At 37.1% G+C, this 144,179-nt stretch overlaps 1 protein-coding gene across 1 annotated transcript; it reads left to right on the plus strand.

Moving 5' to 3' along the window:
* Positions 1-33,246: 33,246 nt before the first annotated feature.
* Positions 33,247-108,607, plus strand: LOC128861813 (uncharacterized). The gene is made up of 6 exons (XM_054100189.1): positions 33,247-33,325; positions 39,049-39,083; positions 45,034-45,229; positions 71,263-71,375; positions 82,856-83,031; positions 107,363-108,607. Exons 1-6 carry the CDS (start codon positions 33,247-33,249, stop codon positions 108,483-108,485), a joined length of 1,722 nt encoding a protein of 573 aa, XP_053956164.1. The 3' UTR covers positions 108,486-108,607.
* The last annotated feature ends 35,572 nt before the right edge of the window (positions 108,608-144,179 follow it).

Below are 144,179 nucleotides of genomic sequence, written 5' to 3' on the forward strand. Positions count from 1 at the left end.
CAACGAAGGGACAACCCAGGATTGCGTAACCTGGGACGACATACGAGGGCCGACCCCATTAAGGGACCATGGCGAGGATGAAGAAGAAGGAGCAATATTTTGGAAGCATCTCAATACGTAGAAAGTATGTATTTCGAAGAATATTGTCTTTACCTTCAATTTCTGAGTCAACTGGTCCATCAACTGGCTTAGAACTGAACTTTTAAAAAACTACAACGTTTAAACTTTATGATATATATAATATTTATGATACTCCTCGGTTTAACATTTTCTCCTCGTGCACCTATTTTAGTTGTTTAGTCAAACTTTCTCTACAATTTGTCACCGGTTCTACAAGTAATGCCAACTGATGCTTTAATGAGAGGCTTTTCATAGCATAAATACACTATTAGGCTTGTCATTATCGGAAATATCGTTTTCTATTATTTTGTTGTTTCATTCCTATAGTGGGCATCGAATCCGTCACGTGGCAGTCACGGACAAAGCCAATTGGTTACGGCACCTACCATAAGAAATAATTGTCTGTGCGACATAAACAGGATCACCAATTTTAATCTGGAGTCATTTAGAGACTGAGCTTCGTCCATTGCCATTGCGGAAGACAGGAAAAGTCTGAACGCTTCTATTCAATGCTCAGATTGGTGGGAGTCATAGAGCGTTTTGTGCCATTGCCAGTTTAATGGCAATAATTAACTTCTTTTTTTTTGAAGAATATTAGCATTTAGGTAGCGCAAGGGTTAAAATTAAAATTTTTTTGGAGGGTGGAATTTTTAAGCCATGCTTGGCCTGGCATTTCTACTAGCACTTGATTTTCATAACAACCCTCTCCATTTTCTTTCGTTCACCCACGGTGAAGCGACATTTGCATTTTCAACGGACTTAAATCTCTACAATAAGTTCGTTTTCCACCAGCAATTTCAAGCGCAAAAATAAGGCTTTGTGTTATTAATGTCGTTAAAAACGCAAGCTCAAGGTGGGTGGTGAAAACGAAAAGAAGAGAAAAAATAATAATTTGTGCGTCATAAAGTGCTAACTATGGTGGGTGGTCAGAAGAATTAACCGAAATCACGAAGAAGCGAAAATCAGTAACAAAAATAAATGAACAAAGTCAACGCGGAAATGGCCTTGAAAGCTGAAAATGCGCACATTGAAGATGGCTATAAATAAACATAAAAATATGAAGAGGAAATAATAAATTCAGGCATCTGCGCTTAACTCGTAAGACGGCGATAAAAAATTACATATCTGCTTTACTTCATTTTAAAAATGGGAGGCAAAAAAGTGCTGAAAGAAGCAGCAAAGTGTTTGTGTTAAGAACAATGCGGTTTATTAAAATGCAGAGACAAAAATTAAGTGAAAAATTTAGTAGGATAACGAAATTTTATGAGCAATTAAAGAACTTTAAGTGTGTAAAAAAACTGCCAGAGGTTTTTGTATTAAACCTATTGTACTAGTGGAAATGAAATCATTGTTGCTCTCTGTTTAGGAAAGAATTGCAGCTCTGGAAAATAAGCAATTACATTTGCACAGTTATACACAATTACAACTGCAAATTTTCTTTCACTTGTGGGAATATAAAACTTTTGTGAGACCATTCAAAAGTTCCGATTTAAGAACATATTAAAAGCTATTCTTTTCTTAAGTGGCTTGCGAATAGCTTGTCGGCTGTCGGTACCAAAAAATCTTTGCTAGATTCCCCACTCTTTTGAAAAGTGCGCAAGTTATTCGACAAAGTTCACATACATATGCAGATCCTTCATAGGTTCTTGGTAGATTATATTCGGAATGTGTTTGCTTCCATTTGCCACCAACCGGTATTGTGCGAAAACTAGATTAATTATTTCAAGAACGTTCTCATATTTTTATACAATTTCTGTGTTTTGTGTTTTTTGATGAGAAACTTGTATTTTAAGCACTGTAGTGTGTTTTCCGCCTTGAAATTTCGCTGGCAACGTCATCTTATTTGACCTGAATATTTGACTTGACCAACCTGAAGAGCTAAATATAAAAAATCAACAGTTAAAAATAAAAAGTCGAAATGAACAGAATAAAACAGGAAAATTTAAAATTAAAAAAAGAAAAAGAAATTCGTTATTGGGAGAAGCTGCGTTCATTCTGCGTGCAGAAATGATGGCAATTTTGATTAAAACGCCTTCTTCCCTTCATTTGAGCTTTGAATATTTCCTTTATTTACGCATTCCATTCAATGAATTGGAGTAATAAATTAAAAAGTTCACCATATTTTATGTAAGCTTACCTTTTAGGCAGAATTTTGCTGAATTTTAATTTCAACACAATTTTTAAATTCGAAGAAAAGTCACTTTCCCGAAAATTGAAGTAACAAACGCAATTTGCTTGAAAAAATGTTGCCAACAATATTTTAGCAACATGCTGCTCGCTTTTTCACAACCTGAACGGACAACAACATTGCTGCGCAATTTCAGCATGACCAGCATTTTGTATAGATTTTGACATAGAGTGCACGTTTTGTTTGTCGTAACAGATATCTACTTTTCAATTGCTCACCGAACTTAGCTCAGCTTAGTACCTGATGGCTACAGTTATTCTAATAGGACTATGAATAAGTTCGTGCGGTTTTACAACAGATGGCGTAATTTGATTATTATTCCATCGATCCACATTTCCAAACATTCATTGGAGAGCTACTGTCGTAAGGCACAAACGTCAGTATAAGTTTTTTATTTGAAGCGTAAACAACAATATTTTTACCACACTTGAAAATGTCGAATTTCGTGCCAAATAATGTGTTTTTGCGGGGAATTCTTCTTCATTATTTTAATATGAAGAAAAAAGCAGCCGAAAGTCATCGTATCTTGGTGGAAGTTTATGGTGAGCATGCTCTATCTGAGCGAACGTGCCAGAAGTGGTTTGCACGCTTTAAAAGTGGTGATTTTGGCTTGGAAGACGAAGAACGCGAGGGTGCGCCGCCAAAGTTCATGGATACCGAATTGGAGGAATTGCTCGATCAAGATCCGGCTCAAACGCAAGAAGAGGTTGCAAAAACTTTGGGAGTTGATCAATCAACCATTTCCAAACGTTTAAAAGCCATGGGAATGATCCGAAAGGTAGGCCATTGGGTGCCGTATGAATTGAAGCCAAGAGACGTTGAACGCCGTTTTATGGCATGCGAACAACTGCTTCAACGGCACAAAAGAAAGGGTTTTTTGCATCGAATTGTGACTGGCGATGAAAAGTGGGTCCATTACGACAATCCAAAACGTCGGGCAACGTATGGATACCCTGGCCAAGCTTCAACATCGACGTCGGCGCAGAATATTCATGGCCTGAAGGTTATGCTGTGTATCTGGTGGGACCAGCTGGGTGTTGTGTATTATGAGCTACTGAAACCGAATGAAACGATTACGGGGGATGTCTACCGACGACAATTGATGCGTTTGAGCCGAGCACTGCGAGAAAAACGGCCGCAATACGCCGATAGACACGACAAAGTTATTTTGCAACATGACAATGCTCGGCCACATGTTGCACAAGTGGTCAAAACATACTTAGAAACGCTCAAATGGGATGTCCTACCCCACCGGCCGTATAGTCCAGACCTTGCGCCATCCGATTACTATCTCTTCCGATCGATGCAACATGGCCTGGCTGACCAGCACTTCCGTAATTACGATGAAGTCAAAAAATGGATCGATTCGTGGATTGCGGCAAAACCGACCGAATTTTTCACAAAGGGAATCCGTGAATTGCCAGAAAGATGGGAAAAAGTAGTAGTAAGCGATGGACAATATTTTGAATATTAAATTTGTAACCATTTTACGTCAATAAAGTCTCAAATTTCGAAAAAAAACCGCACGAACTTATTCATAGTCCTATTACTTTAGCTTGACCTCAAGGCAGACTTGGTGAGATATTTTTGAACGATTTACGACTTAAATATTAATGAGAATAAATGTCCATTTTCAGTCTTTAAGTTGTATAAAAGCAATATTGCACAAAATTAAACTTTCTGAAGTTAAACATTTACCAACACTTATGCATCTGCATGAAAGATGTACTTACATTTCTTTGCTTCTGATTGATTATATGCTTGTCTAAACTGACACATTTATGTATTTTGTACTTAACATTTTCAAATTAATTATCTCCTTGCAGAAATTTAATTATCCTTACAACTCATTTTTATAAATAATGGCACTTTAACACACCAGCATAAATACCTGCTTGTAAATCTGGCTCGCACATGCTTAGCAATGTCTTCCTCATAAATATGTATGTATGTATTTGGATTCAGTTGGCTCAAACGGTCATGCTTAAGTCTCAGAGGGCAGCATTGAAAAAAGACAAGTGTAATTTGTATTGTTAGTTGTCCCTATTGGAATAGACAACTGCATTTGACTACTGACACGTTCTTAAACCTGTTCATATTTACTTGTAAATATGGCATATGTACATATGTACGCACCCTGCAGGAAAATACAGTAGAGCCTAACTGTATTTGTTTTTTTTTTTTTGGTTTCCTTGTTCACTCCTCTCGGGAACACAGGGCCTCGACAAGACGTCTTGCGTTGGTTTCGTTAATCTATTTGATTTCTGACAGGGTTGGTGATTAGCCTGCCGCTGCCAGTCTTAAATAGTGGGAATGCCCACCCATCGTTGCTTAGGAACAATGCCTTCTTAATGCTTAGAGCGCCATCTGTTTTTCACATTTTTCTGCCAGAGGGATCGCACAGATGGTCCTCAATCGCTAAATTTAGTGTGTCTACGCTATTACCGCGGTTGCCCGTTTCCTCTTGCTAGGGTCACTGATGCAATGTGTATCTGTGTTTTTTGTTTGTTTTTGCTTCTTTTAGCAGGCACAATGCAAATAATGCGCTGAGTATTGTGCGGGACTAAGGATGGAGAGGATAAGTTTTTGGGTTTGAGAAATGAGATTTTTTTTCTTTGCTTTTTATTTGAAACAGGGAAAGTAGGTAAATTTGGAAAAGTGCGAGAACCGAGAACCACTGGGATGGCGGGCTAGGGCACTTACGCTAGACTACCAAGCGTTTAACTGTATATTTGTTTTATTTGCATGGGCCAATGATTTTGTCGAAGTTAAAACGAGACTGTGAAATGTGCCACATGGTACGTTGGGTCATCGTGAAGCACCTTGTCGGACCGCAATACAGAAATTGGTGAAAAAACTCGAGCTGTTGGAACAAGTTAGTGATGTGAAGAATAAAACCTGTGCACGTCGCTCAAAAACAGCCGAAAATGTTGAAGAAAACACAGGTTTGTCCATTCCTCGTCGTTCTTTGGAATTAGGTATTCCACAAACGACATGACACCGTATTTTGCATGGGTCTTAAGGCTTATAAAGTCCAGTTAACACAAGAACTCAAGCCGGCCGATCATCAGCAACGTCGTTGAAATGCATAAAAATGATCCGGAATTCCATCGAAAATACACCTTGAGTGATAAGTCCCATTTCCATCTCGGTGGCTTCGTCAACAAGCAAAATTGTCGTATCTGGGACGCAGGAAATCCAAGAACCTCTCTATCCTCAACGTACGACTGTTTGGTGCGGTTTATGGTCCGGTGGAGTCATTGGATTTTACTTTTTCGAAAATGAACCTGGATCAAAAGTTACGGTGAGTGGATTGCGCTATCGAGAAATGATTAACGATTTACGAATTGGATGATATTGATCTGGACAACGTTTATTTTCAACAAGACGGCGCTACGTGCCACACAAGCAACGAAACCATTGATCTTTTACGGGAATAACACCTCTTATTGGAAAACCCTTTATATTAATCTAAAAGTAGGTATAATGAACTTTAATTGCTTAAATACCACACAAATTCGTTAAAGCAGAAATCTATATTTTTAAGATGTCTCCGCTCGTTTAGGTAAATGTGTTTATTTCTAAAATAAATACATTAAATTGAACCAATCTTGATATTCATATTGCGACCATGACTACAAAATTAGTCTCACAGGATAAAAACCACGATCAACTTCTGTAGGACAGGGCAGGCCAGAGATCTGCCACACGATGTTTTCAAGTGGCCGAATTCAAGCTGTTCTTGGTCCACAACCTCTACATGTTTTTCATTAAGGAGTGCAAAATTGTAAATCTTCTTCTTCTTGATTGACGTAAAACCCGCTTAAACGATTTTAGCCGAGCTTAGCAAAGCACGTCAGTCGTTTCTTTCTCGAGCTAACCGGCGTCAGTTGGATCTTTCCAACCCAGAGGAACCTCATCAACTACTCTGATTAATTAGTTTTTCGATTTCCGAAGCTAATACCCATGCATTCTATGTAGATTAATTGCGTATAAAAAGTGGCGCAAAATTCATCTTATCGGAGGATTTATAACTTCTTCAAATAACGTCAATCGTATTTGACAATTGTGAACTACATACACAGCTGCAGTATGTAAGCAGACAAAGAATGAAAATGGTATATTTCAAAATGAAGATTTCCGTCGCTCATAATAATTTTTTTTATATATTAAAAACATTATTTAAAAGCAAAATTATGATTAATTTTTCCCCAACTTGTATTTATAATGTACATCGTATAGCTGCAACACCCTTCTAGTTAAAAGCCAAACTATTGTAACTGTTGTTAGAAAAAGGCATACAAGTTCGATAATAACTTTAGTGAATTCTGCCAGTTTCAAAACGGCCAATTAGAGGGCAGTGGAAAACCAATATTAATTTATTAATATAAACAAGAGTGCCCTAAATGTCAAGTATGCACGAAAACAGCATTAGGCTAATGTAAATATTGATGGTGTCAATCACTTACTTATTTTTGGCCATTATGAAGTAATTCATTAATTGGTTTATTACTTCCGCACGGTTTGACTAATTCGTAAACTCTTGCACGCGTAATGCAGATAAATAAGTGAACAATTGGATGAGGCTTCGCTATAAATTCCAGTTAGTAACAAGGGCAGAAGTTTATAAGACGAACGGCAATTGCAAAGCAAACTGGTAGTCAGTTCATTCAATAACTAATGGGTTTAAAGGTCATACAAAGGCGGTATTGAGTGCTTATGCTGATATTCACTATGTGACTGACAATGAATATTGGAAGGAAATGTACATAAAATTCGAATTCGATAGTTTTTCAATTAATTAAAGAACAAAAAATTTTCATCCTACTCAAAGTTAGAGAACCACTGTAAGCAAGGACAGGAGTTATGAAATTTTGAAATCGAGTTTTCAAGCAAAAAATCTCGAAATTCTCTTAATATATATTTCAAGCACACCAAAAAAAAAAACACCAGAAATTCTCGCATACGTTTTTTTTTCTTATATATTTATGTTTATAAATAAAGGGTGATTTAGAGGTATCGAGATTGGGCAATCTTGATTATTTTTATGTAGAACAATTCATGACAATTATTTTCTTAAGGAAATCCCTTTCAAATGTTAGCCATAACTGCGCAGTAATTTGGACATCCATGTCCATGACACCAGTTTTGAATGACTTGCAGGAGGACTTCGTTTGATATCTCGTGAATAACTTCTGTAATATTGACTATCAACGCCTCAATCGAAGCTAGTTTATCCACAAAGTATTTAGATTTTACCCATCTCCACAAATAAAAGTTCAAAAGTGTGATATCAAACGAACTTGGTGGCCACGGACACAATCCACTTTTCTCTCGTCGTTCCTCACCGAAACGGCTGGCTATATGGGAAGCAACACCATCGCCGTCTTGTTGGAACCATATGTTTGGGAGATCACGAGTTTCAACTATCCGCTATCCGCTAAATTCGTTTATAATGGCGCGAAAGCTTTCGCAATTGACTGTTACATTGACGCCAGCCTCGTCTTTGAAGAAATATGAGCTGATGATTCTCTCAGCCCACAGGCCGACCAAACGGTTGTTTTCAACGGATGTTATGGCTCCGGTTCGGTCTGCTTTTCAGCCTAAATACGGAAATGTTGTTTATTGACGTAGCCATTAAGCCAAAAGTGGCCCTCTTGCTGTACACCATAAATTGGCCTGAGCGCACGATGTACACTTTTTACAGAGCGTCGATTTTCGTAATACAATTCTACGATTTTCCCTATTGGGAAAAGAACCTCCAATCCGATTGTCCTTTATATTTGGCGCTTACACTCTTTCAGTTAGGTGTTTGACGTAGCTTGTCGTTGATATTTTCCCACAAATTAAGGCACTTACAGTTTCACTCCTCCTCCGAAAAGCGGATAATTCTTTACGTGTAGCTTTTTCATGGTAGACATACACTCGAAGCTTTTGCCATTGCCTGCGCCCGCAATTGGTATTTCATGGCCAAGGTTTCGAACCTGCTAATCATGCAGCAACCCATTCTACCACGGTGGACGATTTACATATATAGATATAGAACCCATAAAAAATAGTTAAGCTAGATCAAAGATGTGTCGATTTGTTTTGAATGTGTTCAGTTCGTAAGAAATGCTTCTGTCGAAACAGAAAACTGTGTATTAGCTTCTGTTTACTATCGCTACTGTCGCAACTCAGATGATGTAGATACGTTTCCTGGTAAAACAAATTTGCCTGAAGCGTTTCCTTATCGGTTCTCACACTGAAACAAATTGCCAGCGGAATCACTACTGGTGACGTTATGAACGAAAAGGTGCGCACTTGTTGAAATCGTAGCTTTTCAAACACAAACATTTTTCTCACTAGTTGAGGGTTTTCCTGGAGGATACGTATGCAAGCATACATATGAGCATACAATCGTGTTTTTGAGAAAGCGTTCTGGAATACATAAAACCGCATTTAAACAGTTGGGATGCTTGTTAGGAATCAATATCCTCCAGCTAATTCCACCCAATACTTCCAGCTATGAACTTTTGCATGTCAGTTTCTTGTGAAGTAGCAATTATCAACTACTGCAGAATTCTAGAACTGGTTCTAAACTGGTTGCATTTTAGATCGAAAGTGAACACTTGAAGCTAATTCATTAACAGATTTAACTAGTTAAAATACATGTAGTTTCGAACTGGTTCAAATAAGTCTAGTTTGAACTAGTTCAATATATATCTAATTACGATAGTGCTTTCGGAGAGTGCCCACTATTATAACTGCAGATTAACTACCTAATGCACATACGGACAATTGTCATGGAGGTCGCTACTTAATAACATAATCCACTTTAAATGCGCTGTAGAACAAAGTGTACACCAGAGCTTATATTTTCATATATCTATGTATACTATATTCCACACATATTTGTATAAGTTAACACAAAATATGTTGAAAACTCGATATATCTTGGCACATATGAATTCAAGTCATTTTCATATTTGTTTCCCAATATTTAGTTTACACGCGCGGTCATAAAAACTATGTTGTCAGCGAATATCGTTGACAAGTGTGTCGACGACATCCGCTGCCCATATTCCCAGACAAAAGTAAAACGAAATTGAAAACGCATTTCCGTTCATAAAACTGCAGCGTCTGACTTACAATGCGAAAGCATTAACTGCAATGCTTTCGCAAAATTCCATGGAAATCCAAATAGCCAGCTTATGGCTCAGGTAGTTGATAAGTTTAACTTATTGTCTAAAATTAATTCACTCTGTATTTGAACTTTCAAGAATAAACTTCGTTTTGATAACGAAAGGCATTTTTTATTTTCAAACATTGTCCGCGATCTTTCTCGAGGAAAGTTCGCGTTAGTTATTTTTTTTAAGATCTTAGTTTAAAAAGATCTAACTGGCGCCCGAGCAAATTATTTTGCCAACTCGAAGTTTGCAAAACCGCGAAAACGAGCAAAGTATTTTGCTAACTCGAAGTTAGCAAAACCGCGAAACCGAGCAGCCTGGTATAAAAAATATACCACGGAATCTAAGCCTGTACGTGTCCGTCCGCAGGCACCCGTTCGTTTAGTGTACTGTAAGTGAATCCTTAGTAGTGACAAACAAAACGGAAAAAATTCACGCAGTCGGAACGGTTTTAAAACTAAGTGAATTTAATGATAACAAAAAATAAAAAAATAAAATCATCATAAACTTTTAAATAAAACGCGTTATTTGGTGTGAAGAACTATTCAATATAAACGCAGTGCGTTCTAATCTAAATAAACAATTGAAAAATCAACTTTAAGAAAAAAACAACAATAGCGTCACCACAACCACCGAGCCATAGTAATCTCCTGACACATATACAACAACAGCAACAAGTGTATCACCATCAACAACGTGCCCTAGCTTTGCAAGGACATCAACAACAACAACCAGCAGCAGCACAAATGTCATCGGCAGCTTTAATTATTGTGTAAGTTAAAATATATTAATTTTTTGTTTTAAAGAAATATTGTGAAAAAATTTTTTTTGCATAGTAAAAGAAAAATTTTATAAATCCTGAAACGAAAGAAAGGATAAAATTAAGAGATAAGACATATTGATATTGTTTAGAAATTTTTTTTTTTTTAAATAATTGAAATAGAAACAAAAAGCCGAAACAAAGCTTGAAAGAAATTTATTATACAATAAATACAGAAATTTAATCGAAAAATAAATTAGCGAATATTGAAAAGCAAATTTTGTAAATTTTAAAACGAAGAAAGGGCGAAAGTAATAATCGCAGACTTTAATTTATTGCTAAAAAGGAAAAAAAACATTCACTGTCAAAACTAAAGCTGAAGTAAAGCTTCACGGGAAATTATTATTCGAAAAATGTCAAACCCAAGCAATCTGGTACGACCAGCTAGGCTAAGCACAAACAACGCAGCCAACCCAAATCCTCAAGACCCATCCGACTCCAACAATCCTCCAACCCAAAGGCAAATAAATTTTCCAGACCTAAGAGAACTAGTTTCACAGATAACCTTAGAAGTCCTTAGCAGTCAAGCACCAGCAATTGTGCAGGCCGCACTCAATCCCAACGCGAATTTTGTTAACATGGTAGACCAAACAATAGAAACACAACATCTAGATAGTTTAGGCGACCTCGACAGAATTCCCGACGTTGTTAAATGCTTAAGGGATTTTTCAGGCAGACCAGGGGAGTTTAACTCTTGGAGGAAGAGCGTGGAAAGAATACTCAGAATTTATGAGCCCTTACGCGGAACAGCAAAGTACTATGGAATCCTAAACATAATTAGGAACAAAATCGTAGGAAACGCTGATATCGCGTTAGAGTCCTACAACACGCCATTGGACTGGACAGCCATCGCCAAATGCCTTACACTGCATTACGCAGATAAGAGAGATGTGTCAACACTGGAATATCAGATGACAGGACTCGTTCAAGGCAACTCTACAGTACAACAATTCTATCAGGCAGTGTACTCTCATTTATCCCTTATCCTCAACAAATTAGGTAGTCTGGACACAGGAAAAGAAGCTTTAAGCTTACTTACCGAGACTTATCGAGGAAAGGCCCTTGATACGTTTATCAGAGGTCTCAACGGAGATTTACCGAGACTGCTAGGTATGAGAGAGCCTGCGGACCTTCCGCAAGCTCTACATTTGTGTCTCAAACTAGAGAATCAGAAATTTCGAACTCATTATGCTCAAAATCAAAACGACTTACCACTAAGGAAGCAGTCTTACTATTCACCACCACCTTTGCCACAGAGAGGCCCCAATAATCAAAGACAAAGACAGACTTTCTACCCCCAATTAGCTCACATACCTGGATTCCAAAATAACCCAAGACTTTTTAATTACGAGCAAGTACCAACAAATAGCAACCAGCCAAGACAACCCCCACCTAGACCCTTAGCACCCAAACCACTACCACCGCCAGAGCCGATGGATATCGACCGAAGCATTCGCTCCCGACAAATAAATTACGCGAACAGACCTCAGGCAAATCAATTCCTGGGAAAAAGACCACCCCAACCATCCTCTCAAAGGGATATCCAGCCTAACAAAACCCGACGCGTATTTCACATTGACGCAGGCAGCGAAGACACTTACGAAGGAAATGACGATTACGACCAGACATTGACAGAATACGTCGATTCCATAGAATCAGAAAACAGGGACGAAGAATTGGTATTAAGCGACGTACATTTTTTAGGATAACCAGCTCTTTGCTACCATACTTCGAATGTAAAACGAAGAGCGGAGAAGTGTTAAAATTTTTGGTGGACACAGGCTCCAGTAAAAACTATGTCCAACCGAGGTTAGTAAAAAAAGAAATACCTAACGACACCCCATTCCTCGCAAAATCAGTTGCAGGAGACATAAAAATTCAATCGCATACTTATGTTAACTTATTCAATTTAGACGATAAGCTCAAATTTTACGTCATGCCTACCTTAAAATCTTTCCATGCAATACTGGGAAACGACAGCTTGAGAGACCTGAATGCAGTCATTTTTACTGACAAAAACCTCATGGTTATCCGCGACAGAATCAAAATTCAACTTAAGCAACTTAGTAGCCAAAGTATAAACTCTATCGGACTACAAGACGAGCACTTGACCGATTACCAAACGGAAACCGTAGACACTTTAGTAAAGAAATTTCCGAATCTCTTTTCGGAACCCGACGAAAAACTAACTTACACGACAAAAGTCACTGGAGAAATACGAACTACTACGGACACTCCTGTTTATAGTAAATTTTACCCATATCCAGCTTCGCTTAAAAATGAGGTAGAAAAACAAATCAGTAAACTTCTAAGTGATGGAATAATACGACCATCACGATCGCCGTATAATTCCCCAATTTGGATTGTGAATAAGAAACCAGATTCACAGGGGAATAAGCAGTATAGAATGGTGATCGACTATAGAAAGCTAAACTCACTGACAATACCAGACAGATATCCTATCCCAGAGATAGCAGACGTCCTGTCTCAGCTAGGCAATAGCAAGGTATTCTCAGTGCTCGATCTAAAAAGTGGATTCCATCAAATTCCACTTAGAGCCTCGGACGTAGAGAAAACCGCATTTTCCATAAACAATGGAAAATACGAGTTTACCCGTCTGCCATTTGGCTTAAAGAACGCACCCGCGGTATTCCAGCGTGCGTTAGACGACATCCTTCATGATTTTATCGGAAAGATATGTTACGTCTATATAGACGACATCATCATTTACAGTAAGTCAGAAGAGGAGCATGTACGTCACATCGAAAGTATTTTCAAAACATTGGAAAACGCCAATATGAAGGTACAACTCGACAAGTGCCATTTCTTCAAACAGGAAGTGGAATTTTTGGGGTTTGTAATATCACAAACCGGCATAAAAACTAATCCAAAGAAAGTCGAGGCGATAGTTAATTTTCCTGTACCAAAAACTTTGAAAAACTTAAGATCGTTCCTTGGCCTCTCCGGCTACTATCGTCGGTTTATAAGAGACTACGCTAAATTGGCCAAACCTTTAACAACAATGCTAAGAGGCGAAGAAGGCCATGTGTCAAAACGTCAATCTTCTAAAATTGCGATAAACCTCGATAGCGCAGCAAACGAGGCTTTTAACAAAATAAAAAACTCCCTAGTCTCAAAAGACATTTTATTATCATACCCTGACTACGACAAAGAATTCGAACTCACGACAGACGCATCGGACTTCGCGCTTGGAGCTGTCCTTTCCCAAAAGGATAAGCCCATAACTTTTATTTCTCGGACATTGAGTAAAGCGGAAGAGCATTACGCGGCAAATGAGAAGGAGATGCTCGCCATCATCTGGGCCCTAAACTCTCTTCGAAATTACTTGTATGGTTCCGCCAAAGTAAAGATTTATACAGACCATCAACCGCTTACTTATGCGCTCAGCCATAAGAACAATAACAGCAAAATGAAGCGCTGGAAGGCTATACTCGAGGAGTATAACTATGAGCTTCACTACAAGCCAGGAAAAAGTAATGTTGTAGCCGACGCCCTGTCAAGAATTCCATTAGAATCGGGAGTCCATACTATGTCAGAAATGACTAAAAGTGACAGCAGTTCAGGACAAAACCTTATCTGCAGCGTCGAAACACCTGTAAATGCATTCAAGAATCAAATTATTTTTGATCCGGATTTAACCACTGCGTATAAATTTGAAATAGTTTTCCCTACTATTCACAGACATACAATAATTTTGACAGATTATACTCCCGAACAGCTAATTTCCATTCTGAAAAAATACCTCAATCCATCTGTTATAAATGCTATTAAAGCTCCAGAATCGTTAATGGGAAAAATTCAAGAAATTTACCCTCTCCATTTTGCTAAAATTCGAATAAGATTCACAAGCCTTCAAGTGGAGGATGTGAAGGATGAACGCCAACAGGATGAGATGATTATAAGTACACATAAAAGAGCACATAGAAATGCCAAAGAAAATAAAATACAAATTCTCGAAAAATTTTACTTCCCTAGTATGAATAACAAGATTAATAGAATTGTCAAACAATGTGTAGTATGTAAGGAGAATAAGTATGATAGGCATCCATCGAAACCTGTTCTCAAAGAAACACCGATACCGACGTACTCTGGGGAAATTCTTCATGTGGACGTTTACACAACCGAGAACCAACTCGTTCTTACAGCCTTAGACAAATTTTCAAAATATACGCAGGTCAAGGTCATTAAGTCAAGAGCCGTCGAGGACGTGAAAGAACCCCTTCGAGAACTTATTTTCCTATTCGGCGTTCCGAAATATATCGTTTTCGATAACGAAAAATCATTTAACTCAGCTTCAATAACCTTTATGTTACAGGACCAACTAGGAATACAAATCTACAAAGCTCCTCCTTATACGAGCACGGTCAATGGACAAGTTGAACGCTTTCACTCCACCTTAACGGAGATTATGCGTTGTCTTAAAACCGAACGCACTTACACTACTTTTATAGAATTGTTAGATAGAGCAGTTTATGAATACAACTATTCAATACACAGCACAACAGGCCAAAGACCACTTGAAGTCTTTTTCGGACGGAGAATAAGTACTGACCCTGAAACGTACGAAAAAGCAAGGCAGGACAACATTCAAAGACTAAAAGATAAACAAGCAACTGATCTAAGGATTCATAACAAAAACCGAGAGCCCATCAAACAGTTTGATCCGGGAGAAATCGTTTATGTAAGAATTAATAAACGCATAGGGACCAAACTATCACCTAAATTTAAAAAAGAAATAGTCAAAGAAAATAGATCTACCACAATAACTACAGAGTCTGGAAAAGTAGTCCACAAAAGTAACATAAAAAATTGAAACAATATTTTATCTTATTACAGCACCTTTTTGACAATTTGCTTCTCTGCTGCAACCGAGATGCAAATTTTGAACTATACGATGTCACACCTTGTGACTATTTTTAATGGACCAGCGAGAATACAGGACGGTACATTTAAACTAATCCACATCATAGAAATAGACAAGTACAGATCCATTGTTGACGATGCACAGGACCAAATCAGACAAATCATCCCAAAATCCAATCCCTTTTTCCCACTCCTAATGCATGAAATATCCCAAATTCACAATATCCTAGAAACCATCGAACCTGTGGAATCATCCAGGAAAAAAAGAGCCATTAATATAATAGGTACTGCCTGGAAATATATCGCCGGATCTCCGGATCACGACGACTTTGAAATGGTGAAATGCGCATTAGATCAAACTATCCAAAACAATAACCAACAAGTCATTATAAACGACATTTTTACAGAAAGGCTAGAAAACCTTACTCAAATAACAAATCAAATATCCAAGGTTATGAAGAACAATAATGATTACGTAAACGAGGCTGCACTCACTATGCAAATCAAGCTCAGGTTTACAAAAGAAGAAATAACTAACATTAAATATGCTATACAATGGGCAAAACAAAATATTATAAATTCATTTTTGTTAGATAAAAAAGAAATAAAAGTGGCATTAGAAAAAATTACAAATGACAATATTGTATTTACATCAATAGAAGAAGCTCTTGAATTTGTAAGCATTAAGGTTCTGTACAATCAGAAAAAACTTGTATATGTTATTATTATCCCGCTCACTAGTAGAGAAGAATTTGATAATATTATAATTAAGCCTATAAAGAAAAATAATAGAATCATAAGTACTAAGTTTAATGAAATATTAAAGAAAAATAATAAAATATTTGGCATAAAAAATGAGTGTACTACAACGAAAAATTTTAAGATTTGTAAGAATGACGAATTGGTAAACATATCCAACGATACTTGCATTCCACCGCTATTAAACGGAATGAATTCATCTTGTCCAATTTCTTACGGTTACCATATACCTAAAATAGAAAATATTTCTCCAGGTGTAATCCTCCTCAATGATTTTATCGGGACAATAAATAATAAAACAGTAAATGGGACATTTTTAATCAAATTCCACAATGTTACGTTGCAAATAAATGACAAATTTTATAGAAACTGGGAAGCTCCACTTTTGGAAGCTTCACCACCCACAATTCAGCAAACGCCGGTTGAAGATGAATTCATAAACCTATTATCCTTGGAAATGTTAAGCCACTTGCATATTAATAATACCAAGCGTATCCATGAGCTTAGGTCAGACTCTGCAATCACCAAATATACAACTTACGCATTATTCATCCTTTTAACTATATGTCTTATCCTGATAAAGCTTTTTACAAGAAATAAAGAAAAGGTAATTCTCCATACCATAGATCCTAACATGAAATTTATACAATCTTCGGTTGCTAGAACGAAATCATATGAGCCAAAGCCGCAAAAAATTGATGACCTACCCTACTTCTAACGATTGGGGACAATCGTTTTTAAAGGGGGAAGAGTTAACACAAAATATGTTGAAAACTCGATATATCTTGGCACATATGAATTCAAGTCATTTTCATATTTGTTTCCCAATATTTAGTTTACACGCGCGGTCATAAAAACTATGTTGTCAGCGAATATCGTTGACAAGTGTGTCGACGACATCCGCTGCCCATATTCCCAGACAAAAGTAAAACGAAATTGAAAACGCATTTCCGTTCATAAAACTGCAGCGTCTGACTTACAATGCGAAAGCATTAACTGCAATGCTTTCGCAAAATTCCATGGAAATCCAAATAGCCAGCTTATGGCTCAGGTAGTTGATAAGTTTAACTTATTGTCTAAAATTAATTCACTCTGTATTTGAACTTTCAAGAATAAACTTCGTTTTGATAACGAAAGGCATTTTTTATTTTCAAACATTGTCCGCGATCTTTCTCGAGGAAAGTTCGCGTTAGTTATTTTTTTTAAGATCTTAGTTTAAAAAGATCTAACTTATACATATATGGCACGAACTGAATTAGTACAGGGGTTTGTGGTTGAAGGTACACTAAAGCACACACAGTGGCATTTGCGTACGCAGACAAACAGGTGTATTGGCGGTAGAGTCATAGTGGTATTTGTGGCCAGTAACCTTTTGCGACCAGGTGGGCAATTGGCCAAAATGAATATCTATTATATATATGGATGTATTTTTGCTGCACAAAGTTCGGTTCGCTTGGTCTGCACGGATTGAAATAAAGGAAAAAAAGTTGTTTTTATTTATTTCTCACACCGCACTGTGATGAAACCAAATATGTTTTTTTCTAGCTTCTTTGTATTATTTTGTATTTACTCTTTTTATTTACTTTTATTGTTTGAAATTCTGAATGCATGTTGCACATGTTTTAAACAACTTTAATCCTTTTTAAGCCACACGTATGGAAAGCATGGTTCAGAGCATTATAAGTATGACAGTATTGTATGTGCATACAAATATATGCAAATATATATGAAATATACTGGGTGTTAAAAAGTGTGTAAAATATTTAAGGAGGAGCTTTTACTTGAATTTGCTCGCTCTAAATATATATACTTTCTTTCTTAACACACTGGATATACAATATATATATAGTATATGTATATATACTTACATATATTTGTATGTACATACAATACTGTCATCTATACTAATATTAATAAATAATATTATAAAGAGGAAAACTTTGTTTGTTTGTTTGTTTATTTGTTTGGTTGTAATGAATAGGCTCAAAAACTGCTGGACCGATTTTAAAAATTCTTTCACCATTCGAAAGCTACTTCATCCACGAGTAACATGGATTATATTTTATTTTGGAAATAGGGCTCGAGATATAGGTCAAAACGTGGACCCGGGTAACCTTCGGATGTGTATGTACCATATGGGTATCAAATTGAAGCTGTTGGTGAATGCTTTACTCCAGAGTATTTTTCATGCCGCTCCGTGACTGGGGTCTCGAGATATAACCGGGTAACCTTTGGTTGTGTATGTACAATATGGATATCAAATGAAAGCTGTTGATAAGTGCTTTAATACGGGGTAACTTTCATACCTATTGATGACTAGGGTCTGGAAATATATGCCAAAACGTGGACCCGCCGTGTCTTTGAACCGAATTAAACCAAACTTACACACATTGTTAAGGAGGTATTGGAGATGGTTTCCATATAGTTTGGATACCTATTCGCAGATAGGGTCTCGAGATATAGGTCAAAACGTGGACCCGGGTAACCTTCGGATGTGTATGTACAATATGGGTATCAAATGGAAGCTGTTGGTGAATGCTTTAGTTCAGAGTATTTCCATCCGCTCCGTGATTAGGGTCTCGAGATAGAGACCAAAACGTGGACCCTAGAATGTGTTTGTACAATATGGATATCAAATGAAAGCTGTTGATAAGTGCTTTAATACGGGGTAATTTTCATACCTATTGATGACTAGGGTCTCGAAATATATGCCAAAACGTGGACCCGCCGTGTCTTTGAACCGAATTAAACCAAACTTACACACATTGTTAAGTAGGTATTGAAGATGATTTCCGGATAGTTTGAATACCTATTGGTATTCTCGAGATATAGGTCAAAACGGGGACCCGGGTAACCTTCGGACATGTATGTACAATATGGGTACCAAATTAAAGCCGTTGGTGAATGCTTTAGTACAGAGTATTTTTCATGCCGCTGCGTGACTGGGGTCTCGAGATATAGGTCAAAACGTGGACCCGGGTAACCTTTAGTTGTGTATGTACAATATGGATATCAAATGAAAGCTGTTGATAAGTGCTTTAATACGGGGTAATTTTCATACCTATTGATGACTAGGGTCTCGAAATATATGCCAAAACGTGGACCCGCCGTGTCTTTGCACCGAATTAAACCAAACTTACGCACATTGTTAAGTAGGTATTGAAAATGGGTTTCGTAAAGTTTGGTTGTAATTCGGAGCACTGGCAACGGGTACAGCGTTCGTCTGAACCAGCTATAATGTCGCTTACTTTTTTAACGCTCGGGGCGGAACTGAACTGTCAAATTGACAGTGTGAGTTACAATGTGTCAATATTTCTTTCTGATTTGGATGCCATAAGGAAAAAACGTAAGTGCAACATGTAAAAATTGTTTGTGAATTTTTTTGGAGTGGATTTTGGAACAGTGAATAATTTCTTATGAAATTTGAGAATTTAATGTGAAATCCGAATGAAATTATGTGTTCGTGGAAAAAACAATTTTTTTCGTTTTTTTTTTTTGAAAAATATAAATGGATAGTGGTTAAAAAAGCTCCAATACTTAATAAAACATATAAATTGAAACGAAAAATTCATGGATGATCAGGAAAAAAGACGATTGTTTATTCATATGCATTGATTTGAAATTTAAAAACAATCTTCTTTTTTCCTGATTTTCAATTTATATTTTATATTTACTCAAAAACAAATAGAAAAACAAAAAATATTGTTTATGCCAAAGCGCTTGAATAAAGAAATAAATAATATGAAAATCATAGGGGAGGTCGGGGTATTCTTGGACACGGGGAATTGTTGGACAGCTCGGTATCTTTCCTCCCCGTAACGCTAGAGGTATCAACCAATAGCCATACACTTATATCGTAATCAGCTCACTTTTTATTAGGCAGTCGACCTGTTTAGACACGCAGATTCAGCGCTGTCAAAGAGTAAAAAAATTCGACCATATCTATTCTATTTTAGTGTGCCCAGCGAAGGGGGCCGGGTTTGCTAGTACTTAGTATAATGACAATGCTTTGAACTATGCTTTCCATTCGTGTGGCTTAAAGGGCTTAAAGTTGTTTAAGACATGTGCAACATGCATTCAGAATTGCAAACAATAAAAGACAGTCGGTTCTACGTAACCGAAAGGACCCGGATTTATATCCAAGGCCAAGGGCTGCCACTTCAACAGTATTCCCAGTATATGTATGGGGATTGTTTATGCTGATACAACAACAACAGCAACAATAAAACAAAGATAACCATGCCCTCAATCATTCAAAATAAAGTGTTATGACTTGCACGTGCTGCTTAATGATGTTACTTGCATTTCTAACTAGTACGAACGAATATACGACTGACTGATTAATCAAGAACAAAAATAGCATATTAAGTATGCAACACGGCAAACGCCTTTGTTGAGTTTTTATTTTATGGCACTCGCCTTGAAAAATTACTTTTATTCAATTCAAATTAAAAAATGTGTGAAAATAATACAGAATCAATTTACTTTTGCTCGATATGACCACCTTTTGCCTTAACTATGGCCTTGAGACGGTCCAGGAACGAATCGCAAGCTGCCTGAATGGGACTTGCAGATATTTTGGCCCACTCGCGGACAATGGATTTTTTCAACGCCTCAAGACTGGTCTATCTTTTAGTTCGAACCTTGCTCTCCAAAAGGGACCAAAGAGAATAATCCATCGGATTAGCGTCTGGTAAATTTGAAAGCAATTTTATGGACGTTATGAAGTTCGCAACGTTATTTTTTAGCCATTCGGCTAAAACGGTGCCGAGTCCTGTTGAAACGTACCACCAAAATGTTTATTTGCCAACGGTTTCAAAGAAATCTCCAGAATATCTTTCCACATTTACCTTGACGCCAGGCTCGATGAAAACGATAAAGAGTGCGGTTACAGCGGCTCAAACTATTACCAGTGGCGGGTGCTGCCTCCTGGTACCTCGGTCAAATAAACCCTATCGTTTTGGGAGTTAACGAATCACGTTTCGCGATGCTACCTGTATCATTTTAACGAGTAAATAAAAGTGTGATAAACAAAAAATTTATTTACTTTAAAGTGTTCGAGCTCACGGACAATCGCTGGCTGTGATTTTCCAGCCAAATACTATTACGTTTGAAAACCATTACCGATTTTCTTTTTTCGCATTTACTCTCGGCAAAATGCTTCCGTGCGCTTGTAAACAATACTCTGGACTGTCATTTAGCCAACTTTTAGACAGCTGATGCCCGTGCATCGAGTGCCGGACCCTGTATATCATTTTCCAAGAAGATAATTGCATTTCTCGAATGCCTTTTGATACATATGTACGTTAAATTCAAAGTTGTGCCTTGCCCCACAGCGTACCCCTAGTATTTGTCCAAAGCACATGGTTCAATAAGTTTAATAAAAGGTGGTTAGCCGTACACATTGGTGTGCGCTAACAATCGGCGGGTTATAAACTTAAATATATAAAGCACACCGAACAGCCCAGGTAATACTTTCGCTGCACTCTTTCCTCACCTACTCCTGATATGGTCGGCTATTATATCCCAAAGTATTTTTTCAAGCACGTCATCCATTAATCAAAGCTCCTAAAAATCACAGAAATCTAATGGCACTTGCGGCGAGAGATATAGGACCAACCACTATATCTGGAGTACTACAGTGCACACTGTTCGGTGAATATTTTTGTAAAACTTCGTGAATTCATGGCAATGTGCATTAGATAACTTGTAAAGTTTCTTGAATTTATTTTATGAATATGATGTCCGGCAATGTCCGATGTGGCTACGAGTAACATGTCCCATTCGATCAGTCCAATTTTTGGCTACTTTTCCAATAAATTTCGCCATATGCAATAAATCAATTGCTAAACACCTGTATGGCAAGTTAGGCCATTTCTTTTTGAAACAAAATGTCGTCAGTCATCATGGGTCGATAGCGCTCGCCATTCACCGTAAAAGCAGCTCTTTCGAATTAATTACCGATGATGCCTCCAGTGATCTATGAACTTCGCGAATAGATTTTTTTTTTTTTTTCAAAATCAATTTCCACAATTTGGAAGCATTGTTCTACCGTTAAATAATTCATGATGACAGGACAAGCCTTACTGGAAAGAAATGTCAGCACAGTTTGTTATTCTCTGCTGTCAAACCATATTTGTCGATATCGAGGAGGTCCCTCTCGCTGATCCGAAAACACAACATCCCACTTTGTTAGACCCCCGGCCATTCTGGAGTTGAGGGAAATGAAAAAGCAAGGAAAGGCTCTGAGCTTGACCTTCAACGACTGGTAGAGGACACAAGCATTCCTCTGAATGAACTGTATATTGCGATTGACTTGTGCGTAATCGCGGAAACCAATAGAAGGTTGGATCTGACTACTAACTGTAGGGTCTCCAAAGTGCTCTGGCAAAAAGTGAATCTTAAAAGAAGAAACTGTCTAGTTGGATCCAGCAGATCAACTAACCTGCATCCTCACAGGTGTTATAACGGTCCATGGCACTATTGGCGCCATATCCAGTAGAATGGGTGTACCTCGCAATGACCTCTGCAGAAGTTGTGGTTGTGAAGAAGAAATTGAATCAGTACAACACCTCCTCTGTGAATGCCCTGCAGCCGTGTCAAATATCTTGGCGCTTATTTCTTCGAAGGCCTGGCAAATTTGCAAAATGTTTCACCTTCTTAGAAAGATCTAAGTCATTTAAGCAACGAAGTTAGTGTAAGGAAATCAATTGCAGGTATCAGAATGGCTGCGCCTATTTATTAATATGTTATTATTTATTAATATTGTTATTGTTGGTGAGAAACTCCAATTTGTTGGATTCACCCGGAGAATATTTACTATCCATATTAAATTTAAACTTCAATGACATATTTTAGACAATAATTTATAAGTATTCTAACATAACCTAACTAGTGAGGAATGCTGTATTCACATCTATCGGATAGTATATATAGTATATATAATATATACATATAATTGGCGCGTATACCCTTTTTGGGTATTTGGCCGAGCTCCTCCTATTTGTGGTGTGCGTCTTGATGTTGTTCCACAAATGGAGGGACCGACTCCGAACGGCAGATATTTTCATGAGGAGCTTTTTCATCACAGAAATACACTCGGAGGTTTGCCATTGCCTACCGAGGGGGACCGCTATTAGAAAAATGTTTTTCTTAATTTTGATGTTTCACCGAGATTCAAACCAACGTTCTTTCTGTGAATTCCGAATGGTAATCACGCACCAACCCATTCGGCTACGGCGGCCGGATAGTATACAGTTTGATAAATATGCGTCCAATGTGCCACGCAACGCGTACGCTTCTTTTTGCAGTTCATCCCTCAAATCCTTTATCGTATGGTTGAAATATTTTCAGCCATCCATGAAGGTGCAATTTAAAGCGAATTAACACTTCGAGAAACTATGAATTTCACTGTCAGAATCCTCTTAGAATTGAATGACCTTTGCGATTCTAAAAGGTTTAAAATGTCTAAAATCAAAAACTATGGAACGCATTCGTAATACTCACATATTTACCACAACTAAATACATTCTACTTATTTGTAAAGCACGAACTTGTAGTTATAGAGGATATTAGGAGTTAAACGCGAAAAAAAGGAAAAGAGTGGCATAACGTAAAAAAATTCCAAAATAAGTAAACATGAAAAAAGCTGACATCCACAACATGGTACCAAGTAAATATGGAAGTAGTACAAATGTTTTTTTTTTTTTTGTTTTTTGAATGCTCGTTGAAATCGACTAAGCTTTTTCGGCCAAGTGCAACGAAAAATGGTAGTGATTAAGTACGTACTTAGATATATATGTATATATGTTTTTAGCAGGAGGGAATTACAAGCATGCCTCCACATATGCGCATTTGGAAGGTAGTTTCTTTTAGCGCACTTATGTTGAAGTATTCTATTGTTTGCCTCATTTTGTTTGCCTTCTAGTGGTAAGTAGCATAAGTAGATTTGCAGTTTATACTTATCTCATTTTAATAATTTACTCGCTTCTCTTATGTTGGTGGTAGGTTTGATTCAACTGAGTTGGGACGAAAATACGTAAACGTACATATGTACATAAGTATGTATAGACTTTCCAAAAAAATGTCGTGCTTTATAACACAAGTCTCTCAGAAAAGAAAGGAAAAAAAACAAAAAACCTAATTTCAAAATATAAAATATACATACGTACATGCATACATACGAGGCAAGAGACATCTGAGAAATGTTCCCAGCAAACTTTACTTAATGCAAACCGAAATGGGATTAAATTTACATAAATAGATTAAAGAGTCTCTGCGGCAGCACTAAGGGAATACAAAGTGGGTGGTACACACACGCATACAAATATAACATCCCTGCTGGAAAAAATACTACTCGAAAACTAGAAAAATTAAAGTTCAAAGTAAAATTTTCAGTTCAACAAGTACATGTTCTATATTTTTTTATATTTCGTCTATTGTAAGTCTAAAACTTAATTAACATGTTGGATGCCGTGGGGGTTAAGGGGAAGCCAGTGACCCCCACAGCTAGGATTGCAAGAAACACATAATATGACTAAAATTAAAAGTTTTGAAATTTTCAATTTTTTTGACGTTATTGCAATAGTGTAATTGATATCATGTCGCATAGAACATACGAAAATATTTTTTTTAAATATGAGAAATGTGTATAAATTTCATGTGCACAGAATAGTTTTGCATACTAACAAATTCATGTTGGCGCCACGGGCAAACCATGTAAAATCGGAGTCGCATTCAAAGTTTTAATGTTGTTACAGACCACTTAGAGCTAATATGTGCCTAAATTATATATATATATATATATATATATATATATATATATATAATATATATAATTGGCGCGTACACCCTTTTTGGGTGCGTCTTGATGTTATTCCACAAATGGAGGCACCTACAGTTTCAAGTCGACTCCGAACGGCAAATATGTTTATGAGGAGCTTTTTCATGGCAGAAATACACTCGGAGGTTTGCCATTGCCTGCCGAGGGGCGACCGCTTTTAGAAAAATGTGTTTCTTAATTTTGGTGTTTCACTGAGATTCGAACCTACGTTCTCTCTGTGAATTCCAAATGGTAGTCACGCATCAACCCATTCGGCTACGGCGGCCGCCTAAATCCTAAATAATTATTAAATAAATCAAAAAAAGAGCTTAGAAATTTATGACATTCATTCTTTCAAACCGAAAAGTCAAGCGGAATAGAACTCGAGATCTTAGAAAAGTAGCTTTAGAAAAGTCCATCTAAACACAATCGACTTGAAAACCTTGATCAAAAGTTGAAAAGTAATATTCACCAAAAGCAGCCAGGTTAGAAACTGTGAACAAGTTCCGCATAAGCTTATGAAACACTTATGAAATCGGTTCAGACTTTTATTATAACTAAATCCTAGAAAAATAAAACAAATTCTTTAAAAAATTAATTAAAGTTATTCACTTTAAGAAGATAAATAAAATTGGTACTAGTTTAATTCCCATATTTTATATATCTGGTTGCTGTGAGATCCCTTTTGTAGAAAAACCGTGCCTTATTCAATTCAAGCTCTTTTTATTGCATTTTTATTGGTGCATCGTCGCTGGTAAAATTTGAAACTAAACGCTTTGACTAAAATAGGTGTATTTATTTTTATGCTGTGTAAAAGTTCATTACCCCCAAAGAGCTATAGGAAAATTTTTCAAAAAACACTCGTAAAATTCAGAAAAATGCATGAAATTTTTATTTAAATCCATAGTACAGTCCATATAATTTAATGTTTGAAGATTATTTCATGCAAATGTTGACCTCGACTGCGCTTCAAATGGTCCATCCGCTTAGTCCAATTTTGGCATACTCTTTCCAATCGGCCGGTATTTCACATATAAATGCTTTCATGTTGTCTTCCATTACTTTAATTGAAGCAGGCTTGTCTGAATAGACATGAGCTTTAACATAGCCCCGCAAAAAATAATATGAAGGTGTTATATCGCACGATCTGGGTGACCAATTGACAGGTCCCGAACGTCAAATAAAATGTTCACCGAATTCGGCTCTCAACAAGTCCATTGTTACGTGTGCTGTGTGGCATGTGACACCGTCTTGCTGAAACCACATGTCAGGCAAGTTAAGCTCTTGCATTTTGGGCAAAAACGTTGGATAACATTTCACGGTAGCGCTCACCATTCACAGTTCGCAGCATCTTTGAAGAAGTACGGTCCAATGGCCGCACCATAAACCGCACTAAACTATGACCTTTTCTGGATACATTGGCAGCTCTTGCAATTATTCTGACTTATCTTCACTCCAAGATCGACAATTCTGCTTATTTACGTACCCATTGATCCAAAAATGAGCTTCGTCGCTGAACACAATTTTTCGATAAAAAATTCTGCCTTGCGGTAGGTCGTTCGGCTTCAATTCTTGCACCAGCTGTATTTTGAAAGGCATCACACCTAAATCCTTTCACAAAATTTTCCACGTTGTTGAGTAACAGTAACAGTAACAATTGCTGCGAACGGCGACGAATCGATAATTGGTGGTCATCATTAACACTGGACGATACAGTTCGCACTCTACGTAAGCGTGTTGGTGGTTTGATGTCCAATAATGTAAATTTGGTTCTAAATTTAGTTACAATAGCTCGAATAGCTGCTGCTATTAATACAACTTTTTCGTCATTCTGGTAGATATAGAAACAGAATCCGTGTAGCAGAAATCTGTCTAAGACAAACTTAAAACTGTACACCCTTTACTCTGGGCATTTTTATCGGAAATGATACACACTAGCATTGTAGCGTTTGTCATCTTAATTCAATCATCGCGATGCAATGGTGCGTCCAAAGAGGAGTTTTAAACTTTCTTATTTAAAAAGAGGAGTTTTAAACTTTCTTTTTAAAAAAATCAACTAATTTGCAGACAAACTGATAATTTTACTACTGGCACATATTATGCGAGTCGATGATGAACTAGTAAGATTTATGCTATTTAATACCAGTATCTGAACTGTGATGTTTACAAGTTAGTTTGGCTTTTCCTGCAGGGGTGTAAGTGTAAGTATGTACATACATGTAAGTGAAGTAGAAGGCGAGCGGTGCACACAGGGCAAGGTTTGGAGTCAGTGAAACAAGTTGTAAAGTGGTTGTTTATAAACTAGCTAATGATAAGCTCGCAGAAAACAAAAAATTAGGTTAATCATATGTACAGATGTGTATGTATATACGACTATATGTATGTATTTAAATATACTCGTATACTGTTTATTATTTGTACTTATTATTAGTCAAAAATATTTATTGCAATATTTCGTGGTTCAACGGTTGATAGCAGAGTTGAAATAAAATAACAAATAGCATAAATAAGCTGATAACCAAAAATTATTAGCTTGCATAGAAATATGTTTTTTTTCTGTTATTTATTATTGTACATACGATTAATGCAATAGATTTGCTGTTTAAGTATCCAAAATCTGTAGTTCTTTTATTAGCATAATTTTATATGATGTATTGCTAAAGTATCAAGGCTAATCGCTATTGACTCATTAAACCAATTCCACTTGGTTTTCTAATGTTTGAAGATTGATAAACTCCGCTGAGATTTTTGTTTAGTAAAGTGAGGCAAGTGATTATGAATCGTTTAACGGGAGAACAATGCTTTGAAATTGTGGAAATTTACCTTGGAAAAATAAAAAATCTGTTCACGCTGTTCATAGGGCAGTGGCGGCATAATCGCTTCTTATTTCTTTCGGAATGAGGAAAGAGCAGCCGTTGCGGCGAATGGCAAGCGCTATCGAGCCAAACTTGCTGAGTTTTTGTTTCCAAAAATTAATCAGCTAAACTTTGACAATATTTGGTTTCAACAAGAGGGCGGAACAATTTATTGCTACATTCAAGCCATAATTTCTGCAATACGGCCAGATTTATTGGAAAAATTAGTTAAAAATTTGATTCTTCGAATGGACCGTGTAACTCGTAGACGTAGCGGTTCGGTTATGTTAGCATAAATGGCTACCACGATTCAACAAAGAATCATTGTTATGCCGAACAGCGGAAAGTAGGAAGAAATGGCTTCGGGTTGGGGGATTGTGAGGATTGTGACCAAATCGTGAATAATAACGTTTCGTCAACCGCTTCAAGCCGCTGAGGAAATTCACCAGGTGTGTAATGGTAAAGCTTACCATATCCGCAGGTGTAGCAAAAAATTGAGAGCTTCGATATCTGAATCTTAGCTCGGCGAGAACAAGGCAGCTGAGGAGAAGGTGCTGAGATGATTCCACCTCATCCTCCAGCCAGCTTCTACTGAGAGTACTTTGGACAGTCTCAAATATTACTGCATGGAGACCTAATGGACAATGGCCGGTAAGAACACACCTACCGAATTTGAAAGCTGAGTCTTTGCTTGACTCAGAATTTCCCTCGAATACCGTCGATCTACCCGTGGCCAGAAGGATCTCGCGACTTTGCATGTCTGCGCACTAACCCAGAGCTCACTGAGTCGACACGAAGCGCATCTTTCCAGGAGCAGACCAACCACAGGTTCTCAAGGAATCCCCAATCCTTTCATTTTATGGTGAAATCATCTTGAAGGTTCCCTGTCCTGCTAGATCATCAGCCAGCCAACCCTTCTGCCCAACTTTGAGCCATCCGTAAACATGTTTGCTATGTCCTGTTGCAAAATGTTGTACCTACGCCGCCCACTCGGACCCTGCGAGAGTGTACAGTGATCAAGTACCATGAGGATGAGCTCGAAGTCTCTAAGAATACTTGAGTGTCAGTAGCTTAAGTCTAGCCTATGGCCCAAACACTTATTTCCGATTGCAGCGAGTGCAGCGGCAGTTTGTAAACGATGTTCGCAGAAAGGACAACTCCTGCGAGTTCCACTAGGCAAGGGCAACATACAGAAAAATTGGCTTTATAATTGGCTTTATAATTCTGCTATACAGCCACATCGCAATTTTAGGAGAGCAATTCAATTTTTAGCTTCTACCTTAGCCCCCTGTCAAGGATGAGACCTAGATATTTCCCGCTGTCAGAGAGCACCCTATCTGCTATTGAGGTTAGCTAAGTTATAGGTATAGTATTTTATATTTCCTCGTAAATAAGATGAACTCTATCTTCAGAGGTTTTACCAAGAGACTGTAATCTCACCATCTAAAAACTTCCTCTAACAATAGGCGAAACCCCAATTGCGTAGATAACCACCATCCTCTCCAGCTCCTCTAGCAAGTCATTAAGAACAACAACCCAGAGTAGTGTAGAGAGAATACCGCCATGCGGAGCGCCTCTCTTCCCCTGCCTATGAAAAGAGGCGCCGCTCCAGTCTGCCACAACCGTTCTATTGCTAAGCATTATGTAGATAAATCTGATTTTGACCCCGAGTTTATCAAGATACCTCCGGGAGTACATTGTTAAAAACCGCCTAAATATCGAGAGACACGCCCACAGTGAAAGGGACACCTCGACATCTATGCAACAGTAGGCAAGATAGATTCCACCGATTTGTTTTTACAATAGCCATGTTGGGCAAACAATAAACGCTCTCTAGGAATTTCATACCTTCCGGACAGATCAATTAGCCTCTCAAAGGCCTTCAGCAAGAACCTGTGAGATTTTATATGAGATTATATTATCATATGAAATTATCTACCAGATTATAGGTATATACATATATGTATATATATATATTATATTAGTTGGCCCGTACCCCCTTTTTGGGTGTTCGGCCTAGCTCCTCCTGCTGTTTGTGTCCTGATGATGCTCCACAAATGGAAAAATCTACAGTTTTAAGCCGACTCCGAACGGCAGATATTTTTTATGAGGAGCTCTTTCATGGCAGAAATACAGTCGGAGGTTTGCCATTGCCTGTCGAGGGGCCACCGCTATTAGAAAAAACCAGATTATTTATACAGGGTGGGCCATATAGCGTTTGCTTTTTGAACCACCTATTGTTTTGAGAATGGTAACACAAATGACATGTCAAATGTGTTCATAATTTACTTAAAGGTTTGACATTTACGATAAGGGACGCTACCCGCTTAAACAAAATTGGGAAATATTGAAAACCTATTTCCAAAGTGGTGAGTCTTCTTCTTCTTATCTGATTTTCACATCGGTGGCTACGTCAATAAGCAAAATTGTCGGATTTGGGGCTCAGAAAATCCACACGTTACTGTAGAGAAGCAAATGCATCCACAACGAGTCACTGTTTGGTGCCGTTTTTGGTCTGGCGGCATCATCGGGCCATTTTTTTTCGAAAATGAGCGAGGAGCCGCGGTTACAGTAAATGGCGAGCGTTACCGTGGCATGCTCAACGAGTTTTGTTTCCAAAAATTGAAGAGGATGACATGGACGACATTTGGTTTCAACAGGACGATGCAACTTGTCACTTTGCCAAAGTTGCACTCGAACTTTTGGCTACCGTTTTTGAAAACCGAATAATCAGCCGCAAGGACAAATGCTGTGCGAACCATCCAGAGTTGATTGATGCTTTAAAACACGAAATCGAAGTTGCCATTCATGAAATTGAAGCCCAAATAATCGAAAATGTGCTTAAAAATTGGGTTAATCAAATGTCCTACTGTAAGGCCAGTCGTGGCAGTCATTTGAATGATATTATTCTTTATTCATAAATGACAATGTTCAATCTTCAAAATAAAATAAAAAGTTTCAAAAAATATTGATCAGTTTGTTTTTATAGCCGATTCAAAATGCAAATTTTACATGGCGCACCCTATATAATAAAAAGAATTTATTCTAATAATATTTCTGCTTCGTATAAGTTCTCAAGCTCTTAAAAAAGCACCCTTTATTGATTGAGCACCTTAACATCTATGTATTTTAAAAAATATTAGTACTATTATTATTATTATTCATTATTATTTATCATTATTATTTATTAAACTTATAATAAATTAAAAGCTTAATAGAATCAACGTGAGCAGAGCATCGAAACCATAAACTCATTTTAAAAATTCGCTTATGGCCTATGCATAGTTATATACATATATATCATGTATATAATTGACGAGTACACCCTTTTTGGGTGTTTGGCCGAGCTCCTCGTCCTATTTGTGGCGTGCGTCTTGATGTTGTTCCAGAAATGGAGGGACTTACTGTTTCAAGCCGACTCCGAACGGCAAATATTTTTTATGAGGAGCTTTTTCACGGCAGAAACTCACTCGGAGGTTTGCCATTGCCTGCCGAGAAGTGACCGCCATTGGAAAAATGTTTTTCTTAAATTTGGTGTTTCACCGAGATTCGAATCTACGTTCTCTCTGTGAATTCCGAATGGTAGCCGCGCACCAACCTATTCGGCTACGGCGGCCGCATTATGCATTAGTATGCATGTATATAATTAAAATATAACTTCTTTTGCTTTGCCTCCAACACGCCTCTTTATGCAATGCATCAATGCTTTTTTTTTGTACATTATGGCTCTACTATCCCACATCTCCCTGCGATAGCGCATCGCATGCGAACTGTCAATTTCATGGCATGCGAACCAATTATAGTATAGGATTCTTTTACGTGAGCATTTCATCGCATAACTTTTCATTCTAAACAAAATTCCGTACAAAGCACTTTTGTATTTTGGAGCAAAAGAAAAAAGATTATTAAACGAAAAATGGCAAATCGGCAGATCAATCTATTCGCCGCCTTTGTGCCCTAAAAGTGTTAAATAGACTAATGAGATTAGTAGCAGCATTTCGTTTTTAAATTTCACGTTATAAAATAAAAATAAAATTGCATGCAATAATTCTCTGACCATAAGATGTGCGATTTATTGCAAGATGTCTGTGATGAGAGTTCGCCATTTGCATTTAATTGTATGAGATAATGTTCATGTGATCTGCAAAAAAGAAAAAAATACATTATAAAAAATATCACGATTTTTGAAACAGTTTACATTTGCCTTTTATTATACCAAAACGTAATGGCCTATAAAACTGCAAGTAGATTTCTTTTAAATTCTGATTAAAAAGTTTGAAATTTGTAAATCTAGTGAGTTTGAAACTTTGAATTTTATAATATTTGTTGCAGAATGAAGTACGTTTTTATTTAAGAATTTAAAAATTATATCAAAAAAAGAAAGCAAACGGAAAGTGGTCAAAAATAGATATACGACAATGTTGAAATAATCGAAATATTGTTTGCCTCCCTAGAAGCTATTGACAAACTCAGAAATGTTTACTTCTCCTACACTTTGAATACTTTTCAGTAGCATTAAATCTTCTTTAAGCTTTCAAAGCAGTAGTATGAAAATATTCCTCCCCTTGCTCTTATTTAAATAAATTTTAAATACTAAATGCCGCCCAATATTCGCACTTGTGGCCATTACATTGCTTTCCAGCTCACTTAGCCACTCAAATACAAGCATTCTCAGTTCGTTATGCTCAGTTGACGCTGTAAATGTTGACGTAGTAAATTATTCCTACAAGGATAAGCGCCAATTGCTTTGCATCCTACTTCTACTTGATGCTACACTCGGTTGGTTTTATATGTTTTTGCTTCGTTTTTGTATTTGTATAAAAGAGAAAAAGCTTAAAAACAAAGCATTGAGTGCTTGTATTTTGCTTAATTTGACTACAATCTTACAGTCGTTTGTGTGCAAATTATTTGTTTAACTTCTAATCCGGCCTCAACCGCAAAAGGCCAACAAGTCAGAGGTATAGTATGTATTATAATAAGGGCTTTCAGAAGGCAATACCATGTGAGTGAGTGTAACTTTCTCGTTATTCTTGCACTGAGTATTTTATACACTATTTAAATGTAATACTTTCGGGAGTACTTATGTACATGCATATACATTATATACAGACATATGTATTATATACGTACATATATGTATATATAATTGGTGCTAATAACTTTTGTTGGCTGAACTCCGCATCACATTTGTGGTGTGCGAGCTGGTGCTGTTCCACGAATGGAGGGCCCAACAACGGCAGATGGTTCTGTATTAGGAACTTTTTGCTTGGCAGAAATATACTCGGAGGTTGGCTATTATAGGGGTGACCGCTATTACAAAAAACATTTTCTATCATTTTGCTGTTTCGTGCCCGGACACTACCGTTAAGATGGCTCAAAACAAATTTTTTATGCCATCTCATTTTAGATATTTGTTAGGAAAAATTAAGGGAACAAATTTACGGAAACGGCCATTTTTCTCTACGTAAATTCAATGATAACTTTTAAAGTGTTGGCCGCGAGCGTAGATTCAAAAAAATATACATATGTACAAATATAGGAGACTAGTTTTTCCCATAGAACAAATTTAGTTGGGAGCATCCATCCTATGTATATACAAGGTGGCGCAAAATTAATCACCCTATCGGAAAATGTATAATTTAAGTGGCGGTGTATGTCAATCATATTTGACACTTGTGAAGGACATACACAGTTGCAGTATACAAAGAGGTAAGCAATAGAGCGCGTACAGGTAAAAAAAAATGTCCACAACTCAAAAAAATATTTTTATATTTAGTTAAATAGTTATTTAAAAATAAAATTCCATGCACTTCATAGTTTCTCTGCATAAAAAATTACTCCCCCGCGTACGTGTCCGGGATCAGTCGCAAAGGAGCATGCGACTACTGCTACTTTTTATTTCTTCATATAAAAAGAAAAAATTAAAAATTCAAATTAACCCTTTTATTTGAGCATGTCCTATGAGGAGACTGATTGTACCTTTTTGTACCCGGAAGCGTACGAAATGAGACTAGTCGTTCTGGAAATTCGAAATTTATATCTATGGCTCACTCATCTATTGGTAACGCAATAACCTATAGCTTATATGATTAATGTACAACAACTGAGGTCTGCAGTTTAAATACTCGCGCAGCAAAAAAAAAATTTTGTATTTATTTGTTTAATTAATAATCTAAAAATGTAAAATGGCGTAACTTGATTATTATTCCATCGATCCACATTTCCAAACATTCATTGGAGAGCTACTGTCGTAAGGCACAAACGTCAGTATAAGTTTTTTATTTGAAGCGTAAACAACAATATTTTTACCACACTTGAAAATGTCGAATTTCGTGCCAAATAATGTGTTTTTGCGGGGAATTCTTCTTCATTATTTTAATATGAAGAAAAAAGCAGCCGAAAGTCATCGTATCTTGGTGGAAGTTTATGGTGAGCATGCTCTATCTGAGCGAACGTGCCAGAAGTGGTTTGCACGCTTTAAAAGTGGTGATTTTGGCTTGGAAGACGAAGAACGCGAGGGTGCGCCGCCAAAGTTCATGGATACCGAATTGGAGGAATTGCTCGATCAAGATCCGGCTCAAACGCAAGAAGAGGTTGCAAAAACTTTGGGAGTTGATCAATCAACCATTTCCAAACGTTTAAAAGCCATGGGAATGATCCGAAAGGTAGGCCATTGGGTGCCGTATGAATTGAAGCCAAGAGACGTTGAACGCCGTTTTATGGCATGCGAACAACTGCTTCAACGGCACAAAAGAAAGGGTTTTTTGCATCGAATTGTGACTGGCGATGAAAAGTGGGTCCATTACGACAATCCAAAACGTCGGGCAACGTATGGATACCCTGGCCATGCTTCAACATCGACGTCGGCGCAGAATATTCATGGCCTGAAGGTTATGCTGTGTATCTGGTGGGACCAGCTGGGTGTTGTGTATTATGAGCTACTGAAACCGAATGAAACGATTACGGGGGATGTCTACCGACGACAATTGATGCGTTTGAGCCGAGCACTGCGAGAAAAACGGCCGCAATACGCCGATAGACACGACAAAGTTATTTTGCAACATGACAATGCTCGGCCACATGTTGCACAAGTGGTCAAAACATACTTAGAAACGCTCAAATGGGATGTCCTACCCCACCCGCCGTATAGTCCAGACCTTGCGCCATCCGATTACTATCTCTTCCGATCGATGCAACATGGCCTGGGTGACCAGCACTTCCGTAATTACGATGAAGTCAAAAAATGGATCGATTCGTGGATTGCGGCAAAACCGACCGAATTTTTCACAAAGGGAATCCGTGAATTGCCAGAAAGATGGGGAAAAGTAGTAGTAAGCGATGGACAATATTTTGAATATTAAATTTGTAACCATTTTACGTCAATAAAGTTTCAAATTTCGAAAAAAAACCGCACGAACTTATTCATAGTATTTCTTACAGACTATGAAAACAGATTTATGCTAAGCAATTTAATCAGAAATAAATTAACCATCACATTTACTTATTTCCTTTTAATGAAGAAAATGTAATACTCGTATTTTGATCAATATGATTTGAAATCGTATTAAATTCTCTCAAAGTTTTAGAATTCGGAGCATTGGAAGTATAATTAGTTCTAACCATCCCCAACCCGAAAATATTGGGTAGTCGAAAAAGTCTTTTCGTATTTCTAATCAAACTTGAACTCATTTTTTTTATATTTATAATGAACTTTATTAAACCAAATATGTACCACTTTGGTCGACCACCTTTTGCCATTATTCTTCTAGAGACATTATTCCATTAGTGTAAAACTTTTGTGGTTTCTCGGCAAAAAACTGCGACAAGTAATTTTCACAGGCTTCTCTTCAAGTCAACTTTACTCCATTAAAGGAGTTCTGCATTGAACGAAACAAATGGTAGTCCGATGGTGCAAGGTCAGGGCTTTATGGTGGATGCATCAAAACTGTCCAGCCAAGCTCTCCCAGTTTTTGCCGAGTCATCAAAGATGTGTGTGGCCTAGCGTTGTCCGGATGGAAGACGACACCCTTTCTGCTGATCAGTTCTGGCCGTTTTTTTCGATTGCTTGTTCCAATCTCATCAGTTGTTGACAGTAAAGTGTAGAATCAATCGTTCGAGCAGGCTGGAGCAGCTCATAGTGGATGATTCCTTTCCCAATCCCCCCAAACACATAGCATAACCTTTCGAGGTGTCAAACCTGGCTTTGCAACCATTTGTTGAGCTTCACTACCCTTGCACCATGATATTTTTCGCACATTATTGTCGTATTTGATCCACTTTTCGTCTCCTGTTACCATTCGCTTCAGAAATGGTTCGATTTCATTTCGTTTCAGCAAAGAATCGCAGATGTTAATTCGGTCCATTAAATTTTTCACAGACAGTTCATGTGGTACCCAAACATCGAGCTTCTTTTTGTAACCAGCCCTTTTTAAATGGTTCAAAACCGTTTGATGATGAATGTTTAGTACCTTGGCGATGTCATGACAGCTTATGTGACGGTCCTGGTGAATCTTTTCCATAATTTCATCGACTTTTTCAACGATAGGTCGACCGAAGCGAGGTGCATCTTTCACATCGAAATTTCCAGAATGGAAGCGAGCAAACCATTGTTGTACTACACGAACTGCTACAGCATCGTCTCCGTAAACTTCACAAATTTCATTGGTGGCTTGCGTGGCATTCTTCCCTTTTTTATACAAAAGTTTCAAAATATAGCGAATTTCTCCATTATTTTCACTAATTTCTGAACAGTTATAACTTTTTTTCAACTTCTTCGAATTTAATTTTTTGTTGGTTAAATGAAGCTTAAAATGTTACCTTTCTAACACCATATGATATGACACAATGTGATTGGTAGCACTGGAGATAGATGACTACAACGACATCTATTGGCAAAATACGAAAAGACTTTTTCGACTACCCAATATCATGATTTCGGAGGCTTCGCTGAGGAATATTGCATTTATTATTTTGTCCGTTCTAAATGCTTTGCAAATTTTAATATTTAAGTTTTTTTTATGCAAATATTACAAGTAAACTTTAATTTTAGTCGACAAATTCATAATCTCAATTTGTTATCTTCATATTGAGCCATTGCCCTCATGTGCGAGTGCGCAGCCCTGTTGACTTTTAACTGCGAAGAAGTAACTCGAAATTATCAAATGAATACCCAATTGTAACCTATGACGACTAGTCCCGATATACTCCTTTTACAGATTAGTCGCACAATTATTTGCAGGGTTTCGTTGCCTTTTGTCTCTGCTTCAATGTCATTCCTGATTTAATCTGCAGGTATGTACATGTAAAAGAGGAGTTTGTAAGAATGAACCGTTAGTTACTGTTGCTTAGTAGTCGACAGGCGGCACAGGAGTATACATATGTATGTGTGTTCTTTTAAACTGTTGATGTTTAACTTTGAAATTAAAATGTTTCATTGTGCGACACAATGCCTCGCTCACTAATTAGTACTATTTAGGGATTGTTGTACACGAGTGGTAAAGTGCTCTAATTTAGTCTGCATTGCATGGAATATTTACTTGTAAATAAGTACTGGCTGTTATATCTGTAAATATAGTACATGTACAAGTTAATGCAAACACTTAAAAAAATGCTCAGACTTGGTGATCAAGGATATTAGGGTATTTGCACATACCGTATGTTTATAAAGCTTTCTTTACTGTACGGGGACAGATACCTGTAAAATTTCGAAAAAAAAAATTTTTGTTTTATAAAATGTTAATATAATTCTTTAAGAATATGTAAAAAAAATTTTAGAACGTAAATTTTTTTTCATAAAATGTTAATATAATTATTTAAGAATATGTAAACAAAACTATATTGGACACATCTTTTTTATGATATTACTTTCTATGTGAATTTACTATTCGAAAAATTTTTCGAAAAAATTATTTTTTCGAAGCAAAAATAGTAGGAAAATTCGCCCCAAAATTCATTTTTTTAAAGCAATTTATTCGGCGATTTTTTTTCATTTTGTTTTTTAATGCATATAGAAATTATGATGTTAATAAACAAAAAAAATGTTTGGATTTTTGTATTAATTTCACTGGCGCCGCTGCTACAATGCCCGCCGATTGAGAAGCCCCGCTGCGACCTTCCTGGAAGAATTGAGTGTACATCCGGCATTTTAAATGATTAAAATAAAACAAATATGTATATTATTTTAATGTATAAATAAACTGTATGCCAATTTTGAAAAAAAATATATTGACTACTTCATTTAAATAATTTTAATGAAAATCAGGGAAAATATGGTCGTTTACAGGTATCTGTTCCCTTATTATAGGGTGGTTAAATTTCAAGGGCCGATGTTGAATGTGAACCACACCTAAACGTCAACGACCCCATTGTACTTCTTTCTTTGGGGTTATTTGAAAAAAAAGGTGTACGTCGATAAGCCAGCAACAATTCAAGAGCTAAAGGATGAGATAATTCGGCATATTAACGGCATAGAACCCCAATTATGTCTCAGCGTCACCGCAAATTTGGACCATCGGATGGAGGTGTGCCGCCGAAGCTGCGGCGATCACTTGGCCGATATTATACTCCACACGAAATTGAGCCATACCAATATTATCATAATAAAGAGAAATGATATTAATTTTTTAAAAAAATTGTACTTTATTAAAGTCAACACCGGCCCTTGAAACTTAACCACCCTTTAGATAAGGAACTATTTGTTTTTCATGGTCTTTGGAGGAGTAGCGCCGAGGCCGCGGTGGCCATTTGGCCAATATTTTGTTCTACACGTAATTGAGCTATACCAGTATTATCATAATAAAGAGAAATGAATACAATTTCTTAAAAAAATTGTACTTTATTGAAAATTAACACCGGCCTTTGAAACTTAACCATCCTTTATAACCTCTTTACCATAATATAGAATATTCGCATCAATATAGAATAAAAAAGTCCCCCACAAAAAATTGTTTTATTTTATTTATAAGTTGGCATATAAATATTATAAAGACTGTGAGTAAATTAAAAAAACGATTATATATTTAAATTTGCAGCACTAATTTCTAATAAATAAATAAAACACTATGCACTTTCAAACATTTCATGTTTTGTCATAAAATACAATTTTCGTTATAATTAATAATAAAAATTAAAAAAAACATAAACTAAGGAACTCAATTTTACATATTTCAACAATAAAAATAAATAAAAAATAAATATAATAATTCATTGCCTCATCTCCATATGCATCCTAATCACTAAATTATTTTTTCAGTGTCACTACAATCCATAATATGTTGCAGACAAACGATTTCCTTTTCTTCAGTTCTATGTTCATTACAAACAAAGTTAGATCATATGGCAATTTAGAATTTTCATCTTTATTTCTAAGGCATAGAAAGCAACGACCACGTTTTAATTTGTTATGAACTTTTCACTTTTTTTTTCAATTTTAGCTCGAACACCACAAGCCGACAAAGCGCGTCGTAAGGTTGGAACGGTTTTAGCTTCTTTTAGCAAACGTTATCTAATGTTTGGTTCAACTAATTTTCCCAGACTTAATAGAAAGACTTTTCTTCGTGATGATTTGAAAGTTTCCATTCAGGGTTCTTCTGCGTAAAAATTAGGAAATCATTTAGTACATCTACATATGTCTACCATATTCATAAATATTCTAAATGGCCAACGTGCTGTTTGTCTGCCACATGAGTATTCTCTTATAAGTTTGTCACTATTCTCTACTGCGCCTTTAGTTCAATTATAGTCCATAATTATAATTGGCTTGAAATGAACTTCATTAGAAAGAGAATTGTCTGCATGTTGGGAAGCCAGGAGATGTACCATCCGGTTCTTCTTAGGAACATATGATACTATAGATATAGTCTTTGTGAAAGAAGATACGGAAGAATACTCCTTCCGATTTTTTGATAATTTCAATTCGTTGAGTGTGTCCGTTTTGTTTTTTCCGACAGTATCCGAGAACGTCATATTTTTTGTAAGAATGAACTCTGCTAAATTATAATTTGTGAAGAAATCATCAGTAGTTATGCCCATGCCAGATCCAAACAAAGGCTGAGCGAGTTCTTTAACAGCCCATGCACCTTAAGTTTTTTCTACATTTCTGCCAGGAAGCTTTCCCGTATACACCTGCAAAATGTACAAATATAACGTTTTCACATCAGCGGTAGCCCAAATTTGTATACCATATCTTCCAGGTTTTGCTTTTATGTATTGTCGAAATGGGCATTTTCCACGAAATGGTACCAATTGGTCATCAATAGTTATTACGCCAAAAGGATTGAATGACTTTCGGCAATTGTCTACAAAAAAATCTCAGATTTTCCTTATGGCAGTTAAATTGTCAGAATTTTTTCAAGTTTCTCCGGTAATTTTATCATCAAATCTTATATACTTACTTAAATCTATCACAAAGCAGGGATGCAGTAAATATATTTATCCGAATGGATTCGTCACTACTCCACATTTCTTTTACATTTTCTCTTCTACAATGTAGCGCTCCAGCTGTTATAAGTACTCCGAGAAGGGCATCCACCTTCAGTTACTACTTTCCAGTTTTTGTTTTGCCTCTGGGGATATTTTTCATTGTACTTATCAAATACTCTTTTGGCTTCTTCGTTAGTATGAAGACAGGCTTTCTCTTTCATCATTGGTGTTATAAGATGATTGAATATATCAACAATTTCGATTGTAGTACACATGTAACTAGTTACTCCTGGAGTTACGTTTACCATATTGCATGCTAACCTACGTGTTTGTGGAAATGGCTTTTAAGACCAAACTCGACCAGACCTAGCAGTGTAATATGCAGTATCTAAAGGAAAGGCAACATCATCTTCGCTAATATCAATCTCTGAAAGAGTATCTTCTGCTCGTTGTTCAAGTTCCTCAATCTCGTCTTCCGTTTCGCTAGTTTCACTCGCATAAATATCAGGTATAAAATTACAGATGTCACTGTTACAATCTGTTTCTGCATCAAATGGATCCTCCTCACTGTCACTTCTGTCATCCAAATAGTCTTCTATCTGTTGCTGGGCGAAATTTTTGTCCGATTTTCCATTTTTGGCCAAAAAAAAAAGAAGCCTGTATTGTAAAGTACGAAGTGGGGTAACTTGGGTCCCCCAAAAGAAAAACTTACCTTATAATTATAAATAAATTAATAATAGAATGCCACTAATAAGTTTTTATACTAATATACCTAAGAGGAAAAAGCGAGAAAGAAATTATTTACGAAGTTATTAAAGAAAAACTAATCTTGCGGTACTTAAAGTCCCCCACTCCGTACTCTAAGGGTTAACATAACTGAAGAAATCAATAGACATGCAGTTATTGATGCTATAGGGGTTTTCAGTAAGAGCGCTTCAACTTTTGAACTTTTTTGAATAAAACACAAACGGTTTGACTTTTTTAACTAATTTTTTTTATTATCGAGTTTGAACATATACATTTAAGTATGAAATTCGATTTCTTTTGCATGGCCACCGCGTGCACGTTTTACGAAGTCCAATCGTTGAACCCAATTTTCGACCACTCTTTTGCATAAATCGGCCGAAATTCCAGCAATTTCGCCTTCAATATTGGCTCTGAGCTCACAAATCGTCGCTGGCTTGTTACTGTAGACCAATGACTTCACATAACCCCAAAACGGGACCGTAAAATGGGCGTAATGCTCTTAAAGTAGCAGCAACAGAACGATTATTTTCATAAAAAATTTGCACGATTTGCAATCGTTGCTCAAGTGTGTAGCGTTCCATGATGAAATGTATACTAATGAAGTTTACAAATGACAAGCGAAAAATAAAAAATATTGCGTCGTTCGCCCTCCCTATCGGAAAAAAGTTGAAGCGCACCTATTGAATAACCCTATATATGTGCAAATCGCACCGAATTAGAAATCTCTAATTTTCTGAAGTGCGCTCGTCCATTCGTTCATAAGGTTCACCGTGAATTGGAAGTAGCAGGTCAGGCGTTGATGCAGAATCTACTGCAAAACACAAAACATACGAGAAACGTTCTGACACTGCCCCATCAGCAGAATTTATTCAACAAGTGCAAGCGATCATTGCCGATGACCCTTCAAAATCAATGAGAGCTCTTGCGAGGGTGTTTAATGATTCTGAGTATCTTATTCGTCGAGTCGTCCATGAAGATCTCCGGTATAAAGAGAGTTAGTAATGGATCAAATTTGAGATTAGCGAGTTATCTGATCAAAACGCCTCCTAAATGAAATTAAGGACCCTGAAGCGCACAAGATGTTGTGGTTTTATTCTGACGAAAAATATATTTGATCAAGGCCACAAGACCAACCACAGAAATTACCAGAATCACAGTTGGCTATGTTCCATTCCTACAGAGGTCCGTGTTGCCATGCTCACGCAGTTTTCGGTCATTGTTATGGTTTTAGGTGCTGTAAGCAACAAATACATAGTTAAAGTTAAAGTTTTTATTTACACTTTTTTTCGTACGTATTTAAATAAATTTAATTTAAAATGGATTATTTAATTTAAGGAATATAAAGAAAACTTTTTTTTTCAGAAATAGGCTCTGCATTCTAAAGACCAAAATGTATCGGTAAACTATCTTGGACTCCATAAAACTATATAAACTAAAAATAAAGTAGTAAAATACGAAAAATAGCAAATTTATAAAAATTAGCTAGTGAATTAATAATTAGTTAGTTAGTTGCATTATATGGTTCTTGCGGGAGTATGAACTTTATTTTTGTATACGATTAATTAAAGTTGAGAAAAAATAAATAAATAGTCGAAAAGTTGTGTACACTTTCCTATCACGCTGGCAGTATACAGGGTTTGATTGAAAAGTAATGAGCCTTATTTTTTAGGCAGTTATACAACCTTTTGGCTTATACAACTACTATTCTTCAAAATAGGGCCTCGATGGAGTCGAAACGCTTTCTTTTCAGGCGAGTGATACAATTGTCTAAAGTATTATCCTGTTCGTTACTTTCCAATACTTCACGACAGTCAAAACCTTTGGAACCAATTTGGCACACACTTTGCGCATTTCAAGTTTTCCGGTAACGATTTCCCGATTTCTTCACTCATCTTACGTAGACTAGCACGACGGTCAATGTTGATAAATTCATGAACCCGGTTGACATCTTCGTCTGTTTGCGTCGTCGAAGGCCTTCCAGATCGCTGTTCGTCTTCGACGTCCTCCCGGCCTTCCTTGAACGACTTGTGCTACCGGTTTAGCTGGGCACTGGACTGAGATTGGTCCCCGTAAGCCTCCTTGAGTAGCCCAATGGTTTCGGTACTCGTTTTGTTTAGCTTTACGCAAAATTTTATCGAGTAACGTTGCTCCAACGATCGCTGCATTTTCGCCACTGCAAAATCCTAACACACTTTTAAAACAACTTCCACGCGCGGAGCGATGTTGATTGCGCCGCTGTTGCCAGCAAACTGGGACCGGTTTCTAGTGGAAGGGGAGGATCCAACGATCATTTTCGCCCACCAGCCGATTCGGTTGATCGCTTGGCAGACGTTCCGCGCGGGAAGGCTCATTACTTTTCAATCAAACCCTGTATAAACATACATATATTTAGCTTAGTTTTATTAATGCTGAAGTTTTATCTTTTTTAATTCCATTTCTGTTTGGAGTTATTTTCTTTTAGAGCAATAATGACAATGTGGTCTATAAGTTGGCCTCTAAAAGATAGCGAGGTGGAAAATTTTTTGTCTGATTTTGGTAATGAAATAATTAATTTAACTGACGATGATATTTTCCTAGACTTGTCAATAGACTTATCTTTTGACGCTGTCTGTATATGCAAAAAAAAGTACGAAAACTACTTAGACGGGTGAATTTTACCCAATCAATTTTTTAGATCTACATAAATTCAGGGCGCATCACCTTCTGAGGACTTACTGCATGAATTTGAAGAGTAAAATCGGCGTTGCAAAGATACAGCTAACGGTACATTTCCAGATGTTAGAAATAAACAAAATACAACCCATTAAATATTTAGTGGGGTAACTAATACCCCAGTGTGTCTACCGAAGGTTAAATAAACCCTCTAAAAAGAGGTCCTAATCTTTTTTCTATACTCCAAATACTTACATTATCAAGTTTTAACCATTCGAGTGGAGTTATCCGTTCAAAGAAAGGCGTACGAAAAAATCAGATGGTAACAGTTTAAAACAAACAAAACAAGTATGGTTGTGTGAAAAATTAATCCAAATTGGTAGCGATGGTATATCAGGCAAGTATGCAGTTTACAATTCTTAACAGTTTTTTAAAAGCGCCTAATACTTTCACTTTTTATTGCTATACGAAATTAGAGTTTTTCATACTTTCTTATCATTCAAAATTCATTGAACAGAAACTCGATATGATATAAATTTACGCTTTCTCTCCTATCCTAAAGGACGTCCATATCAACTTCAAAATTTAACATCATACCAAGTGGCATTCAACTGTGGCACTTCTTGAAATTGAAATAATTTTTCGCGCGTTTGCATACGAAACATCATCGTCTGCCTTGATTTCTTCAGCTTATAATTTGTTATTGATTTTCAATTTGCCATAAGTATTCTCAACCTTTTGACATTTCTAGCCTATTTTATTGTGCTCTTCCTGCTACTGCCACATTTTCTATTGGTAATATGATTTTAGGTAAATATATTTGTGTGTGTGTGATTACACCTATATTTTTCTTTTATCGTATTTACTTTTACATACAAAATCTCATTCAAAAGTACAATGTTGCTTATATTTGAGTTCGTGTCGATGTGAACTGACTTTCATGTCAATTTCCAAAAGTTACTTAAATGGGGAATTTGAGTCTATTCAAGTGGAAGATAAGTTTAGCCTATAAAGTTTGTGATGATAAGCATCCTCTATCTATGTGTATAAGAACCTTGTATACACATGCATACATACATGTATATATTTGCAAGAAGATGCTTATGAGTTTTTGGGAAAGCTTTGCGACCTTTTAGGAAGTAGGCATAAGTTCTATTTAAATTGATTCTAGTTCAGTTTATATAAGTACCAAAAAGGATGTTAATTACCGTTGTATTGAAGTTGGCATGACAATAAATTAGCTACAACATTCAATCCAATGAAACGTGAAACTTGTTTGTAATTGAAGCAAATTTATGCTCTCGCATATACGAATATGTATGGATGTTTGTTAGTTTACTTTAACAGTCTTTGAATGTATAGATTCTTATAGGCCATATTAAGCTAATGTATGGCAAGTTTATTAAGAAGGCATATGACTGCGAAATATCAGCACCTGCAGAATTCAAAAATAGGGGAATATTAGAGAGTTGGTTTACTGCAGTTGCCGAACTGAATTCCCCATCTCTCACCTCTTACTAGTAAAATTGTATTCAAAATATATATAAAAAAATATGAATTAAACTGAGATAATTTAAATTGTATCTTCTTTTTTACAGGTGTATATTGTGGGCCACATACCGCCCGGCTCGGATGAGCGCCATATCGGTCTGCAGCAGAATGGGCACACCACTTTCACCGAAACCAATAATAAACGTTATTTAGAGTTGGTGCGCAAGTACTCGTCGATAATACAGGGCCAGTTTTTTGGGCATTTACACTCGGACTCTTTTCGGATTATATATGATGACAATGGTAAGTGGTTGAGTAAATCCCAATAGGTTTGACATTAAATTATTGATTATGTTCACAGATTCCAATCTGGCTGTAAACTAAATTAGTAAATAATAATTAATCGAAATTCAATAAGTAAATAATAAAAGATCCAAGGATAGGCTTAATTCGGTCCTTATATATTTGCGAAGATCTTAGCACAATTTTATTTGGGCTAGCTATTAATTATTGGAATCAAGCAAAATAACATGAAATAGCATAAAATATAGCTTTTAACATTAGATGGAAGGCCGGAAATTTTGGCCCCTATTATGAGTTACATTCGATCTTCGATATTCGCTGGTTGTCGAAGATCGAAAATCGAATGTCAATTTGGTATTATGAGCGGTGCAACCCTATCGAAATTTTCGTTGTTTACCGAATTTAGAGTCGAATGCAATTTTGCTTTCGATCGTGTAGCGTATTGTGGGAAAACTTGTTAAAGTGTAAGTTGTTTGCGATTATTTATGGTTTTATAGTAACCAAATAATAAATATATACTAATTTTGTTAATATTATACAGGGCGAAAGTCGTGAGTACCAAACAACAATTAGAAAGGCGAATCCACAATTCGCAAAAGGGATTTGCACCAAACTTCAAGCAGCAAAAAAATGGGAGGAATTTACAACGAAGCTGAATTGCTTGGAAACACCAGTGAGAACGGCAGCAAAATGGATTAAGCTTAATAATGGTCTTTTTTTGTGATGTTTATAGAAATACATTTTTATTTTCCCTTGGTAGGTATGGGCTGAAATACGTAGAGGAACTGAAATACATATTTTTTTCGAATGACGAATAATTGAACAAACAAAATTTATAACAAAAATAAAACAGAAAATGTGGCGTAAAGGTTTCTATTTAATACTTTTTAGATTTTTCTATAATATTCTAAGAATTTCATTTCTTATGTTTTCTACTTCTCCGTTATTTGACTCCACTTCAATATCTTCAGCATCATCGTACACAGTGGGTTGAGCAAGTCCTAGCATACCTTCATTACCAATACTCAATTGGTACGATCCCTGAGCACAAAATCGCAGAACTGTGGCTAGCTTTAAAATATTTGGAATGGATTTGGCTCGGGTGCACTGCTGCAACTGGTTTTCTGTACTGGACAGTAGGTTCATAAACGCCTCTTTAGATAATCTAAAGTTCTATAAAAATCTGTAAGGAAATTTCTGTAATATTAAAAACGTCAACACATTTTGAAAATTCTAAACTTACTCAGTGGAAGCCATTTCTAGGGAGTTGGATGCGCCACTCAACTGCTTTCTACTTCTAGCTAATTCACTAATCTTTCATCGTCCGATGAATCGTCGAACCACAACTCCGTTGTACTCATTTTCACAAAATATACTTTTTTTAACTTTTAAAAATGTTGTTAGCAAAGAATTTCAACACAATCGGGTTTTCTTTTATTTTGATTTGCTGTATCTGCTGAGAAAAATTATCTATTGTGAATGCGTCGAGCAATCGAAATTCACAATAGTCTTATTCTTCAACGAATGACCACCATAATACCAAATGAAAATTCGTTCGATCAGCACTTTCGACTACAGTCGAAGATCGAATGTTGCTCATAATAAGGGCCTTTGTCTTACCTTATAGAAAGTGGGCGTAGTTTTTGTCCAATCTGATAATGTTTGTAGCAGGTCTAAATGAGGTCGACAGCAAAACATGACATTATCAAGAAACATGCATTTATTGAAAAATGAGTGTGGAATCGCCTGCTTTCCAACATTTTTCCTCGGTCGTATTGCATTTTTTGGGTTTATCACTTTTACCAAATTTGGGTCATTGATCATTGTATGTAAAGGTGACATAATTTTTATTTTTATTTTTTAAAGTTACCGTTATATACCAACTTAACACGTTGACTGCCAACTACAAGATAACTCGTAGTATGATTTCCCTTCCAGGAAGCCAACTACGAGTTATCTCGTACTACCTAAAACTACCACTTTTTGTGTAGCTACGAGTAAAACCGTTTTATAATAGTGTTAGCATCGATAAATGGCTTCTGGGAAAAGGAAAAAAAATTGGGTTTGGATGCATTCAATATAATGCAAAAATTCATTCAATATAATGGAAAAATTAACTCAAATACAAGAAATAAAGTAATATATTTGTGGAAGTTTTTAAAAGAATTTTTCACACAAAGGGCTGGCTTCTCTGGACAGGCTGGACAGAAGTAACGCGTTTCTCGGCGTTTTTTTTCTTGGGTACATACACGACATGGCTTTGTCGGACGCTGTTTTTTTCCGTTGGTGGTAAACACTCTAAATAATGGAGCTCTTTAGTTCTATTTTTTTTTAAACTGGTTGAAAATCTCCAATCAACGCCAAGACGAATTCTTCTCTGAACTTTATCAGTTTTATTTTAGATGAAGTTACTTTTTGGTAAATTCTGTGAGCATTTTGTATATATATCTCTATAATATGAAGTGCAACCTTTTCGTGCCATCTAATAGTCTTTCTTAGAGATGAGTAGTACGAAATCATTTGATCTGATCGGTCAATGCCAGACATTCCATTATTGTAATCTCGAATTATATTCGGTTTCATAGAAATTCTTCCATTGCGATTGGGCACCTGTACCATTTCAATAGCGTGCATGTTTGAAATGGAAAGGACTTCTCGTTTGCCTTTCCATTTGCATACAGTAACACGACCATTTGTCTGCCAAAAACACTCCCCTCTTTTTAGTTTACTATTTACCACATCTTTGGGTTTCCTTTTCTGTTACTTCATAGGGACATAAGTTTTTCGTGTATATAACAGTTTTGTAAGACTAACTGAATTATAAAAATTATCCATGTAAAGCGCGTAGCCTTTATCGAGATAGTCCTCAAGTACATGTAAAACAACGTCAGCAGTGTGACCTACATTATGGGTAGTTTCCTCAGATTTTCCGCTGTAAATTTTTATTTTTATTACAAGACCGTCGGACTCACATAGTTCATATAGTTTGACACCATATGTGTGTTTTTTATTTTTTATGTATTGGCGCCATAGCATCGTGGATTCGTCAATATAAATATTTTTACTTGGTACATAGTTTTCACGCATAACATCGTTGAAATGATTTAGGATTGGTCTCACCTTGTATAATCTGTCGGTAGATGGTTGTGAGTTATCAACCAAATGAAAATAACGAAGTATCCACTGGAATCGATTGCGGCTCATATGTGTGCGCCAAAAGTTTACTTATATAGCTTGTTTGTGTTCCAGTAATGTTCTATTGTTGGAAAAGTAGAAGGTCCCATTTGCAATAAAAGTGCAATAAAAACTTTCATCTCTGTAGCACTTACGTCTTGCCAATTTGTTATCCTTTTAGATTTTTGTATAGCATTTTGATTCCCATTTTCCAATGTTGCAATTTCTTGCGCAGCATATAAATTAGTTTGTTCTACCAGTAATGCAAGAAACTCATCCGAAAAAAATAAATCCACCAGCGTTTGTACTGTAAAATTTGATGTATCTAATTTCACACCAACATTTTCTTCGAAAAGAAATAATTCAGGATTGTGTTGAACTTTTGTCCACAAATCATTATTCTCATTTGACGTTGTTGCTTGAAAATCATCGTCATTATTATCAGACTCGGAGACGTCTTCAGGTTCGGAGATGACTTCATCTTCACTATCACTTGATAAATGTCGTTACTACCATCGCTGAAATCATCTTCTGAACCACTTAGCTTTGCGTTGTACTCAATTTCACTTTGATTCAGTGACCTTTTCTTATCCATATTGGGTTCTTGATAATTATAACAGTAATTTTAGAGAATATTTATAAATCTAAAAAGAAAGAAAATAATAATAAAATTATGGTAGTTATAATAAATAATAATAACTATAAAACAAAATACTATAGAAAGCAAAAATGATGTTTTTTTTAGGAAAAAAGGGCCTACCTACTACGAGATAATTCGTAGCGAGTTCTTTCCCAGACGCCAACTACGAGATAACTCGTAGGTCCTTTTTCCAATGATCTAGAAATAGAGTTTTTAGTAATATAATGTGAAAAAATCAAAATGTCATTTTTGGCCAGTTTTCTGAAAATGGCCTTGGCTGTCAACGTGTTAATGAACCTTAGAGAAAGAGTAATATGTGCCCAAAGTTCCACTGAAATATATTAATTTTTACTCCCGTTATCGTGCCAGTTTTGTGCATCGTACGGTTTCTCTCTGCTCATTATGTGGTGCTGATTTTGTAGTACGTTTTTTTTTTCGATATGCTATATCAGAATTTCGTACTAGAGATAATTAAATTATTCATCTTCCTGGGTAAGAGTGCGCTGCATTTTCAGTGCCAGTAGAAATTTTCAGTAATCAACAAAAATCTTACCAAATAATGCGATTTGAAATTCATATATAGTGCAGTGTATGCATGTACGGAATGTATGAGTACGCATTTTAGCGACTAACCTAACAAGCCAATACATATACAACTGCTAATATATGTAGATATTCAATATTTTACCATCATACATATGTACGACATGCATTTATATACTTACACATTCTAACGCACATATTCACTTAACAGATGCGCCCTGTCGTGAGTACGGCAAACTTTACAATTGCCTAGCACGAAATACGCATTGCCGAATAAATATTCGCTGGAATGCAAACTAATTGCTAGAGATTCGCACAATACAATTCTTGGTATGCAGGTACATATAGTATCTAATGGTATGCCTGAGCTGCAATGCATTGTGTGGCATCAATGAGCGAGTCTGAATGGATAAGAAGATTTATAGTGGGAGTGAATATAAGCAAATTACTTAGAAATCCCATATGTAATCATCCGAATAAATTCAAATGGAACAGAAATACTGAAATATATATGTATGTATACGTTTGTAAGTGGATGTCAAGTGAAAATTGTGTTTAACGGTACGTACATTGGCGCATATAAAGGGTTTTCCGAAAACAGGTTTTATTTTGGAATAGATTGCGCTATCGAGAGATGATTAACGATTTTTTATGGCCTGAATTGAGTGGTATTGATCTGGACAATGTTTATATTCAACAAAACGGCGCTACGTGCCACACAAGCAACGAAACCATTGATCTTTTACGGGAAAAGTTTCCGGATCGCGTTATCTCTCGAAGAGGTGATCACAATTGGCCACCGAGATCTTGTGATTTAACATCTTGTGACTTTTTTCTTTAGGACCACGTGAAAGAGAAGGTAGACGCCAACAGCCCAGGGTCGATTCAAGACCTCAAAGTTGGAATTCGTGAGGCTATCGAGGACATGGGGCAGCCACTTTGCAATTCGATTTTGGAAAATTTCACGAAAAAGATATTGTCCTGCAAGTGTGGTCGTGGAGGTCATTTAATTGGTGTTATTTTCCATTATTAACGGCGTATCTTCCTCTTTATAAAGAAATAAACATCGGATCATTTATATTAAAAAAATAGCATTTTTCTTTGAATGTCAATATAACACCTCCATTTGGAAAACCCTTTACTTCTGTATCCTTAACCATAGGTGCACGCACTTATTCACATATTTAACAATTGTAAGGAGCAGCATAAAGGAATCGAGTCGTATATATACATATATGTATGAAGCACTATATACAGGGTTACCGGAGAAGTCGTTTTGGATGCTTACATTCCGGTCCACTTGTTTAGAGGCAATAATTCTTATGGAAGAAAATGGTTATTAAAGCAACCGCATTTCATCTAGAGATCCAATGTTTTCTGATAATTCAAGTGAAGACTATACTTTGCCTGAAAATAAACATTCAAGTGAAGACTGTACTTTGCTTCAAAATAAACATGCATCAAAATATGATTCCATCTTACGGTATTTCGCAGTAGTAAAACTTCCGCTGTTGTAATACTTTACTTAATTTATTCCCTAGAATAGAGGCACTCAGTTCGCCTTTATTATTTGCGCATTAAAGCTGTGAAAAGGGATCACTTTTAAGGCATTCATTATTTGGTCGAAAACTTCTTAAACGTCTTAAGGACTATGAATAAGTTCGTGCGGTTTTTTTTCGAAATTTGAAACTTTATTGACGTAAAATGGTTACAAATTTAATATTCAAAATATTGTCCATCGCTTACTACTACTTTTTCCCATCTTTCTGGCAATTCACGGATTCCCTTTGTGAAAAATTCGGTCGGTTTTGCCGCAATCCACGAATCGATCCATTTTTTGACTTCATCGTAATTACGGAAGTGCTGGTCAGCCAGGCCATGTTGCATCGATCGGAAGAGATAGTAATCGGATGGCGCAAGGTCTGGACTATACGGCGGGTGGGGTAGGACATCCCATTTGAGCGTTTCTAAGTATGTTTTGACCACTTGTGCAACATGTGGCCGAGCATTGTCATGTTGCAAAATAACTTTGTCGTGTCTATCGGCGTATTGCGGACGTTTTTCTCGCAGTGCTCGGCTCAAACGCATCAATTGTCGTCGGTAGACATCCCCCGTAATCGTTTCATTCGGTTTCAGTAGCTCATAATACACAACACCCAGCTGGTCCCACCAGATACACAGCATAACCTTCAGGCCATGAATATTCTGCGCCGACGTCGATGTTGAAGCATGGCCAGGGTATCCATACGTTGCCCGACGTTTTGGATTGTCGTAATGGACCCACTTTTCATCGCCAGTCACAATTCGATGCAAAAAACCCTTTCTTTTGTGCCGTTGAAGCAGTTGTTCGCATGCCATAAAACGGCGTTCAACGTCTCTTGGCTTCAATTCATACGGCACCCAATGGCCTACCTTTCGGATCATTCCCATGGCTTTTAAACGTTTGGAAATGGTTGATTGATCAACTCCCAAAGTTTTTGCAACCTCTTCTTGCGTTTGAGCCGGATCTTGATCGAGCAATTCCTCCAATTCGGTATCCATGAACTTTGGCGGCGCACCCTCGCGTTCTTCGTCTTCCAAGCCAAAATCACCACTTTTAAAGCGTGCAAACCACTTCTGGCACGTTCGCTCAGATAGAGCATGCTCACCATAAACTTCCACCAAGATACGATGACTTTCGGCTGCTTTTTTCTTCATATTAAAATAATGAAGAAGAATTCCCCGCAAAAACACATTATTTGGCACGAAATTCGACATTTTCAAGTGTGGTAAAAATATTGTTGTTTACGCTTCAAATAAAAAACTTATACTGACGTTTGTGCCTTACGATAGTAGCTCTCCAATGAATGTTTGGAAATGTGGATCGTTGGAATACTTATTCATAGTCCTATTAATAAAATGGGAAAGTAGAAAATCCAAGTTCCAAATCGCCAAATTACCAAAGAGATTGGACAAAGTTCAAACTTTGTGGATCGTTAACTGAAACAAGGTGCCTCCTATGGTAAAAGCTACAAAGGCGGAACTGTAATGGCTGTGGTACTGAAGGAAAACGAAGTCCTTAGGATTGCATCGAAATTCGCCCTTTTAACAGCAAAAAAAAAATACTAATGTTGCAGCCAGAAAATTTACCGTCGAAGAGCTGCTCTAAAAGCGCCTTCTCTGAAACATAAAAGAATACAAAATACCACCATTGAATAAATTTCGCAAAGAACGCCGCCCCGATTTTGCGAGAAGAATGGAAAAAAATAGAACTTTGTGACGAGAAAAAGTTCCATCTGTAGATACACACAATTACTGTTTTAATGACTTAAGAGCGGAGGAAAGTTACTTGAGTCGACATTCACGGCTGTGAATTCATTCACGGTGGTGTTACTGTTACAATTTCGTACTACGACGTGTTTAAATTGAAAATAGTAGGTTAAAAAATGATGGCACGCAGCTATAAAGCTGTATTTGAAGAATCCTTTCCAAAAATTCGTGAAACTTTTGCACCTATTCATTCGATTTTTCAACAGGATAATGTACACACTTCGAGTGCGTGGAAAACTTGGATTGCACCCAAAAACGTTGAAACTTTAGCATTACCACCGTATTCTTCAAATCTCAATATTATGGAAAAACTGTAGTCAATTTGAAAACAATGTTGTTTTAATTCGAATCATTAAAACGGATTGATCTAAAATTTCATTAGGCTATCTGGAGAATTTGTACGAATCCATTCATCAACGTATTTTCGAAGTAGTTTATAAACAGGGTGGCAGCACAAACTATTAAGGTTTAAATAATAAATGTAAAAAAACAAAACTTCTTATATTTATTATTATTTTTTCTTATTTGGATAGTGCCGCTATTCAAGTGAGCCAATAAATCAAACCCAGTATTACAGCTGCTGAAGTTTTACTACGGCGAAATACCGTTGGATGGAATATATAATATTTTGATGCATCTTTATTTTCCAGTCTTCCCTTGAATTATCAGAAGCCCGTGTGTTGCTAGATCAAATACGGTTGTTTTAATAACCATTTTCTTCCATAAAAAAATTATTGCCTGATATCTAGTGAAACGGACTGTAAGTTCATTATTATTTAGAACAAGTGAACATTCGTAGCGGTCGGGAGATAAGAACTCGGACTCAACAACTTCTTCGAACGTTATTGCAGAATGGGTGTATTTGTCCCAGTAGAAGTTGTGATTTGCATTGCATACTACTGAACAATTTCAAATCAAAACGGCGCTTTAATGCTACTTGATTAGTGCCGGTCTGGAACTTCAACCATTTCAACCATTTCATACGCCTTTGTAAGAAATAAATAGATATCAAAGAATAAAGAAATATTTTTCGAGCAGAATGAAAAGTCACCTTACTTTTTGAACACACCTTGTATTTCAAATTACTTATTGTAATTTGGTAGTTATTGAATACGCAATAACAAAAGTGATGCTAATAATGAGCCAAGGGAGCAACAAATATATGTATATACTTATATAAATTTTCTCGTGATTCCTAGGTTACAACCAATGGACTAATTGAATGTAAAGTGTAAGAGGGACAACTACCATATATATATAGCCGTCAAGCTGACGCAAGCTAACACAAACTCTAACATTAGTGACGTTTCTTACAAATCATCTCATGTTGTTCATATTAGAAATAGCATTTAATTAACCCAAATGTTTTGTATATCATTTGTAACTCTATACCTGAGCAACATACTGAAGTAAGCAAGAATCTTTATACTTGTAAATGAGGTGGCACATGGTGTATGTGCGAATGCGTCTGCACGAGCCAAATGAGTAATCATGATCATATGAGATTTCTTTGTAAAGTCAATCAAAGTACCAAAATCTACACATGCACATAAATCTCAGCCTACATAGCTCAATATCATTATATTGCATATTATTCAAACGTAGCTGAAACGATACTTGTCAATTCCCAAGATGTACAAAGTGTATCAAATATGCTGACGTTCAGTTTGCAAATACATCGCAAAATTTGATGTAGAACATACGTAAGTGATATTCTGTACAACAACAGAAATGTGCATATATAAATGCATACGTAAATAATATTTTAGATATAATAGAGACAAAGGAAAAAATAAAAAATAAGTGCAATGCAAGAAAAAACTGTAAATCACATCTCTTAAGTATATTATGAAAAAATTTTAAGCCAATTAAAGTTATTAGTATTTGAAGGTCCGCTGCTCTATGCCGGGTACATATACCTGCCAAACCATAAAACGTTTCTGAAATCCATGTATAACATAACCCTAAATTTTCTTTGGCACAGTACTTCTTCATATAATCCACCAGGTACCTATATATAGGTATAGCTCAAAAAATATCACTTTTAACAAAAGTATTTTGATTTTCTGGTTTAAGAGGGCAATGTTGCGAATTATAATCTACAACACAAAACCATTTTTTTTCCAGACGCCTCCGGACTGACCGCTCAATTTTCAATATTTTACAGTGAAGACTAAAAAAACTGTTTAAAATTGCATTATTATATTGAAGTTAATTGAAATAATTAATAATATCAGCGTCGCTTAAAAAAAGGAATTTTATCATCGAATTAACAATGCAAAACAACTTCCTAGCCATACCTAACCATCGGTAGACCCACTGGAGTGTGAGTCACTCCACTAAATGTTTGATGGATTGTGTTTTATTTATTTATAACATCTGGAAATGTACCGTTAGATGTATCTTTGCCACGCCGATTTTACTTTTCGAAATCATACAAGTCTTCAGCAGGTGGTGTGCACTGAATTTATGTAGATCTAAAAAAGTGATTGGGTGAAACTTACCCCTCTAAGTAGTTTTTATACTTTCTTTGCATATACAGTCAGCGTCGAAAGAAAGTATATACCATATATTGACAAGTCTAGTACACTCAGTTCAATCAACTATTTCATTGGATCAGATAAAAATGTTCCACCCCGCTTTCTTTTAGAGCCCAACTACTAGACAACATTGCCATTATTGCTCTAAGAGATAAAACTTCAACTTTGATAAAACTAAGCTAAATATATGTATGTATATACTGTCACCGTCATAGCAAAGTGTACACTACAGATTGAAAAGTTTTGCTTATTATTTATTTTTTCTTAACTTTAATTAATGTTACACAAAAATATAATTCATACTCCTACAAAAACCATATAGTGCAACCAACTAACTAATTTTTAATTCACTAATTATTTTTTGTAAATTTGCCATTTTTCGTATTCTCACTACTTTATTTTTAGTTTATATAGTCGAGATATAGGTCCGAAATGATAGTTTTCCGATGTATTTTTTTTTTCTTTAGAATGCAAAGCCAATTCTGAAAAAGTTTTCTTTATGTGATGAAAATCCAAACCTGTTATTATATCATATTATCATATTGCATAAATTAAATTGAGCAATCCATTTTAAATTTATTTAAATTTAATTAAATTTATTCAGATTTATTTTGATTAAATGCGTACTAAAGAAAATGTAAATAAAAACTTTGACTCTGATTATGGAAAAAAGTTTTTTGAAGTGGGGTGAAACTCACCAAAAAAATAGGTGTGTCTACTGAAGGCTAGTTTCTGAATATTTGAATTAGTTTTAGAAACAAAAACGCAGTTTTTAGTTTTGAATTCATTGTCTGCGCTTGGGCAAGCAAAGAAGAGTCTCTTAACTCATTATAAAGAGTTTGAAAGATAACACTAGTCTACAAGGAAAAGTATCCGAAATAATTTAAACTAATATCTGCTTCTCTGTCCATGCAAAATTCGGATTGATAACTAAAATTAATTTATTAGTTTGAGTTTTCGAGATATCCTAACCTAAAAGTGCAAAAAACCCCATTTTTGCCCATATTTGAGGTTATGTAGCCTTGCAGATGTTTTCTTTCACCAAAATTAAAGGATGGCATCTTTAAATACAATCCTTCTTTTTTCAAATGGCGTTTTGTTTGCTCAAATATCATTTTTTTTCGCATAGATATCGCATTTTGAAATTTTCATGTTTCGAAATTTTCCTACACCTGAAAATCGATTAAGATAACATAGACATGATATAGTCGCTTACTAATTTTCTTGGGTTTGAGGGCCTGAAATATATGGATTAATAGTATGTAAATTTGGAGTTTGTGGGAAAGCCTGCTTGCGGTTATGTGGGTTAGCCTGCTCGCGGTATGATAGGGGTGGTTTCTAGGGGTTAGGGCTGTGTGTGACTCGGTACCCAAAGGTTAGATAGTGTAGGGATGTGGTGAGTCAGCACACTTATGGTGTGAGACAAAATTTTAAGAAAAATAAGACTCAATTCAAGAAAATTAGTAAGCGACTATATCATGTCTATGTTATCTTAATCGATTTTCAGGTGTAGGAAAATTTCGAAACATGAAAATTTCAAAATGCGATATCTCTGCGAAAAAAAATGATATTTGAGCAAACAAAACGCCATTTGAAAAAAGAAGGATTGTATTTAAAGATGCCATCCTTTAATTTTGGTGAAAGAAAACATCTGCAAGGCTACATAACCTCAAATATGGGCAAAAATGGGGTTTTTTGCACTTTTAGGTTAGGATATCTCGAAAACTCAAACTAATAGAGCAATTCTGAGGCCAGATTTGGATTCAGCGCATTATAAACCTTCGGAAATATATAGTCTGGTTTCTGGGTCTGAATGTTGGTTAAATTTTGTCGGCCTGTGTAATTAGCTTTTTTCAATAAGAAGACGCTAGGCATACGGCTGAATCGCTTTCGGTGTATTTCTTTTAGTAAATTATCACTGAAATTCATCCAATAGAGTTGCAACAAAATTTTAAATGCTAAGCGTAAAACTTTAGCGGATTATTACAACAAGAAGATTATTATACAAATCATCTCAATTTTTTAGCATTTAGTTGCGGCAGAAAGTTTCACTTATCAAATATCTTTCATTTTGCTAATTTTCACACTGTTTTGCTAAAAATAATTTTACCATCATATTAATAAAAAGTGGCATTCACTCTAAATTAATCAGTGCTTTAACACATGAATTGTTAAAATATTAATACAAAGAACTGCTTTGATTCGAACTATTAAATTTAGTAGAGCAGAAAAGTTCAGTTATTACTATCGGTTAGATTTTTTTGCTACAAATTAAAAATTAAAAAAAAATCGGTAGTTTTTTGTTGGACTGCGCTACAGTCTCTTTCAACCAAAAATTTTGTTAATTGTAAAGCACTAATTTATTTCATAAAATTATCAAAACTCACCTTATTCAAAAGTCATATATGTGGTACCTGGTGAAACTTGGGTTTACCCCTTGCGCTTAGCTGTAGCTACCAAAAGGCCGTCTTCGGAACTTCATTCCAAGCATCGTGTTTTTATAATTTTGTGATTAAATTGCTTTTGGGAGATGACTTACTTTTCTTAAAGCTTTTTTGAAAGCTATCTGGAATTTATTCCAAAAACCAAAGAAATTCAAACAAACCCATATAATATTAGATTATGTTTATAAAATTGCTTGATAAATCGACGGAGAATTTCTTCCAATTTGAGGGGGCATCCTACAAATGGAGTAGTTGCAGTTTTATGCTGGCGTTCGGAGGTTGCGCATTGGCTTTTTCTTTTAACTCTGAAACAGTCTTTTTCGGGCTTCAAGTATACCAATCGTTAGTAGTTTTTGGTGATACTCAAGTGACAGAAGAATATTTTCTCACCACCTCACATTTTTTACAGTGAATTAAGGTTTCAATTTTTTATAAATTTTTCAACTGCTCGTTTCTTTTGCAATGAAACCATGGGACCTGATGGCATCATTATCCTATTAAAAGGAAATCATCCAAACCAAATCCTTGTAGGCCGCGCACATACTAAAAAACACATTTTTTACTGAATGTCCTTTGAAATTTTTAAAAACTTAATCCTGATAAAAATAAGTTTATATTTTTCTTGAACTTTTTATCGCATAAAAAGTAGATAGTCCTTGCTTCATTATACCTTCGTTCCAAAATACTATAGTACGCTAAAAAGATAAATGAAGATCCTTTTGAGAAATTCGAATGGACGACACAACATTTTAGGTGAATCCTGGGCAGAAAGTTATACAGGCGATTCTCGAGGCAATACCGCTAAAGAATTTATGGTCTACGGTTTAGAGACAAAATATTTAAAGAAATTCCTTGTTTGCAGACAATTTACAGTAGTGGCGAAAGGAGTAGATCTTTCGTGAATTAGGGTACATTGCTCCACTTCAACAAATCAGCATTGGTGGGGTTTCAAAATAATAGGGTAATTTTGGTGCCCAGTGAAGCAGATCCAGCAAATTTCCGGAATTCATGCTGGTACTTTTTTTCGTGAACATTAAGTCCTCCTTTTAATTTTCTTCCCATTTACCTGACCTCCAGAGAAATCTGGGCAGATCTTTTGGTGACCAGGAGCCAAGGTGGACACTTCTCAACACATCAGTGCCAAAGGTCTCAAGCCTGATTTGAGCGAAGGCTGCGCACAGACGCTCAGAAAGTAGTCCGCCGTCTCCTCCTCCTCTGCACATCCTGGGGAGAGTGCACTGTCTGAGATGCCTACCTTTTCCATGTGGTTCGCCCATAAAAAGTAGCCCTGCTTAATGACAGGAGAATCTGCGACAGTCGGTGGGATGTGTAGGATAAAATCAGTTTTGTCCAGCCTTGTAGCGTGCTAAAAGGCGAAAAAGTGGCCAAAGACCCTGGAGACTTTGAAATAAAGTAGCCCCCTGGAAATTAAAAGGTGTTGAAAAGTATTGTAAGCTTTTACTTAAAGTTATTGGTATGTATACAGTCCTTATATAAATCCACCATAAATAAATCTTGCTCTGTTTCGCTCTTACACGAAAGTTTCTATGAGTATTCACTTATTTCTGTGCATTCAATTATTTCTGTGCATTATCCAGGTTCTAGATATCTTAAAATGTTTTAAAATACCGGAGCTTCCTAAAATGTTGTCATTTTTTTTTACATATCCCACCCAAACACCTTTTCCGCAAACATAATCTTGATACACTTAACTCGTCCCTACTATCAAACTTCAAATCTGTTTTATACCCTTTGCTCTTAAGACCTATACGAACTTTACTAAATTGGTTGTATATTTCAAATCCGCAAGCATATGTGACTCTAACACATACATCCGCAAGGACGCTATTTTTGTTATCTGCCTAAAGTTGTGCCCAAAAATGTCTAGCTAGCATATGGCTGTGCTATACTTATATACGTATGGATGTACCTCTGCTGGTGTTTGTGTGTACACATCCATAAGCCAATAAAAACTTTGAATTATGGCGGCAAATTTGGTTTGCCATATTTACGAACGCCTACAAGCTTCATGATGGATGACCCATAAATCGGGCAAAGAAAAACGAAATGAAAGCATAAAAAATATTAAAAAGAGCTAAAGTACCAAAAGAAATGCAAAAACTTACATTCAACTGTGGCAAACAGAACTCCAAGGAAGAATACAGATATGCTTCATGAAAAAAAAGAAACAGTAAAATAATGTTGGATATACACAAAAATCCAACTGTTGACAGCTTGCGCTCAGCATTCGTTTTCTTGTTTTGTGTCCTCTCCTTTTGTGTAATGATTGGCCAACTCTGCACTCGCAAAGGCAACTCAGAAACAATTTACTTTAAAGTTTAAAGTTTTTCAATTTCTCGAAATAAATAAAAAACAGAATTCATTATTTTAGAAGTTTACACTTTAAATATTATCAACACATTCGTTTAAAAGTTACCTCTGCAGTATTTCATGCTGCAAGTGTGCTACTTTGTATTGGTCTCCGGAGCGTATGAGCAACCAACCATGCGTTGCCATGCTAAAATGTCAGCAAACAAACTTTAAAATAATTTTATTTCACTGACTTCCGCACTTCCTTCCTATCTTTATTCGTGGCATTTTGTCACTAGGCGACCACTGTGTGGCGAAGACTGTCCGGAATCTGGCATATTCCACATATTTATTGCATAGATACTCGTACATTTGCTCAAATGAATATGCCTCTGTTTGTTTAAATTTACATCTACATGCATTAATTTATTTACATATATTCAATTTACTTTATTAATGTATCATCTGCTGTGTACATGTGGCTTTTGGTAGTGACATACTTGTTGGCTGCATGTCATTTAGGCAAACTAAATACATATGTAGAGTAATTTCACACACAAATGTATCAGAAGGGCTTAACATCAGATGTAATTTGCAAAGCGCAATGACCTGAATCATGCATAGTCATTATTGTCAAGCAATTGACAATCCACAGGCGAAATGCTATATATTTATAATCATATTACTTCTATTAAATCTAAGAAGCGGAAATATTTAAAGCAAAACATGCATAAGCAAGCAAAATCGGTTGACAAAAGAAAATTATTTATCTTCAAGTGAATGCAAAACTCTTCAAGGCATTAATTAACAAATTACGTAGTTCAGCTAAATAAAATTGTCTTTTCTTCGTTTGACTCAGCCGGCTCCTATTATTTTCGAGTTATTGATGCTGAATATGCATGTGAGGTTATAGGTTTTCAATCACGTCACTATTTTAAACGGAATGTGTATATTTATTAAACACATTTTCGAAATTCTTTCTATCTATTTCTATAGATTTCATCACTAAAGGCTTTTGAGCCTAGCTTCGGGCTAAGCATATGAATTCCATTCACAAATATGAACATCTGTGACCACAAATAAATGCTTTACAAATAACTACAAAACTCTTAGAAATATTTTTAGTGAACAATTTTTGACTTGTAAAGCATATTCCATTCTTTAAGATTTTTGTTGACAAACAGAGTGCAAATAATGAAGTGCATAAAAGGTAGCTCTTAAAAATATTCACAGGTTCTTAACGTTGAAAAATCTTCGTTCATCATTCACAGCTCGTCTAATGCTACTAAATCAAAAGTCATGAGAAGGGCATAGATTTGTGTCTCGTTGTCGTTCCGTTTCATTAACGGTTTTTCAATAAGAGCTGCTCAATGGTGGGGGCATAAAATGAGCTGTGCGAGAATAATTAACAAAATGCAATTATACCGTCAATTATTATGGCCCACCGTAGTGTAATATGGGTTGGTGCGTGACTACCATTCGAAAGAGCACAGGAGCGATTATCTGTGCAAGAACCACCAAATTTTGGAAAAGTTATTTCATAAAAGCAGACACATCTCCGGGATTTGCCGTGCATCAAACACGAAATGAGAAAAAACAAGTTTTTTCTAATAGCGGTCGCCACTCGGCAATGTATTTCTGCCATGTAAAAGCTATTCATGAAAAGCCATCTGCCGTTCGGATTCGGCTTAAAACTGTTGGCCCTCCGTTTGTAGACCAAGATCGTACGGCGCACCCCATAAATGGGACGAAGAGAAAGAAGTGGTTCACTGAAAGAATTTATATTAAGCCCATTGGAGGAGGATTTCAGTGAACTTTTAAGACTAAGATGGTCAACCTAAGAATTAAAATTACTAATGAGGGAAGTTTTGGTATACCCAGGCCATCAAATGCCAATGCAGCAATTCGAATTCAATCAAAATAAAAAAAATAATCAAACATTCAAGGAAATTCTACGATCTTTATACAAAATAAGTAAGGAAAAGAAAAGAAAAGACAAAAACTCTCGAAGGGCAATAATCGTCTCTAACTAATAATCACGAGGAAGAAATCGCCTGAGTGAGTCAACAATTCAAAGTTTGGGGAAATAACTTGAAGAACTTATTCTGTCGAGATAGAAAAATGACTGGCTGGCCAAAAATTAGATATTCTGTGAACACTTTGTTGCTATAGCGTTCCGCTATGACTCTCATTGTATATGAGGTTATTTTTAATACAAAAATCCCCAGCAATCCCAAATGATCTGAATCTGCAGGGGAGTCCTAAAAAAATCCTTGTTGAAGCCCATTTCCCGGAAAATTCTATTGCTCCAGTCTGTAGCGAAGACGCGAATCAGCAGGAGGGGTTACCTGCGATGTCTGTCCGGTCCGTCAACAGAATAAACTGGGCAATCGATAGCTTTTCCCCTTTCAAATCTCCAGGCATCATGCCAGTAATGCTTCAGAAGACTAAAACCTGGGGGGTTCCCGTTCTTCAAAAGATCTTTTTGGCGTGTATCTCGCTAAACCATGTTCCTGCAAGCTGGAAGAAAACCAAAGCTGGAAGGAGGGCGCACATCTTGGCCAAGGATTTCAGACCCATACGTCTTACCTCCTTTATTCTCAAGATTGTTCGAAAAAGTGATCGACTATCACATCCGAGAGTACTGTGAAACCAGACTTTCTCCAGCCCAACACGCCTACTTGAAAGGGAAATCTACCGAGACAGCCTTACATGAGGTAGTAGGGACAGTAGAGAAATCTCTAGAGGGAAAACAATTCTCTTTGGCGGCCTTTATAGACATGGAGGGCGCCTTTAATAATATTGCGGCTGAATCAATTGTCACTAGAAGGACCTATCTACCTCTGGATCTCGTCTCTGCTTGGCGGTACGGAAATAAATGCTGTGGCAGGAGGGACTAGAATCACTTGGTTCGTACATAGAGGTACACCGCAGGGCGGCGTCTTCTCGCCTCTCCTTTGGCAAGCAGCTATTGATGAAGCTTTAACTCGTTTAAACAGGGGAGGAGTAAAGGTGGTAGCATATGCCGATGACTCGGTCCTAATGGTCTCAGGACCCTTCCTATCAGTTATGGATGACTACACTCAGTAGTTAAGCTGCCAGTTGCGGCCTCAGAGTCAATTCTGTCTAAACGGAGTTGATGCTATTCACCAGGAAATACAAGCCTCCCCCTTTTAAGCTTCCAAGACTAAACAACCAGTGTCTTACTCTTTCATCGGAAATCAAGTATCTTGGTGTAATACTTGCCCCAAGCTTAACTGCAAGCTGCACATACAAAATCAAGTTAAGAAGGGCAATATAGCCTTCTACGCTTGTAAATCTATGTTCGGCAAAAAAATTGGGTCTCAAGCCACGTGTCGTACTTTGGATGTACAACTTAGTGGTTTTGCCAATTTTTACATACGGTTGCCTAGTTTGGTGGGTAGCTCTTCAGAAGGACTACAACACCACTAAATTAGAGAGAGCGCAGAGAACTGCATGTGTGGGCATCACTGGTGCTTGTAGAACATGTCCCATTGCTGCGCTCAACGTTATTTTGCACTTACTTTCTGTGGATCTGCAGGTTAAATCCATTGCTGCTCAGAGCTCTATTAGGGTGAAGGAGATTGGACTTTGGAGACAACTTCCTGTAGGACATAGTAGCATCTTGAAGCAGATCTCCCCTTCCTTCTCTGTTATTCGCTCTGACTTCTCCATTCGCAAACTGTGTTTTGAGGGTTGTGCTAGGGCTATCTTTCCGAGCAGGCAAGATTGGAAAGAGGGGAGAGTCGGTACGGATATAGATACCTCTGTTTTCACTGACGGATCCAAGATGGAATCAGGAGTGGGAGCGGGGATTTTCACTAAATTAGCCAGCATTTCGGTCTCATTTAATATGCCGGAAACGTTCAGCGTTTTTCAAGCAGAGGTATTCGCGATCCTGCAAGCATGCAAAATGCTTCGAGATCGCTTTTCCGATAGTCAAGCCGCGATCAAGGCCCTATCGTCGCCGTATTGCAGCTCTCTCAAACACCTCGAACGTACAGGAAACATTTCCCTTATCTGGGTTCCTGGGCACAGGTATATAGAGGAAAATGAAATTGCCGATGAGCTTGTTAGGAAGGAAAACACTATGGCCTCAATACGATAGAAACAGAACACTTAAGGTGATGGGAATCCCCCGCCATTGAATTTCCAAACGCGTTGCGGTGCTCACTGGTCACTGGGTTTTCGGTACACATCCGGAGAAGCTTCGAATTCCGTACAAACTCTGTTGTAGAAGTTGTGGGGATCCTACAGAGAAAGATACTGCAAATGTCCGGCTCTGGCCTGAGATTCCTTAGCGTGCCCTTTGGGGATGACTTGAAGAAACTCTCCAGCCTAGATCTCTTTTTTCTCCCCCATAAAATCGGGCCCTTACTTCTTGCTTTTATTTTTTATATAAATTTAGTGCCTACTACCATCAAAATCATGTATGAATTTTTATAACGTAAATTTTCAAACTTTGTACAAAATTTCTAACAACTCGGTAAATTTTCAAACAAATTTCAAACGTTTAAGTCAAAACTTATAGAAAAATTCTGGGTTTGTAGTTATACAGTTTAATAAATTTTAATATAAAAAAATGCAAGTTTCAAATGGCTCATAAGTGGCTAATGCTTTCGTTACATGGAGATAATGCGCACCTTAGCGAAAAAATTGTCTATAACGCGAACTTTACACAAAAGCCCGCAGGAAAAAAAAAACAGGTGTTGAAAAAAGATTAATAGCGGGGTTTCATTAATAATTTAAACTTATCGAAAGAAAAAACTACTTATAAGTTAATCCTGTCGAGAGTGAAATTTGTTCAACTACAAATTCTAAAAAAAAGTAGTAATGAAGTTCATTTGTACATTTTCCTGTTTATTATCGCTTTAATTTATTATACCGCATGTATGAGTGATACATTTTCAACCGTTAAGTTCCCCTCATGTTAGCCGTTAACCAAAAAAATGTTGGTACATTTTCAATTGGTATTATAAATCTCCCATAAATTTAAGCTTACAATGTATTTCAGCTGTAATATTTGCGCACATGAACGCACAAGCGGTTGGAATGTCGAGTGAGAAGCGTAAATCCGTTGGCTAATTGTTTCCGCAATGGAACGTGCATAAAATCCCTTAACGGGCTTTAATGTTGGCGTAAAAACAAACGCGTATAAATGTTCGTAAAAACACACATATGGTATGCATATGTAAGTATGTGTGCATATGTATGTTAATAGCAACATATTCGTAATTCATTTTTCATTTGCTGGCACATAAGATGCACGCATCGCATCAAGTATGCACATTCCCTGTAGGAAAATTTGATATTTCTTATTAATTTTTTTGAATTGAATTCTCTCAGTGCAATCAGTGCTTTCTTAGATTTCCACGAATTTTGTCATTGCTAGACACGCGACACCGCTACTCAGTACTCAGTGAATTGGTCAGACTCAATGTTGGGCAAGTATGATTTTAGAGATTTGCTTACAGTTTTTGCCAACAAATTACTCTTTTCTCTCTATTTTCTATTTTCTCTTCTTTTTTTCATTTTTATCATAATTTCATAATTCGATGTGTTCCAAAGTAAACTGTGGATCAATTCATGAAATGGCTGAAACCTTCAGTGAAATTCTTACATCTAAAAACTACACAGCACTAAATATCTCAGAAGGTCAAAAGCTAATTTTTCTACACCGTAACTGGTGCAAAGTGTGGTTGTGGTCTAAAAAAACATCGCTAAAATGACGCGTATCAGATACAAAGTGTATCAATGCTCAGAAGAATCTTGTTAGAGAAATCAAGTCAACCAACTATCGATTTCTACTAATAATTCCTACAGCATTTTCAACAAAGACAAAAGCAATTTCAAACAATTGAGTCATAGTTCTATGTATATTTGGCATTTAGAAGTGGTGGGTTAGGTTAGGTTACGGTGGTAGTCGGTCCGTGTGACCAACTCACTTAGACCTCACAGGTCCGTTGTGATACCACTGTGCGACACGGGAACCTTGTTTATTTACTTTCGTGAAACCATTTTGAGGCTCCTATGAAGCGCAGGATTGGTCTAATCCCCGCGCCAGATAGTTCTGTAAGAGAATTAAAAAAGTGTTTACCTAGACAATCTGCTCAGATTTTAGCTAAGGCTAGACAATTGCAAAGGAAGTGCTCTACTGTTTCTTCCCCCTCCTCATCTCTACAGCTTCTACAATAATCATGGGAGAATACTCCTAGTCTCAAGGAATGCCTTCCAAATAGCCAGTGGCCGGTGACACAAGCCACGACCTTCGAGATATCTTCTCTTGAGAGGCTAAGCAATTCCTTTGTCCTTTTCTTATTTATTTTCGACCATAGTAGCCTGGCTGTTACGCATGTATCTTCTTTTTCCCATGACCAATTGGCCTCTTGGGTAATGTTGTTTTTTATTATTAGTTTACTCGTGGCTATGGGTATTCTAATGGTACTTTTATCACGGAGCAGTTGAAGAGCAGTACCTTTTCTGGCTAGCTCATCGGCTTTACAGTTTCCCTCAATATCTCTGTGTCCCGGAACCCAAATAAGGCTCACCTTGAATACGACGCTAATATCACTTAGGGCTGCTGGGCATACCTGTGCAACCTTTGATCTTAGTATAGCCGCATCCATTGATTTAATGGCCGCTTGGCTATCCGAGAATATATTTATAGTCGTTTTTGTTACGGCATGCAAATTTAGGTATGTAGCCACTTCTTTTATGGCTAGAACCTCTGCCTGATAGACGCTGCAGTAGTCTGGTAGTCGAACTGTTAGTTCCAGTCTTAATTCTTTCGAAAATACTCCAAGGCCAACTTTATCGTCTAGATTGGAGCCATCTGTATAAAAATTTAGTTCCCCCCTTCTCTATGGCCTTGGTGTTTGCCACTCCCTTCTTGACGGTATGCTTGTCTTGAAAAGCTTATCGAAGGTAAGTCTAGGAGTATAATAGTCTATTTCTTGTTTGTGACTGTTCAGAGTGTGCAAAATACAGCCGTGGCCAAACCGCCGATTTTTCCATAGCGGCATACTTTTGAGTCTAAGTGCCGAGGCGGCGACCGCGTTTTTCCCTACGAGATTTAATGCAGGCAAATTGATTAGCACTTCTAGCGCTTTATTTGGGGTAGTCCTTAAAGCACCACAGATGCATAAAAGAGCTGTTCTTTGGACCTTACTCATGATTTTAGCGTAACTCGCCTTTAGAGTAGATGGCCACCATACAAGCATTCCATATATTACGGTTAGTCTAACTACCGAAGTATATAGCCAATGAGTAACGCGAGGTGTTAACCCCCATTTAATACCGACCGCTCTTTTTGCAAGTATATAATGCAACGTTGGCCTTTTTTACTATTTCCTCAATATTAGATTTCCATGTCAGTTTTCTATCTAATATAAGTCCTAAGTACTTGACATTCTTTCTTAAAGGAATCTCCACACCCTTGAAAACCAGCGAGGAGATTACAGGAAGCCTATGTTTCCTTGTGAAGAGAATTATTTCAGTTTTCGCGGGATTTATAGCGAGTCCGCTACTCTCGGTCCAGCTTCTAAGCCTGGTCATGTTAGAGCTCAGAATTTCCATGAGGGTGTTAGGATATCTGTCTTTAACAGCAATTGCAATAGCGAGTTTACCGCCAAAATCCAGAGGTGAGGGGAGAGAACACTGCCTTGAGGTGTACCTCTGCAGACCTGTCTGCTTAGGGTAGTGCTGCCTAAATTTGCCGTTACCTTCCTTCTAACGAGTATTGCTTCTATCAGGGCAACAACGTGTGGTTCAACTCCAAAGTTTTCTAAAGCATCCACTATAGCGCTCGCCTCTACCATTTAGAAGTGGTAGGTTCAATATTTTTGGCTAGTATGTCGGGCAGAAGAATGCTGGCGTTTGTTGAGCCCCTCGTTGAACGACTTCTTTCACTTAATTTTTCACATCGAAAATTGTATACATCGCAAATTTCACAATAAAAATTGATTGGAACCTCTCGATTGTACCGATATACTCTGTAATGTAGCGCAGTTCTAGCTGACAACGCAAAGATGGGAAAATTAATTAATTTATTCGGTCAAAGCAGCTTTATAATTTTTCATGATATTTCGTTCTTTTTTATTATTTTCATAGGTTTGAATGAAATAACGGTGTAGGAATAAGAGACTATGTTAATTACAAGTAGGAGATTTTCTTAATTACAGAGCAGTCTACTTCTTAATTGGCGCGATAACCGCTAAGCGATTTTGGCCGAGTTTAACAAAGAGCGTCAGTCGTTTCTTTCTCGTGCTAATCGGCGCCAATTGGACACCACGTGAGGCCAAGTCCTTCTCCACCTGATCTTTCCAACGCAGAGGAGACCGCCCTCTTCCTCTGCTACCACCAGCTGGTTCCGCATCGAATACTTTCAGAGCCGGAGCGTTTGTATCCATTCGGACGACATGACCCAGCCAACGTAGCCGCTGGATCTTTATTCGCTGCGCTATGTCTATGTGGTCGTAAAGCTCATACAGCTCACCGTTCCATCGCCGGCGATATTCGCCGTTGCCAACGTGCAAAGGTCCTAAAAATCTTACGCAGAATCTTTCTCTCGAACACTCCAAGCGTCGCTTCATCGGATGTTGTCATCGTCCACGCTTCTGCGCCATACGTTAGGATGGGCATGATGAGAGTCTTGTAGAGTGTTAGTTTTGTTCGTCGAGAGGGGACTTTACTGCTCAGTTGCCTACTTAGTCCAAAGTAGCACTTGTTGGCAAGAGAGATTCTACGTTGGATTTCAAGGCTGACATTGTTATCGGTGTTAATGCTCGTTCCTAAATAGACGAAGTCTTTTACAACCTCAAAATTATAACTGTCTACAGAGACGTGGGTGCCGATACGCGAGTGCGCCGACTGTTTGTTTGAAGACAGGAGGTACTTCGTTTTGTCCTGGTTCACCACCAGATCCATTCGCTTTGCCTCTTTATTCTGTTTGGAGATGGCAGAACTAACAGCGCGGTTGTTAAGGCCGATGATGTCAATATCATCGGCATACGCCAACAATTGTACGCTCTTATAAAATATTGTGCCTGAGCGATTAAGTTCTGCGGCTCGTACGATGCTCTCCAACATCAGGTTAAAGAAGTCACACCTGTCTGAAACCTTGTTTGATATCAAACGGTTCGGAGAGGCCCTTCCCAATTCTGACGGCGCTGCTGGTATTGAGCAACGTCATCTTGCAAAGCCGTATTGGTTTTGTGGGGATAATAAATTGAGACATCGCGGCATACAGATAAAACCTTTTCGTACTGTTAAATGTAGCTTTGAGTCAATGAAAAGATGGTGTGTATCGATTCTCCTTTCGTGGGTGTTTTCCAGGATTTGGCGTATTGTGAATATTTCGTCGATGGCAGACTTTCTAGGTCTACACCCACACTGATAAGGTCCAATCAGTTGGTTGAAGGTGGGCTTCAGCCTTTCGCATAATACGCTCGCTAGAACTTTATAGGCGATATTTAGAAAGCTAATCCTGCGATAATTGGCACAAATTGCAGGATCGCCCTTCTTATGGATTGGGCAGAGCACACTTAAATTCCAATCGGCAGGCATACTTTCATCCGACCATATAGTATTTTGCATAGTAGGTGATGCATGCATCTTACCAGCTTCTCGTCGCCATATTAGAATAGCTCAGCCGGCAGTCCGTCGGCGCCCGCGGCTTTGTTGCTCTTTAGACGCGCTATCGCTATTCTCACCTCGTCATGTCCGGGTAGCGGAACGACGATCCCGTCGTCAACGATTGGGGTTTCGGAATCTTCACATTCTCTGTGACATGCGCATCTTTCACCATTTAACAGGTTCGAGAAGTATTTGCTCCATAATTTAAGAATGCCCTGGATGTCAGTCACCAGATCGCCGTCTTTGTTCTTACAGGAAAACGCCCCGGTCTTGAAACCTTCTGTAAGACGCCGAACTTTCTGGTAGAATTTTCGGGTGTTGTTCCTGTTGGCTAGCATCTCAAGCTCCTCGCACTCACGTATTTCGGCGTCTCGTTTCTTCTTTCGAATAATACGTCTCTCTTCCTTTCTTAGCTCTCTGTAGCGATCCCACATGGCTAACGTTGCGCCTGATCGCAGCGTGGCTCTATAGGCAGCATATTTTCTTTCGGCGGCAGCATGAATCCGGAATCCGGATTCTTCTTCGGCGGCGGTACCTAGGGAACTAGAAATGTTGCTCAATGTTGGCAGTACTCTCTGAGAGCAGGAATGAGAGTCGAGTGGCGAATCTTCTGGCTGTCTGTTGTAATTGCAGCTTTTCGATGTCAAACAATCTATGCGTAGTTCGATGTACGCTTTTCGCTGCACAGAGGCGTGTGCGTAGTTTGGCTGCAACAAAGTAATGATCCGAGTCGATGTTGGGTCCTCGGATCGTACGTACATCTAAAAGACTGGAAGTGTGTCTTTCATCAGAGCAGTATGCTGCTTATATTTGAAGTACGACGTATCCCTCTGTACCTCCTACGAACACTCATAGAGCAAATTTTTAATGGACGCTTAAGCTTTCGAGTGAGAGTATGCAGTTTTCTTATTCAAGTCCCCTCAATATCTACCACATCTGAACGGCAAAATAGTAATTTATTATAAAATCATTTTTTCTGGAACTCAACGAAGTGTGTATGAGATCTGCGTAGCTACCACAAAGTTAACCTAATTAGTACAAATCCTCCCTGCAGGGCTCGAAGCTACATTGTATGTGCGCTTGCTGGCATGTAAATATATGTATACGCGTACTTATACGAAATCTCATATGCATCTGATGGTCTTACATCAACAGATATGTCGACATATGCATGAGCACTTATTTTTTTACATAATTTTGTTTAAAAATTTGTCGTTGCAAATTTCGCCTTTCCCATCTTTATGGACCGCATATGCATACGTAAGAGTGGTTGAGTATGGACACGTAAACATTCTGGTTAAATCTTAAATTACAAATACATCTGTATATACATACCTACGTATATATGTGTGTACATATATTGATAAAATTTTCACAAATGAATACATATATACATATCATTTGTCTTTATTTTTTCAGGCAAACCAGTTTCATGGATGATGATTTCGCCATCTGTAACACCACGAAAGCTGAATGTTGGCTCAAATAATCCTGCAATGCGGCTTTACAAATTCGATACGGATTCTGGTCAGGTCAGTAGTCAATGCATATTTTTCACGAAAATATCACATTAAAGATATAATATTTTAAAAAGCACGTAATAGTACTTCTTATGATGAAAAATAGGAGGTAACTCTACTTCATACTTATTTAGCAATTATTGGTAGTTTTTAAAGTTTCATTATTTGTAAATATTGCGAATAGCCTTTTCACATTTCTAAATTAAGTTAGATTAGGTAGGGATACATTAAATAGTTGCACCATAAAAAGGAACGCAGGTACGGCAGATGACACTGTAGGGAAGGAAACTGGCTATTACAACCTCGAAATCATAACTGTCAACAGTGACGTAGGTGCCGATACGCGAGTTCGCCGACTGTCTGTTTGATGACTGGAGGTACTTTGTTTTGTCCTAGTTCACCACTAGACCCATTCGCTTTGCTTCTTTATTCACTTTGAAAATGAAAAACTACCCTCCTACAAAAAATAAGCCTGGGTTAAGTTAAAGAAGTCACACGGCTCGAAGAAGTCCTTTCCAATTCTGACGGCGCTACTGGTATTGTAAGTTAGTTGATGGTGTGCTTCAGCCTTGCACTTAATTCGCTCGCTAGGGCCTTATGGGCGATATTTTGAAGGCTAAGGCCGCCGTAACCGAATGGGTTGGTGCGAAAGAACGTAGGTTCGAATCTCAGTGAAACACGAAAATGAAAAAAAAGTTTTTTCTAATAGCGGTCGCCCCTCGGCAGGCAATGACAAACCTCCGAATGTATTTCTGCCATGAAAAAGCTCCCCATAAAAAGTATCTGCCGTTCGGAATCGGCTTAAAACTGTAGGTCCCTCCATTTGTGGAACAACATCAAGGCGCACACCACAAATAGGAGGAGGAGCTCGGCCAAACTCCCAAACAGGGTGTGCGCGCCAATTATATATATATATATATAATCGCGCGGCAATTGCCACAGATGGCAGTATCACGCTTCTTGTGGAATGGGCACACTTAAATTCCAATCGGCAGGCATGCTTTCATCCGACCATATTTTGCATGCACCTTACCAGCCCCTCGACAACATGTTTGGATAGCTCAGCCGGCAGAGAGTGATGTCGTCAACGATTAAGACAGATCTGTGACATACGCAGCTGTCACTATTTAACAAGTTCGGGAAGTGTTTTCTCCATAATTAAAGTACGGTCTAGATGTCAATCACCAAATCGTCGTCTTTGTTCTACAGGAAAATGCACCCGTCTTAAAACTTTCTATAAGCCGTCGAATTTTCTGGTAGAATTTTCGGGAGTTGTTCCTATTTGCCAGTATCTCAAGCTCTTCCACACACGTATTTCGGCCTCTCGTTTTTTCTGTCTGATAATACATCTCTCTTCCTTTTTTAGCTGCCGGTAACGATCCCACATGGCTCACATTACGCCCGATCGCAGCATGGCTCTATAGGCTGCATCCTTTCTTTCTGCGGCAGCACGACATTCCTCGTCGTACCAACTGTTTTTTTGGGCTCGCGTGTACGTAGTTTGGCTGAAATAAGGTGATGATAACGATACGAGTCGATGTTGAGTCCGTGGATCGTAAGTACATGTAAAACACGAGAAGCGTAACGTCCATCTTTCACAACATGATCGATCTGGTATCCCGTTTTTCGATCCGGAGACAGAAACGTAGCTGTAACTTCTTATGTTGGAATCTGGTAGTGCAGACTAACATGTATCGGGCCCCGGCAAAGTTGATCAGCCTCTGCCCGTTACCGGATGTTTCGTTGTGCAGGCTGAATTTTCTGAGTGAGGGGCGAAAATTTCCGTCCTTGCCACGCTGCCATTGAAGTCGCCAAGCATGATTTTTATGTCGTAGAGGGAGCAGCGCTCATAGAAAGAATCTTTTATCGCGTCGTCCTTATCTTCTATCGGGCGTGGACGCAAATGAGCGATATGTTGAAAAATCTCGTCTTGATGCAAATTATTGCGAGACGCTCATCCACTGCTCTCCAATAAGGCCTGACTGCATTGATCGGAATAGATGGTAATCCGAAGGTGCAATGTATGGGGAATACGGCGGGTGAGACAAGATTTCCCAATTCAGTGACTCTAAATATTTCTGGACCGATTTAGTAACGTGTGCCCTGACGTTGTCATGCAGTAAAATCAATTTGTCCCGTCTACCGGCCTACATATTCCTGCCGCTTTCCTTTTCTTCGCAAGTGACGATGTGATGAAAAAAATATTTTCTATTCTGCCGTTCAAGAAGCATCTCACACAACACCAAGCATCTCTCTATATCAAAATGTCCTCTCCTTCAATTGATGTGGCACCCAGTTACCTGCTCCTGTCCGCGTGAAAACGTTTACCGATGGTTGATCTTCACACATCATCAAGGGTTCGACATGCGACTTCATCCAATAATTGTTGTAGTTGAGTATCTTCGAATTTTTTCGATGCCACTTCACGGTCTTTATCACTCACGTCGAAGTTGCCACTTTGGAAGCATCGAAACCACTCTTTACAAGTTGCATTTGATGCAGCGTGATTACCGTAAATATTGATCAATATACACGTTTCATCTGCAAGTTTCTTTAAAAGGTAAAAAGGAAGCATGACTTCTCGCAATTGCGGTTTTTTCGGGACGAACGTAGACATTTTTGACGTCAGATGAAAAAGAATCTTTACGCTTAAAACGAATGTCAACTACTGCGATCGAATTCTCACATATACACCTTCAAGTCACCAGTATATTACTAGAGCGAGCACAAAAATAGTATTAACAGAGATACCCGTTTTACGAGGACGGAAACATATTCTCTTACCCGAATTATAAAAAACTTAATAAAGTCGATGCCTCGATAAATTCAGCAAGCAATAATGAAAAGAGGATTAAACACATTTCTGAGCCCCAAATCAAGAGATCTATTTGTTTATTTTAAACATTGTAATATTAGTCTTATCTTTTCATTAGGGGGGATTTTTAAGTGGCGGGTCCCAAACCCAGCGCACAACCAGCTATCCGGGAATGCTTCGCCTTCTCACGTTAGCTTACTCCCGAACTGGTGTTCGGAAGCTACCCAGAGGATACTTGTGCTAATCCCAGACGTTGTGAGCTGCTTGAACCATATGCAGAAGAATCGTCCTGGTCACTCCCAAGTGAATGGGGATCAGTAACTTTCCCCACTTGCGTGGACTTCTACATATGGAACCATCTTTACGAGAAAGAAACGACTGGCGCGCTTTGTTAAACTCGGCCAAAATCGCGTAAGCAGTTATCCTTGCACTTAAGAAGAAGAAGAATATTGGTCTTATACTTTTTTCGTTCTATAGATTTTAGTTTTGTTAATAGTTGACTTAAGTTTCGTGGAATGTGTGCTTTTTTCTGGAGATTTTTCAAACATTTATCATTAAAAGCTTAAAACATTAGAAGCATAATATAAATTATTAGTCCTAAACTGATAACTAAAATGTGGGAAAATCAGTTGGTCCCATATTTTTTTCGTAGGTGCATTCTCGTGTGTGTATTGTCCTTGAATAAAACGTCAAACTGTTGGAAACACACAAAAATAAAATGAAGCACCTGTAAGTAAATGTTAAATACTGGTATAACCGAATTCGAGTGTTTTTTTTGCAAGTCGGACAAACAGGAATACAGCTATTGCGAATCAAGTTTAGGCTATACAATAGCATCGAGGGACCAAGTGTACATACAATATAAGTACATATGTGCGCTGAAAGAATTGTTTGCAACCACCTTCACCAATACAGTTATAACAATTATTATTTCTTTTTTTCTTTATTTTATTTTGTTTGAGTTGCTGGCACTGATTCGAAATTGAATTTGTGTTCCACTTCCGCGCTCAAGCCTACTAAAAAAGTGTTTCAATTTTGGTCTCAAACGATGCGGCTGGACTTTCGTTCCATTTTTCTTTTTTTGTACATTTTCGCAGCTGAAGAAAAATATTTTCACTTACATTATGATATCTTTTTGTGTGTCCTGATTCGGTTACATTGCAGCAAAGTGTGTTACAAATTTAATTTATACAGCTGCAAACTTACATACCCGCACTCATACTTCCATTTGAGAGTGCATCCGGTTGGCGAGTGACGCTTCTTGCTTTGCGCAACGCCTGCATATCCTACAATGTGTACGTACCCTCGTACCAAGCACATATATACATATATATGCACACATACATATGCATGCAAGTCAGTATTCGTATGCAAATGTCTGCATGACCAGCACCATCCTGTTTGCGTTCGCAAAAAACTCTCTTGGCTTTTGTTCAACGCGTTACAAATTTATGCCACTTTCAAGCGCTCGCAAAGTTATGCACATTTTAAGTCTTACTGCCTTTCATCAATATGTATAGTATGCACACATGTATGTGTTATAAGTGCAGTCTTGTGCAAAAGTTTAAGGTATAAACATTGTAAAGTTTGAAATATAATTGGGTAATTCACAATTAAGTACAAATAGTCTACAAGTTGGTTGAAAAGTATTGAAAGTGGTACCTACTAAACAATAGAGGCAACAACAGGTATTCAACATTTCATCTTTCATTTCAACACACAACAAATTTTATTTCGATTCGTCAAATCATTATTTTTTTTGAATATACTTCAAGGTCAGTTCATTTTGTTATGGAAGGTTTATGGAAGGTTTAACAACAAAAATGTTACAGTAATCAGATTCTACATTTCCAAGAGTGCATCGATTGGTTTTGGCGTTTGAGAGTATCAAAGATGAAAAGTATAGTGAACGTTCAAAAACAAATACAACACTAGAAATCATGAGACAAATATATGATATTGTTTGTGAAGATCCAATATTGACTGAGCGTGCATTTGCTGGTACAAGACATCTCAAATATATGAGTAGTCCAGATTCAATATAAATAACTCCATGTGGAAAAGCTGCTCGGAAAGTTAGACACAGTCGTTAAAAAATCTGCAAAAAGCTGCAGAACAGTACATTACAAAGGTTCCAGAAAACTATAAGAGAGCTAGTATAAAATTATTTAAGAGTCATTGAAATTAGTGTGTACAACTTAAGAGATTTTATTTTTGCTTTCAATCAAACTGTATTAAGATCCGGTTATGACGGTGACTTGTCCTTTTAAGCAGTTAACCCATTAATGACAAAGTATGATATATCATACGCAAAAAGAGCTTTTTCCAAAAATTCACCAAAAACCCAATATTATATAAAAGCTTTTTATATTTACAGGGCGAGTGAGATAAAAGAGTAATTTGAAAAAAAAAGCTTTTTAGTTGTCGTTTAAAGCTCTTTTATTTACATTTTTCGTACCAATTCATGTAGTATTTTTCGGAAAAATGAATAATGCCACGCAGGTGAGTTTTATATCTTAAAAAAAACCAAGCAACAGTATTATATACATGAAAACGTTCATTAACTCAAAGTTGAAACCATGAAGCATCGAATACATATAAAATGTAGTGAAAAATTCGCCCCGAAATGTGTTTTAGCTTTTTGTAAATCATTCCGAATGTTTTATCATACGTAAACGCTACTCCAGCTTGGCTTTATGGGCATTCATATATAATAACTTTTTATAGACAAGCAACAACTGAGGAGATAATTGGATGGCTCGAAGATCTGAATGAGGACGATAATGCAGATATTATAGACAACATCAGAAATGCCAATTCAATCGCTGTGAATTTATTTCCAACTGAAGAACAAGAGTTATCCGATTGCGATGATGCAGATGAGAAGGATGAGGGTATACTGGGCGACTTCGGCCGTGGGGTTCTAAAAAGGCCATGCGCGATAAAAATTGCCAATTCAGAAGTAGATAATGTACAGTTGTTTTAATGATGTGATCAATTCAAAAACCACGCGGTCAGTGACTTCCACTCAAAGGAAAAAGAAAAAACCCACAATTCGTCGAAAGTGGTCCAAAATAGAACTAAAAACAAGAGAAGGCACAAACACAAAATACGCGTTCACACTCCGGATATTATAGCAGATATTTTGAATAACGATTTAAATCCATTACAACTTTTTAAACTAATTTTTTATGACGATTTTATTAAATATATACAAGTACAGACTATAAAATACGCTGTAAACAAAGGATATGAGGCGGTGACCTTAATCTTGAGGAATTGTACACATATGGGGTGGGTACAACAAAATGACTATTCTCAACCATAATTTCGCTTGATTACCTGATAAATTTATTAGTTGCATTTTTAAGTACCAGCTATTCGGATGTACTGGGGGACAGAAAGTGATGTGTATAACCATTAAGTGGCAGGTTCAATGGCGCGGAATCAATTCAAAAAAATACATCGGTACCTTCATTTCAATAATAATACACAAATTGTAGTGAATAATAAAGCATTCAAAGCACAGCTTATTCTGGATCATTTAAATACAAAATTTAAAGAGCTTGGAAAACCATTTGGAACTTCACTTTCTGTAGACGAATCGATGGAGTCTTATTTTGGTAAGCATTCTTTTAAAACCAGTAGAACTTCGTCCAGTTTCAGCACGAAAGAGGAAACAAGAAAACGAAATTAGATAAGATGGAGTCAAGCACTTCGTAAATAACTCAAGAATTCAACGGCGATGCAAATTTTGTGGCAAGTGTACGAAACTTATATGCATGAAAGGTAGTTTCGGAATGCACCCAGATAACTGTTCTTACAAATATCATGTAACTGACTTATCAAATAACTAAGAAATTTGAAAACGTATAGATGTATAATATGTCACTTTATAAATAAAATGTTGATTTGAATTCAAATTCTATGTATATATTGAAGTTTTATTTTCATAGAAGTAGCTCTCCGAATACGCTTATGTATGATATATCATACGCTTTGCCACGCCCACATCTTTTGAGATATTTTCTTGAAAAATGGAAATGAACCGTTTAGCATCAACACAAATACTTGGTGAAAATTTCAGTCACCTATCTTAACCCGTTTTATGTGTGAGCATTAATGGGTTAAGTGGCCAGTCTTGGACTAGTGGCTTATGTAGTCTTGCATTGCTCTGTTAGAATAATTTGCCGGGCAAGGATGTTTCTTTCTAAACAAACGGTAAGAGTAAATTATGAGAGAGGACTCTTTCGACGTGGTTTCGTTGTTAATAATTTTGCCAACAATACGTAAGTTGGAGTATCTGTATCCAGATGTTGCGCCCCAAATCGTAACCGTAATTATCGAAAGGAAATTACCATTCTACAGACGATGAGCACAGTAGCTGCAAGCTGAAATATGCTTTAGCCGACCAAAAACATATTTCCATTATCTCCCATGTCCACCAGCGATGAAATCTTCGTCATGCTTTGAGAAGCATGCATGTTATTTAGGAATCAGTGCCTTTTTAGATGCAGGAGAGCTCATATAGCTCACGTAACAAACAAGTTTTCAATTATTTAACGCCTTGAAGCAAACCAATCATTTAACAGATAGGCGGAATTGTCTGTTCAGATATATTCGGTGGTCTGTCTTAACGTCGATTTTATGGTCCTTAATACACAAGCCTCACCTATTTTAAGCTTTATAGCGATCTCCATGCATAAATGTGTTATTTGTGTTAAACCGTAATTTGGCAAGTACTAAACATCGACAAATGGTACTAAGCATTCGAAAATGAAAAAAATTGCCAAAAAAATTTTACTTGCCGCAAAACGCTATGACTATTGATTTTAAACCATACCTCTCTAATGTTTGATGACTCTCTCTTTGTAGTGGTCTAAGATGCAACGGATTTACTAAACTTACAAAACATTTTTCGAAAGTTTGATATGACATAAAATTCACAGTTTACTAAAATTTTTTGTATGACCGCAAGATAATCTTAAACTTTTGCACAACTTAAAGATGTACAGGGTTGCCAATATTTGACGGACCCATCTGGCAACCCTGTATCTTTTGACAGAGACGTCAGATCGCTTAATGACATACTGCGTTGGAAGCGTTAGTCCAAGCAGATTTTTACCATGGAACAGTACATGCTACGCGAGCGCTCCCAAATTGTTGAAATTTACATTCTAAGGCGTTTTTCAATAGGTGCGCTTCAATTTTTTCCAATAGGGAGGGCGAACGACGCAATATTTTTTATTTTTCGCTTGTCATTTGTAAACTTCATTAGTATACATTTCATCATAGAACGCTACACACTTGAGCAACGATTGCAAATCGTGCAAATTTTTTATGAAAATAATCGTTCTGTTACTGCTACTCTAAGAGCATGATTTTCCAAAAAATCATCTTCAGTGATGAAGCTCACTTTTGGCTCAATGGCTTTGTCAACAAGCAAAATATGCGTTACTGGGCAGAAAGCAATCCACACGTTATTCATGAGGCACCGTTGCATCCCGAAAAAATCACTGTTTGGTGCGGTTTACATGCCGGCGGCGTAATTGGCCCATATTTTTTCGTTGACGAGAACCATCGCCACGTTACTGTAAATGGAAATCGATGCCGCGACATGATAAACGATTATTTTTGGCCGCAATTGAATGGTCTGGACTTAGACGACATGTGGTTTCAACAGGACGGGGCCACAAGCCACACAGCACACGCTACAATTGATTTGTTGAAGAGTAAGTTCGATGAGCGCATTATTTCCAGAAATGGACCGGTCGAATAGCCGCCGCGCTCGTGTGATTTGACGCCTCTAGACTATTTTCTTTGGGGTTATGTGAAGTCATTGGTCTACAGTAACAAGCCGGCGACGATTTGTGAGCTCAGAGCCAATATTGAAGGCGAAATTGCTGGAATTTCGGCCGATTTATGCAAAAGAGTGGTTGAAAATTGGGTTCAACGATTGGACTTCGTAAAACGTGCGCGCGGTGGTCATGCAAAAGAAATCGAATTTCATACTTACATGTATATGTTCAAACTCGATAATAAAAAACAAATTAGTTAAAAAAGTCAAACCGTTTGTGTTTTATTCAAAAAAAAGTTGAAGCGCTCTTACTGAAAAACGCTTTACAAAAGAAGTCAATTGTGAAAACTCAACGTGCGTATAAAAAATTAAATAATGTGAAAAGTGCGCCTTCTAAGAACACCATTAAACTGTTGTACAAAAGGTTTTCGACTGGTGATGCTCTTTCTAATTCAAAGAGGCCAAATCAAAACCGACCAAGGCGTCGCCAAGGACATCCGAAATCTTGGACCACTTTACAACGAATTATCCGCATTGATTTGCATTTATTCCCGTATAAAATTCAATTGACGCAAAGATTGTTGACTGCGGACAAACCTCGTCGATTGGAATGGGCCCAAAGAGTCATCGAAATCCGTCGGATCCGTCGAATATGGGTACCCCTGTAAAGTATTAAATTAATTCAGTAGTGTGTTAGAATTGAATCAATTTGAACTAATATATATTCTTCAGAACTAAATATTTAAAAAAAAGTTTTAAAGACCTTAAAACATTTGGTATTCTACATAAATTTTTCTTTTTCCGTTTGGTATACCAACTTTGTTAGTCGTAAAGTTTTGCACAAGACTGTATGTACGACGATTTTATGATAAAAAATGTTGCAATGCATGCAGCTTTACAAACAATCATTTTGGCGAAACGAGCTTCAAACAACGAGGTGAATCGAGATTTTTGACTTCCCGTCTTTAAGCAATTCAAAAAAAAAGAACACTGCGAAAGAACGAAGCAGAAGAGGCTGGATTCTTATAACTTGAATTTCCCTTAAAAAGTCTAAAACTGCGGCGGTCAAAACTTTATGTAAAGACTCATTCTTTAATGCATCTATTAAACAAATTTGTAAGCAGATTATAATTAGATTGAAAATAAATTCTGGAGAGCCACTTCTTCGCGAACTGAACACAAGAAACACTATTTTGCTGGAAGAGCTCGGGTTGGTTTCGTCAAAAGATTGGTATAATTTAAGACACGTTACGCTAGAACTAAAAAAATCTTTCCTAGTACAGCAACGGGCTGCTTTGTAAACTCACACTAAGTTAATTCTTTTCAAGGGCAGGCGTATTGATAACTTCAAATATTTAGGCGTCCTAATCTCAGTCGACAATCGCGCTAGAGATTGCGTTCAGGAACGAGTAATTCCTGCAAATGAAATATAATGTGGCCATATGTACCTATTTAAAGTGAAGAAACAATCCAGAACTTACAAACTCATTGCTCGAAAGTGTGGTCCATGGCAGCACCCGAAGAAAAATCTCTCAAAGTCCTTTGAGAGAAAGATACTCAGGAGTATATATGGCGCCAGGTGATAACATAATATGAACCAACAACGAGTTACTCCAATTTATCTGTGGCGAGAACATGTTCTAAGAATAGAAAACGCTCATGTTCGAAACTAATAGTGCAGCACAAACCTATGATATCGAGAAATAAAGGTCCCCACTTAGGTGACTAATGGACTGCATAGAAGAAGACCTACGAACGCTCGAAATAAATATCTAGCAAGAGGTCGAGAGGCCTGGAGGAATATCGTAGAGGAGGCTAAAACTCGCCACGGGTTGTTACGCTAAAGGTCGATTTTTTGGTGGGTGAGTTAGGGTTCAAAATGCCTTCGCACCGGTCGTCTACTGCGTTGAGTGGTTCGACCACTAAAACAATCCCTCTCGTCTTCTGTTGAGACTCCCCTCCCGGGACTACTTTCTGCATTACTTCGGGAGGGCCCTGAACAGCGTTCATGGAGGGGACCAGTTCTATTGTCCCACGTCTGGTTCACCCGTATTTGTAGCTAGCTTCTTGCCATAGGTTCTTCTTATGTCATGAATGAAACTTGGTACACATATTACTCCTTTTCCAAGGAAGGTTTATTTAAAAAATGGGCGAAATCAATGAATAACTACGCCCTTCTCCCATATGACAATAGTTTTCAAAAAGACTAAATCTCGATATCTCTACTATAAATAAAGCAAAATTATTCAAGTTTGGTAAAAGTGACAAATCAGAAACAAGAAATGCAATAATAAAATAACAATTTGCAAAATAGGCGATGTCACACCTATTTTTAGGTGAATGCGTATGTTTCGATCATAACCAAATAAAACTCACCCAATTTATTGCACAGTTAAATATTATTTTTAATTTTTTATTATTACAAACCAAGCTCGCCTTTTTATGTTTGGATTTCAATTTATAAGGACCTTTTTCACACAGAAAAGCACAACCTTAGTAAATAGTAAGACTTGATTAATAAGAAATGTAGTGAATTTTTCAAGTGCACAGAATTGGGCTGTAAATGTTCTTCCGTTCGTCTGATGTTATAAGCCATAACCCAGCCTAAATTAGATTAGATTAGATGCGCGGGTAACGAACATAGGTATATATCCGGACCGATTTTAACCTTCCTTACTTGTTTTTATTTGAATTTGGTAACCAATTTGTTGCACAATGTTACACTTTATTACGTGTGTACAGTTTCGTGTTTCTTGTATGAGTAGCACTGGCCTAACCAAATCCAAGCAACACTCCTTAGTTTTTAACTCGTTGCTTTAATTTTTTTTTTCTTTCCATTTTCTAACCTATTTTTCGCTTCACTTGCATGCATAATTGCAGGTGCTGGACTACACGCAGTACTTTATGGATTTACAGTTAGCGAATCAGATGGGCGAGCCCAACTGGCTTCCGGAATACAATCTAACCCATTACTATGCGCTCAGTGATATCTCGGCCATTTCCTTGCACAATTTTGTGGATCGTTTCACTAGCAGTGACGGCACCTGGTTTGGCAAGTAAGTATTGAAACTATGTATAATATTTTATATGAAAGTGTAAATAACTATGTACGCAAATAAGGGTATTTCATAGTTACATAAAATTTAACTGTAAATGGGGTCATAGAGTATTACCTTATGGCAATTACTACTTCTCCTATTGCCCACTCACTCACTTCTTAAAGAAATTCGTGACGTCAACGAAACTTAGTACCTACGCATTTTCAACTTTGCAATTCGCTCATTTCACTTAAAAGCCCTATGAGCCAAAAATGTTTGCCGTCTTTTATATGGTTTAGGTGAATGACTTAGATGTTTGGCCTATTTATAGCCTACAGGCAATATTGCCAATGGCAATGATGATTATTTCTTCTATTTTTTTTTTTTTTGCTTTGAATCTGTAACAGTTTAATGAGTGTCACAGCCTGGAGCGACTACACAAAGCAAGCATAATTGACAGACTCTAGGTTTGAATTGTTAATGTAACGTTGTAAATGTGAACTCACAAATAAATATAAATTTTTTTAAACCCTCAGCCGTGTTCTTTTTAAGAATAACCAACCAACATAAATTGCAGCTAAGAAATTTGGTTGTCTAAAATGTTACGGGAGATGGATCAAGGTCATATCTTTAAAACAATATCAGATTACAAAGACTTAGCTTCGACGTTATTGCTTTTGTAACAGCTAAACGTTCTCATACATTTTGCTGACAATCCTTGGCCAAATATATATCGGGGCTATTCGGTTAACGAATAACCGACTATCATGGGAACGTCAACTTCAACGTTCACTTTACCGATGAAGTGACTTTGAATGAGCGATATTAATAAATAAGCCATCCCTGGTTTCTAGTCTTCGTAGATGGATCTAAAGTGGGCATTGGAACTGGATTTGGCAAGGTTTTTTAGTAGCGCCTACAGATACCATAGTCAGCTTTGGTTTTTTTTAGGTCACGGTGTTAGAATGTATGTAGTATTGGAAAGACTGTTGATCTTGTGGGATCTTTAATCTTTACAGCGGGCATTCATGATGTGATTTTGATGTATCCAACACAATTAAAAAGTTCTCCAATCTTTTCCTTAATTACAATCTTGAACTAACGGGTGATTTTTTAGCTATTATCTTAATAAACAGTTGGTTTAAACAGCTGACGCACGTTTCGTGTTTTGCTTAACTGTCAAACATCTTCAGTTTGGTCTATAATTTAACCATGAATCGTCTTACAAACGAACAACGCTAGCAAATCATTGAGTTTTATTATAAAAACGCGTGTTCTGTTAAGAAAGTTTAAGATCCACTTTTTTATCGAAAAATTGTGTTCAGCGACGAAGCTCATTTTTGGATAAATGGGAACGTAAATATGCAGAATTGTCGATTTTGGAGAGAAGATCAGCCAGAAGAATTGCAAGAGCTACCAATGTATCCAGAAAAGGTCACAGTGTGGTGCGGTTTATGGGCTGGAGGTATCATTGGACCGTACTTCTTCAAAGATGCTGCGAGTCGTAACTTAACTGTGAATGGTGAGCGCTACCGTGAAATGATATCCAACGTTTTTGCCCAAACTACAAGAGCTTGACTGGCATGACATGTGATTTCGGCAAGACGGTGCTACATGCCACACAGCACGCGTAACAATGGACTCGTTGAGAGGCGAGTTCGGTGAACATTTTATTTCACGTTCGGGGCCTGTCAATTGGGCACCCAGATCGTGCGATATAACGCCTTTAGATTATTTTTTGTGGGGCTATGTTAAAGCTCGTGTCTATTCAGACAAGCCAGCTTCACTTAACGCATTGGAAGACAACATTAAAGCATTTATATGTGAGATACCGGCCGAAACATCGGAAAGAGTATGCCAAAATTGGACTAAGCGGGTTGGACCATTTGAAGCGCAGTCGCGGTCAACATTTGCAAGAAATAATTTTCAAACATTAAATTATATGGACTGTACTACCGATTTAAATAAAAATTGCATGCATTTTTCTGAATTTTACGTGTTTTTTTGAAAAATTTACCTATAGCTCTTAAAAAATCACCCTTTACATAAGTTTACGAGTAGTTGAAAACCCACGTTTTCAGTTTTTACTTTGCTATGAAATTTGCGAGTCTCTTTTGTGACAGAATCTTCACAAATAGTTTTCTTCTTCTGACAGATTTTTGCTGCAATTTTCTTTTTTCAATATTTATTCCTTCCGCTCAACGGTTTTTTCATTCGTCCAGCTCTTTATAACTTCGTTTTTCATTTCTATGGCTCTTTCGCATTCTTCATCAAACGAAACCGACTTTTTCTTTTCCCTGTGTTTCTAATTATTAGTGGTGGAGCAGATTGTGATTGAGCCCTTCAGAATCTTCCACATTTCCTCTATGTTTAATATTCTTGGAACACTAATTTAATATTGATATCCTTTAAATTATCAGTATTCCCTTTCTTCCTTTTCAAACCTCTGCATATGGCAAAGAAAAAAATTTTGTTTCATCAAGGCAACGCACCGCGACACAAGTCAATCAAAACATTCGCAAAACTACATAAATTGAACTTCGAATTGCATTGCGAATTGCCGAATTTGGCGAAAAAATGAAGATGAAAAATAAAGATCGCATAATATTTTTTAATGTATTCAAATGCAATTCATTAAATATCTCGAAAAAAGAAATATATGACTTAGACCATCTTCATAACTATGGGCGCATATACACTAAAAAATACGGAGACAGTTTTCTGGCGTTTGAGGGAAGGAAGAAAAATTTGCAAAGGGAGCTAAAAGCGATTCAACTGAAATCGGATGTTTTGAACTATTGAATACTATTATAATTTGAACGCAATAACGTAAATGGAAATGAATAATTGCATCGCGCCTTTTTATAAAGACTTCTCTTAAGCTTCTGGGCGGAAATTGTACTTATATATATATATAACTGGCGCGGACACCCTTTTTGGTTATTTGGCCGAGCTCCTCCTCCTATTTGTGGTGTGCGTCCTGATGTTGTTCCACAAATGGGGGGACCGACTCCGAACGGCAGATATTTTTATGAGGAGCTTTTTCATCACAGAAATACACTCGGAGGTTTGCCATTGCCTGCCGAGGGGCGACCGCTATTAGACAAACCTTTTTTCTTAATTTTCATCCTTCACCGAGATTCGAACCGACGTTCTCTCTCTGAATTCCGAATGGTAGTCACGCACCAACCCATTCGGCTAGGGCGGCCGCCCTTACATATTTCGAAAATTTACCTAAATATTTCATGCGATATCAATATCACTACATATTATAAAACAAAGTCGCTTTTTCTGTCCCTATGTCCCCTTATACGCTTAAATCTTTAAAACTACGCAACGGATTTTGATGCGGTTTTTTTTTTAAAGATAGATTGATTGAAGAGGAAGGTTTATATCTATATAATGTGAAGAAATATATAAAGGGGGCGTGGCAATCGGTCAAAATGTGGCAAAAAAACATAATTTTTTTGTTTTCACGGCCATAAATCATAAACGAATCAACCAATTAAAATGAAACTTTCTTGAAGTTTAACTTTGAAATATTTACTTTCATTCTGTATCAAAAAAAATAATTGATTTATTTGTTATTTAACCAAAATTGTTTAAACAAAAGCAGCTCTTTTTCCAAAAAAAGCTGTTTGTGTATGTGTGCGCTGTCAGCCGAATGAAGCAACAGGCGTTAAGCGATAATCTCACTCGCATTATTTCATTTCGGACATATGTACATATGTATCTATGTATGTACTGAATTCCATGTAATTATATGCACATACAATTTTACAGCGAAATAAAACGCTATTTTCAGGTTCTATATTATATTAGTAAATCGCACATAATTAAAATACAGTTTTTGAATAGTTTTATTGATTCGGAGCGCGTTTAGTTTGCTATCAATTCCATACGATAACATTTTTTGTCATTTACTTTTTACGACAACTAGTAGCTTATTTTCGAAACGATTTCAACAAATAGGTACAACATTAATCCTTATCCAATTAAATACCTTAAATACATTGTTGTTTTCATATAGATCTATGTATATGGCTCTTTACAGCATATAATTAAAAACAATATTTTTCAAGATATTACATCAGTAGTTAGTAATTGAGATCTACCGGAAAAATTGCGTTAGCTGTTGCGTCATCCGGCATTGCCGCTACTCTTTTGGAAAGAGGCCGAACCAAACACTCTACAATCAAGAACCCGCTGAAAATCGCCACCGATGATGATAACAGCGTCTGTAGTGTTTCTAGACAGAGCAATACAGGAAAATTGATGCGAGACTACTCATTAATAGTCTGGGACGAAGTTACCATGTCAAACAAAACGTCTGTGGAAGCACTGGATAGGACAATGCGCGATTTGCGCAACAAAAATGCACCTATGGGTGGATGTACAATTCTGTTCTCAGGAGATTTCCGTCAAATCCTACCAGTTGTGACTCGAGGAACACGTGCTGACGAAATAAATGCTTCGCTAAAAAGATCCCACCTTTAGTCGTATGTCAATAAATTAGAGCTTAAAACTAATATGAGGATTTCGTCATCTTCACGTGAGAACAGGCTATTTCCAGAGATGCTGCTAAAAGTTGGCAATGGAGAATTACCACAAAGTGAGGGAAGGATTAACCTATAAAACCTTTGTGTTTTGATAGACAACATCCAAGAGTTAGTCAACAATGTCTATCCAGACATTGATAACATAAGTTATAAGACAATATCTTGGTTTAAAGAATGAGCTATTCTGTCACCAACTAACGAACAAGTAGATAAAGTAAATAACTTGATTATTTCAAAGATTGATGCGCCGACGAAAATATACTACTCGGTCGGTACTGTTCTCGATTTGGAAGAAGCTGTTCATTTTCCTACAGAATTTCTAAATTCGTTGAACCCGTCTGGACTCTCTCCTCACAAAATGGAGCTGAAAATAGGTTGTCCTGTTATTTTATTAAGAAACCTAAGTCCACCTAAACTTTGCAATGGCACGCGTTTGCTGGTATAATCACTGAAAACTTTCATAATAGAGTGCACAATACTCACAGGATGTGGTACCGGAGAAGATGTATTGATTCACCGAATCCCTCTGATACCATCGGATCTACCATTCCAATTTAAACGCTTACAATTTCCGGTAAAGACATCTTTTGCAATGACCATTAATAAATCTCAGGGTCAAACCTTCAACGTTGCAGGCTTAGATTTGAGTGTTGACTGTTTTTCACATGGCCAACTGTATGTCGCTCTTTCAAGAGTAACCTCTAGAGAAAACATGTTTGTATTGTCTAATGACAAGAAGGCTATGAACGTTGTATATAAAGACATTCTGTAATATAGTAATTGTTGTAAAAATAAAATAAATACATATGTAAAAATGCAAAAATTTAATATGCAAAAATGTAGGGTATGAATTTAGATATCCCAAAGACAGCAGGAAATCTTCATGCTATAAAGAAAGGGGAATTGTTTTACTCCAAATTTAACGCGTGCGGGCCACGGGCAGTAATGAATAAGCCAAAACTACTGGATCGATTTTAATCATTTTTTCAGTGAGTGACATAGGGTATATATTTTATACCCGTGCGAAGCTGGGCGGGTTGCTAGTATACTTATATACGAGTATATAAATGGCATTTAATCCATTTGTTGGGTGACGCCTTTTGACCGAGTTTTTCCACAAATGTATGGACTATGGAATTATGCTACCCCCGAAAGACAGATAATTTTTATGAGGATTTTTTGCATGGCAGGAATGCAATTAGAGGTTTGCCATTCCCTGCCTAGGGCGACCGCTAACAAAAAAAAAAGTCTAAGGTTGATTCGAAAAGCAAAATGTTAACTGAATAAAGCTGAGTTTTTACAAATATTTGGAAAATTGATAGAGAAACGTTCATTGTATCTATTTAAATATTTAAAACAATTAAAATTTGCCTAAAATCTGTTAAATTATGTATTTAACAGTATCTGTATTTATTTATTCTTCACTTATTCTCCTCCACATCCCTACAGCCTTTTACCATTAAGAAGATTTCAACATTGCCACCCAAAATGCATATAAACAAGTCGACTTTTGTTTCGATTTCCTAATATTGGTTGTTGTTTGTTATTGTTTACCTAGAAGTCTAACAAATATGTATTGGTTTGATGTATTTTGCTGCAGGCATAATAACAATAACAGCAATAAGCCCTTTGAAAGAGTACACACTTTTACAAACAACAGGAAAACAGGTGAAAAGAATATTGCACAAAAATACGATGGAGCGAACAACAAAAGTCAATTGACTGAAAAATAAAAATATTCTGTATTTCCCTTAGCCTTTGTTTACATGCCGCCATTCGACAGCCATTCGCTGTAATGGTGCTTCATCTCTCCCCCATCCTTTTTGTGCAATACTGCAATTGTTGTATCGCCTCTGGCTAGCAATTGGCGTTATATAGAGCATTTTTGTTGCAAAGTAACACAGCGAAGCCGCCATTAGCGTGGATTTTCTGTAGCTCAACTCAACATGTCGTTGACGTTTTGCTAGCTAGTAAATGCATTCGGGTGCGAGTGTATGTGTATCTGTGCCTACATGCATATACACAGGGTGCTCCATAGAGTAGATTTTTATTCTATAATTGTATGCTATTTTGACAGCAACAATTATTTCTCGCTGGAAATCTGGACAGAAAGCAAGTATCATAGTTCCGTGTAGTGAAATTAATCTCTTTACCCTTGAACAAGGTTGAGAAAGATTGCAAACGAAATGGGCAACAATTTTGCCCAAAAAATCTGATTTTCTGACGAACTGCATATTCATACAAGATACAATGTTAACAGGCAAAACTGGATCGCAAAACCCGATGGCAATACATCCTCAGAGTATGAGAGTTTGGTACGGTGGGTTCGCACATTTTTCCTTCAAAATCATGTCATCAATCAGCGTCATATCGGTCCACGTTAAGCACTACAAAAGCTTTATAGTCGATTTTAGTGGCCGAAAATGAAAGATACGAACCGTGACGATTTTTCGTTTCAGCAGAATGGCGCGTCATGTCACACAGCCCATACCACAATCGATTTCTTGTGCGCCAAGTTCGGTAATCGTGTTGTCAGCCATCCCAGCGATGTCAATTCGCCACCTTGGAGCTGCGATTAAGGGCCGTTAGACTTTTTTAAAGTGGAATATCGAGCAAGAAATTCATGGGAAATAGTCACTGGGCTAGTAGTTGGCGTCACTGCGAAGCTAGCCTTTGCAAACGCATGAATGAAATCGTAATCCAGAAATAATGGCATTATTTGCTGTTTCGGAAAAGCCCATAATATATTGAAAAAACTCGTTATTTGTTTTTGTTTATGTTTATCAAAAACAAACCACTATATGAATCACCCTTTATTTATGTGTGGAGGGATGTGTGAGTGCTCGCTGGTTGCGAACTGTTGATAGACTTGTTTGTTTATTTGCTTTGGCAGTGATGTTGCTGGGTTTCTTGTTGATTGTCTTGATTGTTTTAATGCAAATTTATGCATATTATTTGTAAGTATGGTATGTATGCAGATTTCTTATCATAAGGAAGCTCTACCTACAGGTAAAAATGTATATACGTGTATTGTACAGAAAAGGGCGGATTTTGCCTTTCGGCATAATATAAATCAAATGCGTGTGTGGGCTAAAAGCTGGTCACATATTTGTTTAGCGTTTGCCGTTCTTAACTAAGGTCCTGCGGCCAAGTGTTACATTAACAACAAAATACACATATTTATTAGCATCCTTCGCAGAATGAAAATATGTCGCATTATCAAACAAGCACTATTGGTGCGAGTACTAGAAAAATACCAATAAATATTTTGGCCTTCTTCCTTCTTGTCTCGTGCTTAGATTAAGCTAGGCTTGGTTACATAGCTGCCCTTGAGAAGGCAGACTTCGACAAGAGATCAAATTCGATACCAATTCCAGGGGGTAAACTGTCATTAAAAACTTCCTCAAGCGGCTCTAAATTACCCATGATAAAACTCCGAACTTGCAGGTTGGTCCACACGCCACCCGCCTTTGAAGGGATATTAATGAAGAAAGCCCGCTTGCGCCAAGCGAAGATGTGAATTGATCGGTTACCATAGGAATGAACTTAAAGTGTCTAAGGTTCTTCTTCTGGCGCGATAACCGCTTACGTGATTTTGACAAAGCTAACCGGCGCCAGGCTTGTGAAAAGAAGTGTTGACTAAATATTGGTTAGACAATGAACTTGTTAATTCTGGTGTTTTATGCTAAAAGGAGATCAATCCGTGAGTTACGTCTTCTTCTTCTTCTTTATAGGGGCGATAACCGCTTACGTGATTTTGGCCGAGTTTAACAAGGCGCACCAGTCGTGAAGTTAAGTCCTTCTCCCCCTGATCTTTTCGAACGCAGAGGAGGCCTTCCACTTCCTCTGCTACCACCGACCGGTACCGCAACGAATACTTTCAGAGCCGGAGCGTTTGTATCCATTCGGACCACTTTCTTCGATTACACAGTTACAAGTCTAGATATGCTGTGTTCTTGTTAGGAACAGACACACACAAACACTTGGAAGACATGCTTCGCACATCTCATTGACGACATCTTCAAGGGGCTGCTTTCTGTCAAACCTTCGTCACATACAGATGCTGACGGTTTTTCAGCTATCTTGCTTTAGAATTGTCAGAGTTGGTAATTCCTCTTCAGGTTATTTTAAACAACTCTCAGTCTCATCACACCTTTTTTTTTTAAGTGAAAGTGATGTTCGCTATTATAGGCCGATTTCCATGCTATCAATTAACTCTGAACTGTTGGAATGCATTCTAAAGGACAAAATTTATTTTGCATTAAAGTCTCTAATTAACCCAAACCAGCACAGTTTTGTAACTGTTCACTCTACAGCTTCTAATCTCTCTATTTTTAGGAAATTCTGTGTGTCATCGTTTTCAAAAGGACTCCATAGCATTTGAAGAAGTTTGCACGATATTCTAGTAAACAAGTTGACTTGATTGGTCTTTCACTCCATATTTCTGCAATGGCCGAAGTCATAATTGACGAACAGAGTTTTATCGAACCACTTTTTTGCTACGTCAAGTGACCCCCATGGGAGCATCTTGGACCCACTTCGTTATGCTATTTTCATCAATAACATAAGCAAATGTTTTACCTTTTCGAATTTTTTGCTCTTCGCGGATGATTTAAAAATTTTGACATCTGCTAAGGACCAAGTGGATGCGCAGAAGCCTCAACTCGACTTGAACAATCTTCATCGTAGGTGTCTTTGAATATTAAAAAATGTTTTCATTTAACGTTTTTGAACCGTCAGTACATTTTTCACATATCCTACAGCATTTTTAAAGTGTAATAAAGTTTAAGGATCTTGGAGTCTTATACGATACGAAAATTTCCTTTCTACTTTTATTCTCTCCAAATCGGAATGCAATTGAATTTTCTGATCCGTATACCTATAAAGGCCGTATTCATTTGGAGATCTTACGACCCACTTTCGATTAATAGAACTGAGAGCATTCAGAAAATATTTCTTAAGCAGGCATTACGTTCCCTACGATTTGAGGCACCTGCTCCATGCTATAATTCTCAGCTAAAGCTTCTTAACCCATTAACCCATTTGTTAAAGTATGATATATCATACGGAAAAAGAGCTTTTTTCAAAAATTCACCAAAAACCCACTATTGTATATAAGCTTTTTATATTTACAGGGCAAGTGAGATAAAAGAGTAATTTGAAAATAAACGTGTTTTAGTTGTCATTTAAAGCTCTTTTGTTTACATTTTTCGCACCAATTCATGTAGTGTTTTTCGGAAAAGTGAATAATGCCACGCAGGTGAGTTGTATATCTTAAAAAAACCAAGCAACAGTATTATATACATAAAAACGTGCATTAAGTCAAAGTTGAAACCATGAGGCATCGAATACATATAAAGTGCAGTGATAAATTTGCCCCGAAATGTGTTTTAGCTTTTTGTAAATCATTGCGTATGTTTTATCATACGTAAACGCTACCCCAGTTTGGCTTACGGGCATTCATATAAGTTAACACGCTGCAGTCGCATTTGTTGCGACGCTCCCACGGCTGCTCGCTACACGTGCCGCAGTGTCAGCATATTTCAATTTCGCAATGCAATGCAACAGGAGACGTTACCTGTTGCACAATTACATTCAATAACGCACCCGTGGGAAGTCAAGGCCAAGTCCGGTCTCAGACAAATTACACAACGACTGCGCCGCAGCTGGGGAAGGAAGGTGTAAAGTAAGCGACCGTCACCACGTCCAGTTAGTGGAGTTTGAGACGGGTTCCGGGTTAGCTGCATTAGATTAAGTAATTTGTGAATAAAAATAATTGTGAACTATCAAAAGAATTATAAGTGTTTCTTTCCTGGGCAGCTGGCCCTTAATTTTTTTTAGTGTAACGGACCCAAGATCCGTAACTGGCGCCCGAGCAGGGACCCAGAAGTGTTAAAAGTGAGAGTGGATGAAATAAAAGAAAGTGTATTAAATAATAACAAAAATAAATAAAAAATCGATTGGCAAAATTAAAAAAGTGAAAAAGGGTTTTTGATAAACCTGCTCAGCAAAAAACTAAAGGATCATAGGGCGTAAGGCCAAGGAGAGCTACAATACGCTGAACATACAATAAAGGCGCTGATGAAACTAGAGTGTATCCTTGCGTAAGTTGACTTAAGCATTTCCTTTTATATTTTCTTTTAAAGATGGAAGATTTGAGGGCCACGGTAACAAATTTAACGGGGGCAGCTAACGCCCTGCTTGAAAAAATGAACACCATCGAAAGACGGGTATCCCGCCTGGACTCAATAAGCTCCAGGATGTTTACACCAACCGCCAATGACCAGACGGAACCCAGTGAAGAGATGGTAGCACAAGCCCCTAAAACGGAAGCCGACATAAGGGACATCAGTCGACTCCCTGACTGTGTCAAGGAGCTGCAGATTTTTGATGGGAATCCTGTCCACTACGTGTCCTGGGTGCACTCGGTAGAAGTCATCCTTTCGGACTTCGAGGTCGTGAGGGGTAAGCCCCTATATCGGGCAATTTTACAGCACATTAGACAAAAGGTGAGGGGTGCTGCTGATTCCGCACTAATTTCGTATAACATTTTCGATAGCAACTGGTCGAAAATCAAAGAGTGCCTTTCTCTGCACTATGCAGATAAAAGGGATATTCGCACCCTTGAGCACCAGTTGCATCAACTTCAGCAAAAGGGAATGAGAATTGATGAATTCTACGCGAAGGTGAATCATCAATTCTCTCTCATAATTAATAAGATAAAAACCGAGTCCTACACGGACGAAACAGTAAGAGTTTTAGTTGAAACTTACCGCAACCGTGCGCTAGACGTATTCATACGCGGGTTGAATGGGGAAATGTCGAGAATGATGCTTATACAGCGTCCTAAAACATTGCCGGAAGCTTACTCGGCATGCTTAGAGATCCAAAACGTCGACTTTAGAAATTTTACAATTCATTCTTCCACGGCTAGCAATCGTGTGGTGGTGCCCATAAACAACTTACCGAGCACCCCTTACTCCCCAAATAGGATCAAACCTCCACAATTGCCACCAAAACCTACATGGCACGCTCAAGAGCAGCGTGCACAATATCCAAAAAATTATCGTCCTTTTTCAAGAGATGACATCCAAAGTTCCACGTCGCGTCCGCCAGTTGAGAGGATGGAGGTTGATCCTTCAGTGCAGACACGCAAAGTAAACTATATCAATCGACCCAATCCTTTTAAACGTAGTGCGAGGTCTGAAAATCTCCCACGGAAGCAACAAAGGCTGTATCACACTGTGCAGGAGGAACGCGAGGAGCAGGACGTCAAACAGCAAAGTCTGTATCACATAGCTCAAGGGGTGAGCGAAGAACAGGATGCCAATCAAGAACCTAGCAATGACGAAGAATCTGAGGATTTTCTGTCCTCCGGCCATCTAGCGTACCATACCTAGAATATACGATGCCGGATGGCCGCGTTTTAGATTTTTTAGTAGACACCGGTGCCAACAAAAACTTCATTAGACAAACCATTACGAAAAAAACGACTCCGGTGCAGAAAATTTTTAGTGTGGCATCTGTGGGGGGTACTGTGCCAATAAAAGATAAGGTACAAGTAAAATTATTTGAAAGCATTGGGAACTCCACTGAATTTGATTTCTTTGTATTACCTACTCTAAGTGGATTCTGCGGGATCATTGGGGACGACACCTTGAGAGAATTAGGTGCGGTAATTGATAGGAAAAATAACTTACTAAAAATAGGGAATTACAAAATTCCACTCAAGGCACGCACGTCTTGCCATGTCAATTTTACAATAGGCAAGGATTTGCCTCTGGGAATTCATCGGAAGGTCGAAACCTTATTAAAAAAATATTCGGAGCTCTTTAAACCTTTAAATGGCAATGAGCTCGTAGAGACAAACATCCGTGCTGAAATAAAAACATCAACTTCCGAACCAATATACAGTAAAAGCTACCCGTACCCAGCGTGTATGAGGGACGAAGTTGAAAAACAAGTGAATGAGCTGCTTGAGGAAGGTGTCATCCGGCCTTCAAAGAGTCCTTATAATTCACCAATATGGGTAGTGCCTAAAAAATCAAAGGCGAACGGGGAAAAACAGTACCGAATGGTGATCGACTACAAACGACTAAATACAGTGACGATCGCTGACACTTACCCAATTCCTGACATAAACGCGACCCTTTGCAGCCTTGGACAGGCGAATTACTACACGACAATAGACTTAACGTCTGGATTCCACCAAATACCAATGAAAGACTCGGACATCTCTAAAACGGCTTTTTCTACGATGAACGGGAAATATGAATTCCTCCGTTTGCCGTTTGGTCTAAAAAATGCGCCCGCTATTTTCCAGCGAATGATAGACGATGTGTTGAAGAAATACATTGGCAAAATTTGCTATGTCTACATCGATGACATCATCGTATTTGGCAAAGACCGAAACGAACACCTGGATAATGTTGAGAAGGTTTTTTCAAGACTCCTAGAAGCGAACTTGAAAGTTAATCTTGAAAAAACATGTTTTTTTGAAAAAGAAGTCGAATTTCTTGGCTATATAATTGCTCCCGAAGGAGTACGCGCTGACCCTAAAAAAGTCGAAGCAATTAAAATGATTTCACCTCCAGAAAACCTGAAGGATTTAAAGAGTTTCCTTGGTATGACCTCATACTATAGGAAGTTTATTAGGGACTATGCCAAGGTCGCTAAACCCTTGACCAACCTCACACGAGGGGTAAATGCACAGGTAAAAGCCAACGCCTCTAAAAAAGTAAAAATTGAGCTTGACGAGAAGGCTCTGGAAGCTTTCCATGATTTGAAACAACTCTTAGTGTCTGCTGATGTCTTAGCCTTCCCAGATTTCGCCAAACCCTTCAACCTGACGACAGACGCATCGAACTACGCTATTGGTGCGGTTCTATCACAAGGGGTGATAGGCGAAGATAAACCTATAGCGTATATTTCGCGATCCCTGAATAAGTCAGAAGAGAACTACGCCACGAATGAAAAAGAGCTCCTCGCTATTGTTTGGGCACTTGACAATCTACGTTCCTATGTGTATGGTGCAAAGAAAATTAAGATTTACACAGACCACCAGCCGCTGACCTTTTCAGTGAGTAATCGCAACTACAACGCAAAGCTCAAGCGATGGAAAGCTCGAATAGAGGAGTATAATTGTGAAATAATTTATAAACCAGGAAAAACGAATGTGGTCGCCGATGCACTCTCCCGTCTTAAGACGGAAGTGAACGCACTCACAGACTCAATCGTTGCTCAGCCATCGGGTACTGTAGCTGACGCACCATCTGATACAGATACTGCATCGGAAGGTACTATGCATTCTGCCGAACAGGATAGCTCAGACCTCATACCACACGTAGAAGCACCCATAAACGTGTTTAGGAATCAAATAATACTTAGGCAGGGGGCGAGTTGCGAATGTAGCGAAGAACCGCATAGGGGCTATAAAAGATACTTTATTACGATGCCCATACTAAATTGTGAAAACCTGGTGCCTCTTCTCAAAAAGAATCTTAACCCAAACGTAATAAATGGAATTAAAATACCTGAAGGTTCAATTCATAATTTGCAAAATGCGTATGTTAATAACTTCAGTAGATACAAAATCAGGATCACGCAACGCATAGTAGAGGATGTAACGATTGCTGATAGGGTATTCAACATAATCGAGCAAGAACACAAACGTGCTCATCGAAATGCTCGCGAAAACAGGGAACAAATCCTTGAAAAATTCTATTTTCCAGCCATGTCCAAGCAAATCAGAGAGTATGTTAGTCAATGCGAAACATGTAAATTAAATAAGTATGATAGGCACCCTTCAAAACCGTATCTTCAGCCAACCCCAATTCCTAGTTATCCGTGTGAGATCCTACACATCGATATTTTCGAAATAGAGCGACAAAAATATTTGAGTTGCATCGATAAGTTTACAAAATTTGCCAAACTATTTCCAATAAAAAACAAATCTTCCACCCATTTGCGAATAAAACTAACAGTTGCGCTGCACTACTTCACAGTGCCACGGGCTTTAGTTATGGACAATGAGCGCGGATTTTTGACACCACTTGTATTAAACTATATTAGATCCTTAGGAATAGAGGCTTACCAAACGCCAACGCAGCGAAGTGAGGCCAATGGTCAAGTCGAGAGATTACATTCCACTCTGATTGAAATATATCGCTGCCTTTGCGTTGAGTTTCCTAGATTAACACCCGAAGAGCGCGTTGCCATAACGGTAGACAGGTACAATAATACAATACATTCGGTAACAAAACGGAAGCCCGCTGATATTTTCCTTAACAGAACTGCGAGAATAAATTACCAAGAATTGACAAACTTTAGGGAACATACTAATGATGACGTAAAAGCCCTTCTATTACACGAACAAGAAAGTAGAAATACAAGACATAATAAAACTCGCTCGCCCCCTCGCAATTTTCATAGTGGTGATGAATTATTTATCGCCAACAAACAAATTAAAAGCAAAAAGAAACCGCTTTATAAAAAAGAAGCTGTCGCTGAAAATAGAAATGCGACTATTATCACGCAAAGTGGGAAAAAATTCCACAAATCAGACATAAGAAATGTCTAGTAATATAATGGACTATGAATAAGTTCGTGCGGTTTTTTTTCGAAATTTGAAACTTTATTGACGTAAAATGGTTACAAATTTAATATTCAAAATATTGTCCATCGCTTACTACTACTTTTTCCCATCTTTCTGGCAATTCACGGATTCCCTTTGTGAAAAATTCGGTCGGTTTTGCCGCAATCCACGAATCGATCCATTTTTTGACTTCATCGTAATTACGGAAGTGCTGGTCAGCCAGGCCATGTTGCATCGATCGGAAGAGATAGTAATCGGATGGCGCAAGGTCTGGACTATACGGCGGGTGGGGTAGGACATCCCATTTGAGCGTTTCTAAGTATGTTTTGACCACTTGTGCAACATGTGGCCGAGCATTGTCATGTTGCAAAATAACTTTGTCGTGTCTATCGGCGTATTGCGGCCGTTTTTCTCGCAGTGCTCGGCTCAAACGCATCAATTGTCGTCGGTAGACATCCCCCGTAATCGTTTCATTCGGTTTCAGTAGCTCATAATACACAACACCCAGCTGGTCCCACCAGATACACAGCATAACCTTCAGGCCATGAATATTCTGCGCCGACGTCGATGTTGAAGCATGGCCAGGGTATCCATACGTTGCCCGACGTTTTGGATTGTCGTAATGGACCCACTTTTCATCGCCAGTCACAATTCGATGCAAAAAACCCTTTCTTTTGTGCCGTTGAAGCAGTTGTTCGCATGCCATAAAACGGCGTTCAACGTCTCTTGGCTTCAATTCATACGGCACCCAATGGCCTACCTTTCGGATCATTCCCATGGCTTTTAAACGTTTGGAAATGGTTGATTGATCAACTCCCAAAGTTTTTGCAACCTCTTCTTGCGTTTGAGCCGGATCTTGATCGAGCAATTCCTCCAATTCGGTATCCATGAACTTTGGCGGCGCACCCTCGCGTTCTTCGTCTTCCAAGCCAAAATCACCACTTTTAAAGCGTGCAAACCACTTCTGGCACGTTCGCTCAGATAGAGCATGCTCACCATAAACTTCCACCAAGATACGATGACTTTCGGCTGCTTTTTTCTTCATATTAAAATAATGAAGAAGAATTCCCCGCAAAAACACATTATTTGGCACGAAATTCGACATTTTCAAGTGTGGTAAAAATATTGTTGTTTACGCTTCAAATAAAAAACTTATACTGACGTTTGTGCCTTACGACAGTAGCTCTCCAATGAATGTTTGGAAATGTGGATCGATGGAATAATAATCAAGTTACGCCATCTGTTGTAAAACCGCACGAACTTATTCATAGTCCTATAAAAAAATACTAATGTTATCCAAAGTGGGTAATCCCACACACAAATGAGACAAAAAAATGTCAAGAATATTTCAACCAACATGGGTCAAGAGACAAAAAACTCATGCATAGATCCTTAAGTCCCAGGCGTTTGGGTACAAATTTTGTTTGTATTCGATCAAGTCATATTGGTTCAATTCCAGTTTACTCGATGGTTCGAGTGACGACAATCGAAGTGGTTCAACTCCACCAAAAGGCTATGGCTTTAATTGACGTGAAGTCACTCGTGCCATGAGTAGGCCATTTGCAATCATTAACGCTTATGGCTAAAAGGGATAACCGCGAGCCTTCCAATGTCATCTGAGTTTACGTCTGTATTCCTATAGTAAAAAAAAAAAAAAACAAAAAACAAAAAAAACAAAAAGAACGACAAATAAAATTGTGCCATGGCAAACAAAAGCGATGGAAATATGAAAGGTTTAAGACCATAGAAATAAAACTGCATGAATTGCACACACGAATAAACGCTATAAAGCGCAAAAAAAAAAAAAAAAAAAAAAAAAAAAAAAAAACGGGAAAGTATTCCTAAAGCAAAAAATAAAAGAATCACTAACTCGCTAACTAAAACTAATAAATGAAACTAACTTATTAATCTACAGAAACTACTACAATTCCAAAAGGATAAAATTAGTCTAACTTACTAACGTTTACTAATGAAACTAACCAATAATAAAATACTAAAAAATAATTGTCAAAGAAAGTTCCACTCTTAACATCACTTCCTGAGTCCTCACGAACTTCCGATAACCCTTAGCCTCCCAGACTCCACTCACTAGTAATAGTATTAGAAATTTAAAGCCTTATTACTAAGTTTGATTGCCAATGAATGGAGAAATGTTTTCGAAGGTTGTAACTACAATAAATTTCAAGTAGCTATAATTAAGTTTAAAAATCAATTGCATTCTATTTAATTGTTTAATTGGTATTTACGTTTAAATTTCCCTCTTTCGTAATTTCCAACCAAATGTGTAAACATTACTTAAGAGAAATACTAGTGTTTTAGTCTAAATTCAATTTATAAAATGTAAACTGTGTGGAAAATAAACTAGGATTAAGTTAACATTTTGTAATTTAATTTGTAGAATCTGCCTCTGTGCAAACGCACAAGCATATGTTGTATTCAACCTAGATTCCCCTGTTCTAACTGTTCGTGATGGGTACGGCTGGATAATCAACGGACACTTCAAACTGGTCCACATCATCGACTTAATGCGCTACGAGAGGGTTGCAAACCGGCTAGAATATGAAACTGCCAGGACGAACGAGACCGATCCAATTACAGATGTCACCATTTATCAGTTACAAAAAATTCGAACTCAACTTGAAGAGCTGAAGGGTCCTACAGCCAAAAGACCAAAGCGTTCAATCAACTGGATCGGGTCAGCTTGGAAGTGGATTGCTGGCTCACCTGATGCTTTAGACTGGGATGAAGTCCTGCGGAGCCAAAATGAAATAATAGACAACAATAATTTACAGTATAAGGTAAATTCTGAAATTTTCAAGAAAACTGAAGAGTTATTACAGGTCGTGAACGGGATTGCAACGGCCACAAATGACGTCCTGGGACGTACCCACCAAGCCAAATTTTCACAGGAGATTCAGCACAAATTGATGATTCTCAAGGATGACGTTAGTGAATTAATACGGGCATGTCAAATGGCCAAAGCAGGCGTTGCAAACAGCAATCTTTTGAATAAAGAGGAAATAAATAGCCTAATAAGCGAAATCGAAGTCCTTCCGTACAGTAACGTCGTCGAAGCCATTGAATATAGTGAACCATCAATCTACACGAACGGTACTCTTCTACTTTACGTGCTGTCCATGCCTAAGGTGGCTCAAACGAGGTTTAATCACTTGATCACACGCTCTATTTTGAAGGATGGTCATAGAATTGATCTGAAGTACAAGACAATCTTAATTAATAAACAACTGACATATGGTATTAAAAACAGCTGTCTCCACCTCGCCACCGCCATGGTCTGCAAGCAGGAAGCCCTAGATTTATTGTCCGAAGATGAATGTCTACCACGTCTACTCAAGGGTGGGCAAACAAGTTGCCGCTACGTAATTGGCACGGAAACAACGGTTGAGGTGCTCAAGGAGGACACAATATTCTTGGATAATTTCAACAGCAGCATATGGTCAGGTAAAACACATAAACACTTGTCTGGCTCTTATATCCTGCAGATGGAGAACGAGACTATTACAATAAATAACCAAACCTACTGGAGTACTAGCAGCTCAGGCGTGCAGGTGCTCCCACCCGTGTTGTCCACCATAACGAATAGAAGCCTGGCTGTGGATCTCAATCTCGTCCACGAGATGACCTCCGGAAACATACGACTCTTGGGTTACCTGAAAGATAAAACCAACTGGTTTGCAACATCCGAAGCCCTAGGACTTATTTTGCTAATGGTCTTCATTTTGCTAATTTGGAGAAAGCTAACAACTGGAGCAAAACTTCCTGAGCTGAATATGTCGATACTGCAATCAAGTTCTCGGAACCGACCAAAAAAGGTCACCTCTCCAAATCATGATCTGCGGGACGCAGATCTTTAGAGGGGGAAGAGTTAACACGCTGCAGTCGCATTTGTTGCGACGCTCCCACGGCTGCTCGCTACACGTGCCGCAGTGTCAGCATATTTCAATTTCGCAATGCAATGCAACAGGAGACGTTACCTGTTGCACAATTACATTCAATAACGCACCCGTGGGAAGTCAAGGCCAAGTCCGGTCTCAGACAAATTACACAACGACTGCGCCGCAGCTGGGGAAGGAAGGTGTAAAGTAAGCGACCGTCACCACGTCCAGTTAGTGGAGTTTGAGACGGGTTCCGGGTTAGCTGCATTAGATTAAGTAATTTGTGTAGAATAAAAATAATTGTGAACTATCAAAAGAATTATAAGTGTTTCTTTCCTGGGCAGCTGGCCCTTAATTTTTTTTAGTGTAACGGACCCAAGATCCGTAACTTATATAATACCATTTTATAGACAAGCAACAACTGAGGAGATAATTGGATGGCTCGAAGATCTGAATGAGGACGATAATGCAGACATTATATGTAGACGACATGAGAAATGCCAATTCAATCGATGTGACTTTATTTCCACCTGAAGAACAAGATTTATCCGATTGCGATGATGCAAATGAGGGCGATGAAGGTACACTGGGCGACTTGGGATGTGGGGTTCTAAAAAGGCCATGCGATAAAAATTGCCAATTCAGAAGTGGATACCTCATCGTTTTTTAATGATGTGAGCAATTCAAAAGTGATTCACAGAAAGTGATGTGTACAACCATTTAGTGGCAGGTTCAAAGGCGCGGAAGAGATTCGAAAAAATACATCGGTACCTTTCTTTTAATGATAATACACAAATTGATGCGAATAATAAAGCATTCAAAGGGCAGTGATCCAGAGATCATTTAGTAAATACAAAATTTAAGAGAGCTTGGAAAACCATTTGGAACTTCATTTTCTGACAAAATTTGGTGCCTGACCACTTCAGAAGGGTACTTGTTGAACTTCGATTTGTGCACCGGAAAAGGCGTGGTTCGATCTACTGAGCCTTTAGGTTTGTGTGTCACAAAGAATTTATGCTGGTGCATAGTTCACAGCACTGTATTTCTACTATTTCTAACTATAATATTTTAATAGTTTCAAATTATTGGAAGAGTTTGATTCTAAAAATATAACAGTAGTGGGAACAATTCACTCGGATCGTATAGAAAATGCTCCTTTGAGCAATATGAAACGGGAAAGCCGAGGTGCTTGCGAAGCAGTTAAATAAAAAAAAAATATTACTCTAGTTAGGTGGAATGATAATAATAACGTCACTATTGCAACTAGCTGTAAAAACGATAACATAACGACCACAACAGGACTATGCAAAAGATATGATCGGCAACAAAAACGTAGACAAAACGTAAAGCAACCAGTAATCATCGAGGAGTACAATTGCGGAATGGGTGGAGTCGATCTCTTCGATCAGCAAAGAACAGCTTACCGAACTCGGATTAGATCAAGGAAATCGTATTGACCCATTTTTAGATTTTGTCTAAATGGAGCTATTGTAAGCTTTTGGATGTTATTTCGAAACGCTTATCCAAAAGTAACTCTTACAAAAAGCATTCTTTCAAAACCAATAGAACTTTATCCAGTTTCAGCACGAAAAAGGATACGGAAAAACGAAATTAGATACGATGGAGTGGAGTACTACGTAAATTACTCAAGAACTCAACACCGATGCAAATTTTGTGGCAAGTGTACAAAATTTATATGCATGAAATGTAATTTCGGATTGCATCCAGATAACTGTTTTTACTAATATCATGTAACTGACTCATCAAATAACTAAGAAACTTAAAAATGTATAGATGTATAATATGTCACTTTATAAATAAAATGTTGATTTGAATTCAAAACCTTGGTATATATTGTAATTTTATTTTCATAGAAGTAGCTCTCCGAATACGATTATGTATGATATATCATACGCTTTGCCTCGCCCACATCTTTTGAGATATTTTTTTGAAAAATGGAAATAAACCGTTTAAAATCAACACAAATATTTGGTGAAAATTTCAGTCACCTATCTTAACCCGTTTTATGTGTGAGCATTAATGGGTTAATCTAGAATCTTTTGAAAGAAGAACCCTCCTTTCACGTTTATTTTCAGTGTTGTTAATGACATCGTCGCCTGTCCAGATCTACTTGAGCAGATAAACTTCAATGTTCCACAAAGAAGTCTTTGCCATTTTTACACTTTTCATGGGGAAAACTTTAAGACTAAATTTGCGAGTAATGTAAAAGGTGCTCGCGGACTTCGAGACTCTAATTCACTATCTAATACCAGCCTGCTTTTTTTCGCTTTATGTAAATGTAATTTTGTAAAAAAATTAAATTTAATTACTTTAATTACTTAAATTGAATTTTTTGGGTGGGGAATAAGTTCATAGCGTTTTTATATTTTCTTTTATTTACAACGATTTGTTTCCTGTTTAGCAAATGGTAAGTATCCATTCGATAGAACTTTTTTGTACTACAAAACTGTGTTAATTGTATTTTTGAGTTATTTAATTTTTTTATATTTTTGAGGATTAGAAATGGAATACTCAGGAGGCAAAAATTAGCATTTTTCTGTTCTTTGTTTTTAATCGAGTTGAAAAAGCAGCCGAAGCAGCTCGAGACATTTGATGTCATGGGCGAGAAGGTGTCATAGACGAGTCCACAGTACGGAAATGGTCTGCAAAGTTCAAAAATGGCTACTTTGATGACGATGACACGTCACGCAGCGGAAGGCCTTCTGAAATCGATGAAAAACACCTCAAATAATTTTTGAAGGAGAACGGTTACCAAACCAGTCGTTAAACGAAACGATTCTCAATCATCTTCATTTAACGGGATGTATCGAAAAATTGAGTGCCTAACGAGCCTTTCAACAAAAAAGCAAAGAAAGTCGCCTTCTCATCAACTTCTTTGACACCAGACCAGGCGATTTTTGACGGAACTTTAATGTCGTTTTGTCGAGAGGTGGGAAGAAGTTGCATCAAAGGCCAATATATAATTGATTCACTTATTGAAATAATTTTATTTCTTTTGTTTAAATAAAAGTCTTCGGTGAAATTGCTACGAACTTATTTCCCAAACTAATATATTGATTGGTAATATTTTTGTTGCGAAATTTGGCTTATTTTTTTATATTTTTGTCTACTCTGTACTGTGTAATTTGTACTGCAGATTATTAAAAGAAATAAATAAATATATTTCCATTACTACGCATAACCTGATTGAGTTGCATTTTCGCGCTTTAAATCAATTCGTGTCTCATATTCAGAGAAGAGCAATGGAATCTTCTACTTGCCAAATAAATGGGGAAGAATGTGTGCCTAACCACGTAGAAATCTCGAAATGTTCTGTTGTATATTAATAATGTTATAATTCCCCCACGTGCTGTGCACGAAGCAGAATGATTTTACAGTAAAGTGTGTGGTTGTTAACTCAAAAAAAAAAGAGGTTGTCTGTAAAGTCGGTTTACTGGCGATAGTTTAACGTGATAACGTCATAAGAAAATACTGATTGAATGGTTGCATTTTTCAAAAAAAAATTTTAATTTTAGTTGTTTGATAGATATTTTGTATGGATATAGAGAATGAGTTAACATTAACATAACATAATATACTTTAACATAACATAACATAACATAACATAACATAACATAACATAACATAACATAACATAACATAACATAACATAACATAACATAACATAACATAACATAACATAACATAACATAACATAACATAACATAACATAACATAACATAACATAACATAACATAACATAACATAACATAACATAACATAACATAACATAACATAACATAACATAACATAACATAACATAACATAACATAACATAACATAACATAACATAACATAACATAACATAACATAACATAACATAACATAACATAACATAACATAACATAACATAACATAACATAACATAACATAACACAACATAACATAACATAACATAACATAACATAACATAACATAACATAACATAACATAACATAACATAACATAACATAACATAACATAACATAACATAACATAACATAACATAACATATCATAAAGCATTCACCAACAGCTTTCATTTGATACCCATATTGTACATACACGTCCGAAGGTTACCCGGGTCCACGTTTTGACCTATATCTCGAGACCCTATCTACCAATAGGTATCCAAACTATACGGAAATCATCTTCAATACCTACTTAACAATGTGTGTAAGTTTGGTTTAATTCGGTTCAAAGACACGGCGGGTCCACGTTTTGGCATATATTTCGAGACCCTAGTCATCAATAGGTATGAAATTTACCCCATATTACAGCACTTATCAACAGCTTTCATTTGATACCCATATTGTACATACACAACCAAAGGTTACCTGGGTCCACGTTTTGACCTATATCTCGAGACCCCAGTCACGGAGCGGCATGAAAAATACTCTGGACTAAAGCATTCACCAACAGCTTCCATTTGATACCCATATTGTACATACACATCCGAAGGTTACCCGGGTCCACGTTTTGACCTATATCTCGAGCCCTATTTCCAAAATAAAATATAATCCATGTTACTCGTGGATGATGTAGCTTTCGAATGGTGAAAGAATTTTTTAAAATCGGTCCAGTAGTTTTTGAGCCTCTTCATTACAAACAAACAAAGTTTTCCTCTTTATAATATTAGTATAGACAACATATCTTATAAGGTATATGGTAAATATTAATATACCATACATTTTTTCCTTCATATATAATAAAAAAATTAATAATTATAACATTAAAACAACAGGTATTATTAACAAACTTGGTTTTATTTTAAATTCTTCAAGTGAATCAAATTAATAATAATCAATAAGAAGGCATATGCAAATACAAATACGTGAATTTATATATGTATGTACATATGCGCATATACATACATATATACGCTCACTTAAGTAGGAGAGAGCAAGATGTCGAACGTTGCCGTTCGTTTGCTTTGTTTGCTTTGTCGTTCGTTCCGTGCTTTCGCTTGCAGTTCATTCAATGCAATGAGCAAGGTAACGACAAATGAGCAAGGTAACGGCAATGAGCAAGGTAACTACATATGAGCAAGGTAACACTAATGAGCAAGGTAACGACACATTTTTCGTGCGTGCAGCCTGTTAAATCGAATTATAAGACGTTATCACGTCAAAAAAAAATCTAAAAAATAGATTTAATAATATTTGAATGCTGTATTTAAAATAACAAGCCAATTTAAGTTTCCATTTAAAAATATCATAAACTTACACCCTCCCTTTCTCTTCTTGTTCGCTGTCTTTCCAGATACTCCCGTGCCAATATCGTTCGCTACCAGGCAGATCCCTGCGAGGGTGTCTGCATGCTAAATCATTATTGTGCGATTACACGAGTGGACTATAAAGAATTCCGACAGTGTCTGGAAAAGGAGCAGAGTGCGTTGCGTTCAAACGCTCCTGTTGCTCACACCGTACTCGCAGGCGCCTGCCCCGTTATAGTGCTGATGTGTGCATTGTTAGCGTCCAGTTGTCGCCAAGCTAGTATGCTGCTGCCGAAACTCATTGCATGCATGAAAGTGCAACAGCAACAGCAACAGCAGTTGCAACGCTTGGCTCCTTTTGGTGAAAGAAAAAAGCAACAAATTGAATTCGTAGCAATGGTGATGGGGCGAACTATGGTAAAAAGAAGTGAAGCTGCAATACAGGCAACATTATTAAATACGAAAACGACGATTTTTACTTTGCTGCTAGGAATATTGTTGATTCTGCAATATACGTTTGAGTACAGTTACTGTAGCAAGAATAAACGGCTGCCTGCTATACTTGCATGTATGGGCCAACCTCCAGCTGATGATCAACTGAGCGCAGAAATGGGAAATTTTTACATGCAACGGGCAACGGTGCAGCAAAGGACTGGCTATATCCTTTTGTGGGAAAGCAAAGAAAAGGTGTTATTGCAGCAGTCAGGTGTACTCCGTTGCTTCAATTCGTGCTACAAAAGCTGTCATACTATCGCCATGGCGGCGTTTGGTCACGACGACCAAACCAACACCTCCGACAACAGCGATGTACAGCTTCACCTGCGGTATGGCATGGTGCATGGAAATCCTGCTGGCAATAACAAAACACGTCCTGCAGCAACTCCATTTTCTACCATGCAGCAGCAATTGCATCAAAACAACAACGTATATGGGTTCTTGAAATGCCAGCTGCAAATTATTTGTATATTTTGTTGCACAATAAATTGCCTGCGGCTCAAAAGTAGCCCGTATCTTGGACCACCAGGCGTTCAACGCAACAATAATACCACCAACGTTGACTACGATTTATGCACACCCGCCGATTTACTTGGCCCTAACTTCTCCTATTGCAATTCCTTCAAACATGAACAAATGCATAGCCGATTAAGCCTAAACTTCGCTACGCATTAGTATGAAAACCCGTTATCGCTTTGTGGTCTAGCTGTTTATAATTCTAATGCTTAATCGTATGCTTATTACTACAGTAAATTTTACATAAAGGCATGTGTGAGAATTAGATAGATGTATGTGTGCATGGGTATAACTATTATAATATTCGAGTTCTCAAAGCAAGACTGCGAGTGGTTAAACTGGGTATTTCTGCTCAACATTTTCATATACATACACACTATGTATTTATACAGTGGAGGTCGCTTACACGAATCATCTTCTTGGAATACTCGTTAAGTAAAGGCCACTCATTTAACAAAAAAAAAATTCAAGATATTTTTTAACAAAGGTAATTTGCACCTAAATTTTTAAAATATTAGAGTGCAGTATAGGAAATTTGGATGCTCAGCCTTCGAAAGAAGTTTTAAGAAAAGCTTTCCATAATTTGTAGGCTCAAATCAATTTTTTTTGAAGTTTTTTCAAATTTCGTAGGCTACGTGCATTTGATTCCCTTTTTTTGTTTTTGTATTTGAAATGCAGGTACCTATGTCTCTGTGATCATTCGTATTAGGCAGTTTGCATTTTACCTTAATTTTAGGTTGGCGTTTTTTCTTATAGCGGGTACCCCTCAGCAAGCAAAGACAAAATCTGATTTTATTTGTGCCATGAAAAATCGCCTTATGAAAACCGAACTGGCATTCGGAGTCGGCTTAAAAACTGTATATCCCTCTATTTGTCGAAAAAACATCAAGACGCATGCCACAAATAGGTAGACGACCTCGGACAAACACCCAAAAAGGATGTAAGTGTCAATTATATATTATTTATTGTATATATACATATATATATAGTCGCTCGACTACGAACTAGTTCGAAAACTGAATATATCCATGAAAGAATGTAGATTTGCTACGATTGAGGAAATGAAGACCTGACAGAATTCAAGGATATACCATAAAAAGCAAATCAGAAGGATTCTCAGCTGGACTAGTATATGTATGTATTATGCCCGGAAGAAGTACAAGAGAACAAGTAAATATTGATGAGTAAATAAATATTTTCTGAAAGAAAAAAAATTTAAAAAAAAAACATGAATTTTTCAATTCGAAAAGTATGCATTTGTTCAATCCGGAGTTCAAAATACATATGGATACCTTATCAGCTCGTCATTACAGGCCAACTAGCTATCATAGGTTTTCGCGCTATTGCTATTCGTACTTTGTCATGACCCAATAATGATTCATGGATTCCTAGCTCTCGACTATGTTTTTGTACATTTAACAGCAGGCCATAGCTGTAGGCCGATTTTGAGGTGTATCTGTTACGCCGTCTTTCGTTCGGTACTTTTACAAATTTCCCAAAAATATGTAGCATACATGACTGCAGGGGTATACCCATATCATTATCCGTGTACTCAGTAATAAGTTAGGTGCCAAACGTAGTTAGTTTATCTGGCTTACAGTTTCGTTTACTTTTGGACGAAATACCTCATCCATCTCGTTCAGAGATGTGCGGCATTTCATGGCTACTATAGGGGTTGTCCACATTTTTTCGTAGCCCAGCTATGAGTAAAAATGTTATTAAAATGCATCGCACCATACTGTACTAGTGTCATGGCCTTAAATATTGCTTGAAAAAGAAATGCAGCAGTAAGAAAGTCAAAAGCTGAACGAGATCATTTCCTACTCTTCCCTTGAGGGTCAGAGCGCCGTGAATGGTGTGGTGGCAGTTGTAGGCGGTAGTGCGTAGTCTATAAGTCCGCGAGGCTGCGAAATATCAATATCAAATATCTTATGATCAATTTTACTTATGCCATGTTTTGCCAGCAGATCTACTGGAAACAGATTTCGTGCCACATGTAATGATTATGATGGCGTGGTTGATATTTTAACGATTATGAGAGCGGATGCAAGTCTTCGAACTATATCAGCCTTTTTAATGTTCACGCCGTTCCCAAAGGCGTTCCACCACACAATACAGTAGAGAATTGGCCTGATACTTGCTTGTAGCTGCCATTTTAAGCCTAAAAGCTCGTGGTTGTACAGGAAAGAATGATTTCGTGTAATAAATAACAGAATCAGAAAATCTCGTCGTGGTAAAGGTCCGCACTAAAAAATTACTTTATGGAAAGGACGCCATTTCAGTGTAGCTTCGAACCATTAAACTTTGCTAGTTCTCACTACAGTCCAGATTTTGTTCCTTCAGCTTAATATTTATTATTAGGCGGGTTAAATAAACGGCAAGAGATATCTGAGAAGCGTACAAGAATATATCAAGAATGAAAGATAATTTTATATTAATTTGTATTCGCTCCGCGAATTTTGGACCTGTAATCGTATGTTTAGTAAAGCGTAGACTGTTATCTAGAACTTAATACTTTTATGGTGCTAAAGCTAAGGTTGGGACTTGCCTTTAAGAGTGGAGAGATGACTTCTAGCAGATTTAGGAGGCAGTTCAGCTTCCAGCATGTATCTAATAGTACCTACCATAACATTCCTACCGAAGTTGCTTGCAGAGAGTTATCCTTTTTTTACCTTAGAGGTAAGGCAGCAGACATGGTGGAAGCTAAGCCGAAGATAAAGATAAAGACGAGACCGAAGCTGGCGAGTTTTCATAGTGGAAGACGAACAAGATGTAATAGCTGGATTCTTCTTCAGATGAGACATTGTTTCTAAATAAAAATCTCTTTTTGAGGTAAACCTAAAAGAAAAAAATCAGTTGACAAAATAAATTTGTCTAGCAAGTTTCAGGACTAGTATGAAAAGTTTACAGAAATTTCTCGAATATTAAAGAATGTCGATCATTGAATGTTGTGATTGATTGAAAAACATTTGCAAAAATTTCAGTAAAACTCCGATTATCGATAAATAAATAAAATGAAAGAAATGGTAAATGTTTACTTATTTTGCTGCTTTTCAGGTAGTTGGCGGAGGGGAAGAGGATTAACACCTTAAATCATATTAAATCTAAATTTTAAGAAAAGTATCCCTTCCCCTACGCGATTTTGCGGACCTATTTAAAAATGAGCTAGTAACCCTGGTTGATTGGTTGGGTAATGATGTTGGTTGAGTGGTGATTCTTCCAGAATCCAACTAGCACTTCCGCACCATTTTGTGGCCACATTCTCTTTACCAGCTTGTTTACCAGTTATTTACGGCATGACTGTATCCAGTCTGTGCGGTTTAAGAACCTTATTAGGTTGTTGACGTCTAAGTCACACAGTTGTTCCCAGGGTTAACATTCTGAAGATTGTTTCCTTCTTCTCCGGTTGTTTGCAATTATGACAGTAAGTGTTGTGATGGATGCCCATTTTGGTTGCTTGTTCTCTCACAGACCAAAAGCCAGTTGTGATTGCCGTTAGTCTCCAGGCGTCCCGTCACTTCATGTTTATTAATGTTGCTTAAGGTTGTAGGTGGGCCATAACGTTCCGATAATTTTGCATTGCGTCTGGTTTCTCCATCTACAATCCGCGATTTGAAGGTATTTTAGGGAAATTGTACTCTTGACTGCACCTAATGGTGTGAAGACCGATTCTGTGAGCGAACGCTTCATGGCGGACCCACTTCATGTCAGTTCCTCTGTTTTTTCGTTACCTTCAATATTCCGATGTCCTGAGACCCAGATTAAAGTAACATTACGGTTTTCGCTCAAGGTGGAAAGGCTATTTCTACTTTGTTCCACCCTCATAGAGGTTGTTGTAGCTGAATCCAGTGCCTGGATATCCGAAAGAATAGCGATATTGCCCTTAAAAGACAAATCTGCGATTAGTAGCATCAGTAGCAGGCCTTCCGCCTGGAGGGTACTGCACGCTTTGGGGAGACGCACACATTTTTTAACCTTTTCTGAGTATATTTTTAGTCCAACATAGTTTATTTAATTAATTCAATTCCCATTAATACATTTTTAAAAGTAACTCGCGTTTATTTCACAGTTGCAAACAATTAATATAGATGGCGGCCGTGGCCGAATGGGTTGGTGCGTGACTACCATTCGGAATTCACAGAGAGAACGTCGGTTCGAATCTCGGTGAAACACCAAAATTAAGAAAAAGTTCTTGTAATAGCGATCGCCTCTCGGTAGGCAATGGCAAACCTCCGAGTGTATTTCTGCCATGAAAAACCTCCTCATAAAAAAGAAAATATCTTCCGTTCGGAGACGGCTTGAAACTGCAAGTCCCTCCATTTGTGGAACAACATCAAGACGCACACCACAAATAGGAGGAGGAGCTCGGCCAAACACCCAAAAAGGGTGTAGCGCCAATTATATATATATAAACAATTAGATGAAATATAAATAATTCACTAAAGCAAGCTATTCGCCCTTAAAAATAGTTATTCAAAGTTTCAAGCTGCCCGCTTGCGCAACATCTTCATCTTCGTCTTGGTTTCCACTCTGTGTGCTACCTAAGAATTAATGATGTTCGGATCCCAATAGAAGGCATCTGTGTAATGACTACAAAAGCGGTTTTCTAGCAGGTCTGTTGCTAGACCGATTGCGTACCACTGGTACTCCGTAACCAGACTGGAAAATCATATTGCATACTGATAACAGCTTTTCTTTCTTTTTTGTTTTTGCTTTTCACACTGCGCTGAGTTTTGGTGACGACTGTGGTTGTACGTGCTGAATGGGAAGGAAAGTTGTCGAAGGTAATCAAGGAACTTAATATTTGGTTACGAAATATGTTTCAAATTCAACTGTGTGATATTGACTTTAAAGCTGTGTTGCATAAGCCGCAATTCGTCTGTTGCCGTATTACAGATGGGAAAATTGAAATTTCAAATACAAATACATAGACATGTACGAAAATGAGTGCCACTAACGAGTTTTCTAAGAGCTCGAACCATAACTATATAAAATCTATACTTTGCATATATATATATATTTACATATATTACATACATATGTACACAGGTGGACAAAAGTCATCGTCATTTAGTATCTAGAAGATTTTCCCAGAACATAATGGAAACATAAAAAGGAGAAGTATTTAACCAAAACTATCATTTATTTACTTTCTATTTCCGTTTAAATACCTTTATCTTCCAAGCCTAATTTTTGTTAAAATGAAAACTAAAATATTTTTTGCCTACCTTTTTGGAGGACAAAAGTCACCGTCACGTTAGCTCGGCTTGCCTTTTAAAATAATTTTAACAAAAATTGAAGCCAATCTGGCTCCTTTTTCCAGTGAGTTCGTTAAGTATGTTAGCTTAAAGACTGATCTGTATACATTTTACAACGGTATTTAATTAAAAAATTTTATTGACGCCGCGTGATTGTTAAAAATTAATCAAAAAAGGAAAGAAACCACAATTAAAGAGAGAAAAATTAGTTTTAATGCGTACAATCAAAGCAGGTTGCAGCTGTTCCCTTCTCAGACATCTGTGTCCCCTTGACCGTTGTTAAAGGGAAACTACACAATTTCTTTCTAAAACAAAGCGCAAGACAGATGGAGGTCTATCTCATCGAGTGCTGTTTCGAAAACACTATGGCCTCAATACGATATAAACAGAACGCTTAAGGTGATGGGAGTCCCTCGCCATTCAATTTTCAAACTCATTGCGGTGTTCACTGGTCACTGGGTGAACGGTACTCATGCGGAGGAGTTTCCGTACAACCACTATAGAAGCTGTTGGGATCCTGCAGAGAAAGAGACTGTAGAACACTTTATCTGCAAATGTCTCGCTCTGACGGCTAGGCGCTTGAGATTCCTTAGCGTGCCCTTTGGGGATGACTTGAAGAAATTCTCCGGCCTAGATCCCTTTTCTCTCCTCCACTACATCAACAGCACTGGATGGCTGTAAACGGTTTTTCTCTTCCCTAAATCTTTTCACAGGTAGTGGTCCACATTATGGTATCAAAACGGCACGTAAGTGCTACTTGTAGTGTACCTAGGGTATTCTTGCCCTCTTACCTACCTACCTACCTACAATCAAAGCAAGACCACAGATCAGCAAGGTCAACCAACCGAAGCGTCTTTCCTTCGCAAAAGGGCATTTAAGCAAGGGAATAGGTTTCTGGGAAAAAGTTATCTTCTCTGATGAAAGTAAATTTTGCATATATAGAAATCAGACGGACGTGTTTTAACGTGGAGTAAGTAGGGCGATGCATTAACAGGGAAGCATATACAAACAACTGTAAATCACGGTGGTGCTTGAGTCATGGTATGGGGATGCATGTCAGCGGCTGGTGTTGGAGAGTTCATCTTTTTCGATGAAATAATGGTTAGAGGACTTTATTTGAATATCCTTAAAGAAAATCTCCAAAAAAGTGCTCAAAAGCTTGGCATTGAGTCAAACTATTATTTTCAACATGACAATGACTCCAAGCACACCGCAGAAATAGTTCGCTTGTGGGTCTTGTACAAGACTCCCCATACCCTGAAAACTCCGCCACAGTCACCCGACCTGAATCCAATAGAACATTTTTGGGACCATTTACCTGTAGATCGGCGAATTCGGGAGCATCACAATACTCAAAGAATATGCTTAAGCAAACGCTGCTACAGGAATGGCAGAAAATAAGCCCAGACGTTACCAGAAAATTGGGTCATTCGATGCAGAAACGATTGCAAGTTCTCATCAAAAATAGTGGCAAACACACATCATACTAAAATAATATTAGCACTTAAATTGATTAAGTACTTTATTAAATGACGGTGACTTTTGTCCACCAGAAATGCACACAGCAACCAATATATACCATTTTTTATAAATACTTGTTGAATTAGCCTTATGTTTAAACTGAAATAGAATTTAAATAAATAACAGTTTTTGTTAAATAGACTACTTTTGATGTTTCCGTTATGTTCTTATAATCTTCTAGATGTTAAATGACGATGTCTTTTGTCCATCTGTGTTTGTAAGTATGGACATGTTTTGTATGATATGGCGAACACTGATAACCACACATAACTGTCATATGAAGAAAATGTTTTTAAAACCAAATAAGCAAATATGGAGTAAAACTGGTAGTGGAGCAATATGTCTGCCAACACATGCGTACATTTAATTTATAGAACATGCATATGTATGCATACCTGTGTAAATAGGGGTGTAAATGTGAAAATTGGTATGTATGTACTTGTGCACTTCACAGTCACAATACACACAAGGTGGTATTTAAATGTTGGGAGTTGACTAGTTATCTAAACGATATTAGTGATACCATTAGATTAATGATTAGAAAATAAATTATATATAAATAAAAATAAATAGAGAATAAAATATAGTAACTGCGTAACGAAACACGGAAAGAGAAAAATAAATTGGCACCCATACCAATAGAATACCATACATAATTCTTTGGAGATATGTATGTATGTGCATACGTGTATATGTTGAAATGTATTTGAATGTGCGACATGTACATATACATATACACGAATATGTAGATAAATAGATCAATTAATGTTTTACATGTGAAATGCATACACACGTAAAGTATACACATGTAAATAACTAATAAAAGCAAAAGTGAGTGTAATTTATGTAAACAAATTATGAGTGTGAAGTAATAAATATATTAAAAAAATCGTATGTAAATACTTTTAGTAGCGTAAGCATAATAAAAAACGCATGAAATCATATGCAAATGCATACATACTTATGTATGTATATATATGTTGATATTTGTATTTGCATACTAATTTCTATAAGAGCACTTTTCACAAGCATAGCTAAAAGATAAAAAGGAAATGTAAATATTTATCATAAGTGCTTAAATCAATATACCATTTGTATGTATATAAAAGAGGATGTGCATTTGTATGTTTGTGTGTTCCCTATAACTCCTAGGCCACTGAACCGATTTTGATCAATTTTCAGGAATGCGCTGGCGTAGTCTGGTAGGTGTTCTTGTGAAACTTGGTTCCGATCGGGGAAAAAGAGTTGTCATCTATCTGGTAAATTGGTCATGCAATTTAATTAAATTAAACAAAGTCTTACACGACTCGTTTCAAACGAGAGCTGCTTGAGGAAGTTCCAAACCAAGCATAGTTTTGAAATCATACTTAAAAAGGATCGCCACCTATAAAAAAAATGTTACATGAAATAAATATGTAAGTTCAGTAAAATATCGCAATATGCGTGTGAAACGAAAGCTACGTATGAGTTAATTTAGTTAATTTATTTAGCGAAGCCAGATTTAGTTTGAAAATGAAAAAGAAAAGCTGGAAGCTATAATCCATTTAAGTATACCCTGAGATATGTGGTCTCGGAAGGCCTAAAAGTTACACTAACCCATAAAATTTCAAAAAACTTTATTACAGAATGAGCAACAAATTTAAGATATTTGAGAAATCTTTAGTTTAGAAATAATGTTAAATAGTGTTGTGATTTAATTAACAAGTTAATATAAAAAAATTATATTAAATTAAATATTACTAAATGAGTAACAATTGAAAAGAGTTTGAGAAATCCTTGTTAGACTATTTTTTCGAAGTGCTTGCACCTATCTAACAGAAGAAATTAAAAAAAAAGTAATAATTAAAAATAATAAATTGGAGCATATTTCCAAACGTAAAGTGTTCAGAACTTTTAAATGCAGAACTTTTTTTTTTTGAAGGGTTGCCGCTGACTCCATATTTTTTACAATTTCTTCTGACGATTTTAGTTCTAAAGTTGAAATACATGAACTATGAAATATATACAGAACGAAAATGTTTTTGTTAAAATAAACCTGTGTATAAAAATATAAAAAAAATTATTAAAATATTGTACCAATTTAATTTTGAACATCCATCATTTCAGTGGGAGTTGCTACAGCTCACTATGCATTATGGGAGGGCAGAAAATTTGTTGAGTTTTTGATTTTGAAAAAACAACTACTTTAGCGTTTCATTGTTGCATTCAATGCGAGCTAAAAAATATGTTTGGTTTTAAAAGTTTAACCCTTTACTTGCAATAAGATTATTTTGCACGCTCTAACTTAATGGGCTTTGTAGATAAAAAAAAAAAAACGGAGCGCAGAGCATGAAATTCTTTACTACTTTTATCTCAAATTTTCAGCAGATAAACACAGAATCACAATTCTGCAACGCATAACTACGTCTTTTTGAATGCTTTGGAGCTATTTAACCAGTTAACAGTGATTGTCGAGTATACTCGTCATGGAGAAATGGCAAAATTTTGTGTATTGACGAGTATACTCGTCATGCGTATAAATTAGTGACCATTGGCTATTTAAATTACAATTTTTGAGAAAAACTACACATATTCTCAAATTTCAAGATGTTTAGAATATTTTGAGGCTATGCCGGAATAAAAAAAACAAATAGAAAATATAAACAATTTGAGATGATGTCATGCTTCCCCGTATGCACTGGTTGAAAAAGTTCACCAGTTCGCATAATGAATTTATTTATATGCGATGATAACGCTTTTCAGATGTTAACCTAAAAGGGGCAAAGGCAAAAGTCAAAAAGTGGATTTATAAACTAGAAAGCTAACTCGTGTGTGTCAGTGCATATCTTACCAAGTGTCTGCGGTTCCTATCGAATAAGAACAGTGCAACGTAAGAATTTCAAGTGCGTAAATATTATAAAGTTGTCCAGAAGTTCTGTAAATTATTATTTTTTTATTTTTAGTTAATTTGTCCCCAATTTTATAAAATTAACCCATCTTTTTCATGCAATATCTTACCAGCGCAACTTACTCTGTGATTGACGACTATACTCGTCATAGCTCAATTCTGGCGACACAAAACTGTGCGCACTTTTAAATGGGAGCGCCACAGTTAACTGGTTAAGCGACTTCCGCTTATTGTCCCACTCGCGTGTAAATATGCACCAAGTTGCGCTGTTGTTTATCACACCATTTGTCGAGCAAAAGAGCTAAATCTCTCCAGCAGCTTAACCCGACGCAGAGCATACAAAGCATTTCATGCGCGCATACTACAGCGATGCACTGCACCAGCGTATCGCATTAAGAAACTCTTTACAACGGTTCTTCGAGTCAAAAGACTTAAGTCATTATCAGAGGCGTTTAGATGCGGCACACAACGGTCAAATTAATTAATCTGTTAATGAGGTCACCCAGAAGCTCACTAAGCAATCACTCAAATTTCTACTTCCCCATTTTCCCACAACTCCATGTATATTAACGACAAAAAATAGAAAATATGCTGATTCCGCGTATTTCAATAATTTCTTCCGATTTGCCATTGTATTTCAATCTTTAAACCATCGTTTCCTCATAGCCAGCTATATGTAGGTTGCTCCAGACTTGGTACTCCGGAAAAATTGTTTAGTTATACACAAAATATGAAGACCAAAAATGTTGTTCATTCGCTTGCGTTAAAATAAAAAGTTTATTAAATAGTTTTACGTAATATTTTTCTAGTTGTTTGAGGCGTTGCAATGCAAACCGGGTATTAGCTAATGCATTATAAGCGCGAAACTAATATTAAAAAATGCATAAATACTTAGCCATATATGTATAAAAAATAAGCGTAAATGTATTTTATGTACATACACACATACACAAATATATGGGATAAGAATAAGTAATGCAATTAAAAATGCTGATTTATCTTCGACTTTAGTGCTGACCTGAGTGCGTCTATTGAACTTGATAAGAATGGAAAACTAATGAGAATATAATTAAACATTCATAAATTAATTATTATAAAAATTATATAAATAAATACTATTTGTCTGAAATGTATACGACAGTGTTTCAATATTATTTCGGCACTTATTTAAGGTATCAATAATGGTAAGTAAGTAAGGATAGGAGACTTTAATGAACGATGTCGATTTTTAATCAACTGATGAATTTTTTCTGGTACTGAACAGTTTTTCCTCTCGACGCTCAATAAATTTCTGCCGGTCTTAAGGCCCTGTCGCAATAGGTCCGTTGCGCCTTTTTCGTGGTGCCACAATAAAGGTATTGCCGCATTTAAATGAAAACAGAACAGATGTTCCTGTTGTGAAAGCAACTATTATAGGTATTTCGATGTTTATATAATAAAATAATGCTTATTGAAGCGAAAAAAAGTTTTAATGGAATTTATAATAGTCGTACACATTGCGGGCGACTATAACTTCGAGGTCACGACGTGCTTACATTTTCCAGGACATTTTCGTTAAGGGGTGAGCCTGGTTTATAAGGTCAAAAAAATCAATTTTTTTTTTCGTTTTAAGCGATTCCTAATATATTTCAGAATATTCACACAAAGTTACAGAGCCTAATTCTAAATATTTCCGTAGATACAAAGCCAAAGGTAGGCGAACGTTAGGTAGTTACGCTGTGACCGGATAGCTATAGTACAAACTTTATCTTCTTTCCTCGACTTTTCATTTTTATGATTTCTTTGAATTGGCGTACATGAACGAAAAAAAACTAATGAACCTGTTGAAATGAATCATAGCTTGTTCCCTTCAGTATTAAATTCTCTTCTATTTGAACTAACAAAATAGATTAAAAAAAAAATTTCAAGATTTTTATACCAAGTTGAAGTGAATTTTTATAGAAAGGCATTTTTTTCTTTAAAACCTCCAAAACGTTGAATTTCTCTCAGTTTTCTTAGTTCATCTAGAATAAAAAATCATGATAATTAGAAATCCATTTGAATTTTTTGCTTTAGATAATAATTACGAGCTGTATCTTGTACGCCAGTTGGAAACTCCAGCGCTGCAGCGCTCTACTAATTTCTATGTTAAACATTTTATTCAACTTGTTTTAACCAGTACAAAAATTTGTTGTACATTTTAAATGTTTATTAAAAGATAGAAAAAACTTTGCAGTGCTAAAATAATTTTTTGTTTTAAAAAAAAATCGCAAAGAGATGCAATTTTTAGACCTCAGAAACCAGGCTCCCCCCTTAACACTCCTTTATTCTTTCAAGAATTTATCGAAAAAATAAGGGTGCTCTCGCTAAGTCCACGCGGAACTTTCTCCACCCATATTCCATCAAGGAAGGAGTAGACCGGGGGTTACACTTGGGGACGGGCCTGGTTAACCAGTTCACGGATGGCTCAAAGTTGGATGGTAGGGTTGGAAGAGGAGTGTTCTGCAAAGAGCTCCCCATCAAACTTAAATTCAGGTTACTGGATCACTGCAGTGTGTTCTGAGCAGAGATGGCCGCAATCAAAGAAGCAGCTGACTGGCTACTTACTTGCGTTATAACTGTGAAGAAGGTAAACATTTACTTCGATAGCCAAGTGGCAATTAGGGCCCTAGGCTCTATTATGGTGCATTCGAAACTGGTCAGGGAATTCCTGGCCTCTCTATCGATTGCATCAGAATTTTTCGACATAAGGATTATTTGGGTACCTGGTCATAGTTACATTGCTGGAAATTGCGAAGCCGATGAGCTAGCCAGACAAGGGACCTGGGAGGTTGTGTGCCCGCGAAAGGAGAGGTTCGAGATCCCCTTGACAACCTGCGCTCTACTCCTGGAAGGATGGGCTTTGCACCAACTCAGCGAGCGCTGGGCAAGTATACGAACGGGTAAGGTCGCGAAGTCCTTCTGGCCACGTTTGGATAAGAGGCGTTCCAGGGATATTCTGAGGATGACAAAATCTCTTTCCTCACAGGGCACTATCCGCGGGGTATGCATGCCGTAAGATTCGCAATTATTTCGAGTCCTTTTTGCGTCAGCTATATGAAGATTAGGTGGAATCGTCTCAGCGCCTGCTCCTTAGCTGTCCAGCACTCGCGGGGCTAAAATTCAAGCATCTTGGTTCTCACTTCTTTTCTGCACCTGCTGATATAGCAGGTCTTGATATCAAAAATCTGTTGAACTTCATCAGCAGCATAAAGAGGCTAACACAACCACAAATTAGTCACCGTTCATAGTCCACATATACTGAACCCTCCCCACTCCTCTCCTTTTCGTCATATCGTTTGTTCCTTCACCTCTTGCAATGGTATCACAAAGGATGAACCAAACTTCTTTCGTCCCAGTGGGCCCACTCTCTGAGCAACCATTACTTAATTAATTAATTTAAATTTCATTTGTTTTCCGCGTTTAATTTGACTTAATGCAAAACACCATTGATACAAGTTTAGACGCTACAAAATTATTCTTACCCTACGGCGATAATAGAAAGTTGCCAGTGGACGTGGATCCTTCGACCTAAAAGTATATAATCGATTTTTCTGCCAGTCAAATTCGTTGTCGCAACGGACCCATTGTGACGGTCCTATTAGCACAGTGCGTACGCCCCAGTGCCGCAATCTTGTAATCTAAGAGTCATTCTTGAATTTGTACAGTTTATAAAATTGTTATTAGTTTCAGAATTACATATCCAGAAATATTTGTCAAGCCGTTATATGTACCTGCAGGGCAATATAAGAGTAAATGGATAGCTTACCGTCCCAGCCGAGTAGGCTTCAGCGTGACTAAAATTTGATGAATATGGGATCTAGGCTCTATACGAAAATGAACAATTATGGAAACCATTTTTTTCTATTCTCGGTCGCCCTCGGAAGGCCGTTGGAATTATCTGCAAAAAATTGGTCTCAACAATAAGTTCGATATATCGGCGTAAAAAAAATGTTTGGACCAAATTCAGACCCGAGATTCTTTGCTGAGACGTAACGAATTTCCGTTTTTTGAAGAGGTACTAACAATAGTCTAACAAAAAAGTAATAATAGTACCAGCACAATAATTTAACTAAAACAAGTTTTTATGAGAGTAAACGCGTTCTTTTTAACTCCTAAAATATATTTCCTCTTGCCATCTAATTAACCTTAATCTGAGCTTTGCGTGGAAAACAACGCATGACCTATAATATTTTTAAATTTATATGGAAACCCGAAAATGATAAAACTCCCTGACTTTATGCAAAACTTTATTTTGCTAAATGGAAAGTATTCTTAGTGGTATACAAAGAAGTCAGCAGATTTTATGTAAAAAATTACGTTGGCTAACCTCAGGGGCGGTTTTGACGCTTATAAGAAAACATATTTGGCGAGATAATTATTTTAAGTTGGCATTTGAGCGAGCGGCGAAGCTATTTTTAAACGGGTAGGGAATAAAATACCTACCTGCAAGTAAACGTATACAAGAAAAAATAAGATAAGAGAACCAAAATATTTGACAAATGAAAAAATAGTCTGTCTGATATTAGTGAAGAAATGTTTGTCCCAGAAGAGTCTAGACGATTCGTATGATTTGATAGGGGCTCACTAATAATGCACCTGATGACGTATTAGTTGTGCCTTAAATTTAAAATTTTATGTAAGATGTTTCGGATTGTCTGACTTGAGTCAAATGTGTAACATTTGGCTGTGTAATTTGTTGCTATTTTAAAGGTGGCTTTACAATGCCTCTCTCATAGAAGTCTTGGTCCTTACTGGCGGAAAACTCTAGTAATCGATTTTTATAATGTTTTCTTGATACAAATTTGTTATCCCTCAGGAAGTTTTGCAATGAGAAAAAAAGGTGCTAATTACTTGGTGTCAGGTCCGAACTACTTATATGGTGGATGCATTAAAACTTCCCAACCAAGCTCCCTGAGTTTTTGGCGAGTCACTACAGTAGTGTGTGGCCTAGCGTTGTCGTGATGGAAAACAACACTTCTTCTCTTGGCCAATTTTGGCCGCTTCTGGTCAATCACTAGCTTTAAATGGTCCAGTTATTGACAGTAGGGATATGAATTTAGTGCTTGGCTATACAGAAGCAACTCATAATATATGTGTCCCACCAAATACACAGTAGAACCTTCCTCTCCGTAAGATCTGGTTTAGAGACCGTTTGAGCTGCTTCATCACGCTTCGACCACGATCGTTTTTATTTTCACCTTTTTGCAACCCTAGTCACCATCCATTTAAGAAATTGGTCGACCCATCAATTTTCGATTTTTTTTTTTAATCCAGCTTAATGGCTTAACCCTTTTTCATATTCGATCTGTATGGTTCCTAGTTACTAGATTTACTCCGCCTGCTGTCACCCGATTTTCGAATGTCAGCATTGATGATATCAGAGACTCGCTTGTCTTATTTTTTCCTTAAAATTTTCCACCATTGCATCGAAATTTGAAGTACTTGATAAATTGACGAATTGGACGAAAAGCGCCTAGACTTTTGGTGTAGATGTAAATTTTCACCTTGGAGGTTAGATAAATGTGGGCTTAAGTTCTGGTGGTTTGTTTGCTTTAAATCTTGTTATATATGGAAAATTCAGTCACATTTGCGGGGCCAGTCCATGCTAGATCAGAAGTAAAAAACAGTTATGAAACACAGGAGAAAAGACAATGTGGCCTTGGATAATATTTTTTTTTTTCGTACGGCGTCAGTCAGGAATCACGAATGAAAGGTATAACTAGTATGATGGGAACTATGAGGACAATTAAGAGATCCGTCTAATATTTAAGATGTCATGCTTAAATGCAAAAACTTTGATTCATATAAATCAACATTGGCAACGATTTTTTCGTACTTCTGAAGGAAAAGTAGGTGTACAATTTTACAAAGTACTTTGCACCATCCTCTGGCTTTTAATTACAATATCGGCGCCACTCCGCCCGTTATAGCTGCGAAAGGCAAACACACAAATCGCCAATATGCCGTCATATCTTTATGTGGATATGTATATCCAAAGCGGTTAATCCCAAGTGGTAAATATTCCTTAAATCTACTATAAGAAATTTTTCGCGGAAGCTTGGATTATCCTAACCATATTTAACGAATAGAACCAGCACAGACCAAGTAGCTTTCCTGGGTGGTACATCTCGTAAAATTTCACTACACCCAGCGAACAGGCCAAAAAGCGTACCTTCTCAAATTCAAGGAAGGGAAAGATAATTTTGTTCCCAAAAATTGTCTGTTGCCTTTGTTAAAATAGCTCGTGTAAAAATGTACACAATCGAAACGTATGTGTCAAGTTTATTGAAGATAAGCTTCTTTAAAGCTGAAAAAATTACGTTTTCCGCCAAGCGATTAACTAAGATATGGTGGCTTTTGCGCCTACTATCTAGCAAATACCAAATAAAGTATAAAATATATTTAACTGGCGCTTAAAACCTTTTTATGCGTTTGATTGAGCTCCTTCTCCTATTTATGGTGTGCGTCGTGATGTTATTCCACAAATGGGGTAACCTACAATTTTAAGCAGATCTCGAACGGCAGATATATTTTACGAGTAGCTTTTTCTGAGATATATTTCTGCCATAAAAAAGTTCCTTATAAAAAACTCCTACTATCCGTCTTGATGTATATACGTATGTATATAAGGTTTACCACCTTGATCAAAAAGATCCTGGAATATTTTATATGCAAAAAATTCATAATATAAACCTCTCCCTCAAATGTGTCATTATCGCCTTGAAAGTACTCCCCATCAACTGCAACACACTTATGCACTTATGCCAAGATTTGATCCAGCAATCGAAACGTTTCTGGAACTCTATTTTCGATAGAGTCAGTAGAACCGTCTTTACTTCCTTTTGGCTGCTTCTTGATCAAAATTTCACGGACAATGATCCAATTTGTTTGCCCACAAATATTTTCCATTTTGGCGAAACGCACTTCACATAAACTTTTCATACTGCGCAAATAATATCATATTTTTTACCAGCTGTCTGAACTTCTGGTAAAAATTGGTACAGTGCCGTTGTTACCCATAAAAACCCTGAGCATCGCTTTCTGTTTTGACTGAAATTGACGTGGTTGTTTTGGTCTTGGTTCATTCGGAGCTCTCTACTCACTCGCCTGATGTCTGGATTGCATGCCGTACTCACAAGCCCACATCTCGTATCCAGTAATAATGCGTTTGATGAATGTTAGATTGAAGATTGGATTTCTTGTGAGAAATTCAGGTCCTATGGGACCAACTTCGGAATAACATGGCGCAAATCATTAACTACAATGCCCTGAACGGATTCGTAAGCTATGTTCAAGTCCTCTGTCAGCTCTCCGACGATTATTATTATTATTATTTCATTAGTGATTGATTTGCAATTATTGATCAACAACATTTCTTTCACTTTATTGAAGTTTTCGATGTCGACGGCCTGCCACTATGCTCATTATCCTCGATGTACTCATAATCTCTTCTGAAGGGTCTATACCATTCGTAAACTGTTGTTGGCTGTTTTTTTAGAGTTCTCATGACCGAAATAGTTTCCCAACATTTCTAAAGTTTTCGCACTACTGAATCCATTTTAACGTATAATATAACATAAACTAGTTATTGCAAGTTCAAATCTATTTTTAAATCTTTAGAGGTAGATTTACTCAAGGCGGCGTAGCTTTTACAAATCACAAGAAATAGCGAGTAAATTTTAATATAATTGATAATCATAGATGTGGCTACCTAAAAAAAAATCATCTGGCCTCTGTCGGTTGTTCCGGGAACTTTTTGATCAAGGTGTTATATATGTATATACTTATATTATATAAATACTTGTATATGCTATATGCTATATAGGTATATAAGAGATGTTCGCCAAACTAAATTACCTTGGAGTCAAATCGAGTAGATATCAAGTAAATATATTTTTCGGAAGGTACAAATAAGTTAAAAAACAATAAAATTTCTACACGAAATTATTTTCTTTCTTTGTTTGTTTGTTAAGACACTTGATATCCTGTCTTCGTTTATATATTAATTTCCATTAGAACTAAGTCAAAAAGTGCACTTAACCCCATTTTTAAAATCTACCCGACTGTTGATAAGCCAGAAACAATGGCTCACATTTCCGGAACGAATTCCGTGTCCTACTAAGAATTTGCATTTTTAATGAAACTATCAACGGCCAGTCAACAAAAATTGGCTCCAGACGGAACAATGTAATGCCCAGCACTCCCAAAACAAATGTAACAGTTTCGCGCATGTGCTATTCTCTAAGGACATAAGAGTGGGCTTTCCATTACAAAGCCGCATTGAATTTACTGCCCATTTTTTTATTGGACCAACCTACACCTCGTAGGCCATAAAATCTACATTGAACATTTTCATTGCAGTAATTTGCAGCAGACATACGCGTACAAATATGTTTAGCGCATATTCAATTGCATGCATATGCAGATGTCTACACGAGGATTAGGTTGTAGTCTGGTGTGTTGTCTGACATTGTATACAGTTACTTTTATTTCATGACACATTGTTGGCACAATAGTTCTTAATGCAATGTGGATCTCAATTGGCACTGGCGCCGCCTCCATCGGCATACTGACGAATTGTTGGTTGCATGGTTGTGTGCTTTTGGCTTAGCCCTTAATGAGTCGCTGGTATCATAGTGCTATTTGTTGAATATTTTCACTTCACTGTGGTGGCTAAGAATTTAGGTTTTCGGGATATCCTTAAACGACGGGAATGCTGAATTATGTGGACAGGGTATATTCTATTTTTCACAATTTTTTTTGTGCAATAAAATTAAACTGTAATTAGATTTTGTTTAATGACAATTTTTGAAACTGTTCAGCCAGTTTTTGGGTGGTCCTCGGATTGATACGAAACCTTCTTTCTGTATACATATCATATTTGAGGGGATAGAGCGCTGCAACTATTTCAGAAATGGACTTAACCGAAAGCAAATCCACGGCTACTTGTGGAAATCTAACTTTATTTATGGAGGCCTGCGGACTTGCGATGGACATCATTTCCGAAAAATCTGGGTTAGATTAACTGCGGTTATTCATTCAAATTCTAAATTGTAAAAAAAAACTGGATATAAATCCAGCTATTTTCCGCTTACTTTAAAGCCCCGAAATAAATTTAAAAAACACTACAAAACACCTACGTAACTAAAAAATCTTCAGTATTGAATTAAACTAAATTTTCCATTTTTAAACTTATTGAATTATTATTATTTTTTATTCTTTAAAGCCTTCTTATTTAAAACTACTTATTACAGTACAGCCAAACCAAAAGAAAAAAACTGGTTTTTGGGAGCACTAATTGTTTTTGAAATAATAAAATAAAATCACAATAAAACCAAGATGTAAAAAAAAAATCCTAAAATGCGTACTTTATGTGCAGGTCATTTCCTAGTACAGCGGGAAAGGGTAATTTTTAAAATAGTCAAGACATAAAACTTTACTTCACGGGCTGTATGGCAAGTAGCGCCGTCTTGTGGAACTAGATGTTGTGGAGATCACGGGCTTCACTTTCCGACATCAAAAAGTCGTTTAGCATTCGCCATTCACTGTTACTTTGGCGCCAGCACCGTCTTTGAAAAAATATGGGCCGATGACTACTTCGCCCCATAGGGCGCAACAAACGGTTGCATTCAATGGATGTGAATACTGTTTTTGAATGACTTGGGGTTTCTCTTTAGCGTAAATACGGTAACTTTTTATATTGACGTAGCCATTGAATTCAGCCTCATCGCTGAACAAAATTCGGGTCCCAAGTTGATGGTCTTCGACGAATTTTTCAAGATGATTGATATTATGACGCTTCTGAAGATCGGCCCGCTTCAAATTTTGAACTAGCTGCATTTTACACGCTTTCTTTGCGTACAATCGCGCAAATTGTGCCGGCGCCGAATAGATCTTCGGGGTTTTCGGAAAAATTCTCATTTAAAGATGAAATATACTCCTCACTTCGGGCTGCACGTGGTCTAATCGGTTAAGCATAACCCAATAATGTAAAATTATTCTCAATTTAGACGATCGTTCGCCGAATAGTGCGTTCGATAGAAAGGTTATGTACACCATAAGACCGGGCTCAGACCAGGTAAGAACATTTTTCACAGAGCGTCGAGTTACGTAATGCAATAGGAATATTTGTACGTTGCTGAGGCGTAAGTTTTTAAATGATGAAATGCCTATGAATATTGAAACAGAAATGTATTTAGTTTGACAGTAGTTGCGCGTGATCTGTCAAAGAATCCTATTGGGAAAAGTACCTCCAAGTTCGCGTGTGGCACAGTACACATGGTAGGTTGCCTAGGTTGTGCCCGTTATTGATTGGGTTTTTATTATTGCTGCTACCTAGTTTTTGTAACCAAATCTGATGTTGAGTTATTTGAAATAGTTAAAAACTTCCTACTTCTTTACCTCTTTATCTCAAGAAATTGTCTCTACAGTTTAAAACTATATTGATTCCAAGGCCTTTATCATAACTCGAAAACTGGTGTTTTCATATCATATTAAATACCAGGAATTCCCATCCAAATCATCTTCGTCTAGCTCTAATCAGCACACAATAATGTATTTCGTATTATCAAGGCATTGGATATCTCTTTATCAAAAACTTGTTCGAAAATTTCTACGGGAGGAAGTTTTCCTAATTGGTCAACAATCGAAGCTTTACTTTGAAGACATTCGTTATAGCCTAAGTGATAGGAATTAAAAGATGGTGCGTCGGTGGGTTAAAGCGTCTCATATACGTCAACAAAAACGATTCATCTCTCTTGATGATTCATTGTCTTCCAAGAAAAAACGGCTTGCTTGTAACTTACCTTGCAAATGTATTAGCGATGCAGTTTCACTTTATGTTACCCTGAACTTAGATCTAGGAAAGACTAATTTTATAATTTCTACAGCATCGAATTTGAACTTAGAGCCCAGACGTCTAGCTATTCTACCACTAAGATTAGCCCGGAAGAGGCCGCAGTAATCTGGCAAACGGAAAAGGGAGAATTTGGAGTGAGAGTCGTCTCCTTCCCTGGCACGATCTTTGGCTGTCTGTAAAGATCACTACAGCATCTGTATCAACATCTCAGAGCTTCTCGCATATTGTTAAAGATGTGTTTTGCTGGAACATAACATCCTTCTTTTCCCTAATTCGACTGTTATTGAGAAATGAAGTGAGCGCTTAAAGGCAATCGAACCTCGCGATTTCTTTTATTTTGTCAAAGTTTTCGATGACCTACCAAAGCGTGTGTCATAACTGATGCCCATATTTGTGAAGCGCAATCGTTGGCACCACTGCTTACTTCAGCTTTTCGTCTTAGCCGAAATGGTATTATATAAAATACCGAATTTTCTTATTTTACCCTCATTTTACCCTCATTGAAATGTTGTAATACACAATTTGATGAGCCATTGTACTTAAATTCCCACATAAAGGGTTTTCCAATAACAGGTGTTATTTAAATATATAAAATGCTATCGAGAAATGATTAACGATCGATTTTTTATGGCCAGAATTGGATGGTATTGATCGGGATAACGTTTATTTTCAACAAGACGGCGCTACGTGCCACACAAGCAACGAAACCGTTGATATTTTACGGGAAAAGTTTCCGGACCGTGTTATCTCTCGAAGAAGTGATCAGAATTGGCCACCGAGATCTTGTGATTTAACACCTTGTGACTTTTTTCTTTGAGGCCACGTGAAACAGAAGTTCTACGCCAACAGCCCAGGGTCGATTCAAGGCCTCAAAGAAGGAATTCGTGAGGCTATCGAGGAAATGTGGCGAAAAATTGTTGGAACTTTTTACATAACCTAATATTGATTTTGTCATGCAATTCGGGATCTCGGTATTTCATACTTAGTTCGCGCTATATTGTAAATATCAGTACACCCGTAAGTATGTAAGAAAGTGTCATAGTCCAGTTATAGCCGCATAAAGGACACCTGCAAATGAGGGGCTCGCCACAAACGCGCCAACTTGTAGTAGGCGCCACTTTTTGTTATTGCATTTAATTTTTGCTTTTGTTTGTTGTCGGTATGTTTTGGTATTGGTATTAGAGTTGCTTTAGTGCATTACATAAAATTTCATTGTAACTTCAACGCCGTTGTTGCCACAATTATTAATGCAGATGTCATTGCAGTTCTCTTTTTATCGAGGTTTGTTTGTTGCGCCATGTCATTCGCATTCGATGATTTGTAGTCTCTTGTTTATTTACATAGGTGTCGACACTATTCCGTTTGTATCACCGCATACAGTAGTTGGCAAATACTCGTAATACAGGCCTTAGCCATTGCTGCATGCGTGTCTATTGTTTTGTAATGGAAACTCCTGATGGACATTTTTGCTATGTTCGAAAAACGTTGAAAAGTAATTAAAGGTGTGTTGATGTTGCTTGTTGCTTCATGTAAATGCAAATCTTATTAGTACCAGGGATTTTTGCGCACATGTTACAACTAGAAAGAGGCATACATATCAACACATAACTGTCTATACATATGCACACATATAATGCAGGTGTGTGCTTTGTATTCCTATATATGGATAGGAAACATTCAGAAAGCAATAAGGTGCGACTTTATTAAACAAATACCAGCATGCAACGTTGGCAGCAGAAGCAAACCCTTATTTCGTACACATCTATAAACACATTTTTCTTTCTTTTCTAACATTGCGTAACATTTTATGTATATCTCAATAAAACACGCCTAATTGGAACTCATAAAGCTTTGAAGGCTTCTTTTAACCCTTCATTAGGCACGTGGTCTACAATCGTAGACCACTTCTTTTCAAAGTCGTGCAACTCCTTAAATTTGTCTCTTAAATTACCTAAGCTTTTTAATAGCTGTTTATAATTAATCTCTTTATCCAATTAGTGCATTCAGTGCGGGTTTGACGTGCAGTTGTAAATTTTATCAAGGTCTGAACAGTGCTGGTCTACATATGTAGACCACGTGACTAACGACGTTACTTTTTCTTGCGGCAATATTACTTGATATATTAAATATTTGAATTAAGTTCAGGTAAGTTTTGCTTATATTTTTTTTACAAAAGAGTGCTAATTTAATTAGTTTCAGATAATATTATGTCTGATTCCAAAAAAAGACGATGGAAAGCAGCAAAAATCCTGAAGTATGGGAAAGATGGCTCTTCGAACTATCAAGTAGTGAAGAAAGTGCTATGGATGAAGAAAACGAGACGGAGGTTGACGAAGATACGGATATCAATGTGAATGCTGCTGAAGAGAGTGACCACGAGACCGAATCGGAACTAGAAGGATCAAGCGATGATGAAATTCTTTCAGACGATTCTGGTGCATCTCATCCCCAAAATTTCTATTTAGGAAAAGACAATGCCACTAAGTGGAAGAAAACCAGACCCAATTTGCAAGTTCGTATTCGTTCGCACAATTTAATCAAACTTTTGCCGGGTACGTAAAGGAAATTGAGTGCCTAAATTTATTTGTGAATGATTCGGTTATAAGAATAATAACCGTTTCCACAAATTTGTATATTCGAAAAGTACGGGTTAACTTTCAAGAAGACAGAATGAATCAAGATGCAAGAGAAACCGATGACACCGAAATTCGCGCTTTCATTGGCATTTTGTTTTTGATTGGCGCTCTTCGAATCTCGAAACAAGGAAACGGGGTTGAATCGTGCTACCTAGCGATGAGCGAGAAACGGTTTCGATTTCTGATAAGATGCCTGCGATTTGATGACATCAATACAGGGCAGCAGAGAAGAGCAATTGATAAATTGGCGCCTATAAGAGAAGTTTCCTGGTCAACTTTCAAAATAATTTTATTGGTAGTGAGTTTCTTACTGTGTATGAACAACTATTAGCATTTAGAGGACGTTGCGCGTTTAAGCAATACATTCCTAGTAAGCCGGCCAAGTTTGGCATTAAAACTTTCGCGATGGTGGATGCAAAAACGTCTTACACTTTTAATTTGGAAACTTATGTGGGAACTCAGCCGGACGGACCATACAAACTTAGCAATAGTGCGGAAGAGATAACTCTTCGATTGGTAGAGCCAGTCGCAGGAACTAATCGCAATATTACTGGTGACAATTGGTTCAGCAGCTTATCGTTGGTGAATAATTTGCGATAGAAAAAGATTACATATTTGGGAACTGTGAGAAAAAATAAACGTGAAGTTCCAAAGAATTCCTTCCCAGGAAGAATCGTAAAGAAAAGTCAAGTATTTTTGGTTTCCAAGAAAATTGTACACTAGTGTCGTACTGCACGTTGCGTTATCATGGCAATAGATGAGCAAAAAAATGATGAAAAAAAACCAATTATGATAACCGATTATAATCACACAAAAATTGGTGTAGATTTTGTGGTCCAATTATGTCAGAAATATAATGTTGCAAGGAATACGTGTCGTTGGCCAACGGTAATATTTTACAATTTACTAAATATCTCTGGTATAAACGCTCTTTGTGTATATAAAGCAAATAATCTCCAAAATAATATAAAACGGAGTGATTTTCTTGAAAAATGCGCTTGGGAGCTCATTAGACCACAAATTGAAGTTAGATTAAAGAATCCTCGACTACCCAGGGAAATGAGGCAGCGAGCCCACAACCTTCTTGGCATCCCAGGCATTGCACCACAACCCACTCTATCACCAAGTAACTATGTCGGAAGTTGTCATATTTGCCCTCGCAATATTAACAAATCATCCCGAAAGTCGTGTACTAAGTGCTGCAGATTTGCTTGCAAAAATCATATGAGAGAAAGCTGCATGGAATGTCTCAGTGAGGAAATATAAGCAGTTTTCAGAAACCACAACATATAAGTTTTGTACAAAACTTTTATTTTTTTATTCAAAGACGTAAATTTTACATATTTTTATTTTAAGTTTTACGAATAATAAAAACTCTTTTGTAAATCGTCCATTAGTTATAAGAAAAAACGTTTATGAATTGCAATAAATGTTAAAAACACATACATTCATGTTTTTATTGAATTTACAGGAGATACACAAATATTTAAGTGAAAATATTAGTTTATATTCTTCACATTAAATCACAGAATATACTTATGAAGTATTATTAAGAAACACAAATGAATAACACTTTTAGTCATAATATTAAAATGGTCTACGATTGTAGACCACGTGCCTAACCACGTTACAAAAATCCACGTGCCTAACGAAGGGTTAAGTTATCCGCAAAATTCTTTTAAGAAAGATTAAAATAATTCAAAAAATATTCAATGCGAGTGAATTTACTATTCACTTAGCAACGTTAAGAAAAGGAATTACTGAATTGTGTTACTTGGAATGCACTTATAATGTGGATAATTTGTATGCAAATCCATTGTGCGATCAATCTATTGATCAATAGCAAATCATCAAATTGAAAAGAGTTCTCGATTAGGTTTCTAAAGCTTTTTCAAGGGAAGTGATCTAACCTCACCTATTCTATAGGATTTTCTAATCGGGACAGCTGTGTCCGCCATCTTGGTTTCCCGACATCTATCAAATTTAATTATGGAACAGCATCAAGACGCATACCACAAATAGGAGTAGGAGCTTGGTCAAAGACTAACAATAATACCTCTGAGTTCGATCACTGGATTGCGAAATAAAGGTTACAAATAATGGCAACAGAACTTACCTTATTTAATTTGAACACTTAATAGCTTTACTTTACGTTTACACGTTTAACTAACTGAAACACCAATGCGCATGCGCCTCTGCATGTGCTTAATAACTATCGAAATTTCTAAATTTGACAGCTCGTATCTTCTGACGCCTTCTGCCTTGCCTAGTTCTATCTTGTCATCTGCTATCGAGGCGAATTCATATTTTTTATTTACTATCTAATTCGCTCGGTTTGAGTTGTCTTGCCTTTATTGTTATGCAATGAGTGTATCAAATCGCCATGCAAAGTTTAATATGATTTTTAATTTTACCGATTTGAGGTTATGGTGAACTCTCACACAGGGCAGATTTGAATTGACCATAAACATTGTGGAATTTGAGGCCACTCTTCTTTTCCTTGTGGAGTTTTTTTATGTCGCAGGCCTAAGAATACAAACCTATTGCCTATTGCCAACAAGCCACAATAGATCAGTGCCCTCAAACTCCATATTACCCTTACCATTGCACAAATCCGGCTGAATCTGCAACGATCAACTGCGAAGCTGAAGCGGACACCTGAACATTCAATACATAATGACAAACATGGATCTTGAAAAAAACGAGTTTCGTTAGTACCTCACGCACACCTTGTTTCATTTAGTTCCTATATCGACCCGAGCTCATTGGTAAACCCTAAATATTGTAAGCGTGTTGAAGCGCCTGCCGTAACCGAATGGGTTGGTGCGTGACTACCTTTCGGGAGCGCGTAGCCTAGATTCGCGTGGCATGAAAGGTCAGAATTAAAGAAATAGGTTGTATTTCTGTCATGAAAAACCTTGTCATAAAAACTATTTGCCGTTCGACTTAAAATAGTAGGTCCCTCCATATGTGGAAAAACATCAGGACGTACGCCACAAATGGGAGAAGGAGCTCAGCCAAACGCCTAAGAGAAGTATTTGCGCCAACAATTTATTAACTTTTTTATGAAAGTGCCATTCATTAACAGGGACTATTTTGGCCACATAAAAATACGCTGTGATCTAAGCCTGAAAATTTTCATGTATTTACTTAATCGTAATATATTCCAGAATAACTTAGATATCAGAGGATTCATATAAGTTCGATATTCGTAAACTCTCTTACAGTGATATTACTAAAATTGAATCTAGAAATACGAATACAAAATTGGAAATTTGGAAAATCGAAATATTTCTGAAGTAAAATAATTACGCAAACGTTATCAATACCTTACTGGTACCGTCGGATGTGATAAGAAAATTGTTTCAGTGAGCCCATAAAATGTACAATTTTCGGCAAGTATGTAGATGAATAGGTCCAGTGCTTGAAACTTATTACATACATGAAAAACCAAAACATAGACCAAGTTTGGTTTCTAATAGTGCTCGCCACTCGACAGACAAAGCCAAACCTCTGACCGTACTTCTATCATTTAAACAAATTTCTCCAAAGCACCATCTGCCTATGGTTTTCTATCAAATTGTAAGACAACACCACAAATTGAAGAAGCAGCTGGGCCAAGCAAATTTAAATAAACATCAGAAACAACAACAAAATGATGGTTTGCTAACTTCAAACGTGGTCGTCGAGACCCCGATGATACACAACGCAGTGGACGTCCAAACGAGGCGGTAACACCAGATAAGTGAAGTGAAGTGAATTAGCTGGCATCGTAAAGATGTCAAAAGAACGTGTTGAATCATATATAATGAGCATTTGACTCTGAGAAATCTCTGTTAAAAGGGAGTGCCGCGTTTTCTCACTGTTGATCAAAACACAAGAACGAGTTGATGATTGGGTCTGTGTTTGGTCATGTTTAAACATAAAAAAACTAAATTTTTGCGTCGTTATGTGTCAATGGATGAAACATGGATCTATCACTCCACTCTCCAAAACGATCGTCATCTGAGTGTACAGCAACTGGTGAACCTCGTCGAAAGCGCCCGAAAGCATAACAATCTACTGGATAGGTTATGGCCTCGGTATTTTGGGATGTGCGTGGTGCAATATTCATCGACAATCTTGAAAAGCGGAACACCATCAACAGTGAATATTATATAGCGTTACCGAAGCGTTTGCAAGCCGAAATTGCTAAAAAATTTCCACATATGGCAAAGAAAAAAAATTGTGTTTCATTAAGAAAACGCGCTGTGTCACAAGTCAATCAAGACAATGGCAAAATGACATGAATTGAATTTCGAATTGCTCCCACTTCCATCGTATTCGTCAGATTCGGCTCCCAGCGAGTACTAGCTGTTCGCAGGCCTAAAAGATGCGCGCCAGTAAGAATGAATAAATGGGTTATCGCTGAAAATTGGGTCTATTTTGAGGCAAAAAACAAATCGTTCCACAAAAATGATTGTCTTGTTCTTGGTGGAAACTACCTTTATTCATCAATTTAATTTTGAACAAAACAACCCTAGTTTCTTTGCTAGTTTCGGCACTTTTCAGCCTATGTGTTAGTATGAGGAACATACATCTTTAATATGTATGTTGTAAGTCGGAAAATTAAACAAATAGAAAAATTCAAAATAAATAAAAGGTGATACATTTATAGGCATCTAATTTTATACTGGAGTAAAACAACGAAAATTTAAATTGAAATGTAGCAGTTTGCAATGTAAAATAAATCCCAATGATTTTATTCATCTTATATACTTCGTTCAATAACGTGTGACCGACACATAGATGGCGGCACTAGTACTAAATCAATATTTTTGCGAAAGTTGGCAACCTTTTTAGGCTTACTGTCAAAATCATATGTTAATCCGACCATTTGTTTACAAGTTACAGTGCTTTATGTGACGCTACTTTTGAGTTAAAAAAAAAATGAATTCAAAGCAATTCCGTGTGCTGATTTATCATTGTTTTTTAATGAAAAAAAAAAAATACTGTTCAATGCCAGGAATGGCTTGAAAAACATTATTCGGACTCTGCTCCATCAAAAAGAAGCATTTGTTATTGGTATCCCGAATTCAAACGAGGTCGTACAGACACCGATGACATTCCATCTACCGGAAGGCCAAATGACGCTGTTATTCCGGAAAACGTTGAAAAAACACTGAAAATCATTATGTCCGATCGTGAAGTAAAAGTGAGGGAGATTACTGACATTCTAAAGATATCAGCAGACAGTGTACACACCATAATACACGAACATTTGGGTATGAAAAAGGTGTTTTCCAAATGGGTGCCGCGTTTGCCCACACCGGAGCAAAAACAACAACGAATCGATGATTCAAAGAGCTGTTTGGACATGTTTACGCGCAATAAGTTGGAGTTTTTGCGTCGGTGCATCACAATGGATGAAACATGGATCCACCATTTCACTCCAGAGTCAAATCGGCAGTCTGCTGAGGGGCATGCAGCCGGTGAAAGCCGCCCAAAGCGACCAAAGACGCAGCAGTCGGCTGGCAAGATTATGGCGTCTGTATTTTGGGATGCGCATGGAATAATATTCATCGACTATCTCCAGAAGGGGCAGACTACTAACAGCGACTATTATATAGCGTTATTGGAGCGTTTGAAGGACGAAATCGCAAAGAAACGGCCTCATATGGCGAAGAAAAAAGTGTTGTTCCACCAAGACAATGCACCGTATCACAAATCAATGAAAACGATGGCAAAATTGAATGAATTGGGCTTCGAATTGCTTCCCCATTCACCGTATTCTCCAGATTTGGCCCCCAACGACTACTGGCTCTTCGCAGACCTCAAAAAGATGCTCCGTGGTAAGAGATTTGGCTCAAATGATGAAGTAATCGCCGAAACTAAGGCCTATTTTGAAGGCAAAAAAAAAATCGTTTTACAAAGGCGGTATCGAAAGATTGGAAAAGCATTGGAATGATTGTATCTCCCTAAAAGGGATGAATAAAAACGAATTTTGGCAAAAAAATGTGTTTTAATTAATTGGTCACACACATTATTGAACGAAGTTATATTATATTATGTTTGTATAAGTACCCAGCAAGCAAAGCATCGTACGGAGTTCTGCTGTTATATTTATTTGTACCAGAACTAATTGATTGTGCCGCGTCCTGCCTCTAGAAACTTACTTATTTCACTTTACTACGCCGTACAATTTCTTACACATTAACATTACATTTTTCATGCTTCATCGCTGAATGGACTGAGCACAGGAATACTCTACATGGCTGTGTCATATGGTATAATAATTGAGGAATTCAATTTTAATTCCTCTCAGATGTTCTTGAAACTGCATACGCAGAAAATGAATTAACCAGGAAACTTTATACGAGCACAACCGGACAGATTGCTTTTAAAATGCTTCATATATTGCTAAAAAAAAAAAAAAAAAAAATTATATTACAAACGTTCAGTAATGAACGTCCGTAAATGCTACAAAAAAGGGGCAAAGAAAAAAATGTCAAAAGGCAAGGGAGTATTAATAACCTCTCTGCAAAGGAAGTGAAGGAGTGAATGTAAAATGAGTTTCAGTGGAAAGGCAATTCAGGTATCGCAATACATATAAATTCATGGAAGAGAGTTTCAATTCCATCGGTAATAAATAAAATATTTGCAACACGCGATGTACGGCAAAAATCATCAATATAAAATGTAACAAAAAAAGTAAGAAAATGTCAAAATCGCACAGTTTAATAAAACACAATTTGGGCTGGCTATAAATGTTTCGAATTAAATAAACTCATAACCAAATAGAGTTAAAGCTTGTAATAAAACGTTTTCCAATAAGAGGTGTTATTCCCGTAATGGATCAATGGTTTCGTTGCTTGTGTGGCACGTAGCGCCGTCTTGTTGAAAATAAACGTTGTCCAGATCAATACCATCCAATTCCGACCATAAAAAATCGTTAATCATCTCTCGATAGAGCAATCCATTCACTGTAACTGTTGCTCCAGTTTCATTTTCGATAAAGTAAGATCCAATGACTCCGCCGGACCATAAACCGCACCAAACAGTCAAACGTTGAGTATAGAGAGGCTTTTCAACAATAACTCTTGGATTTTCTGAGCCACAGATCCAATTTTGCTTGTTGACGAAGCCATCGAGATGGAAAAGGGCCTCATCACTCAAAATGATTTTTCAATGGAATTCCGGATCATTTCATGCATTTCAACGACGCAATCAGCAAAGACACGACGTTGTTGATGATCGGCCGGCTTGAGTTCTTGTGTTAACTGGACTTTATAGACCTTAAGGCCCAAATCTTTATGCAAAATAAAAAAATATGTAATAACGTTTGTGGAATGCCTAATTCCAAAGATCGATGAGGAATGAACAAACCTGGGTTCTCTTCAACACTTCCGGCTACAACACCAATATTTGCAGCTGTTCTTGAGCGACGTGCACGGGTTTTATTCTTCACATCACTAACTTGTCCCAACAGCTCGAATTTTTTCACCAATTTCTGTATTGCGGTCCGACAAGGTGCTTCACGATGACCCAAAAATGTTCGAGTTTCACCAACTCTCTCTGCCAAAGTTTCACCATTTTTATAGTGAATTTTAATAATTTCAATCCGTTGCTTATGCGTGTATCATTCCATTTTTATTAATGACGTAGTTTCTACTTGTCAAATATAAAAAAATGGCCTCTTCAAAAGTGGCATCTACTGAAATAGCGGGAAAGTCCTTTAGTATATAATATAAGGCGAACGGGCGGAAATTTAGTCTTAGCTCCCATGCATAAAAGACGGCCTGCTTTATATCTGGCCATAATAATACATATTTATGTCTAAATTTATATCCAAATGAGGTAGGGCACAATGTGTACACCAAGTTTTGGTGAGCTTTATTAAATTGTTATCGAGATACACGAATTTACTCAGAATAGATAGTAGCCTAGCCCATTTTTCTGGTAATTTGTATCACATGCGCACAATTTTGCTTAATGTCTGTTTTCAGAGCTTAATGTTATACATATATAAGAGAGGTGAGTGGGATTATTGACTTTCACTAATTTTCAATACGAACATACTTTGGATACGGGGTAATATGTACCAATACACCAAATTTCATTGAAATTTATTAATTTTTGTGCCCACAGCCAGATGATCCGACAGACAGACATGGCTAAATCGACTCTCCCAAGTATCCTGAGCGTCTAGGTATGTATATGTCTATGCCTATCACAATTCCTTTATTCTTTTACATATACCGTTTCTTTCCTCGGCTCGGGGATATAAAAAGAAATAATTTCATGAATTTTTCAGTACCTTTACGTATAAGGCGCACAGTCAGAACTGAGACCTGTTTCTTGTTTGTGAAACCAATACAGTTTCGGGGATGAGAAGGCACGCTCTGTTAGGGTCATCGTCGATTTGGGGCGACATGTGAGCACTTATAATATTACCCAGGAACTGAAGATCCATCAGTTAACTGTTTGGTACCACTTACATAAGCACAATTATAACTATGCTAATTGCATTGTTGCAGTACGATATCGATAACTATGGTTTGACAGCTGAGAATGGCAAACTGTTCAGTAGGGCTTGGCAAGTGACAATGGAAATTCGCTTTCAGAAAATAAATCTGTTCACGAAGATCATAGAGCGAAGGGTCAAAGAAGACAGCGAAATGTCAATTCGTCGTCGTTCACAACTTGTTGGCCTTTGTTCTTCGTCTGCGTGGGAAATTTAACGTGAGTGTCTTGATTAGCGTGTCTATAAAGAATAGCTCGTGCAAGAATTCAAGCCAAATCACCATCGATTACGTCGCATTTTTGGTGATTGGACTCGTTTAGTTTTATTATTCAGATTTACATATTAGGACGGCTAGTTAAAAATTAGACTTAATGAAAGGGCCAAGTAACTCGTAGTTGCAGCGGACATATGCCACATATCATATTCAAAAAATAAATTCCATGAAATTATCTACCAGGTTATATATAACTAGCAAACCCGGCCCCCTTCGCTGGGCACACTAAAATAGAATAGATATCGTCCCCTTAGTATAACAATAGCCTATGTGCTCATAGGCTATTACTTTTTTATTGAATTTTTGGATTCTCCATCGTCGATTTTATATGTGGTCAAAATTTTGTTAAATTCTAGTTCCACAAAGTGGGTCAAAACGTCAGTCAAAAAATAATAAATATTTACAGACATAACGAGATTTGAGTGAGAGCTACTTTCGACAAAAAGTTTGAAATTCATTTTCTCAAAACATCAAAAAATTTTTAGGCTATTGTAATACTAAGGGGACGATATGGTTTAGAACAGAAAATATATGATTTTTATATTACTTATTTCTTTATTCTTTATTCAAGCGCTTTGGCGTAAACAATATTTTTTGTTTTTCTATTTGTTTTTGAGTAAATATAAAATATAAATTGAAAATTAGGAAAAAAGAGGATTGTTTTTAAATTTCAAATCATCGCAAATGAATAACTAAGAAACAATCGTCTTCTTTCCTGATCATCCATGCATTTTTCGTTTCAATTTATATGTTTTACTAAGCATTGGAGCTTTTTTAACCATTATCCATTTATATTTTTCAAAAAAAAACAAAAAAACGAAAAAAAATTTTTTTTCCACGAACACATAATTTCATTCGGATTTCACATTAAATTCTCAAATTTCGTAAGAAATTATTCACTGTTCCAAAATCCACTCCAAAAAAATTCACAAACAATTTTTACATGTTGCACTTACGTTTTTTCCTTATGGCATCCAAATCAGAAAGAAATATTGACACATTGTAACTCACACTGTCAATTTGACAGTTCAGTTCCGCCCCAAGCGTTAAAAAAGTAAGCGACATTATGGCTGGCTCAAAAGAACGCTGTACCCGTTGCCAGTGCTCCGAATTACAACCAAACTTTACGAAACCCATTTTCAATACTTACTTAACAATGTGCGTAAGTTTGGTTTAATTCGGTTCAAAGACACGGCGGGTCCACGTTTTGGCATATATTTCGAGACCCTAGTCATCAATAGGTATGAAAATTACCCCGTATTAAAGCACTTATCAACAGCTTTCATTTGATATCCATATTGCACAAACACATTCTAGGGTCCACGTTTTGGTCTCTATCTCGAGACCCTAGTCACGGAGCGGATGGAAATACTCTGTACTGAAGCATTCACCAACAGCTTTCATTTGATATCCGTATTGTACATACACGTCCGAAGGTTACCCGGGTCCACGTTTTGACCTATATCTCGAGACCCTATCTACCAATAGGTATCCAAACTATACGGAAACCATATTCAATACCTCCTTAACAATGTGTGTAAGTTTGGTTTAATTCGGTGCAAAGACACGGCGGGTCCACGTTTTGGCATATATTTCGAGACCCTAGTCATCAGTAGGTATGAAAATTACCCCGTATTAAAGCACTTATCAACAGCTTTCATTTGATACCCATATTGTACATACACATCCGAAGGTTACCCGGGTCCACGTTTTGACCTATATCTCGAGCCCTATATCCAAAATAAAATATAATCCATGTTACTCGTGGATGATGTAGCTTTCGAATGGTGAAAGAATTTTTAAAATCGGTCTAGTAGTTTTTGAGCCTATTCATTACAACCAAACAAACAAACAAAGTTTTTCTCTTTATAATATTAGTATAGATAAAAAAAAATTATTCCAGCAATATTTCCTACGTTAAATTCAATGATGAAATATCAAAATATCTTGGCTTGCACCTCGGCAGCGAGCTTACAGGGAAAACACATATTTTCACCAAACCTATACTAGTTACTTGATCGAAATTCTCATGTTTCTTTGAAAAACCAACTCTTACTCTACTCAGCTATCTTAAAAATAATATGAACTTAAGGCATACAGCTCTAGGGCGCTGCAGCCAATCCTAACGTCGAAATACTCCAAAGATTCCAATCAAAACCCCTAAGAACGATTACAAACGCACCGTATTACATCAAGAATGCTCAAATCCATCGTGATCTCAAGCAAATGCAGCTCGATAAATACAAAAGCTAGCCACAGCACACAAGACTCTAAACGCACCCTAACCCCTTAATTGCGAAAATAACTGGAAATACAATATCCTTTAACAGACTGAAGAGAAAGTCAACAATGAACTAACTATGCAAAAATTATAAGCAAACATTTTAGATATGGTTGCATCACTGAGTGCTTCCCATACATGTCAATGTTTTACATGACAAAATACGTATACATGAAATGTTTTAGCTTTAAATAGAAATAATGCTGAATGTTAGAAAACAGACTGCAATAAATAAATGGATTCGAAAAAGAAAACATATTTATCTTCTATGATATCATTTAAAAATCTCATTCTCTTAAAAAACACCCTTTATATACCGTTATAGGAACTTACGCGCTTTGTTAGAGGCTTTGCCGTTGTCCCACATGCTGTGGTCGTATAATATTATGCCGCCTCCGGGCGGCGTCTAGTTTTTATGAGTTTCTTTTTCATGGCGCTTGAAAGTATGCAATTGCCTGCCTCTCATAGGAAAACCTCTCTGTCATTTATGGTTTCATGCTTACCATGGAAATTACATTGGCAGTCACGCACAAACCTTATAATTATCTAGCTAAAAAAATTCATGTATGACTTCAAAATTTCTCTTTTCCGATATTTCTGAAAGCTTTCTTTTCGCGTAGGCTAATGAAATTGCCAACAATTTATAGTAACTACTTTAAAATTATTTTCTTTCACTCTATTCCACATATTGTACGTACTAACAAAATATTTCGCTAAGAATATGTGGTACATTTGCCACGCCATAACTAAAAATACTTGTGTACCTGCGAAAGTAGTTGATTGCGTGCCTTTTTTTGTGTTTTATTTACATAGTAGAGTTACATACTTCAGATTAGAAAGTGCATGTAAAGTAGTTGTATGGCAGGCAATTTTCGCCATTCGCAAATCATCCAACGGCATATTAGATTTATGCACACAACAACAACAACAGTAATGGAAATAAGTGCATGTATTTATTTACAAAAACCCGTATACGAATGTGTGGATGTGTTTGTGTGTTGAGAATGTGTTCAAATATTTAGAGCAAAACACAAAGTAGGCACTTGTGGCAGACGGTGCAAAAGGTGAAGAGTGTTTGGAAATGCACGAGTATGTACAATGTTCCACCCGCACCTAAGCAAACGGCGAGCATGTCTAGTTAAGCTTACAGCTAAGAAATATTGAAATGGAAAAAGGTATTGTTTGGCATGAAAGGCTCGCGAAAGCTACGAATTCGGTATGTGCTCAAATGTGCAAGTCGCGAAGAAGTCAACGGTCGCTGTGGTAAAGTGGCTGGTATTTACCTTTTTGGAAATGCTAACTTACTTCTCTGCAAAAGCACATTTATACATGCATACTTTTATGTATGTATTCGCAAAAACGTAGAAAATCATCTTTTCCATTTATGTGTATATTAAGCAAGGTAGGAAATGTACACTTATTTTAATGTAAGCCGAACACAAAAACTCAGTAGTAGGAATCGTTATAAAATCTTCAAATATCGAATGTCTTATAGTAGATAGATTGCAAATAAAGTAAGTTATAAAAAAAAAAAAAAAAAATATCGAAAAAAGTGGTACCTAATTAGAAATTTAATATGAGCTACCTGTTCCGAATTTTCTTTGTTGACTTCCA

The sequence above is a fragment of the Anastrepha ludens genome, chromosome 4, assembly GCF_028408465.1.
Source record: "Anastrepha ludens isolate Willacy chromosome 4, idAnaLude1.1, whole genome shotgun sequence".
Taxonomy (NCBI): Eukaryota; Metazoa; Arthropoda; class Insecta; order Diptera; family Tephritidae; genus Anastrepha; species Anastrepha ludens.

Bases quoted from the DNA above. Each gene is read 5' to 3' on its own strand.
- LOC128861813 (XM_054100189.1), top strand. From the start codon at position 33,247: ATGTATAATTTAAGTGGCGGTGTATGTCAATCATATTTGACACTTGTG. The intron at 71,376-82,855 runs GTCAGTAGTCAA...GCATAATTGCAG, and splicing joins TCGATACGGATTCTGGTCAG to GTGCTGGACTACACGCAGTA. The intron at 83,032-107,362 runs GTAAGTATTGAA...CTGTCTTTCCAG, and splicing joins GACGGCACCTGGTTTGGCAA to ATACTCCCGTGCCAATATCG.